General features: G+C 37.1%; 2 protein-coding genes, 2 non-coding genes and 1 pseudogene across 6 annotated transcripts; 3 read left to right on the plus strand and 2 right to left on the minus strand.

Moving 5' to 3' along the window:
• Positions 1 to 1,249: 1,249 nt before the first annotated feature.
• Positions 1,250 to 73,182, minus strand: LOC149844825 (membralin-like protein At1g60995). 3 transcript variants are annotated; one of them, XM_089995304.1, is made up of 14 exons: positions 72,637 to 73,182; positions 71,287 to 71,349; positions 51,732 to 52,160; positions 49,305 to 49,386; positions 35,069 to 35,130; positions 32,760 to 32,854; positions 31,331 to 31,410; positions 29,483 to 29,566; positions 4,372 to 4,488; positions 3,927 to 4,012; positions 3,767 to 3,851; positions 3,591 to 3,682; positions 3,196 to 3,272; positions 1,250 to 1,965 (listed from the first exon to the last, which is right to left on the minus strand). In XM_089995304.1, exons 1-13 carry the CDS (start codon positions 72,799 to 72,801, stop codon positions 3,222 to 3,224), a joined length of 1,491 nt encoding a protein of 496 aa, XP_089851430.1. In that variant the 5' UTR covers positions 72,802 to 73,182; the 3' UTR covers positions 1,250 to 1,965; positions 3,196 to 3,221. The 3 variants fall into 3 exon arrangements, with proteins under 3 accessions (XP_089851430.1, XP_089851427.1, XP_089851429.1); XM_089995301.1 differs by having other exon boundaries at positions 3,745 to 3,851; XM_089995303.1 differs by lacking the exon at positions 71,287 to 71,349 and having other exon boundaries at positions 3,745 to 3,851; positions 72,637 to 73,180.
• A 19,860-nt stretch (positions 73,183 to 93,042) lies between these two features.
• On the plus strand, positions 93,043 to 94,350 carry LOC149844826 (subtilisin-like protease SBT1.5 pseudogene; annotated as a pseudogene).
• Positions 94,351 to 122,244: 27,894 nt separating this feature from the next.
• TRNAW-CCA (transfer RNA tryptophan (anticodon CCA)) lies at positions 122,245 to 122,316 on the plus strand. The gene has a single exon. It is a non-coding gene; the product is annotated as a tRNA-Trp (tRNA).
• Positions 122,317 to 122,396: 80 nt separating this feature from the next.
• TRNAF-GAA (transfer RNA phenylalanine (anticodon GAA)) lies at positions 122,397 to 122,469 on the minus strand. Its single transcript has one exon. It is a non-coding gene; the product is annotated as a tRNA-Phe (tRNA).
• Positions 122,470 to 124,507: 2,038 nt separating this feature from the next.
• On the plus strand, positions 124,508 to 128,166 carry LOC149844829 (uncharacterized). The gene is made up of 3 exons (XM_089997354.1): positions 124,508 to 124,681; positions 126,932 to 127,120; positions 127,364 to 128,166. Exons 1-3 carry the CDS (start codon positions 124,508 to 124,510, stop codon positions 127,721 to 127,723), a joined length of 723 nt encoding a protein of 240 aa, XP_089853480.1. The 3' UTR covers positions 127,724 to 128,166.
• Positions 128,167 to 142,275: the final 14,109 nt, after the last annotated feature.

Genomic DNA, 142,275 nt, shown 5'->3' on the forward strand with positions numbered 1-142,275 from the left:
TCCTGAACGAATTTCATGAATTGACAGGTGGAAATGGGAGTTGCCAACTGACAAGTTTTCCCTCAGTTATCAGCATCATAGTGAAAGATACACACGGTTTCAAGTGCGCTGCTCTTGACCGTCTTGAAAAGGTAATCAATACCTCCAACACGTCATGAGAAGGAAAAATTTAGTCAAAAAGATAAGGTGCAACATGATTGCACAAATATTTGTGCATTAAGCACCTGATCACCCTCCATCTTAGGGACAGGGCCTGTCAGATGTGGAGCTCAAGACCTGATGGATGGCGATCGGGTGCTTAATGCACAATTTTGTGCAATCATATTGCACCCGATGCTCTCTCGAAAATTTATTCTAACCATCTTTCCGGACAGGTATGTGTGTGGGTGCACCATGATTATTGGAACTTGCTTATGTTTCAATGATGTGATTTTACGATATGCATTTCAGAAAGACAAACCAACGAAGGAACAAGACAGACTGAAACTGAAGAAAATCCCAGTAGAAATTAGAACTGTTTCAAGGCAAGGTAGACAAGCCTCGAGGGGCTTGGTGCAGTGGGATGGGGCCTAGGCCGCTAGACAGCAGTCCAGGTTACAATCCCAGAGGTATCAACCCCTTGGGTTATAGTCAAAGAAAGGCGGCTCCTTGGGGGTGAAGGGTGCACCACAGTTTTACGCCACCAAAAAAGCGACCATAGGTTGGCAGGCATTGACCAGTGCAACCAGGTCTCTTACTCCAAGGGTGGTTTCTCCATTCCTCGTGGGGAAAAAAAGGCAAGGTACTGACAAGATTTAGTATGGAAGCGAGCATAAAAACAATGAGGTGACAGAAGCAGCACCAGGTACGCCATATAGGTGAAAAACGAAGCCCAGGAGAGCTGCAGCAGAGAGGAGCAATCTAATAGGGAATAAAAAAGACGAGAACAGCCGTAATAAAAGCAACACAGGTATGGCCAGAAGCAGAAGCAGAAAAAAGAGACATAGAGAAGCAGACATCAAGAACATGACTAAGACCAGACAGGAATAAACCACCACTGTGAAAGGAGAGGAGGTTAATAATAGAAAAGCAACCTACCTAAACAAGGAAGACCTATAGAAGATGAATGGAATCAGTGATGGGAAACTAAACAGAGTAAGCAATGGGGATTGTAATGGCTGCCGCTGTCACAAGTGAGATGAAAACAGTAACTGCTTGATGACATGACTATGACCAGCATTCTTGATTGTAACAATAGACAAAAGGCAACTTCAAGAAGAAAATACACTAGCCATTCCTGAAACGTATTTTATACATCTCGAAAAAAATAGCTTTAATACATCAAATAGAATCGTGACACTTTGGCAAATAATACATTTATACAAACTATTTAGCCAGGAACTAATTCTGCCACTCGTTTACATGAACTCCAGAATGGTTAGAGGAACCCAAATTCTGCATGTAGCCAAACTGAAGAAACACCCAAATGTCGCTTATCTGACTTCAAAATCTTCTCCACCATGAATTCTGGGGTTGGTTATTTCCTTGGCCCCGTGGAGTTTGGGCGTAGGTCTGGCCTTGGTCTCTCATATCCCTGAACATGGAAAGGAAAGAGACTAGACCATCGGATGAGCCACCACCCAGAACCCATAATAGGAGTGAACCAACTGAGTTTAAGGAGTTTGTGTTCGGAACGTTCTCGATTTGTTGGTCGTTGGATCCAAGGGATTGCAAGAGAGGCCTTCCTACAACTTGGTTTTCTGTGGACGAAGGATCTGCTGGCGGTGTGACTTCTGCACCTGCAGCCGTGTCAGTCTGCATGTCTCCTGCTTGCTGTGTTGCAAGGCCACTAGCTGGGTTTGGGTTTCTCGTATTCAATCTAGCTATATGAAGGGTGGATGTGAGAATGGTGGATGACGTTATTTGGACACCTCCCTGCTGTTGCAATTGCATCCTGTGCCGCATAAACCTCTGCAAGGCTGGTACCTAAAAAATGATTCAGGCTAAATTAGTGAGCAATATACATCAGGTATTCAGATTCACCTTATGTACAGGCAAATAAATGATGATCCCCAGAAAAGCATAAATAACAAAACCCATGTGCCAGATAGCGTGAAAACCGTAGAAACCTCAAACCAAGGTTTCAAGACTAGGAAGCAAAAGCAGAAAAAATATGGGAAGCGGAAGCTAGGCATTTTAAAATTTCTAAGCGAGAAGGGAAGAATCAATTTGATAGTGAAGTGAGAATTGAAAAGGAAGTGAAAGTGAATTGAACTAAAAGCGAATAAAAACTAAAATAAAAATCTTTATTCTTAAATTTCATGAATTTTTGTATAAAAAAACAATTTCTATCAAAATTTAAAAATGATGGTTACCAATTTAGAGAACGTACATGGGAAGTGTGAGAGGAAGCACGTAGAAAATACGAAAAGAAGCGTAAGAGAAACATATAGAAAGCATAAAACAAGCATGTGGAAAGTATAAGAAAAGCATGGAAGAATCGAGATTTCTATCAAGTTTCCGAAGCAAGTTTCTAGGAAGCGTGTTTCCCACCTATTTAAGAAGCTTTTGGTAACTCTGCCTCAAACAGGAAAACTAAGAGCTACATTTTTTTCCAATACTGAAAATTATGGACACCCAATTTAATGGACCCAAAGATTATAAAAATGTAAATGGAAAGTATCATCATCCTAAGACCCCAATGAACATGGACACTTTAAGATTGTCTGGTTTTATTTTCAATATATCCCATCTCCAAAGAGAGTAAACACTGTACATTAAGAAAGCAGCTGCATGAACACAGATTGAATCTTTGCACGATCCTTCATTAAATATAAAAGATGACATGTTTAGGATACTGCTTTTATTGTGTTCCACACACCATGGTCCAGTTTCAGCTCTTTCACAATTGGATTTTCAATTATAATGTTGGTCAGAGGGAAAAAAATCAATTTGCAAACTATTGAAGGAGTAGACTTTGAGCTCCAATTCTTTAATCAGAAGCTGACAAAGATTGATAATCTGTTCTCCAATACACAGTATAACATTTTAACAGTTTCATCACTGATCACTCCATATGTTGGGAAGAATAGATAAATGATCTTATCTCATATTTAACAGTTTCATCACTGATCAATGATTCTATCCCATATTTTCACAACAAAGAAAAAAAACTGTAACATTTTAAATTGCTCTATCCACCAATCCACAACTTACCTCAAAGTGATTCCAAAAGTATAGAACTAAATGCTGCATAAATGCTGTTGTTGTTGCAAACGCCAAATAAGAAAAACCTGCTCGAAGATGTAAGGAGAAATGAGTTTGAAGATGGCAATATAAGTTACATTTTGGTGCAAGAATCAGAAACAAGTTCTGATCTTAAAGAACTGAAAGAGGACAGTAGTTTAGATCACAGTTATTCTGTCAATCCCTACAAAATTAACTCTTTCTACTCTCTTCATTAGTTTATTTATTTGTTTGTCTCTGTAGACATTTAAATAAAGTAAGATATGTGTTTTGTACAATGTACGTCACAAATTTATCTATATTACGTGGACAATGACACGTTAACAAAAAGAAAACTCACTAACTTGATAAAGAAACATTCATACCATAAGCGTAAGAGAAGAAATAGATGTGAAACACCAAGAAGTATAGGAGGAAGAAGCGGGGAAAGTACTGCATGGATATCGGTGTGCGAACACTGCAAAGCAAAAAGTACATTTAGTGTAAGCATGCAAAATACGAGAGAGAGAGAGAGGGCACCTGATCATGGTAAACAACTCACACAACCAAACAAGAGTTAGGACCATGAAAGCAAGCAGTTGATCATCATAAAATTCGAAGAGGAAAAACAGGATTCCTATCATGATCTGCATCACCAAGAAACAGTCAATGAATCACTTCAGGAAATTTTATTTCACCAAGTTGCAGAGAAATCTGCTCACCGGTACAAATACAAGAGACTCAATGACATGAACGAAGATCAGTTGGAATGTGGGAAGTCGGTGACGAGCATGATGTTGGAGCTGCACTGCAAAATTTAATCACCACACAGCTTCGTTGGTAACAGCAGCAGAAAAGTAGAAATGACTCAACTAGAAAATAGAATGACAAAAAAAAATGATCCTGTTGAAAAAGGAGTCAATAAAATGAGTTACAGCCCTAGCCTCCAGTATCTCATATTTGGAGTGACTGAAATGACAGTGGGAAGGAGAGAGTTAACAGTTTCTCTTGACAAAAGAAAAAGATACTTACAAATAGAATAAAAAATGTTTTAAGTACATGTTCAATTGTTGCTCATTTATATTTATAACTTTTTGGGCAGCTTCAACCTTTCTCCCCAAGAAGTGTACATAAACCTACTTAGATTTATTAATAAAAGAAGCATACCTGTAAACTTTAGCATACGTGACTGTGTTTCTCTGAGAGTGAACGATACTGACATTGTTGTTGTGAAGAAAACAAAAAGTGACATAATAAGCACCCCACATTTTGCAACAAGATAATCTGCAGGGAGAGAATTCAGGTAGTTCAGATAAGTTTTCAAGAAACAAAAAGAAGCCTCAAGATTATATCAAGAAAAAGAAGCCTTAACATTTGTCCAAAAATCAGTGGCAGTCCAAAGAGCTATGTCAAGCATGCCTTAAGGAGATCTCATGGAGAAATGATATGTTAGCATGCTAAAACTATTTATATATATATATATATATGGTTTTATTTCTTTTGTGGATTTAAACTTTTACATTTTGGTATGACTAAGTTGAGTCATTTTCTGCATATTTTGGCTTTTGAATTTTGGGAATTTCTGTATTTAACTATTTATATTGATCTTGTTTTCACCATGATTAGCAAAATAAAATCAGATGCTGGCTGGGATGCCTAATTGAACTTCGGGCCACAAGCTCATGTTGGAATGAACAATACTAGGTATGGTCTGTTAAAATATATATATATATATATAGTTTTGTAATCAGGGGTATTTCTGTCTTTTTATCTCTTATAATTAGAACAGTCAACGAGGAACTGTTTTGTAATTTTTTTCTATTTTCTTTATTTAAATGACCAAGGGCTCTATGGTCATTAAGCCATAGAGTTGTTGGGACCTCATCCCAACGGTCATAAATATGACCATTGAGGAGGTCCCAACGACTATGTGAGATCCTCCCCTTTGGTCCATTTGTTGTACAAATAGGGGCCAACAGTTTCTTTCAAAGGTATGCTATTTTAGAGCATTTTATTAATAACACATTATTTTTATGTTTCTTGTTCCTTTTTGTGAGGATTGTATATAGCCCTTAGTTGGCTCTTTGTATCTTTCCTACTAGTGCCTTTGTATTTGTTATTCCCCCTTTGTGGCATCTCTCTTGTGCACTTAATATTTTATTACATGGTGTCAGAGCTAAGTTGGGTTCTCTTGATCTTGGAGGCTTTGTTCGTGGTGATCAAAGATCGTGTTTGTGATATAAGTTCTCTCTCTCTCTCTCTCTCTCTCTCTCTCTCTCTCTCTCTCCAGTTTTCTTATTGCTCGTCATGGAGCATGAATCAAGAGTCGAGATCTCCTTCAATCTCAATGGATCCAACTACATGATGTGGGCTTCGGCAATCAAAAATCACTTCAAAAGCAAGAAACTTTGGGGATTTGTGATGGGTACTACTCCCAAACTGTAATAACCGAAATTTTTCCATTAAAATTTTTAATGTTGTATGCGGAATACAGGCTGATTTGGGCACGGATCCAAGTTCCGGATCCAGAACCCATACTTAAGTAAATACCACTTATATATATATATAAACCTATTAAATATCCATATATATATACGTAAATGAGAAAAATAGATAATATATATATAGATATATATATCATTAGTTGAGGTTTGGACCCAACTATGGGTCCACATCTTTAATGAGACCCGAATCCAACATGTTGGATCCCGGGTGCGGGTCGCAGTTCGGACTCGGACCCGGCCCACACTTTGTAAAACGAAAAAGGGGGGGGGCAACCCGATATGGGTTGCCCGATAAAGCTATGAGGGAGAAACCCTCTTCCCCGATAAATCTCACGTTAGGGTTCTTTTGAACCCTAACACGCTGAGAGCGGGAGCGAGGGGAAGGAGAACACACCGCAGCCGCCGGGAGGAGGAGCTCCTTCCTTTTCGGGTGGCCACTCTCCTACAAAAAAAAGGGACCCCCGAATCCCTTCCTTCTCTCTCTCTAGCTATCCCATTCTCTCCCTCTCTCTATCTCTCTAAATTTCGGATCGCCCTCTGAGTTTTAGGACTGCTGCTCGAAGCTTTGCCGGGTGACGCCGACCGACCTCCTTGCGTGGCTGCCACAACTCCTTCGCCGGAAAATGGTAGGGTCTGTAATTTTTTTTCAGGTCAATCATAGGTTGGTGGGGTGTGGGTTGTCCTAAAACCCAAATCAATCAACTTGTGGGGGGGGGGGAAATCCCCAATTTGGGGTCGCCTGTCAACCCCAAACCGAAAACCCCAAATCCACGATTTGGGGGTTTCGGAATTTTTGTATGAGGGGTGTTTTTGGTTTTTGTAGGATTTCTGAATTTTTTTTTTTTTTACTGTGCTCGGTCATGTTGGGGTGGGTTGCTGAGGAAACCCTAACTCGATCGACCTAGAGTCCTCTTGGGTTACCAGTTGCCAGAAACCCCAAATCTGTGGGTTGGTAGTTTCGGCAGTTACAAAATCCGAGCATGGGGAGGGGTCGGATGTCTATAAAAAAAAAAAAAAAGGTGTTTGAATTGTCTGATAGGGGTATATGCACTGGGCTCGTGCTTACATGGAATTCACTGCCTTGATTGTTTTTAAAAAACTCATTATTCTCAGACAAAATGGGGGATTAGACGATGTGCTCTGTTAGATATGTTTCTTTTGTTAAGTTGCATCTATTCTTCAGATTGCTAGACATGCACGTTCATAAGTTAGGCCATTTAGATGATTTCCTGAAGGTTCGGTTTTTAAATTCTTATTGAATTGAAATCATTATAAGGAATCTGTTTTTTTTTTAGCGTTGTAGCTCCAGTAATTTCTCTGATTTAGGGGCTCAGAAATCCATCTGTTTATCAGGGTGTTAATGGTTATAGTTGTGATTTTCTTTTGCTGAATTGTCTCTGCTATGCATACTATTACTGTCTATGTTGACCCTCCAAGCCTGAAATTAAAATCTGTCAAGGTTAAGCTTTAGATAACTGCTATCTTCACTAGTTGACACCAGGATTGCTTTATACATTGAACTGAGCATCATTGATGAAAATTGGAAATTTTAACAGTGTCCATAGTTCCTGAAAAGTTTTGATGTATATGTTAGTCATGGTTTCATACTTGGATTGCATGGCATAATCGGGTCTTACCTTTTTAAATTAACTTGGCTTTATGATTGTGTACAACGACAATCGTTTCTTTTCATATTCCTAACGGATGTTACATAATGGGTAATCCGCTGACAGGTCCAACCATTGTGGCTAGATTGTGTCCTTAATTATACTAAAACTTTCTGCACCTGTTGAGGAAAATGTTAAGACTTAATTCTTGCACATGTTGGGTTCAGAATTGATAGGCCCTAGTTAGGCTGTGTGAGTTGTATCAACAGTACTTCATTAGCTGTTGTGTATATGTACCATGCTCAATTATCTAGAAGGGACTATACCATTATATTGGAACATAACACAAAATGGATTGGATGAACTATAACTAGTGTCGTTTGGAACACCTTGCCCAATGGGCGATACTGGTTAAGTACCTAATGTAGGTACGTGATCTGGTTCAAGTATATTGGCAAATAAATTAAATAATAACTTTTGTGCGTGACTGGTTTAAAGGCACCAGAGCACTTTGGGTGGGTTATGCAATCCATATGATAAAGCATTGGGACTGTTCTATACACCTTGGTACAATGACTAAGGTTGGAAATTTTACTGCTATGATAGTAGAAGGAAGTTGGGGAAATGCCCCCTACTTCGGGAAAATAATTAAAAGAAAAGATTAACCCACTCAGATTCGGGCTTACCTTGGAGAGGGTAAGTGGTACAAAACTCTGGGGACATGTGTTTGGTTTCGAGCGTAAAGCGACTCGTTGGTCCCAGTCCTCAGAGTCGGGGGACCCGGACTACCAAATGGGTCCTAGGCGGTAGTTCTATGTTCTTTTGCAGAAATTAGGGATGCATCCTGGTTTGGTTTTGGCCTTTGGGAGTTTCTCTCGGTCACTGGCCGCTCCCTTGAGATTTCAGTCACAGTTAGAATGTTCGGGTTAATAAAACAACCCTGAATAATATACCCCCGGACATTCTCTTCTGTGATGGTTGCCTTGGCCCGTGTGTACCCGCAGGATAAGAAAAGATAAACATTAATTAGAACAGTTAGGTATCACTGTGTTGGAGTCATTAAAGAGACAACTGTTTACTTTTTCATCATGCTGTATATTCGGTGCTTATGATAAAACAACATCCTAAACTGTGCATATATTAGTTAATTGAATTCATATTATGGATGCTATATAGATGTTATTCATGTTAGTGTAAGTTCTGCTTTAATTTCTTAATATCTTGTTTAATTGTTGTAGTTGAGTAAAATGCTTTTTGTGCTTAAGTATAAACTGTTACATAATCTACCTTTCTATTCAGATATATGTCTATTATTGCTATTGCATCGAATTCCCTATGTGTTTATGTTTAGACTGAAATTCCAACACAACACCCACATCACACTTGACACATGATCTACTTGCAAGAATAATTACAGTTTTCCTACTTAGACGTGGTAGTCTAATTCCTATAATTTCTATTATTTTCAGGAGAAGAGTAGTTCTATGAGCGATGCGGGATGAGGCGCTGACCGAGACTTGATCCATTTGTTCCCTGGCGGTTCTGCTTACTTTCAGATTGAGATTTTGGTTTTGAGACTAAATGTGAAAACTCTGATGTTGGATTTTATTATTATTGAAGTGGAAATAAATGGTGTGGTTTGCTTTTACCTTCCTGTATCGTTCTGAAATGCTTAACCCGAGAATTATTAGTTGTTTCCGCTTGAAAAAAAAATTCCTTAAAATTTGGGTTAAATTTCGGGGCGTTACAATTATGGTATCAGAGCCTGGGAACAATAAATCAAGGATCACGGTCATGCCACATCCTGGGATCGCTCTGTGAGTATATTTTTATCATTCTTACTTTATTAGGCCTGATAATTGCATTGTTTTCTATATAAGTTTAGATATATACTTATGATGATTTTAGGGACACAACCCGAACCATCCACTTTGTCGGAGAGGATACTATTCCATGGGAAGAATTCAAGCAGACATTTCTAGAGACATATTTCCCCCAGTACGCTCGTGATCAGAAGCATCAGGAGTTCTTGGAGCTTACACAAGGAAATATGAATTTGGTGGAATACACTACCAAATTTCGGACCTTGGAGCGTTATTGCCCAAATTTGTTCGCGAATGATAAAGCCAGAGCAACTAGGTATGTCCGCGGACTCAAGGACGGATTGCGACCACGAGTGATGATAAATCTGCCATCCACCCTCGCACAAACCATTGAAGTGGCTACTATGCTGAATGAAAGAGATCAAGGAAGAGTCAAAAGGACACACCGGGGAAACGGGGAGCCGGTCCGCCGCAGCACCACAGTGGCAAGAAGTACCAGTCACCTTACAAGAAGCAAAAGTACAATGGTGGAAATCGTCCTCCGCAGCAACAAGGACAAAATCGGGTGTGCCAGAAGTGCAACCGGTCCCACTACGGACAACCTTGCCCTAGAGACACCGGAGCATGTCTCTACTGTGGAAAAATGGGTCATTATGCCCGTCAGTGCCACAAGAAGATGGCAGATATGCAGAAACGTAATGCCGGAGGAGGACAGCAACATCAACCATCTCAGCCACAGCAAAATGCACAGAAGAGGGTGCCGGGACGAGTATATGCCACCACTGCGGAAGAGTTGGAGAAAGGAAATCTGGTACAAGGTACTGTATTTGTCAATGGCTGTGCTGCACTTGTTCTATTTGACTGTGGTGCTACACATTCGTTCATATCCGTAGAATTTGCAAAATTACTTGGTGCACATACTGAATCTCTGAAACATGAATTATATGTATACAATCCAATAGGATATAATTCGATATGTGTAAACTACATCCCTGATGTCATAATTGTACTTGAAGGGCAGAACTTACCTGCTGACCTAATATTGCTCGATATGACTGAATATGATGTCATTTTGGGGATGGATTGGCTATATGAACATTATGCCAACGTTCTCTGTCGCCAAGGGAAAGTGGTTTTGTCCAGACCAGGATTGCCAAAGGTTGAGTTTCGGCTCTCGAGACCTACAGTAAAGGGCCGAATGGTATCAGTATCAAAGGCCCAGAAGTATATGCGACAGGGGTGCCGAGCATTCCTAGTAAATGTATTCTCCTGCGAGTCGAAAGTCACACCATTAGAAGAACTTGAAGTGGTTCGTGAATTCCCGGAAGTGTTTCCGGATGAGTTGCCTGGACTACCTCCACAGCGTGAGGTGGATTTTCATATCGAGTTGGTGCCTGGGACGGCACCAATCTCGAAAGCACCTTATCGTATGGCTCCAGTAGAGTTGGAGGAGCTGAAGAAACAACTCCAGGAGTTGATGGAGCAAGGTTTCATTAGACCGAGCGTGTCACCATGGGGAGCACTAGTTCTTTTTGTAAGGAAGAAAGATGGTTCTATGAGGTTGTGTATAGACTATCGGATGTTGAATCAAGCAACAGTCAAAAATAAGTATCCCCTACCTCGCATTGAAGACTTGTTCGACCAATTGCAAAAGGCTAAGGTGTTTTCAAAAATCGATCTTAGATCTGGGTATCACCAACTTCGGATCAAGGACGAGGATATTCCCAAGACCGCCTTTAGAACACGGTACGGTCACTACGAGTTCGTAGTTATGCCATTCGGACTGACAAATGCTCCCGCCGCATTCATGGATTTGATGAATCGGGTATTCAGAGCATACTTGGATACTTTTGTGATTGTTTTTATTGATGATATACTTATATACTCTGAAAGCGTAGAGCAACATCGTGAACATTTGAGGATCGTATTGGGGACTCTCAAGGAACACCAGTTGTTCGCCAAATTCTCCAAGTGCGAATTCTGGCTCGAGAAGGTCATGTTCTTTGGTCATGTCATATCACAAGATGGAGTCGCTGTGGACCCGGCTAAGGTTGAAGCTGTATTAAATTGGGGTCAACCGAGGAATATCAGTGATATCAGGAGTTTTCTGGGATTAGCAGGCTATTATAGAAGATTCATTCAGGACTTTTCACGAATTGCCATGCCCATGACCAAACTTCTAAGGAAAGGAATTAAGTTCGAATGGACGGATAAGTGCGAGGAGAGTTTTCAAATCTTAAAGAAGAAGCTTACCACTGCACCAGTGTTGGCTTTACCTTCAGGTCATGGTGGTTTTGTGGTCTACTCAGACGCATCAGGTACTGGGTTAGGATGTGTTTTAATGCAGAATGGTAAGGTGATAGCGTACGCCTCTCGCCAATTAAAGATTCATGAGCGAAACTATCCAACTCATGATCTCGAATTGACAGCCGTAGTGTTCGCTTTGAAAATATGGCGACATTACCTGTATGGGGAACAATTCGAGGTATTTACTGATCACAAAAGTCTCAAGTACCTGTTTTCCCAGAAAGAGTTGAACATGCGACAACGACGATGGTTGGAATTTATAAAGGATTACTATTTTACCATTTCCTATCACCCAGGAAAGGCAAATGTGGTAGCTGACTCTCTCAGCCGAAAAGCTGGTTGCAGTTTGTCTAGTCTTTTGACAAAAGGGTGGAATTTGGTGGAGGAATTCATTGATTGGAAACCGTTCGCAGAGGTCGTGGGAAGTATCAAATTATCTAATTTGTCTGCTCACCCGGAGATCCTTACAAAGATTATTGAAGGTCAGAAAGAGGATCCCCAGTATTAGAAACTGAAGTCACTAGCCCAACAAGAAAATTCACACTTCTCACTCAAAGAAGATGGCAGTATCTGGATGAAAAAGCGACTTTGGGTCCCTAGTGACCCCAAGTTGAAAGAAGAACTATTGGGAGAAGCACATAGGTCCAAGTACACCATACACCCGGGGGGCACAAAAATGTTTAAAGATTTACAACGAGGGTATTGGTGGAATGGAATGAAGCGTGAGGTCGCAAGTTATGTCTCGAAGTGTTTGACTTGTCAGCAAGTCAAGGTAGAACATCAAAAACCTGTGGAATGATGCAGCAAATGGAGATTCCACAGTGGAAATGGGAAGAAATCACCATGGACTTCGTGGTGGGTTTGCCCAAAACACGGAAACAACATGACGCTATATGGGTAATAGTGGATCGACTAACCAAATCGGCTCACTTTCTACCCATACGAATAAATCAATCCCTCGAGAGTTTAGCAGACTTATACATCAGAGAGGTTGTTCGACTGCATGGAGTACCAGTTTCTATTATCTCAGATCGAGATCCTCGATTTACTTCTCGGTTTTGGGGTCAGTTGCAACAGGCCTTAGGTACAAAACTGAAGCTGAGTACTGCTTTTCATCCCCAGACTGACGGACAATCAGAGAGGACTATCCAGACACTATAAGATATGCTGCGAGCATGTATGCTGGATTGGAAGGGGGAGTGGGACAAGCATGTTATTTTAGCCGAATATGCTTACAATAACAGTTACCATGCGAGTATCGGCATGGCTCCTTTCGAAGCTCTGTATGGAAGACCATGTATATCACCTGTGTATTGGGATGAAATTGGTGAACGGTCGGTAGAATCACCAATCGTGTTACAACATTATACCCAACAGATCAAAATGATAAGAGATAGAATGCTCACAACCCAGAGTCGACAAAAGAGTTATGCAGATCAAAGGCGCAGGGAGCTCACTTTTGATGTGGGGGATCGAGTCTTTGTAAAGGTATCACCCACCAAAAGTGTGTTTCGTTTTGGTAAGAAAGGAAAATTGAGTCCCAGATATGTCGGACCTTTTGAGATTTTGGAACGGATTGGAGAAACGGCCTATCGTATAGCCCTACCTCCTCAGTATGCTCAGATACATAACATATTCCATGTATCTATGTTAAGAAAATATCTTCAAGATCCGTCACATGTCATCCAATATGAGGACGTAGATATAAGAGAAGACCTAACAATGGAAGAAAAATCAGTGGAGATATTGGAACAAAGCGAGCGAGTCTTGAGATCAAAGACAATTCCTCTCGTCAAGGTGAGATGGCAACACCATGGCATTGATGAAAGCACGTGGGAACCGGAGGCTAATATGCGAGAAAAATACCCCAAGTTGTTCGAGTAAGCACCTACAGGTAAAATTTCGAGGACGAAATTCTTTTTAGGAGGAAAGGATGTAATAACCGAAATTTTTCCATTAAAATTTTTAATGTTGTATGCGGAATACAGGCTGATTTGGGCACGGATCCAAGTTCCGGATCCAGAACCCATACTTAAGTAAATACCACTTATATATATATATATATATATATATATAAACCTATTAAATATCCATATATATATACGTAAATGAGAAAAATAGATAATATATATATATATATATCATTAGTTGAGGTTTGGACCCAACTATGGGTCCACATCTTTAATGAGACCCGAATCCAACATGTTGGATCCCGGGTGCGGGTCGCAGTTCGGACTCGGACCCGGCCCACACTTTGTAAAACGAAAAAGGGGGGGGCAACCCGATATGGGTTGCCCGATAAAGCTATGAGGGAGAAACCCTCTTCCCCGATAAATCTCACGTTAGGGTTCTTTTGAACCCTAACACGCTGAGAGCGGGAGCGAGGGGAAGGAAAACACACCGCAGCCGCCGGGAGGAGGAGCTCCTTCCTTTTCGGGTGGCCACTCTCCTACAAAAAAAAGGGACCCCCGAATCCCTTCCTTCTCTCTCTCTAGCTATCCCATTCTCTCCCTCTCTCTATCTCTCTAATTTTCGGATCGCCCTCTGAGTTTTAGGACTGCTGCTCGAAGCTTTGCCGGGTGACGCCGACTGACCTCCTTGCGTGGCTGCCACAACTCCTTCGCCGGAAAATGGTAGGGTCTGTAATTTTTTTTCAGGTCAATCATGGGTTGGTGGGGTGTGGGTTGTCCTAAAACCCAAATCAATCAACTTGTGGGGGGGGGGGGGGGAATCCCCAATTTGGGGTCGCCTGTCAACCCCAAACCGAAAACCCCAAATCCACGATTTGGGGGTTTCGGAATATTTGTATGAGGGGTGTTTTTGGTTTTTGTAGGATTTCTGAATTTTTTTTTTTTTTACTGTGCTCGGTCATGTTGGGGTGGGTTGCTGAGGAAACCCTAACTCGATCGACCTAGAGTCCTCTTGGGTTACCAGTTGCCGGAAACCCCAAATCTGTGGGTTGGTAGTTTCGGCAGTTACAAAATCCGAGCATGGGGAGGGGTCGGATGTCTATAAAAAAAAAAAAAAAAGGTGTTTGAATTGTCTGATAGGGGTATATGCACTGGGCTCGTGCTTACATGGAATTCACTGCCTTGATTGTTTTTAAAAAACTCATTATTCTCAGACAAAATGGGGGATTAGACGATGTGCTCTGTTAGATATGTTTCTTTTGTTAAGTTGCATCTATTCTTCAGATTGCTAGACATGCACGTTCATAAGTTAGGCCATTTAGATGATTTCCTGAAGGTTCGGTTTTTAAATTCTTATTGAATTGAAATCATTATAAGGAATCTGTTTTTTTTTTAGCGTTGTAGCTCCAGTAATTTCTCTGATTTAGGGGCTCAGAAATCCATCTGTTTATCAGGGTGTTAATGGTTATAGTTGTGATTTTCTTTTGCTGAATTGTCTCTGCTATGCATACTATGACTGTCTATGTTGACCCTCCATGCCTGAAATTAAAATCTGTCAAGGTTAAGCTTTAGATAACTGCTATCTTCACTAGTTGACACCAGGATTGCTTTATACATTGAACTGAGCATCATTGATGAAAATTGGAAATTTTAACAGTGTCCATAGTTCCTGAAAAGTTTTGATGTATATGTTAGTCATGGTTTCATACTTGGATTGCATGGCATAATCGGGTCTTACCTTTTTAAATTAACTTGGCTTTATGATTGTGTACAACGACAATCGTTTCTTTTCATATTCCTAACGGATGTTACATAATGGGTAATCCGCTGACAGGTCCAACCATTGTGGCTAGATTGTGTCCTTAATTATACTAAAACTTTCTGCACCTGTTGAGGAAAATGTTAAGACTTAATTCTTGCACATGTTGGGTTCAGAATTGATAGGCCCTAGTTAGGCTGTGTGAGTTGTATCAACAGTACTTCATTAGCTGTTGTGTATATGTACCATGCTCAATTATCTAGAAGGGACTATACCATTATATTGGAACATAACACAAAATGGATTGGATGAACTATAACTAGTGTCGTTTGGAACACCTTGCCCAATGGGCGATACTGGTTAAGTACCTAATGTAGGTACGTGATCTGGTTCAAGTATATTGGCAAATAAATTAAATAATAACTTTTGTGCGTGACTGGTTTAAAGGCACCGGAGCACTTTGGGTGGGTTATGCAATCCATATGATAAAGCATTGGGACTGTTCTATACACCTTGGTACAATGACTAAGGTTGGAAATTTTACTGCTATGATAGTAGAAGGAAGTTGGGGAAATGCCCCCTACTTCGGGAAAATAATTAAAAGAAAAGATTAACCCACTCAGATTCGGGCTTACCTTGGAGAGGGTAAGTGGTACAAAACTCTGGGGACATGTGTTTGGTTTCGAGCGTAAAGCGACTCGTTGGTCCCAGTCCTCAGAGTCGGGGGACCCGGACTACCAAATGGGTCCTAGGCGGTAGTTCTATGTTCTTCTGCAGAAATTAGGGATGCATCCTGGTTTGGTTTTGGCCTTTGGGAGTTTCTCTCGGTCACTGGCCGCTCCCTTGAGATTTCAGTCACAGTTAGAATGTTCGGGTTAATAAAACAACCCTGAATAATATACCCCCGGACATTCTCTTCTGTGATGGTTGCCTTGGCCCGTGTGTACCCGCAGGATAAGAAAAGATAAACATTAATTAGAACAGTTAGGTATCACTGTGTTGGAGTCATTAAAGAGACAACTGTTTACTTTTTTATCATGCTGTATATTCGGTGCTTATGATAAAACAACATCCTAAACTGTGCATATATTAGTTAATTGAATTCATATTATGGATGCTATATAGATGTTATTCATGTTAGTGTAAGTTCTGCTTTAATTTCTTAATACCTTGTTTAATTGTTGTAGTTGAGTAAAATGCTTTTTGTGCTTAAGTATAAACTGTTACATAATCTACCTTTCTATTCAGATATATGTCTATTATTGTTATTGCATCGAATTCCCTATGTGTTTATGTTTAGACTGAAATTCCAACACAACACCCACATCACACTTGACACATGATCTACTTGCAAGAATAATTACAGTTTTCCTACTTAGACGTGGTAGTCTAATTTCTATAATTTCTATTATTTTCAGGAGAAGAGTAGTTCTATGAGCGATGCGGGATGAGACGCTGACCGAGACTTGATCCATTTGTTCCCTGGCGGTTCTGCTTACTTTCAGATTGAGATTTTGGTTTTGAGACTAAATGTAAAAACTCTGATGTTGGATTTTATTATTATTGAAGTGAAAATAAATGGTGTGGTTTGCTTTTACCTTCCTGTATCGTTCTGAAATGCTTAACCCGAGAATTATTAGTTGTTTCCGCTTGAAAAAAAAAATTCCTTAAAATTTGGGTTAAATTTCGGGGCGTTACACAAACCTTCTTTGAAGCTCACCAAAGTCAAAGAAGGTGTTGAAAAAACCCTTAAAGGAGAGAATCGCACTAAGGCTACCAATGAACATCAATTTAAGGTAGAAAATTGGGAAAGCAATCCATGGTTCATGAACAATGTTGACATAAAAATATATGCCACCATTGCTAAGTTCAGAAGAGTCAATGAAGCCTTTCTTAAAGGTATGTATACCCAAAAAGATCTTACTAGACAATATTTTGGTCAAGACAAGATTAGAACCATGAAACAAGAGGACATGAATGTCTCTGATTATTTTAGTGGCGTGTCTCCTCTTTAGGACAAATTAGCACTTCTTGAGCCAAAATGAATGGCTCATAAAGATATTGAATTAAGAAGAGAGCAAATTGAGAAAGAACTTTCCTTTCAATTCCTTCATGATCTAAGACCGAAATTTGAACAAGTGAGATCCTTTCTTCTTCATAGGACTAAGGCCATGCCTCTTGAAGATGCTCTTGACGAGCTATGCCAAGAAGAAACACGGCTTGGCATAACTACTAAAAGCGAAGATGTTTTGACAATTACTAGGCCCAATTTAAATATAAGGGCTTATAGGCCCCTCACTTTGTAAGACAAAATTACTATAATAGTGGATATAGGAAGGGTGCTATTTGTTGTTTTTATAATGAATTGGGACATATTAAACTAGTTTTCCCAAAGCATAAGGAACTTAAGGCAAAGTCGCTTTCGTTGAAGAAACCACACCCAATAAAGAAGAATCTAATTAAAATGGAAGAGATATCAAAGACACTCTAAGTCAAATATCGGCGGCACTACATCAACTACTCAAATCATTTTCTACTTTCGGGTGCCGCCATTGCATCATCGTCATCTCCTCCAGGTATGTAGATTCTTGACTCGGGTGCTTCCTTTCATATGACCCCTCATGAGAATGTTCATTCAGAAGTTTGCACTAATTATGCAATGAAATCTTAAGTGCACAAGAGAGATGTCACAAAGGGGGATAAAGAGTGCACAACTACACAAATACAAAGCCACTAGTGGGCAAGATACAAAGAGTCAACTATGGTCTATACACAATCCTCACAAAGAGGAATAAGAGACATAAAAATAATATTTGTGTTATTAATAAAATGCTCTCAAAAAGCATACCTTTCAAAGGGATTGTTAGCCCCTATTTATACAACAAATGGACCAAGGGGGAGGATCCCATAGAGTTGTTGGGATAAGATCCCAACGATACTATAGCTTAATGACCATAGATCCCTTGGTCATTTAAATAAAAAAAACAGAAATAAAAAAAGAAAAATTACAAAACAGTCCCTAGTGGACTGTGCTAATTACAAGAGATAAAAAATAGAAATACCCTTGATTATAAAACTATACATATATATAATATATATAGAATTATATATATATATATATATGAATATATTTTAACACCCATCATCAAACTTACACTTAGATCACTGAAAGTTTGTTAAGGGGAAAAATAAAGTGAGGTGTAGGAAGAGCTTTGATGAAAAAATCGGCAAGCTGGTACTCTGATGCGACGTACAGTAATTCAATAGTTCTTATCAAATACTCATCATATACGTAATTGCAATCCATCTCAATATGTTTTGTTCTTTCATGGAAGGTGGTGTTACTTGCAATTTAAATTACACTTTTGTTGTCACAACACATCTTCGAAGAATTTGCGATGGAAACTCTCATGTCCTGGAGAAGAGGTTGTAGCCATATAAGTTTCATTGTTGTCATAGTTATGACTCGATATTTTGTTTCAGTTGAAGACAACGAGACCTTCTGTTGTTTCTTGCACCTTCAAGAAATTAAGGAATACCCTAAGAAAACACAAAAACCAGTAGTTGATATTATATCATTTGGATTACCACCTTAGTCAGTATCAGTGTAAGCAGTTAAATCTAATGAAGAGGAGGAGGATAAGAAAATCCCCTTTGAGATCATAATTTTAATATAGCGAACAATCCTCATAATTGTGCCCATGTATACTATGGTCAGAGCATGCTGAAACTGACTTGTTGCATGAACAACATTAGTAATATCAGGTCGGGTGATAGAAAGGTAGGTGAGAGATCCAATCAATTGGCGATAAGAAGTAGAATCTTAAAGCAGTATGTCATCATAAAGTATTAATTTAGCATTTATGACTTTTGGGTCTCCACTTTTTCATCAGAAATTTCTGACTTGGAACATATATCAACAGTCAATTACATTTGGGAGAGGATATATCCTCTAGGCTATGTCACATAGGTGCGGGTGCGAGTGCGGCGATGCGGCACTTAAAAAAACTTGGGTGTGGGGGTGCGAGAGGGTATATATATATAATTTTTAACAGTTAACAGTAACACTAATGAAATAAAAAAATAGTTAATTTTTTGCCTTAATTCCCCGCATAGCCCATTTCATCATATTTTTTTTGGGTCCAGGGTTGGACATTTATGACCCTGGATGCGTTGACTGCACCTAGGGTCGACTTGACCATACAGGGTGCCGCACTCGAGTCGCGTCGCATCGATGCGAGTGTGGCACTTGGTTGGTTGAATCCCTGTGACAACCTCTAGGTTAGTAGGCAACCTCAATTCCTAAAAAATATCTCAAAAATCCCAAGTCAGACATATCAAAATTTTTCTTTAAAACAAATTTAATTTCACTAACTCCTTTGTCATTTCCTGTAATGATCATGTCATTAACATATAGTAGAAGTATCACAATATTAGTACTTGATTTCTTGACAAAAAGAGCAGTGTTAGTATAACAAGAAATAAATACCAAATTAATTAAAACATGACTAAATTTATCATATCAAGCCTTAGGTGCTAGTTTATGACCATACAAGACCTTTTTTAATTTTAGAGTTTTACCATTAATTTTCACTCTCGACAGAGGATCCATGTAAACTTTCTCACAAAGTTATTTATTTAATAAGGCATTTTTAACATCTAGTTGATAAATTGGCCATTTTTTTATAGAGGCAATTGCTATTAAGGTACGGACACTAGTCATCCTAGCGACGGGAGCAAAGGTTTCTTCATAATCTACTCCATATTCTTGAGCATACCCTTTGACAATCAACTTTGCTTTATACCTTTATAGGGATCCGTCGCTTTTGGTCTTCACTTTAAACACCCACCTCCATCCTATAGGTGTCTTGCCTAGAGAAAGATCAACTATTTCCCAAGTGTTGGCGTTTCCTATGGGCATCAAGCTCTATTTTTTCAATCCAATGAGGATATTTTTTGGCATCTTTATAATGAGATGGTTCATAATAAGAGTAAAGAGGCAATGACTATTAAGGTATGGACATGAGTTATCATAGCGACGGGAGAAAAGGTTTCTTCATAATCTACTCCATATTCTTGAGCATACCCTTTGGCAATCAACCTTGCTTTATACCTTTCTAGGGATCCGTCACTTTTGGTCTTTACTTTAAACACCCACCTACATCCTATAAGTGTCTTGCCTGAAGGAAAATCAACTATTTTCCAAGTATTGACATTTCTTATGGGCATCAAGCTCTAGTTTTTCAATCCAATGAGGATATTTTTTGGCATCTTTATAATGAGATGGTTCATAATAAGAGTGAAGAGTTACTAAACAAGCTCTAAAGTTGGGGGGGGGGGGGGGGGGGGGAATCACAAGATACAAATCTATTTAGAGCATTAGAGACTCGATTAGATCTCCCAAGTTGAGATTCTTCTAAGGGCATATTTTGAGTGAACTTGTCAAGAGCACATGGTTGATCACTTTGTCAACGCCGAGTATAAACATGCATATTTTCAATTGGTCTTTCATTTTGATGACATATTTCATCAACAACCGGATGTTCATTACTACAAGCATCATTCAAGCAAAGATCAAAGACATCATTAGAGTCAAGTTGGGTAGATTCATCAAGTATTGGTAATAGATCAAATAGAAATGTATAGTCAATTTCTTATTTAGTTTCTTTATTATCAAATCCGCTTTCATTTTCTAAGAAAGTAACATCTTTAGAAACATAAAGTTTGTTGTTCTTTGGGTCAAAACAGCAATACCTTTTTTAATTTTTCCCATATCCCAAGAAAACACACTCAATAGATTTGGGAGATAGTTTATCATTTTTATAAGTACAAAAACACTTACACCCAAAGATTCTCAATCTTTTAAAATCAAGAGACATTTTGAAAAGTTTGTCAAATGGGGAGACATTTTGCAAAGAAGATGAAGGTATTTTATTTATTAAATAGGTTGAAGTTAGCACGACTTCGGTCCAAAATTTTTTTGGAATGTTCCTAGAAATGAGAAGAGTCCTAGCAGTTTCTATTATATGTCTATGCTTACTTTCCGCTAATCTATTTTGTTGGGGAGTTCTAAGGCAAAACTTTTGATGACAAATGTTGTGCTGTTTCAAATAATTTTGAAAATCATTTGACATATATTCACCTTTCGAATCGGACCTAAGGATAGATATGTTACTAAGAAATTGATTTTTATTCATTATATAGAATTCCTTAAAGAAAGAGAACACATCGGATTTAACATTTAAAAAGTAAATTCATGTATATCTAATAAACTCGTCAACAAAAATAACATAATGATTAGAAATGCACTAATTCAAAAGGACGATTAGAAATGAAAGTCCGTTGGGGAAAAGAAATTGCTTTCATTTTTCCAAACATGCAATCGTCTACTCTCTTTGTGTGAGCTCATGTAGTTGCATCAGTTGTAGTACGGCAGAACAGAGTCACCAACCTGAACTTCGGTCGCAAACTCATACTTGCAAGATACAGCATTTACTCTCTATGTGAGTTTATATAGTTGCGCAGATCACGGTATTTCTATTTTCTTCTAGGATGCCTTGGTACAAAAGAAGATTATATAGATCCCCAACAAATTTATGAAATGAGTTTCTCCTGAGATTTTCTTCTTTCTTTTTTGTTTGTGTATGTGTAAATAATCATCAAAATGTTTCTTATTTAGTAATGCTTACAATGATATTGGGTTTAAGCACTGGTAACATGACTAAAGTGCCCCTGTTGTTATTCTGAACGAGCACAAGTTTGTTGGAAACTAGAACATGATTGCTATCTGTTTTCAGATTATTCTGACATTCTAGGTAATTCTTAGATGGCCAAATGAAAGACTTAATTTTCTGAATCTTATAAATGAAACTAAACTTCAGATACTATAAGACACTTTATCATTTGTTTAGTTAGAAAGTTCCTTTCTCAATGTGTAGACATTTTAAAAAAGAAATTTATATGGATAGGCTTTTCACAGAAATAAAAATAAGCGGATGAGAGGGGCAGACCGGGACGGAGTTGATTAAAGAAGGAAATGAAGTAGGGATCTTACTTTTTCTAGAAGTGACATTTCCATACGATCCTAATAATCAAGAGGCGCTATAAAAGGTAGGGAAATGTACCTCAGAAATGGGAAATACAAATTTTCAGAAACGTTTGGGAAATACCAAAAAAATCATGGGAAATGAGTTTCCCACACTATGGGAAACGTGTTTCTGCGTTTCCCAAACGTTTCCCTTTCGTGGGATATGCATGTTTTTCATTTTCTTATTTCACTAATTTATTATATTACTTTTTCTTAAACGTTTCTCATGCGTTTCCCAGATGTTTCCCGATTCGTTTTCCATTTCCTGTTTCACAAGCGCTTGAAAAATCCCATTTCCCATTTCCATTTCCCAAGACGTTTCCCGTTTCCCTTTCCCTTTATGGCAACCTTGCTTGCAACCAAATTCTTATGAGAAGAAACTTTACCACTTCATTAAGAAAATATTAACAATGGCTCATATTTCATGACTGCACAGATAGGAAAGTTGGCATGGAACTAATGCAGGTGTAGAATCTATAACTAAAATGTGAAAACAAAACAAGCATAAAGGCATCTCCAATCAAGACCAAGGTAACAATCCATATTCATATGCAAGTGTGCATGAGAGAGAGAGAGACCTTCAAATTTAGCAGCAACCTCAGCTGAATCAAGGAACTAATGCAAGGCTAGAATCTATTAATAAAAAATGATAACAAATCAAGCATAAAGACATCTCCAATCAAGACCAAGGTAACAATCCATATTCAATATGCAAGTGTTCGGTTCTCAATGTGCAGACATTTTAAAAAAGAAAGTTATATGGATAGGCTTTTCACAGAAATAAAAATAGGTGGATGAGAGGGACGGACTTGATTAAGGAAATGAAGTAGGGATCTGACCTTTTTTCTAGAAGTGGCATTTCCATAGGATCCTAATAATCAAGAGATGCTTCTCAAGAAAATGAAGTGAAATTTGAACTTGAAACCAGGGTTACTGGAAACACTATAAGAGGTAGGGAAACACATCTCCGAAATGGGAAACACAATGTTTCAGTAGCGTTTCTTTCCCTTTCATGGGATACACATGTTTTTCATTTTTTTTATTTTACTAATTTATTATATTACTTTTTCTTAAACGTTTCCCATGTGTTTCTCAGACGTTTCCCGATTTGTTTCCCATTTCCCGTTTCAAATGCACTTGAAAAACACCATTCCACATTTTTGTTTCCCAAGACATTTCCCGTTTCCGTTTCCCTTTCCCTTTATGGCAACCTTGCTTGCAACCGGACTCTTATGAGGAGAAACTTTACCGCTTCATTAAGAAAATATTAACAATGATTCATATTTCATGACTGCACAGACAGGAAAGTTGGCATGGAACTAATGCAGGGCTAGAATCTATAACTAAAATATGATAACAAATCAAGCATAAAGGCATCTCCAATCAAGACCAAGGTAACAACCCATATTCAATATGCTGAAAGAAAACAAGTTCCTCCGAAGATGTTTACCAAATCGTCAAAAGTAGACACTCAAGAGAGTTCCACCAAAGCACCAAAAGAACACACAAAAAGTCACAAATGGGCACACAAGATCCACCAAAGGTGCCTGAAACAACCTTAAAAAATATTATTTTATTGACTGAAATATGCAAGAAGCAATACATGAATGAGGGGGATCCACCCTTTTATATGCACATTGGGAAGGACCTCAATTAGTTGACTAGTTGGAATTGAACCAAAAGGTAAAAAATAAAAAAAACTAAACTAATCAAGTTAGTAATCTAGTTACATATGTATATATATGTATATATATATTTACATATACATATATATATATATATGTACAAAATATATATACATTATATATATTTTTAACAATCCCTTCAAACTTGCAGTTGAATAACCGAAAGTTCGTCTAAAAGAAAGTGAAATCTAGGAGCAACGAGAGGTTTGGTGAAAAAATCCGCCAACTGATATTCGGAAGTAACATATGGAAGATCAATCGTGCCATGTAGATACTCCTTTCGAACATAGTGACAGTCCATCTCAATATGCTTGGTACGTTCATGAAAGGTCCGGTAGCTGGCGATGTAGATGAAACTTTTGTTGTCACAACACATTTTTTATGCTCCTTGAATATGGACTTCCATGTCAGCCAGCAATCTTCTTAGCTAAACCACTTCCATAGTGATTGTATTCATGACTCGGTATTCTGCTTCAGTTGAAAAAAGAGAGACCTATTGTTTCTTACATCTCCATGAAATTAATGTGTCACCTAAAAACACACAAAAATCAGTTGTTGAGTGTCGGTTATTGAGATCACCTCCCCAAACAGCATCAGTATAAGCAATTAAATCTAATGATGAAGAAGCAAACAAGAAAAGTTCAGTGATGAGAGCATATTGAAACTAACTTGCGAGCATATTGAAACTAACTTGTTGTGTGAACTGCATGCGCAATGTCAGGTTTTGTAATTGAAAGATATGACAATGCCTTGACAAGTTGTTTATATGGTGGTGGATTTTCAAGTGGCTCCCCATCATCAATTTTCATTTTGATATTTACAACTTTGGGAGTATCAAACTTCTTATTATCCGAGATACCAGATCTGGCAACAATATTCAACATAAATTTAGATGGAGTCAGCAAATAACTTATAGAAGAATAAGCAACTTCTATACCAAGAAAATACTTTAAAAACTCTAAATCAATCATTTTAAAATGTGTTTTGAGAAGTCTTTTAATGTTTTCAACTCCCTGTTTGTTGTCTCCTATAATGATCATATCGTCCACATAAAGAAGAAGAAGAATAATACCATCAGAAATTTTAACAAAAAAGGTTGTATCAGTTAAATAAAATTGAAATCCAACATCAAGTATAACTTGACTAAACCTGTCATACCAAACCTTTAGAGCTTGTTTAAGGTCATATAGAGCCTTGTATAAATAAAGAGTCTTTCCCTTAGGGATAACTATACCAAGTGATGCCTCCATATAGACTTCTTCAACTAATTTACCATTAAGAAATGCAGTCTTAACATCCATTTAGTATACAAGTCATTTCTTTACAAAGAAAAGGGCTACTACAGTTCTAACTGTGGCCATCCTAGCAACATGTGCAAAAGTTTTGTCATAATCTATTTCATACTCTTGAGAGTATTCCTTGGCAACTAACCTAGCTTTGTACATTTCAAGGGTTTCATCACTCTTGGTTTTTATCTTATAAACCCATCGACAACCTATGGTTTTCTTTCTTAAGAGAATATCTTGGATAGATCAAGTATTCGCCTTTTCCAAAGTATTTAATTTTACCCTCATGGCTTCTACCCATTCAGAATGTTTTTTTGCTTCAGCATAATTTGAGGGTTTTATATAGGAATGTATCAATGCAACGTAAGCTTGATACTTAGGTGAAAAGGACTCAAATGACACAAATTTTCTAGAGGGTTTTGATACTCTCGATGATCTTCTAGTTTGTGTTTCTACATGTTTTTCATTAGTATATTTTTCAAGGGACATGGATGTTCAGAACTATTATGCCTGGAATATTGAATACAGTTCTGATTTTAAGATTATTCTTCACTTATCTCATTGTCACGAGATTCTTCTTCAGTCACCATATCATTTCTGATATCCTGATCTTCATCAAGATCAACATCACAATCATTAATCTTTGGAATTAGGTCCAAAAGAAAAGAATACTCAGTTATTTCCTTAGGATTTTAAAATCCAAAAAAAAATCTTTTTTTAAGAAAGACACATTTTTTGAAACATATAATTTCTTATTTTTAAAATCAAAGCATCTATAGCCTTTTTGATTATTTGCATATCCCAAAAAGGCGCAAGGAATAGCACGAGGGGAAAGTCTATAATAATCAGGAGTACGTTAAAAAAAAATCTATAGGTGATATATTTTTCAAGATAACAGATGGCATTCTGTTCATAAGATAAACTGCAGTCAAAGTGGCTTCGGCCCAAAATTCTTTACATACTTCATTTGAGATATGCAATGTTCTTGTGGTTTATGTAATGTGTCTATGTTTTCTTTCAGCCAAGTAATTCTTTTGTGGAGCGTAGGGACAAGATTTTTTATATATAATACCATTTGATTCGAGATAATCTTTAAAATCTTTCGATAAAAATTCTCCCCCAGAATCGGTGCGAAAGATAGAAATATCCTTTTGAAATTTATTTTTGACTATGTCACACGGACTTGGCTAAGGAGGTGCCGCACCCGAGTCGACACGCCCCGACACGGGTGCGGCTTCGGACTCGGCCCGGACTCGGTCAACGCCGAGCCGGACTCGGTCAACGAGTCCAGGCCGAGTCCGTCCACATTTTGGACTCGGTCAACTTTGACCGAGTCCAAAAATGTCCCTAAAAAACTAATTTTTTTATATTTTTTATTTAAAAAAATATATATAAAAAAGGCACTGTGACTGTGCAGTCTTTGCAGTGTGCACAGTCACAGACTGTGCACAGTCTGTGACTGTGCACAGTCTTTGCAGTGTGCACTGTGCACAGTCTGTGACTGTGCACAGTGCACACTGTTGTGCCTGTGCACAGTCACAGTCACAGTCTGTGACTGCACAGACACCTGTGGCATTTTAAAAATAAAATAAAATTTTATATATATATATATATATATATATATATATATATATTTTTTTTTTTGCCGAGTCCCCGTCTCCAAAAATTTTAAAATTGTGCCGCACCCGTGTCGCACCTGCACCCATGTAACATAGATTTTTGACCAATTTATGAAATATTTGAAAGTGTGAAAAAATTTCAGATTTATGTTTGAGAAAATAAATCCACGTGTGTCTAGTAAAATCATCAACAAAGATTACATAATACACAAACTCACCCTTAGATACAATAGGCGATGGGCCCCAAACATCTGAATGCACTAACACAAGCAGTCGTGTAGAGACAAAAGTTCTTTCTTGAAATGGCAATCTTTTTATCTTGCCAAGAATCCAATCTTTGCATGTAAAATTTTCAAAATTACAAATTTTTCCATATTTGAAAAGTGTTGGATTTTGAATATATTAGGATAGCCAAGCCTTTTATGCTATAAATCCAAATCTATTTCTGAATATTATAACAAAAGGTATTTTTGGGTATTTCCAAAAAATCCATATAGTATAAGTCTCCTTCCCTATGGCCTTCCCCAACCAGCTTCCCTGACTAGCGATCCTGCACTCGACATCCAATAGAAGAGAAAGAAACATTGTACCCATTATCAAATAATTGAAAAACAGACAAAAGATTTAGGTTTGACTTGAGAATATATCTAATTTTTGGAATAGAAAAATCTTTTGAAATATTTTCGAAATTTCCTATTCCCTTTATCTCAAGGGATGTCCCAACAACAGTAAAAATATTTGAACCGCTTGAGTTACGATATTCGGATAAGATATCACTATTTGGTATCATATGAAATGAGGCACCGGAGTTAAGAAGCCAAAGTCTTATCGGGGTCAGAGATGCCAACAGAATAGACCGTAGCTCTGGTTGATAAAGCTCCTTTGAGTAGAGGTTGGAGAGCTTCTACAAGTTGAGTCAAAGACATGCTCTCAATGTTTGATTCTTATGTAGCTTTGAACTCACTTGACTCTTGTGCAATCGATGCTACCCTTTTCTCATAGTCTTTTTAGTTTAGGACATGTCTTGACATGTCCCGGTTCACGACAATAATAACAAATAACTTTTTTTTCTCAAACTCATTGCTTTGTTTTCCATAGTTATCATTGTTTGGTCTCACATAACGTGGTAGTTTGTAAGCATGGACTTGGTTTGCCGACCTAAATACAACTATGAATGAATCATCTTCTCTAGATGTTTTCTTTTTTAGTCTATTTTTCTCCACACTTAGCTCTTTAATAGTATTTTCAATAAAGGGATTTTTTCCTCTATGAAGAAGAGCCGATTTGGTGGACTGAAACTCCAGTCTTAGACCATTGATGAATTGATAGAAATGCTCTGCATCAATTTGTCTTTGACGGAGTTCTATGTCTTCGGGACAATGTCATTGTGGTTAAAGAAGAGTCAACTCATTCCAAAGGTAACAACTAACTAAAGTATTCTCTAATATTTTTTCTTCATTGAGTCATAGTATGTACTTTGTCTTATAAGTTGCAAATATGAGCAATATCTTTAAGAGAATACACTCTCTTGAGATGTTCTCATGCTTTATTTGCATGTTCAAACTTGCTAGACTTGAACATTTCTTGATATCTACACTACTAATGAGACAAGACATAATCTTGGCATGACCCATTCTCTATTCTTTTCATTTTTTCTCATATATCGCCATAGCCTTGGTCTTTTCCTCCTCCGTAAGAGGTACCTCTTTTTCTCCTTCTATCTTAGTAAAGATTAGTTTAGGTTCCTAATCCGACTCATCTACTAATCCCCACAACCTTTTCTCCTATATGAAATGCTTCACAATTAAAGCCCATGTTACAAAGTTTGTGTCCTTAAGTTTGATGGGTTTTAGGGTGACATTATCATTGTTATCCATGTTTACAGGGGCAAAGAGAAAAATAGAAGATAGAGAGGAAGAAAGAGAGGAGATAATCAAAGGTATAACGATAATCAAAGGTATAACGAGCACTCCACCACCAAGAGAGCTCCTTCAATGAGAAACACGAACACGCAAGCACTCCACCACCAAGAGAGCTCCTTCAATGAGAAACACGAACACACGAACACTCCACCACCAAGAGAGTACCTTCAATGAACAGCATGAACACACGGGCATTCCACCACCAAGAGGGCACAACAATCTCACAAGCACTTGAATAAATTTTGCAAAAGAGATTATCTCTTGAAAATCGTGAGTGGCACGCTTCCCAATGCACTAAAAATCAATTTGATCTCTAAGCTCTGATACCATAAAGGAAAACAAGTTCCTCCGAAGATGTTCATCAAATCGTCAAAAGTGGATACTCAAAAGAGTTCCACCAAAGCACCAAAAGAACACAAAAAGCCACAAATGGACTCACACACAAGATCCATCAAAGGTGGCTGAAACAATCATAAAAAAATATTATTTTATTGACTGAAATATGCAAGAAGCAATACATGAATGAGAGGGATCCACCCCTTTATATACACATTCCAAAGGGCCTCAATAGAGACGTTGGGAGAGGCCCAACTGCTCTAAATAGAGCAATTGGACCCTCCCAACGACTCTTTTGACTAGTCAACATTAGTTGATAAATTGGAATTGAACCAAAAGGTAAAAAATAAAAAAAAAATGTAAACTAACCTAGTTACTAATCTAGTTATATATATATATATATAACATATGCAAGTGTGCATGAGAGAGAGACCTTCAAATCTAGCAGCAACCTCAGCTGAATCATGAGAATAACTGAGATCATAAAATTCCTTGGTTTGGAAGTTGTACAAATAACCTGCACCCAAAAAAAGTCATATCAAATAGAAGTATCACTGCAATCTAACAAGTGATTGTAGAAAAGTATTTTTTTTTAAAACCTGCTTGCAATTGAATTGGAACACACTAGCATACTAGCATAAATTGGAGAAAATAGATTTACAAAAATTCTAAAAGAGCACAGTAGCATAAATTGGAGCATTCTAGGGATGAAATATGCTTAATAAATTTCAAATTAAATAGCACAAATGGCAAAAAGAATATGAATTTCATTATACGGCACTAAATAAAAAAGGAATAGTTGTTATGGCCACATCAATTTACAGTAATACAAGGTTTATAATAAATGAAAATTTTAAAATAATCTGACCCATGTATATTATACTCATGAACAACATTCCCGACTAGAATTCTTAAGTGAATAATAGTAACTGACCCACATGCAGTTTGTCAAGAAGCTTTTTTTATAAACGTTTGTGAAGAACTTGTTAAAATCTATATGTATTCCACTTTAAAAAAAGAACGCATTCATTTTGATATAAACAAATAGAAACCAATTCTGTTTTCAAATATATAACTTGAACTACAAAGTTGTTGTTTCTTTAAGGGATAAACAAGACTTTGAAGGATTGACCATGATGGCAAAGTATGGATATGTGTTATTGGTTAAAGACAGGGTGTTCGGTGAAGAAAATGGCATGAAGAAGCATGTTAGAGCACATGAATTTGCCAATGTAGATATTCAAGGTTTAGCAACAAGAATCCAGTCAAGCTGAAAGTTTGAAAATAAGCAAAGATGGAACCACGAAAAATTCATGATTCATGAAAAGAGAGAGAGAGAGAAGGCTGACCAGGTTCCTTCATGCTAGTCCTACATGTGTAACATTAGAAATGGAACTGCATAGAAACCGTTCACAAATAGCACAAAAAAGCATAACACAATCATCAGAAAGCATAAATGAGAAACACATGCATCACAAAATAAAACAGCATATCATGACATGGAGTCCTGTTTTACATAACTAGCGCTTCGATAAGGTTTAGTTGATGTTTTATAATGTTTTTAATTACATCATCATAACAACCTAATGGTACAAGGTAAAACACAGAATCAATTCAAGCAAGAAAAGCATGAAACTTGAAAGCACTATAATGTCTTATTTAGAGTGGGAAAAAATGTTAGCAACTTCTGCCTTTAACCAAATTCGTGATTGTAAAAAACTCTTCATAACTAGCATAAATCAATGTTACGCCAACAAAAAATCACAATATATATGCCTGTTTTATGTGTACACAGGCAGAAACATTCTTCACCTTGCTTAGGGAACTGCCCCCTCTTCCAGATGTTGTATTAGTTGGCTTGGTAATATATAGAGTGGAATGGTGACTCTAACTCAAGCATTAGAAGCATTAGTTTGGTGCCGCAAAAAAAGTTTAAGGGCAAAAAGGTAGCTTCTTTTGGAGATTTTGGCTTCTTCTTGGTGGACTGAAATTCCAGGATCTTGAAGATGCACAGAGCAGTTTCACCACTATTTATTGGTGGATCCAATAGGAAATTATTTTGTGACTGTGGTTGACAGATGGACTGGACCAATTGGCTTGGAGTGGGTGCAGATTTTGGTAACCATGTCAACTTTTTGTTTCCTTGTCTTCTTTTTATTCTAGATATATTAACTTCTCCTTTTCCTAAAAATAAGAAATAAAATAAATGTTCCTAATAAGCATTGTTCCAGGCTTGGTACTACACTGTAGAGTGCACCTATCTTCCAGAATCTGTTCTCACCTTGACCAGGAGCACTTAATAAGCTATTCATCAAGATTGTGTCATAGCCAACAAAACTGTTAATGAGAAGTTGTTGCCACCTGTAAAGGAAGAACAGAGAAAATATGTATAACAGCTTCAAAAGCATCAATAGTGGATCAAACTTCAGAGTCATACTTAAGAACATCAGTTTTAGAAGTAAAATGTGACTAAAATGAGTATATTTAAAAGAATGTGCAAGAATAGATACACACACATACACATTCTAATGTTTCATTTTTTTCTGGATAACTGGGGAAAACCACCTCACTCATGAGCTCATTGGTGTAAAAACCATGGGTTTGCCTTGCCCAGTAGGGAGTATACCCAGCTCCGGCCTCACAGCAAGGGATGCACAACTGCAGATTTTGAACCCGTGATGTCCCTTCAACTTGATGACGCTCACAAGCCAGCCCTATTAGACGAGCAGAGCCCTTGTATGCACCAAATTTTCTAGTTTTTCTGTACAATATATTGGCAATTTCTCCCAAACTTTACTGTTATATTCAAGTAGTTCACTGCAAGCATATACCAGTTTTACTTACCCACTGTCACATCTGGTTGTTTCCACTCCTTTAATGTTTACATTCATCAGGTACAGAAATCATCATAATGAGATCAGCTTTTTTTCCTTTTTTTTTGTTCTCTCTCTTCCTAAGGTGGAAGATCCTGTAACTCCTATCATCTTTCAAAATGACCAAAGTCTCTTCATACTTATTTATTTTCGTGACAAGCACAAGAAAGTTAACATCCTTTTTCTTTGATCTTGACTTTCCTGCTGTCAACCAAAACAAACTAGACATTAGGGCATCTGTTTCTTTTACACCAAGTATTGATTTGAATGACTTAATTTGTTTATTCCAAGATCCTAAAACTCCTGGTTACAGTGTGAACTGTTCATATATATTCACGTCCTATATCAAGCTCTTTGGCAACTCTCATTTACATTAGATGAATTTTATGAGGGCTATTAACTACAAATATGTATGCAGGTTCCTCTATTTGTTGCCAGGAAATAATTGTCATTTTAGTGGATTTGCACAAACAAGCATCTATGCATGTGCAGGCACACATACACATGCACGTACAAGCACATGTGCACACATTCAGACAAATTATCAGCACATCCTTTATTTCAAATTTAATTAGTTCTGCATTTATCTCCCAGTATAAATATCATTAACAATATTTGGGAACCCAGAACCCAAATATATATCAAATCTGTTCATGGATAAGCGTCAAGCAATACAGGATATATCAGCGAGTAGAAATTGGAAGTGTGCATCTGTGAAAGAAATTGAGATGTGACAAAAATACATGAAAAATCTTGATACAAAATCTGATTAAGAAGTCATTCTGCCAAAATGATCACTGCTAATATTTCAACTTCCTCAAAAGGCCAGCAAAAGACCTGTTTCCAAAGCAAGAATTCTGTGCAGAAATGCTGACATTGACAGTGCGTACATTGTGCCTGGATTTCGCTGCTTCAGGAAGCATGAAATACCCCTGTGCAACAGACAATAGATTGAGAGGATTGCACACAGATTCATAACCAGAATGTTAATGAAAAAAATAAGAATAGAAATAAGAAAGTTGGCTAAATGCACAAGTGGCAACCAACAACTACGGATATGAAATTTTCAGGATTATGAACACATTAAGGATCATTTCAAATTAAGAAACAAGGGACATGCTCTATTGAAGGAAAGATGGGTTCCTGGCATTGATGTAATATCTAGAGATAGTGATCTAGTTGTATAGATCCCTATTATGTAAACAAAAAAATCCTATGTTTTGAATATCTGTAAATGAACCAATCCCATCTGATGAGGATAAACCAAGAGTACAAAAGAACAAGTGAAGCCCAAAAGATAAACTACTACAATTTATATGAGAATAGAAGAGTTGATGGCCTCATAAAGTGGAAATTTTTTATAGGCATATAACAAAAATTTTGAAGTTCAGGTAAATAATGACAAGACATAGCATAAGGAAACATTGTGATGGATATCAACCAGCACAGATGCTTTAAGGAATTTTACATGGATGATAAAAAATTTACTCTCTTGTAAAAGACATTCGAAGGACTTTCCAAATATGGGGTACAAGGGTATGATTCAAAAAGGATGTCTTGGCCTGTGCTTATAAAAAATGGCCGGAGGACACCAACCTGTCTTTGATAGGTCCAAATAGGATTTGATTTGTGTCCTGTTGATCTTTGATTTGAATTTTGGTGACTCTTCATCACTGCTATGTCACATGGGTACAGGCATAGTTGGCAAACTCGTAACTCGGATCCGGATCGCCTCACCCTTCATTCGCGAGTGAGTGGGTTGACTCAGTAACTCGGATGAGTTAGGACATGAATTCTTTAGTGTTAAGACATGAAAAAAATCAAACTCCAAACTGTATAATCACTAAATTTAGCACATGACATCAATGACTAAGCTATATAAGTATTCAACTATACATAATTGTTGATATTTATTATTTTAAAATACATGATACTTTATAAAAATTATCCTTTTATACGCATTATGCATTAAAACCACCAAAGGTATGACAAAAAACACATAAGTGGCATGCGGATCGGTGGTCCTGGATCGATGACCCAGTTGGGTCCGATCTGGGTCGACACGGGCGATTCCCTAGTCAACTCGCTGGGTTTGCCAACTATGGGTACGGGTATGGTGATCTCTCACTCGATCTTGATGTGAAGAAGAAGAACGAGAAGTTGTCGTTGTTGCATGTTTAAGGTATGGTGATCTCTCTCTCTCTCTCTCTCTCTCTCTCTCTCTCTCTCTCTCTCTCTCTCTCTCTCTCTCTCTCTCTCTCTGTCCTATGCTCTTTCTTTTTCTTCTAAGGGGTACGATAAAAAGGAAAGGGGAGGAAAAGGTAGGGGGTTATCTCTCTATCTCTGTTGATTGGATGAAGGTGGAGCAGAGGAAGAAGGGTAGAAGGTCCTCTCTCTCTTTTCCTTCTTCCTCTTTCTCCTCCCCTCTTTTTTTAGGGTTTTGCGAAAAAAAAGTTTTTGGGTTTCAAGTTGGGTCCAGGTTGGACCCGACCCAATCCGGGCCCAGCACATACCCATGTCGCGCCCGATACCCGTCCCTGTGTCGACACAGATACGTGGGCCATTTAGCTGTGTCTATGTGACATATTGTCACTGCTTTATGATCTCATGAACTTTTATTTTCGCTCCAAAAACAAATAATTGGGCATGAGGTATATGTCCAACAGATGCCCCACGATTTTTTGATTTTTTGTTTTTGTTTTTTTTTTGAGAGCCAGATGCCCGCCAAAACTAATGCCCACGGCAATAGTTGAAGCCAGTAAACCATCATCGAAACAGAAAGATTACATCATCTAAATCTAGATCATATGTAACATATAATACTAAAGGCAATACACCTGGTCACTTATGCAACCCGTCAGAGGCCAGACCACATCTTGTCACCTAGCATAAAGGCATGCAAGCCCCAGAATGTGGTGCTAATCTAGCCAAGCATAAGAGCCAACACTCAACTAGCCAAGATATCCCTCAGCTTGTGTAATGCCTTGCTCTTTAATTTATGTTATTTTGAAGTTTTCTCATCTTAAAATTTTCTGCTTTCCTGTTTTTGCAATGAAAACCTGATGAAACACATTCACTCATTGTTACTGATAGTACTAATCATAACATGAGTTTTAAGAGAAGCACCATAGAAGGTGAAAAGATACCTTCTCAACAGAATATAGATAAGTTGGTTCAAATGCCTTGCTTCGATTTTCAAGCCATTGCACTGCAAAAAAAGTATAGCAGCCAAATCAAGCAAAACTACAATAAACAATGCAAATGAGCACATATGGAAAAACTAGCATCCCGTTCTAGCCTTTTATGTACTAAAATAATTGACCCCTATGCAAAAAATCTCATTTAAGGGTAGAATCAAGTAATGGTGATTCATAAGGACATAAACCAACACGTTGTCGCGATATGTAAATGTCTTAATACATACATCTACACATACATGTATGTGAGTGCATTAGTATTTTGATGATTTCTTATAATGCAAAGTTGGGTGGATTGAGCAAGTCAAGCTAGGCCTACACATTAGCATATGATAAGACATGATCAAATTCCAGATATGAAATATATATGTATATATATAACATCCATATATTTTAACAACCAATTCTTTGCAAAGGCTACCGCAAGTAGGCAACGAACAGAGACTAACTAGCCTACAAGAGCATACATTTCATGATAATCCATCCCTACTTGCTGAGAGTATCCCATGGCGACTAAACATGCCTTATATCTCTCAATTGTTCCATCAGAACTGTACTTGATTTTATAAATTCATTTACAACCCATAGGTTGACACCTTCAGGTAGCATGGTGATGGTCCAAGTACGAATTTCTTCCAATGCTTTGATCTCGACTACCATAGCATCTCGCCAAAAAGATTCCTTAACTTGATTAAAGGTCTTAGGTTCAAAATTGGACGCTACGGCTACAAGAAAAGCTTTGTGGGCTGGAGAGAATCTATCAAATGACACAAAATTTGTGATCATATATCGAGTTCCATTGAATTTTCCTTTCACAAAAGACAATATTGAAGGAGGTGCATTGAGATCTGCAGAACAATAGAAATCTCTAACCAAGGTTGAGGGTCTGCGTTCACGTGAAGAGCAACATAGTTCAGGTTGATTATTGATTTGGGTTACGTGTGAATCAGGTTGGTCTAGCTGGATTGGTTCACTTGAATCCTAATTTGAGTCAAGTCACAAATCTGGTTCTTGAGTTGATATTTCATTATTTTCCAGAGGTGAAGGTTCAGTGATAGTATTACTTGGTTCAAGATGATGGTCCATTGTTGGCACTGGAAGCACGACAGATGAGGGACTATCAAATAATTCATGAAAGGGAAAGACTTTTTCATGGAGAATCATATAGCGACTAGTAAACAAGATTTGTGAATCTAAATCATATACACCATAGCCTTTCTGAGCAAAAGGATATCCCAAAAATATACATTTTTTGGCACGAGTACCAAATTTTGACGAAGGATTCAAATTTGTAACATAACACAGACACCCAAACACATGAAGATGAGAATACTGTGGCTTTTTATCGAAAAGTCTTTCATAAGGCATTTGGCCATTCAAATGAGGGGTAGGAGTGTGATTGATTAGGTAGGCAGCAGTTAAGACACACTCGCCCCAAAACATAAATGGTAGATTAGTTTGAAATGGTAGAGCACAGACAACTTCTAAGAGATGCCTGCACTTGTGTTCAACTATCCCATTTTGTTGAGTATACACACAACTATGTTCATGAACAATTCCATTATTGGTCAGAAAAGACTGAATGTCATGCAAAAAATTCAGTCCCATTATCAGATCGAATATTTTGTATTCGAGTCTGATATTGGTTTTGAACCATATTAATGAAATCTTGCAACAAGAACTTCGTTTTGTATTTATGATGCACTAAATAAACCCACGTGCAGTGAGTGTAGTCATCAACAATACTAAGAAAATGATGTGCCTCAAACAAAGAAGCCTGCGAGTACCCTCACCTTGTTAAGGAGACATGAAGAGGACAGTCCTATTATAACAAGGACTCTAGTCCTATCATAACTAGGACTCTAGGGTTATACCTGCCTTATTATAACTAGGACTTGTGCTGGACCAGTTTTACTTAAACATAAACTGTTGAATAATTGTATAACAGTTCTATTGTAACTATGTTTTATTCTATAAATAAACATATAGGGACATCCTCTTTTTGATGAATAGAGGAACGTCCCATAGAGCTTCTCCATCCTCTCTCTCTCTTTCTCTTTCACTTCTCTTCATATATAGGCCAAAACTAACACACCCAAATATCGAATGAGATCAAAAGGAGAAGTAGATGAGATATCACTAGCAGGAAAAGATAACCAAGCTTGTCTGGCCAAATGAAAAACATCACACAAACAAGTACTACACATGAATATTAGAATCATACTCAGAAAACAATTTATTATGAGATTGAGATGGATGTCCAAGCACCAATGCCAGAGGTCGATCTGGATATGATGAGAGGTCAGAGCCAAGGATATGGATTCCAAGGGTTGAAGGTAGTAAAGCCAACTCTCTGTTAACCCACTCCAATCGCTGTCTTCATTGAAAGGTCCTGAATAACACGAGTCAGGATAAAAGGTGATTGAATATTTATTTTGCTTAGTAAGCTGACTGACAGATAAAAGATTGAATTTAAATGATGGAATGAAAAGGACTTTTTGCAAAGTAATATGAGGAGAAATAACACATGAAAATTGATGAGATACAGAAGCATAGTTACCATTAGGAAGACAGGCAGGGGAAAGCATGGTAGAATCAGTGATTTGAGTTATCAAGTCTATAGAAGAAACCATGTGATCACTGGCCCCAGTGTCAATGATCCAAGACTCATTTGCAGAAGAATAGGAAACAAAACTCATACCTACAAGGTTGACAACAGGAGGAGAGGACTTATCTTTGACAAGTGACATGAGCTGGTGATACTAATCCAATGTTAGGGCAGGAGCCATAGCATTGGAATCCTCCTTGGCCTTGTCACTAGCAGCACTTGAGGTGAAAACATTGGAGACATTTTGCCCATGCAACCGATATCTCGGTGGATATCCATGCAATTTATAACACTTGTCTTTTGTATGTCCAACTCCTTGACGATGGGTGCATATTGGTCTTTGATGATGATTTGGTCTGGCCTTAGAGAATCGAGCATCTTGGGCAGTTGAAGATGACCCTCCTTGAGCTACGAGTGCAGTCTGATCAAATGAGGAAGTAGGTATGATACGAGCCTCCCTTTACTTATCTTCTTGTAAAACAAGAGAATAAGCGTTGGTGATCGAAGGTAGCGGGGTCCATGAGAAGAATTTGACCTCTAATAGTATTATATGTATCATTCAATCCCATCAAGAATTGAATAACTTTCTCTTGTTGTTGATGATCAGCAAATAGCTTTATGGCACCACATGTAGGTAATATCAAATATGAGGCTAACTCTAGTAGGATTTGAGTTTGGTAAAATATATAGCAACTGAAGAGGTTTCTTGAACATGTTGGCTGATAGCACTTCGAATTTGAAATATTTGAGGTGCATGACTTTGAGTAAATTGCTCCTTAAGGTCATCCTACACCTCATGAGCAGTTGTTGCATAAAAATCACACTATCTGCAAGATCATGAGAAAGCGAGTTGATAATCCAAGATAAGACCATATGATTGCAACACAACCACATGTGATACTCAGGGGCAGCAGGATCTGGTTGGGAGATGGTTTCATCCACAAATCCTAACTTATTCTTGGCACCAAGAGTCATCACCATAGATCGACTCCATGTAATGTAGTTCTCACCATTCAAATGCTAAGAAACTAACACTAATGGACGATGGAGTTGTATACCAAGCTGGATGATTTCTTATCTTCATTACTCATGGTCACAATAGGAGGAAACAATAGAAAAAATGTGCATAGAAAAGATAACACTGCCTGGAACAATATAACGATTCCAACTGACCCTCGTAAAAATAGTGAAAAATTTTATTTTTATAAAAACAATTGCCACAAATTTAATATACCAAACCACAAACCATATTGTGCATTGAATCAAACTAAAGCAACAATAAATCAAACTTTATTAATTTAATCAAAATGTCAAATAGTCTAGAATATCAAAATCGTCTATATCAATATGAAACATCCTGTCAGAACCCAAAACACCATCATAACCTCCGACTAGTCGGTCTGAGACATCACTGAGCATTTGTGCTTGTAAAACAGTTTTAAGAAAATAGGTAAGAACCGAAGTCCTCTAAAAATCCAATCAGTAAAGAAAATAGCATAAACAAATTCATGCATAAATTTCAGAGGAATATCAGAAGCAATCATTTACCACAAATATTTTATCATTCAAACATTCAATCAAATATCATGCAGAAACAAATATCATGTGAAACCAAACAAGCATGAATGCATGAACTAATGGTAAACAGTAAAATATACATGATTCAATGCATATCATGAATAACTTATTAAATTATTTATTAGAATTGTTTTTGCATTCATGTCCCTATTAAATGCATACAAATTTAATTTTCACTTTTCCTTAAACCCGCGGATATTCAAAATGGGCACAATTTCTGAAGTCCAAGTTAGGTTCTCAATCATAGTTTAACACACAATTTGTATTTTATTACTGAGTTTCACACTTGTTCCTCGACCGATATCAGGAATCCTCACCTTCCATCAAAACATTAGGAATCCCCACCTAATGTTGGGACATCAATGGAAATGTGGTAGTATTCCGCAGAAATTCTTCACAAACATAGTGGCAATCAATTTCAATATGTTTTGTCATCTCATGGAATGTATGATTGCTTGCAATATACACAGCGCTCTTGTTATCACAACATAATTTGAAAGGTTCTTTGGTGTGAATTCGTAAGTCTTCCAGTAATTATCGGAGCCATACTAACTCTGATGTGGTCGTTGTCATAACATGATACTCAACTTCAGTTGAGGAGAGAGACACCTTATGTTGCTTCTTGCATCGCCATTAGATTAGAGAGTCACCTACAAAAACACAACCCAGTAGTTGAGCGTCTATTATTCACATCCCCTCCTCAGTCAGAGTCTGAGTATGCAATGTCATCTAACGAGGAAGATGATGACAAAAACAATTCATGTGAAAGATAGGCCATTTTTGAATTGATGCTATAAAGATAAGGGTCCTGACAGTCGTCATTCGGACAACTGGGGCAAAGGTCTCATCATAATCAATCTCATATTCTTGACTATATCCCTTAGCAACTAATCGAGCTTTGTATCTTTCTAATGTCCCATCTCATTTAGTTTAAATTTTGTAAACCCATCTATATCATAGAGTTTTTCTTCCTTTGGGTAATGTTTGAATTTTTCAAGTTTTTGACTTTTCGAAAGCTTCTAATTCATTATTCATTGCTTTAATCCATTCTTGATGATTTTTTGCTTCATAACAGGATGATGGTATATGAATGTATAGCCATTAAACATGCTCGGTATATTAGTTCAAAGTAATCATATGATTCAAATCTATTAGGGGCCTTAAAAATTCTTATTGATTTTCTAATACTAGCAGAGTCTACATCTTGATTTTGTGAGTATCTGTATGAGGCACATGGTGGGTGATCTCCGGTCCGCCGAGTGTATGTTTGTATGTTAGTATGAAGTGGGTCGATATTATCAAGACCATTGTCTACATTTTCACTCTCATGCTCATTCTGAATGTTTTCATACCTATCATGTTCATTAATAAGATAAAAACGAAACGAATAATCATAGTTCTCTTGAATTTTTTCTTTGCTAAAAACATCTTTATTTTCAAGAAATGTAACATTTCGTGAAACATATAATTTGTTCTTTAAAAGTCATAGCATCTATATCCCTTTTGATTTTCAGCATAGCCTAGAAAAACACAATGAATTGCTTTTGGGGAAAGTTTGTCATTTTTATGGGTAAGAATAAAACATTTACATCCAAAGACTCTCAACCTTTTATAATTGGGAGAGATTTTAAACAATTTTTAAATAGGGGATATATTTTCAATAGTTTTTGAAGGCATTCTATTTATCAAATAAACTAATGTAAGAGCGGCTTCGGCCCAAAACATTTTTGGAACATTTCTTGATATAAGAAGTGTTCTAGTGGTTTCAACAATGTCTATGCTTTCTTTCAGCCATACCATTTTGTTGAGGAGTGTATGGGCAAGATTTTTGATGAATAATCTCATTTAGATCAAGAAATTTTTTTAATTCTTTTGATACAAATTCTCCCCCGGAATCAGATCTAAAAATTTGAATGTTAGTTTTGAATTGAATCTTTAAGTAAAAATAAAAAATTTTAAAGCAATCAAATACTTCTGATTTTTGCTTAAGAAAAAAGATCAAAGAGTGTCTACTATAGTCATCCACAAACACAACATAGTATGATACCCCACCTTTGGATATAACAGGAGACGGTCCCCACATATCTGAATGCACTAACTCAAAAAAAAAAATTGGATATAAAATGTTTTTGCTCAAAGGGAAAAGCTTTCATTTTGCCAAGGATGCAATCTTCACAAACCAAATTCTTTTCTTTATAACTAGTAAGAAATGGAAACAAATGTAATTTGGTCACACTAGGATGTCCAAGTCTTTTGTGTCAATTTTCTATATCTTTCTTTTCCACAAAATTATAAAAAGATTTTTTTGATAATTCAAGAGTCAAGGTTGTCCATTACATAGAGATTTTCTCTTCTATGGCCTTGCCCAATCAGCTTCCCAGACTGGAGATCCTGTATTAAACAATCATTAGAAAAAAATAAAGCTTTGCAATCATAATCCGTAATTTGTGAAACCGATAAAAGGTTTAAATTTAGTTTTGGTACAACTCTAATATTTGGTATGTGGAAGTTTGTTTGTTTTTGAAAAATCCCAAAAAATTTTATTTTTAAAGATGTTCAGTGGCGGTTGAAACAAAAGAATTATTTGGGTTAGACATTCGGATAATATTGACTCATTTGGAGTCATATAAAACGAGTCACCGGAGTCTAAGATCCAAGAAGTCTTACCAGGGTCACCACTTGTGGATACGTCCGCCCCCGAGAAGGAAGAAGTTTGACCTTTGAACATTGGTTGTAGTGCCTCCATTAATTGAGCTAAAGATAGTGAGCCAATGCATTTGGAGTCGTCTACTTCATTTCTTTTCACTGAAGCAACTCGTTTGTCATCTCAGTGATCTTCTTTTTTGGGGGATAAAAAGGTTTGATGTGTCCCGATTCATAGCGATGATAGCATATGATTTTGCCACCTTTTTTGTACTCATGATCTCCTCTTTTATCGCTTCTTTCATAGTTGTTGGGATTTCTCCCATTCTCATTCTTTACAAATTGAGGAGGCTTGTAGCTCCTAGTGTGATTACCGGGCTTGGACATAGCAAGTACGGTTTTTTCATCCTTTGAAGTGGATGGATTCTTCAATCTATTCTCTTTCATAGTCAATTCTTCTAGAGTTTTGACTATGGATGGCACACCTCCTCTATGAAGGAGAGCCGATTTAGTTCCCTCAAATTCGGGCTTAAGCCCATTCACAAATTGGTAGAAATGCTCTGTTTTAATTTGATTTTCACGGAGTTCTATATCTTGAGGACAATGCCATTTTGGCTCAAGAAGAGCCAATTCATCCCATAAGAGAGAGAGAACATTGTAATATTCTCTAATATCTCTCCTTGAGTCATGGTTCTAAATTTATTTTGGACATTACATATATGAGCAATATCTTTAAGACTATATATGTCCTTAAGATATTTCCAAGCATCACTAGCAAAATCAAAAGTTTTCTAAGCTAGAACATTTATGAATGTCTACACTATTGACGAGTCATCCAATTATTTTTTAATGACCCATCCTCCACTCTTTACATTTTTTTCTCATAATCAGAAACAGTTTTACCCATTTCCTCTCTTTGAAGAGTTACTTTTTTTCCATTCTCAATTTCGTAAGAATGAGCTTGGGTTCTTTTTCGGTACCATCCAACAAACCCCATAATCCCTTTTCTCATATCTTGTGTTTTACTATGGATGCCCACATCACATAGTTTGTATCATTTAGGCGTACGAGAATGGAGATTATAACTTCTCTCTCATTCTTCATTTCTTTACAATGTGAAGAGAAAGGGTAGAGAAAGAGAGAGTGGGAAGAAGAGAGAAAAGGTAGAGATACAAGACTTGTTTGAGAAATAGCACGCTTCCCGATGCAACAATCCTTGATTGTTGTATCCGCTAAACTCACAATCCTCCTCTTGATATCGTCACCATCTTTCTTATAGAAAATTGCCTTTGGATCACCAAAGCTCTGATACCATTGAATGAAGTGGATTGAATCTGATACACATGCAAAAACACACCTTTAATCAAGTAGAATACTTGATCGAATCAACGAAACCGCCCAAGGGTCTAACAAATTGTTATTGCATTAAGACACTCAAAAAAAGAGTTATGGAATACAAGGCCAAAGGGCCATTTTATAATACATGGAGAGGCCAAGGGGGGCAACCCCATGTGACTGTCGAGGCTGCAGCCAATGGTCACATTTGTGACCGTTGGGGCAGCTCCAACCAGAGTTACCGAAAATGCCTAGGTAAGTGGGGAACTATGTCACGCGGGTGCGGGTGCGGGTGCGGGTGCGGGTGCGGGTGCGGGGATGCAGCACTTCCAAAAAACCCGAGTGCGAGGGTGCGGCAGGGGCAAAAATGTAAAAAAAAAATTATATATATATATATATATATAATTTTGAAGTTTTAAGAGTTTAACATTTAACAGTAAACATTGTCATAAACTCATAATATGATTCATCATGCATGCAGTATATCAACCTAAATATCAAATTATCAATCAAATAAGTAAAGCAATTACATAAATCGACCTAAATATCAATCAAATAAGTATTGTATAAAAGAACTAAATTACATACATGCGAAAGGAGAGGACATGTAAACCTTTTTGGTCAATAACCTAACACATAAACTTTTGGATACAGAATTTCCAACAGATAAAGATTTTAGCAAAACAACTTGAAAGTAAAGGTTACATAGGAATCCAATCGCAACTAACTCCACAAGTAGATCTTGAGTTTGATTTACAAAGATCAATTTAACAGAAAGACTTCATGCCCAAAAACAAGCGCAAGTTGGTCTGACATAGGGTCGGGACCTTATACAGAATCACAATTTTTTTGTATAAGCCAAAATACAAAACTAACCACTGTATATATAAGTGCACCCTCACCGTTTGCTGATATGGTAAACAGGGAACCAAACGAAGGCTTCACGTGTGTGCAACCCAAACTCAGAATCGTGATTCTGCGTTTTTGCACAACTTAAACCCACTCATAGGGGCCATGCTCAACGACTTCACCTATTTAAACGGATACGCTACGAAATCCCAACAGATCCTACATCAGAATCGAAAATCCCAAAAGGAATTTCGAGCAACAACACAAGGCATACTTGAAATCGATACTTAAGCAAAAACACAAAAACCCTACTGTCAAAAGTTCACGATTTGGGGCTTCCCAAGCACTTCAAACCCCAAATCCTCCCCTCACTATGGATTTCCAGCACCCCCCATCCCATGCTCGACCCATAGAATACCCAAAAGAAAAAAAAAACAGTAAACCTACTTTATTCGCAGCTTTTCCCCCTTTGTGCTGAGTTTCCCGTCATCGTGTTCTCGATCAGCCGTGACTCCGAGGAATCCCTTTCTTGAACCGTGAACGAGGGAGAGACCCAAGGCTTGCCAGCGCCAGGGCCCCTCCCCTGCCGACCGAAGAAGAGAGTGAGAGAGGGTACATACCTGCGAAAGGAGAGGAGGAGCCGAGAGGAGGAGCCTGGGAGGCGGAGCTGGGGCGGGGATGGGAGAGAGCTCGAGCTCAGGGGGAGAGAGAGGAGAGATTAGGGCAAAAAAAAATTTTGCCCTAATCCTCCTTTTCATCGGGGGAAAAAAAATTACGCTCAAATAGTGGACAAAAATGACCCTAGGTGCGTTGACCGCACCCGGTGCCGCACGCGCACCCGCGTCGCGTCGCATCGACGCGGGTGCAGCATCTGTTTTGCCGAGTCCCTGTGACATAGGTGGGGAAGCGCGCTTCCCTAAAGTGTGTTTTGGAAGTGTGAAATGTCACACTTCCGAAACGCGCGGGGAAGCGCTATTTTTTTTTTGGAAGCGTAAAAGATAAGATTCGGAACGAGGAGATACGTAAGAAGGTAGGTGTTGCACCCATTGAAAATAAGATGAGAGAGAATCGTTTACGGTGGTTTGGACATATTCGGCGAAGGCCTAATGATGCTCCAGTTAGAAGGTTGGAGAAATGGGAAAATATATTAGTTAAAAGAAGTTGGGGTAGGCCTAGGAAGACTTGGATGGAGATGATAGGAAAGGATATGAATGCTTTGAACCTCACCGAGGACATGGAATTGGATAGAAATGATTGGAGGAAAAGGATTCTTGTGGAAGACCCAAAATGAATTTCTTTTTTGGTTCATATCGCTGACCCCAATTGTTTTGGGATGAAGGCGTAGTTGTTGTTGTTGTTGTTGTTGTTGTTGTTGCACTTTCCATCGTGCTTCCCCCATTTTTTTATTTTTATTTTTATTTTTATTTTTATTTTTTTTTATTTTATTTTTATTTTTATTTTTATTTTTATTTTTATTTTTATTTTTATTTTTATTTTTATTTTTATTTTTTCCTCTTTTTCACTTCCTCCTAGCTTCCTATGTCACTTCTGAGACGAATCCTGATTCGCTCCTAAGTCGTCACACGCTTTTCGCTTCCTAAAATTTTGAAAGTCCCGTATCGCTTCCTGCTTCCGCTTCTCATATCGCTTCCCGCTCTCGCTTCCTCATAGCTCCAACAGCCATATGGAGTTGTCCCAATCAAAGTGACAAAAAAGCAAAAACAAAAACAAAAAAGTAAAAAAGTACAAAGTAAAAGAAAAATACCAGCTCAACCCCTAATGGGTTGACGCCTATTTGATGAAAAGACTGAAATACCCTTGATGGGTATTTCATATTACATATATATGTATATATATTTATATATATACAAATATATATATGAATATATATATATATATATATATCTTAACAAGTATGTCATTCGGATAATATGAACTCATTTGGGGTCATATGAAAAGAAGCACCGGAATCAAGAATCCAAGAAGTCTTACCGAGGTCAATGCTTGTGGATACAACCGCACCCAAGAAAGAAGAAGCTTGATTTTTTAACATTGGTTGTAGTGCCTCCATGAGTTGTACCAACGATAAAGAGCTGATGCATTTGGAGTCGTCTACATCATGTCTTTCAAAAGATGGTCCCACCGAAGCCACATTCTTATCATTTCTTTGTTCAGCTTTCTTTCTTTTATGGCAAAAAGGCTTGATATGAGCCGGCTCATAGCAATTGTAACATATTAGTTTGTCACTCTTCTTGTATTCATGATCGCCGCTTTTATCATTTTGACTTCTTCCATAGTCATTGAAATTTCTTTCATTCTCATTATTTCTTCCAAAGTGGGAAGGCGTATAACTTTGTGTATGATTTTTGAGCTTTAATATAGCAAGCATGGATTCTTCATCTTTTGAAGAGGATGATTTTTTCAACCTATTTTCCTCCATAGTTAATTCTTCAAGAGTTTCAATTATGGTAAGTACACCTCTATGAAGAAGGGGCGATTTGGATACTTAAAATTCGGATTTAAGCTTAACAAATTGATAGAAATGCTTCATTCTAATTTATTTTTCATGGAGTTTTACATCTTGGGGGCAATGCCATTTTGGTTCTAGAAGAGCCAATTCATCTCAAAGAAGAGAGGACATTGTAATATTCCCTAATGTTCATCTCTTCATGTGTCATAGTTCTCACTTTATTTTGCACATTGCATGTGAGCGATATTCTTAAGACTATACATATCTTTAAAATATTTTCATGCATCACTAGCAAAAACAAATTTTGCTAAGCTAGAGCATTTTTTATGTTAACACTATTGATGAGTCGTCCAATTATCTTGGAATGACACATCCTTCATTCTTTTCATTTTTTCTCGTATTCGGTGACAGCCTTAAACATATTTTCTCCTTAAAGAGCCACTTTTTTTTCATTTTTCATCTTGGTAAGTATAAGTTTAGGCTCTTTTTCGGTGCCATCAACCAAACCCCATAGACCCTTTTCCTATATTTTATGTTTTACTATGAATGCCTACATCACATAGTTAGTATCATTGAGTCTCATGGGAATGAAAACGATCACTTCTCTTTCATCCTTCATTTTTACAATAACAAGAGAGAAAAAGAGAGAAAAAAATAAGGTAGCAAGAATTTTGATAAAAAAGAACTTTGATGGTGAGCTTCCTAATGCAACGATCCTATGAGCCGATGCTCCACCAATCTCGCGATCCTTCTCTTGGCCTTTCTAAATGAATCACAACCCAAAAGCACCAAAGCTATGATACCATGTAATGAAATAAGAACAAAAGCAAACAAATGCCTCTTATGGGTTTACAAAAAACACAACCAACTCACAAAGAACACCAATTGGTCAATCCACGCCACCCACACAAGGGTCAAGAGAATAAAAATAAATGCTTTTGAATTACACAAATTCTTAAGAAAGCATTGAAAATATACAAAGGCTTAAGGCCCTATTTATAACAAGTGAGAGAAATAGGGAGAAGCCCAACTAGCTGTTGGGCTGCTACCAACGGTCACATTTTGTGACCGTTGGGAGCAGCTCTAATAGCTAGTTAGAGTTGTCCCAATCGATTACACCAAAAAGACAAAATACAAAAAATAAAAAATAAAAATTATACAGCCAGTCCCTAATGGGTTGACTTCTATTATAAGGTAAATTGACTGAAATACCCTTGATGGGTATTTCGGATCAAGGGTATTTCGGTTTATATATATATATATATTAGAAGCACATCTCTATCTCTATCTCTATCTCTATCTCTATCTCTATCTCTATCTCTATCTCTATCTCTATCTCTATCTCTATCTCTATCTCTCGTCGTTATTTCCATTTCCCCACAATTAACAGTGTTTACTGATTTAATTTGTTCATGTGCAGGTTTAAGTCTTCCTTCTGAAACAAAGGTTGCAATCAATTGAGAACAGGGAACCTGAAATTCCGAAATTCATAAAGAGCGAATAAGATGGTTTAAAAACTTATTCGATCAGACTTCAATTTAAGATTGTAAATAATGTAATTATTTCATGTATATGTTGATGAAACTTTTGGTGACAAAGCTATACTATGTTTTGTATTGAACAACAATAAATGTCAAAAACATTTTGGTTCTTCATTGTGTTATAAGAATCTCTTATTTTAATTCAGGAAATTGAATATAAATTTGGATTGTAAATTTGCATCATATAAAGGCCAATGCTTGATGTATGCATGTGCACTATGGCCTGATATTCATATCGATGTTCAACTGAATATGGAGGAACATTAAGGAAAAGCCATTCTAACATGGGCTTTTGTTTCAGCCCTTCATATGAAAAAAGCTTCTTTTGTACGAAAGAGAGTACTCTTTTCTACCATCTTTGCAATGAACAGCATAGAATGGATGGGAAGTGGTGCAGAGCCCACCACATTTCACCTGCCCTAACACATACCATTATGGAGCTATAACTAACGGGTTGAATGTGGCTCAGATTATGTTTGACTGTATACATGGATTCACTAGTACCTCCTAAGATGACCCAATACTCGTTCATCCTTGACTCATACTCCGACCAACATGGGCCCACAATCATCCTTGACTCATATAACATTGTATTTTGGGCATTTTTTTGTTCTTTTATGTTGTACTCAAGGGGTCATAGGTTCATATGTATGAGCTTCAAGTGAATCACACATGGTTTTCACCCCATACTCTCTCTCTCTCTCTCTCTCTCTCTCTCTCTCTCTCTCTCTCTCTCTCTCATGATCCTCAAAAAAATAAACAGAATTCGATGGTAATTTTTTGTGTTTGATAGCACTAGCGTACTTCTATAAATTTGCAAATATGAAGTTTTTTCTATTAGCATACATAAGAAGTTACTTTTAAGGAAAGTACAAAATAAGTTCAATTAGACTTTCATATGAAATTACAAAGATACCCTCACAAGACAATGCACTTCCATGGAAATTAATTCTTGGGGATACTAAAAGATAATGAACTTGTTCTTGCCCACAATAAACACTGCATATTCACACACACGTGCATGCATACACATATGAGCATGCTCACAAACACAGACAGGAGAATGCTCAAGCAAATGCACACACACACACACACACACACACACACACACGTTCCAAAGGATAAGAGGTACTATAATGTAAAACTGAATACAAACATTACCTATTAATATATCAGGTCTGTTCAAGTGCAATGTACAAAACCATTGTGGAATATCCAGAAGTATCTCCCATTCTGCCATTTTCTGTACATCAAATGTTAATTCTCCAAAAAAAACAAGGAAACACCAAACAAGTGCATTTAGAGAAGAAATACTAAATTCATGATTGTCCAACACAAAAATTGAAGCCATTAGCCATGTAGCAATCATACTTACAATGGACCTTGATGCCCTTAACATATACACATAGTGTATGTGTAGATATAATATATACATATATACATGCGTTCACTGATAGCATGTTGCCTCCTATTCATCAGCCTGGAGCTATACCTTCCAATAGATCAGGTGGCCCTGCATGAAGAGCTATAATATAGATGGATGGATCAGCTTTGTGGAGTCGACGTTCTGAGGCTCCACTTGACATACTAGATAATATGACCGGGAAAGGTTGCTCAGTCTCTATCTTACTTAAAAAAAGATCTTGCTTGAGGGCTTAGTCTGACCAATCCAGTAAAGGGATAAGGGCTGTATCACATCGAGACATCGATTCGTTTTCCACCACCAATGGGATGGGAATTATTAACCTCTGTCCCTTCATCTTTCTGAAAAGAAGCCTGTAGAGTTGAAAGGCTCCACTTGACAGACTCGTGTCATTCCAATAACCGGCAGGGAGCACCTCAGTGTGTATATAATATATATATAAGGAGAAAGTCCTTTCTCAAATCAGCCACATTCAGATTTCTCTGTCATATAGGTACAAATGCAGGTACACAATATGACATAGGTATGAAGGGTACAGTGAGGAGACCTATAAAGTGATGGGCACAGGGGGTTATAGCTACAAATATTGTGTTTTACAAAATCCTCTATGCATGGTTATAGACTATTATCAATCATGAACTAAAAAACTAAAACATGTCAAAGATATATGGTTAACAATCAGCAATAACATAGTGATAGTTATAATTGAACACTTTTGATCTCCTGTGCTGACAAGAAGTTGACCACATCATAAAACGGACAAAAATGGGTTGGTTCAGGTCCAAAACTCAATTAATTCATACCTATAAGCACTAGTACCAGCACTCATGTCAACATGGTATGACAAGGGTATAGAGCCCTGGTAGAAGTACCCATGTTACATAGGGTTTGTACGATAACTAAAGAATAAGAACAACTCAATGAAATTGGGAAATTTTGAAAGTGTAATATGGGATTCAATTGGTTTCATTAACTATATTCGTATTCTTTTTAATATAGAGAACCCTCTTTATACTAATGGGGTGCTCTTTTACCTAATTAGAGTGGAATTTCTTTTCTTAATTAAGATAGGACAATCTACTAAGAGAGAATACACTTATCAAATATGACAAGTTTTGTACTACTAATCAATCAAGCCTATATACAGATGTAGCTTCTCAAATTCATCAACTTTCAATTTGGATCTAGAGTCTGGTTAAAACTCATTATATTTAGTAAGTCAAAGTTTATCAGGCCTGAATGACTCACTAAATGACCTTTAATTGGCTTGAATCTAGGAGTGCAACTGATTGGATATCCAATCCAAATTCACTATATTATTTTCGGACTTGGATCCTTAAAACAGGACCCCCAATGTGCATTTGGATCAGATTTGGATTTGATTACTAAGTCTATTTTTGGATTCAGTTTGGCCTTTTAGATTGGATCTTCAGATCAAAATCCACTCCAATTGCATTTTTTACCCATAAAAAAAGCTTCTCTTTAATCTTTTTTTTACTGAATCAGTTTTATGACATGCATTTCAGATCCGTATCACCCCTACCTGATTGGATATGTTTTGGATTTGAATCCAGATCTGACATGGTCCAACCTGTATCCAATCCATTTGCGCCCCAACTTGGAACCTATGGAAAACCAACTCCACCAGTTCACAGATCATGGTCCTCAAAATAAGCTCAAAATCATCTACTCGCGTGGTGGTAGGCTGGTAACTAAGGCAAGTTTCATGTGTTGATTTGCTTCTCAAACATACTCAAATTCCCACTTAAAGGGGTAGATTATTACTTGATCCACTTGTATAAAAATAACTCAATCAACAGGCAACAAGGAAAATTGATGATTGCAGGCAACAAATTATAACTACCAGGATTGAAGTAAAAGAAAACAACCAAACAAAGGAAGCAACTGAAAACAACCTAAATAACCTTTGACAATAAAATGAAAGAGAATGCCGTGCAAGACAGAGAAATATTAAAAGTCCTAAAACAGATTAGTCTTGGGTGCAAAGAGATCCAACAATGCACAACCATATAAAACTTTTGATTAATTAAATAAGTAACCAGCCCAGAACATCTTATAACATTGTATCCTAAATGATTAGCTAATGTAGTGAAAAAACTTTTACTGAAAGTGAGGAAAATTGTGCTTCCACTGATGAAACTCACCCATAATTGATCAACATTAAGAAATATGTATTTTGTCTTTTTCCATAACGAAGAGAAATGCCCATGCCACTTCCTCCAAAAGTGAATAACAGCAGCTCTAAATGAATCCTTTGGAGACATACCAACATGTGCAGCCTCTGGAACAACCTTTATTTCCGCTCCATCTGATAAAGGCCTAGAGCCACTACTATCTGTTGCACTTTCACCTTGATTCTCGAAAACATCGTTATCATGTCTCCACGACTTCAATATTCCCTTGCCCTTCCTAGCACCTGATCCAATCCAACTCAGCCAAAATTTAGCCGATGAAAACATAAACCCGACTGTGTCAACGTCTGGAATCTGAAAGTTCTCAGTCAAAGTGTGCTCAATATTGTCCCCTGAAGTATCAACATCTGTCTTCTTTGACCATAATCCTGCACTTGTTATCTGCAGAAACAGGTTGAACAGTTTAGCACTAATAAAGCAGCAAGATCAGCATATTGACTCATGCTTAAACGAATAATGTTATCACATCCGTTCTTAACACTTCAACATAAATTTAAAAAACACAAAAAACAGAAACCTAAGAGTGAACGAAGGGTAATTCTGCAGTACCACAAAGAGAGAGAGAGAGAGCATAATCCTAAAGTTTGCTGTATGAAGCTAAGAAAAATTTTTCGAAAAGAAACCTACGACAAACTCAAATTTGACTGATAATGGAAAACTCATAGAATTAAAACTACTAAACAAACAACAAATAGAAAGAAAAGGAAAGATCAGTCTTCATAAAATTTCTCAAAAAAATAAAAAGATTCAATATGTGATAAAGTGGTTGACGGTGATCATCACACTAGTTTACAATCTCAAGCAACATAGAGGTCTTTCACCTTGGTGCTTAATAAACAGAAAACATCGAAGAAACATCTGACTGCTTCCTCTTGAAGCTTAAGCCTCAACAGAGCTTACAAAGATCAGAATTTTCTTATGTTAGATGGTTTATGTAATGCCTATTTAGTGTTATGCATCGGGAGCAATCCAAACTCTTTGCAGATAGCCGCAACAATCCTAACCTAACCCCCTTCCCCACAAAGAAAACCAAGGAAAAATTAAAAAGAAAAATAACAGTTACTAATAAAATCAGCTTATTGCAATAATAGGTACCATAACAAAAGCAGCATAATCACAAGTAATAGCACTTATTATAATACTATTACATAATAAGAGAAGCAGCAAGATGCCTGCACAAAATATCACTCGATAAATTTTGAAAGATGGCTGCCTGAGTGTCTATCATTTTGTTGAGAGTTAAATTGGAATTTCCTATTTACAAAAGGATTTTATTCAATCTTCAGAAAAAGGAAGAGGTATTCATAGCCCACCAATTCCTAATTAAGCACCTAAACTCTCTCATAAGTTTTCTTTTCAAACATTTTTCGAGTGTGACTATCTGGGACAACTGATTTAGAGAGAAATTGAGAAGAAGATCCAACCAATATGATTGGATATCGTCCAAATGAAAAGCTTTTCCTCCTAAATACTTTCTTAGCTTCGAGATTGCATACTCAAAGAGAGGGCTTTTCTTGTCCCAACATAAGTATGCAAATGATTTGGTTGTGAAGGCAAGATTAGCAGATGATTCAAAAAGGGTTAATTCTCCTATGAAAGCTAATGTTAAGCCAAGAGCTTCAAATGGAGTGGAACTAGATGATCTAGTGGTATATAGGCAGTTAGTCGGGAGCTTGATATATTTGACTATATCTAGGCCAGATATCACTTATGTTGTTCATGTGGTCAGTTAGTTTATGAGCACTCCCCGGATAGTTCATCTTGCTGTAGTACTCTGAATTGTTAGATATGTGAGGGACATCATGCACTATAGGATGTTCTTTTCATCGTCCTCCTGCACAGATATGAGAACCTTTTGTGATGCTGCTTTTAGAGGCTTGACCTGAGATCTCTTTACTACTAGTTTTTGTATTTTCTTGGGAGCTCCCTAATCTCATGGAAAAGTAAGAAACAGCAAAGAGTTGCCTTATCTATAGCTGAAACAAAATACGGAGCAATGGCTTAGGTTACAACTTGGATTATTTGGATAAGATGTCTATTGGGAGAGTTGGGAGTTCCTATCGATGGTCGGACCTCCTTATATTGTGACAATATGAGTGTCATTCATATTGTAAAGAATATGAAATTTCATGAAAGAACTAAATATATTGAGATAGATTGTCACTTTACAAGGAGGGTCTATGAAGATAAAATCATCTCTCTTGAGCATGTGGGCTCTAAGAATCGGATTACGAATGTGTTCACCAAGAGTAGAGTCAACTTCTGTATTTTAGCCTTAGCTAGTGGTAGAGAGTAGAGTCAATTGTTTTTGTCTTGTAGTGCCATAGAGGGGATGTCCCCTATTTCTGGTTGTACCTTCTCATTCTCAAGACTAATGAAGTTTATTTTAAGCTTTTCCTCCTCTTTTTCTCTCTTCTTCGTCATGCTATTGTTTGATACATACTAACAACTGAAGCCAAAACATCTGTCATGATTGTAACGCCCCGAAACCTTAACCCAAATTTTCGAGAATTTTTTTTTATGCAGCGAAAACCAGTCATACCACAGGGCTAAGCATTCCAGAACATTACAAGTGGTGCAAGACCAAAACATTCTTTTCATTTCAATATCAATGAAAATTAAGATCAGAGTTTCTCACACTATCCCTGGAACAGTAAATCCAAAATCCCGATCGAAGTCTCGTCCCGCAGCCGCTCCTAACTCTAATTCTTCACCTGAAATTTATAGGAATTAGACTACAACTGTCTAAGTAGAAAATCTGTAACTTTTAATGCGGTACATCATGAATCCAGTATGTGATATGGGTGTCAAATATGATGTTCAGTATATACAAAAAATAAACAAAGGTCTATGCTACGACAGTCAACAATTTATCAGAAGTTAATTGGCAGGTAACATCAATAGCAGCATTTATATATCTCACAACCACAATATGAATCCACACAATTATTCAGAGAAATGCAATTATGACAATTCATAATTCGGGTACGCATTCATACCACAAGGTACATCCATTATACATAAAGAAACATTAAACCATATCATGATGCACAATTTTAGTACAATAAGACATTTAACATACATTGAAAGTTAAACATCACGCATCCACCAAATATATAACAATTAAGGAAACAGATAACATATGCATGTTCTAATGCATAGCAGGAAAATGCATGACTTATGTGTAATGCATGAATCATCTTATTATCTTTCCTTAAGTTTCTCTTCCATATGCATGCCCTATTAAATGCATACAATTTAAGTTCCTCTTTTTTAATTATCGTTGCTCGCGGATACACTAAACGGGTACAAACCCCGAGGTCAAGTAGGTTCCCAGGGTAGCTTAACACACAATTTGTATTTTATTACTGGGTTCCAACTTAGCCCTCGACCGAATCACCTTCGAAACATTAGACCTCCACATCTAATATCGGAGACACAAGGGACACCCCACGCCCACAAGTGTCACTTCCTTGGTACCAAACAAACTCACAGTTGTGACCAACACACCACTCCCGGGTAAAGTGGCGGACTCTCCCTAAAACTGTGGCCAAGAGAATGAACCTCAATATCGGGTTCAGGGGACCAAATTTATGCACACGGAGTTTTTGTATCCTCATAGTCTCCCCAAGACCGGAACTCTAAGATCCTCATTCTGCAGATGAGATATCCCAGAACGTATATTACACTGTTCTTATTCATTATCTTTTTATTAAGAGCCAATTATTGAGTTTTGCAGTTCCACATGCAAAAACAAGGCAAAAGCTCGCATCAACCCCTGCGAGAACCATCGTGAGACTCCAGCCCGTGGAAACACATCGAACTGTGCAATATAGAGCAATAAAATCACATTTGCAAACCAACATGCAAAGTTAATCATAGGCTTGCAAATCAACATGCAACATAAGCTCGCAAATCACCAATGCGTAGCTTCTTCATGACCTCCCACCCGTGGCAACAATAGAACAGCACAATTAAAACCATCATGTAAATATGATTATTGCAATGCATTTAAATAATTAAAAAAAGAGCAACCCAAGCCAAGGCTCTCCAGGCCTGTGATGATTCATTTAGACCATCAATGCATCATATACAAAAATCATAACTTGCAATTTATGCAATGAGGTCAACATGCCTCCAAATACATATCCATCCAAACCAATTTAACAATGTGCATGAGTTACCATAATCATATACATGTGTTCACCATCCATGTGTAAGTGCATTCATGTAACCACTTAACACACATGCATTCATCCATCATCCATAAGCACATAAGAACATTTATACCTGATTTTACATGCTAAACACACATCAATTTCGTGTATGCACATGTAGTAGAAACCAATTCACCGATGCACAATAATCAAATATGTCCCATCAATGTAGGCATAGGAAACCTTTTCATGTGTTAACATCCACACACATGAACATAACCCAGATTTAGCAATTGAAATTTCTGGGTTGCACACATTCATATCATGTATGCACCTATATCAAAACAACTTTGCCATGACATATTAATAAACATCAAATACCTCACATGTTACAAACTATAAAGCATGCTAACATGTGCCAAATGCATGTGCCCTCATGCAACCCTAACACAATCATAAGCATGTCATATCTCAATCATATGCATCTTTACTATATGTATTACCTACATCACATACGGGTATTAACCATTGCATATCCCTTTTGAGTGTGTAAGTGTGCATATAAAATTACACATACTCATCAAGCATACATGCTCAAGAAGCAACATCAACAACCTAGTCATGCTCACCTTCAAGATTATACAACTAGTATCATGAAATGCAAAAACAACATTTACATAATTTCCGGGCAGAAGTGTAAGTTGTAGCACATGCTCAGGACGATGGTCAGGCTTACCAATCCCGGACCCGCTATCCTCCTAGCTAAACATCCAACTAAGTTCCAAAGGTCTGGGATTCTTGACATATACATAGGCATATGTAGGTTTTTAACAGTCAACAGGTCATACGCACAATCTGTTCAATCTACATAACATGAAACTCAGTAAGGTCTGGTCAACTTTACATATTTCTTGAACTTAGCAAATCTGACCAGATTGCAAACCCTTTTAAAATATCAAATCTGGACCAGATTTGTCAATCCAATTCCCAATAGAATTAACATCACACCCTGTGTAAAATTGCACCGCACTCAATGTAATGAGCAATAGCATTAATGGTATGTAAGAGTTATGAGCTGCATAACAAATGCTAACATCTTGACTCTGTTCTTCCATTTTTATTCATAAAAGCATCTACCACTACACAGCCAATCACTTTCAGATACAAGTATCCACGTTAAATACAGACAACCACTTAGCTCCCATCAGTTTAACAAGAGAGCATGCATACACAAGAATGAAACATGCATCATTCATCGGTGAGTTCATCACCGTCCCCAAATCAACTATTCAAGAAAAACCCTGATTCAAGGATCTGCCGAACACCCTAAGGGTTCAAACTTTTACCCATTTGAATAATCTCCAGTAAATCTTGAAGTATGCATGCTTCACTGATATACCAATATGCAAGATGTTAAATGAACACATGGAATCTCATTTAAGAATATGATACCCAAATGGAAACAGCAACGCAAATCCAATCAGTACTCACGTGCTCAATTTCAAGAATACGATACTCATATTGGGAAACAGCAAGAATCGGAAATCAGAATGTATCTCAAAAAGGAACTATTCACAGAAATTAAAACAAGAAACCAACTCAAGATTTTAACTCACTTTAACGTGAAGCTCTGAAACATAAAGATTCTATAACAACTGAATTCCCAACCATACCATCTATGAACTGGCCTTTCCCAGTAGACCGCACCTCCCGAATAGTTACATGATCATTCTGGTTCACAAGGCTGATTGACCTATACAGCCCTTAACTCAGTTCAAGATGTGGCAGTCCCCACGAAGACTCCCTCATCTTAAGCCAAGAATAACAGCAGCTAAAAGAGGGATTCCGACTTGATTCGTAAAAACCATCATGGAACTCATAATATTCATGACATAAACACAAGCAATGGAGAGAGAAACCCAATAGAAATCCCACCAAAACCATTCGGTCGATACTTCATAATACCATCCAAATAGTGAATGTCATCAAGAAAAATAGGCTAAACTGAAACCAAGCAACCAAATAACCCTTTATAACAAGTACCCGCACGAAACTTCAAGAAAACCCATCTAAAATAACAAGAGATGTCCATGACATAAAACCCATAAAGAAATGAAGGGAACCCCCCAAATCGACATCACTACTACCGAGAAACCCTAGCTCACCGATCTGGTTTTTTTCCGGCGACCAAGATTCACATTGAAAACACTCTAAACCATGAAAAAGAATTGGGGTTCCCCCTTGACCGACCCAAACACAATTGATTCAGTCCACACCCAACAAGAAAAGGCCAGAATCCTACCTTTTCCGGTGTTTTTTTCCGACGATCGGAGACCGCTATCGCGAGACGATGGTCGGCCGACTCAGGTTGCTCCAGCCGCCGTGAAGGGCGTGATCGGGAGGCTGTTGTCGATGGTCGGCTTGTTGTTTCCACAGTCGCAATGCTGTTCCGGCGAGGAGATGTGGCGCCGGCGCAGTCGCACGCAGGGAGGCGACGACGACGGCTCCCCTGAGCGACGTCGACGATGCGAGTGGGGGAGAGAACAAGAGGGATGAGAGGAAGAGGGTGGAACAGAAGATTTGTAGGAGGGTGGCCCCCGAAACTGAAGGAGGTGGTTACCTCCTTCACTCTGCCCGGCGGTTGCGCTGCACCTCCTCCCCCATTACGATTTGCTTCTTGCGGGGTTAGGGTTCACTCTGAACCCTAACCCTCTCTTTTTATCGGGCAACCCGTATCGGGTTGCTTTTATCCTTAGTTTTTTTTAACGTGTTACTTACCCAGTACGCGGGGCGCGGCTCGGGTCCGAACCCGAGACCCGCTGCAGATTCGATGGGTATTAGGGTCCGCAATTTGGACCCGCTACTCATTGCGAAGTGGATCCATAGGTTGGGTCCAAATGGATCCAACCGTGGATCCCTAGCATATTTTTATTAATTTATTATATTTTATATATATATATATTTCAAATATGATATTATTTACATATGGATCCTGGATCCGAAAGGTGGATCCCAGGCCCATAACACATAAATTATGCAAATTTACGCATAAAATTTGTGGTTATTACAATGATACGCCCGGACAACAGATCAAATATATTTTCAGCCCAATTTCCAATTCGGCAAGCCCAATGGTTGAGGATGAGTCATATCAAAATCTGAGATGCATTATATCCAATGAATATTTATAAAAATCAAGATAAAGAGGATTCATTTATTTTGTCGAGAAACTTCTCGTTCTCAACATGTCACAGTTCACAATTTTGGTAATTAAGAAGCAAAAACATTTTTTTGTAAGTGAAAAAGATCACCCTTAACACACACTTGCAAAGCATCATCAATGGCATAATCTCATTTAACTTTTCCTTTGCAATACATCTCAATTTTATTTTCTTTTTCTGCAATCATTCTCTCAATTTGTATTTTGCTTGAATATTGGCTTCCGAGGGAGCTGATTTTTACAAATTTAGCACTGGCATGTCTTTATTCATCTTCAATTTAAGAAAGAGAGAGGTCACGTGGGATCTAAGCAAGTTTTAAGAGAGAAAAAGGATTCAGTTTCTTACCAGGATGAAGTAGAGAAAAAAGAAAAGGAAGTATTTCAAAACAATCAGCCACAGCAACCAGAAAGAGAATTTGAACCTCTTATTGACAGTGATTGAGGGGTTGGACAGTATGGGGGTGATAGCTGCTGATGGTGGTGGTCGCAACTGGTAAGTGGAATAGGTGGTGGTGGAGGAGGAGGTGGAGGTTGTTGGGGTGGTGTAACAGCAGTAGGATTTATGAAATTTCAGTGGGGAGTGACAAAAGACAGATTCTCATAAGTGAGGGATAGGTGAACACTTGAAACATCATTGTTATAGTAATTCTTTCTAGGGGAGTAGTAGTGAAAAGTAGACACTTGGCAACAAATAACAAAGTGTAATAGACAAATACAAAGAGAATAAACAAGCACTTCAAGTGCACACACAAATCCACAAAGAGACAATGCCAAAAGGCTAATAAAAATAAGTATTATTGAAAATGTGAGAGAAAGGAATAAATACAAGTAAAGGGGGAACACCCCTATTTATATACAAAAGAAAGAGTGAGGGACCCTTGGGAGCTCCTCACTCTTGGAGTCGTTGGGGAGCTCCCAACCAGAGTTACCGAAAGCGCCTAGGTAAAAGGGGAAGCGCGAAACATCGCGCTTCCGAAGCGTGAAGGGAAGCGTCCCTTTTTTTGGGAAGCGCTAGGAAGTGTGCTTCCCCCCACGCTTCCCCCGCGCTTCCCTATTTTTTCTATTTTTTCCGCTTCCCCTCGCTTCCGGTTCGCTTCCTAGGTCGCTTCCGAGACGGTTCGGAATTTTCTTCTAAGTAGTCCCACGCTTCCCCGCTTCCTAAATTTTTGAAAGTGCCTCGCTTCCCGCTCCCGCTTCCCGTATCGCTTCTCGCTCCCGCTTCCTCGACTAGTAACTCTGCTCCCAACGGTCATATTGGGGCCCCAAAGCTCAAAAAAAAAAGAAAAATAAAATAAAGGAAAAATAAGAAAGAAAAAGTTGTTTCTAATAAACAACTATTAATACATGTAAAAAAGACTAAAATGCCCCTATCGGGGCAATACATTGAATATATATATATATATATATATATATATATATATATATATATATATATATTTAACACTCCCCCTCAAATTTTACGGATAAAGAACTGAAAGTTTGCTAAGAAAGAGAAAACAAGAAGCCAGAAGAGCTTTGGTGAAGAAGCCGGTCAACTGATCCTCCAAGGTAACATATGGTAATGTAATAGTTCCTTTTAAATATTCATCATGAACATAATGGCAATCCATCTAAATATGTTTGGTACGCTCATGCAAGGTGTGATTGCTTGCAATATAAATTGCACTTTTATTGTCTCAGCACATCTTCGATGGTGTTGAGACGATGATACTCATATCATTGAGAAGACTTTTAAGCTATACAATCTCCATTGTCGTTGTAGTCATTGCACGATATTTGGCTGCAGTTGAAGATAGAGATACTTTTTGTTATTTCTTGCACCACCAAGAAATCAGTGAATCTCCTAAAAAAATACAAAAACCAGTAGTTGAGATTTTATCATTTGGATTTCCTCCCCAGTTAGCATTAGTATAAGCAGCTAAATCAAAAGATGAAGAAGAGGATAAGAAAGTCCTTTCGAAATTGTATTTTTAATATATCGCACAATCCACATTATTGTTGTCATGTGCATTGTGGTAGGGACATGCTGAAACTGGCTAGCCGCGTGAGCAATATCAGGTCGGGTGATGGAGAGGTAAGTAAGAGATCCAATTAATTGACGATATGGAGTAGGATCTTCAAGCAGTACACCATCTTCGAGTCTTAATTTAGCATTTATGACTTCTGGGGTCTCCACCTTCTTTTCATCTGAAACTCTCGACTTAGCACATATGTGAGCTGCTAATTTCATTTTAGAGAGAATATATCATCTAGGGGAGTAGGTCACTTTAATGCCTACAAAATATCTCAAGAAACCTAAGTCAGACATATCAAAAATTTTCTTTAAGATTGATTTAATTTCAATAACTCTTTTTTTGTTTCTTGTGATGATCTTATTATCAACATATAGAAGAAGAATCACAAATGTAGTACCTATTTTCTTGACAAAGAGAGCAATGTCAGCATAACAAAAAATAAATCTTAAATTAATCAAAACATTACTAAATTTGTCATACCAAGCCTTAGGAACTTGTTTAAAACCATATAAGACCTTTTTAAGTTTTAAAACTTTTTTATTTAAATTCACCCCTAGAGGAGGTTCCATGTAAACTTCATCACCAAGTTCTCCATTAAAAAAACATTTTTAACATCTAATTGGAAAATAGGTCATTTTTTAATAGACGTAATGGCACTTTTGGTTTTAACTTTAAATATCCATCTACATCATATAGGTTTCTTGCCTAAGAGAGGATCAACTATTTCCCATGTGTTGGCTTTCTTAAGAGCATTAAGTTCAAATTTCATTGTTTCGTTCTAATAAGGGTATTGTTTGACATCATTATAATGAGATGGTTCATAATAAGAGTGAAGAGTTATTAAACATGCTTTAAAGTTTAGAGAGAATTAGGGATGGCAGTGGACCGGCGTTTGGACCGGGGATAAAGGGTATGAAACGGGGATGGAGGCGGGAACGAAGGTTAAAATCCATCCCCGTTCGGGGATGGAGGCGGGGATGGACGTACACTCCCCCCCCCCCCGTCCTCGCCTCATGCCCGCCACTTTTCCTCACAATAGCCCCACCCCGCCTCATCCCCTTTTGAACCGAGGATGGAGGACATGAAACGGGGATGAAGGCGGGGGTGGAGATTAAAATCCATCCCCGTGTGGGGATGGAGGTTCTAATCTTGAGGTGGGGCGGGGGCCCCCGCCCCACTGCCATCCCTAGAGAGAATGAGTCATATGATACAAATCTACTTGGAGCACTAGAGATACGATTTGATTTTCTAGGTTGGTATTCTTCTAAAGATATGTTTTGAGAGAACTTGTCAAGGGCACATGGATGATTACCTTCACCCCGTCTAGTATACACATGTGTATCATTTGATACATGTTTATTCAAATTCTCATGTTGATCACTATCCTTATCGTCAACGCTCACTACTAGAGTCATTGTCAAAAGATTCAAATACCTCAATAGAGTTAGACTCATCATTTCTTGGTAATAAATCAAATAGAAATGAATAATCATTTTTTTCTCATGGTTCTTTGCTATCAAACTCATTTTCATTTTCAAGAAAGTAACATCCTTTGAAACATAAAGTTTGTTATTTATTGGATCAAAACATCAGTATCTTTTTTTATTTTCTCCATAGCCTAAGAAAATACACTCAATGGCTTTTGGAGGTAGTTTATCATTTTTATGAGTAAGAACATAACACCTACAACCAAATATTCAGATTCTTAGTCTTTTAAAGTCTGGAATCATTTTAAAAAGCTTTTCAAATGAAGAAACATTGTTTAATGAGAATGAAGGAGTTCTATTAATTAAGTTGAAGTTAGAACGGCTTCGACCCAAAACTTTTTTGGAATATCCTTGGAAATTAAAAGAGTCCTAATGGTTTCAATTATATGTCTATGATTTTTTTTCGCTAACCCATTTTGTTGCGGAGTTCTAAGACAAGACCTTTGATGACAATATTCATTTTTTTAAAGTAATTTTGAAAATCACATGTATTCTCTTCCCGAATTTGATTTAAGAATAGAAAGGTTGCTTAGGAATTGATTTTTAATCATTATATGAAATTCTTTAAAAAAAGAGAACACATCAAATTTATGATTTAAAAAATAAATCCATGTGTATCTAGCAGAATCATCAACAAAAATAACATAATATGAATAACCTCCTTTTGATATGATAGGTGAGGGACCCCATACATCTGAAAGTACTAATTCAAAAGGTCGTATAAAAACAAAGGTTCTTTGAGGAAAGGGAATTGCTTTTATTTTTCCAAAAATGCAATCTTTGCAAGATATGTCTTTTTCGTTACATGTATTTCCTATAAAAGAAAAGAGAGACATCTTCGAAAAGCTAGGGTGGCCAAGTCTCTTGTGCCAAATATCAATACTTTTAACATGTACAAAATTACAAAATGACTTTGGTGGAAGGGACAAAAAAATCATAAAATAAAGATCGCATCTCCTATGTCATTGCCCAATCAACTTCTCTGACTGAAGATCCTGCACAGTGCAATCTTTATGTGAGAAAGAAACTTTACAACCATGATCGAAAATTTGAGAGACGGAAAAAATGTTTAAATTTAATTTTGCAACCACCTTTATTTTTTGAACAAAAAAATTGTAAGAATGTTTTGAATAAGTGTTCCAATACTCTCTATTTTTAAAGAAGTTTCATTAGCGTTTAAACATAAGATGAAGTAGGATTAGTATAAACTTTAGAAAGAACATTCTTATGAGGTATCATATGAAAGGAAGCACCCAAATCAAGAATCCACATACCTGGAAGAGATGAGGAAGATGCAATGGCGGCACCCGAAGTAGAGGATGATTTGAGAAGTTGTTGAAGTGCTTCTGATATTTGATTAAGCGCGTCTTTAATATCTCCTCCATTTTTGCTTGCTTCTTTCCTATGAGTGATTTCTCCAACGACAGCAATCTTACCTTTAAGCTTAGGACATACCGGTCTATGTGTCCTGGTTCATTACAATGATGGCAAGTGACTCCCTTCATATAGTTATTTGGTTTTACAAAGTTGATGGCTTATAGGTTTTTACATTGGAACCTGACCTAGTAACGGCCAAAACATCGTCATTCTTATAGGTTTCTTTTTGACATACATCGGCAAGAGCATCTTTAATAGGCATAGCCTTGGTCCTATGAAAAAGAAGCTCTCACTTGTTCAAATTCTGGTCTTAGACCATGAAGGAATTGAAAAAAGTGTCCATTCTCAATTTGCTCTCTTCTCATTTCAATATCTTCAGGAACCACTTATTTAGGCTCAAGAAGAGCTAATTCATCCCAAAGAGGGGACAAAATGCTAAAGTAATCCCGAACACACATGTCCCTTTGCTTAGTGGGTCTAATTTTATCTTGACAAAAATAGTGCCCAGCAAAACCCTTTTGGGTATACATACAAACCAAGCTTCATTGGCTCTTCTAAATTTAGCAATGTAAGCACATATTTTTTTGTCAACATTGTTCATAAACCATGCCAAAATTTTGGCATGATTACTTTCTCAATCATCTACCTTTATTTGATGATCATTAATGGTTTTAAGATTATCATCCCTAATGAGAGCTTTTTCAACACCTCCTTCAACTTTAGTGAGCTTCAACGATGGTTCAAGAGAGGTTCTCATCACAAAACCCCAAAGTTTCTTTCCTCTAAAATGATTTTTCATAGCCGATGCCCACATCAAGTAGTTGGATTCATTAAGTTTGAAGGAGAGCTCCACTCTTGATTCATGCTCCATGATGACAAGAAAAATATTGAGATGAAGAAAGTGATAGCACATTTGTCACGATATTCAAACACCACAAGAAATGCTTCCAAGATCAAGAGAACCCTGTTAGAAATCATGGATTCCTCCCTGCCATACACAAGACTCAGCACAGGTTGAAGGGAAAACACGTAAGGGCTGCAGAATCCTCAATCAGAGGTTGTTGTATTAGGCTTCCCATTAAATACACACTGTTACAATTACTAGGGTACGAAAATACCCATCATACAACAAAGGTAAATTACAATATACCATTAATGCTATTAATGAACATGTGCTAAAATCTGTAATTAGATAAACACGAATTGGGTTTGGATAAGCAGTTCGTGAATGATGACTTCTTTTCATCCTCCCTCAAGTTGTACATGGTTTTGAACCATAAACAACTTGCCTTTCAACATCCAGAATTTGTCTTTGATAAGCCCTTTGGTAAACAAGTAAGCAACTTGATCAGTAGTTAGAACAAATTCTGGTTCAATTTTCTTCTCTTCGACTTTCTGTCTTACAAAATGTTGATCAATTTCAATATGCTTGGCACAACTGTGGTAGATAGGATTGAATGACATGTTGATGGCACTTTGATTGTCACATAAGAGAATACATTTAGATATTGATTCTCCTACTTGTGTCAATAGATGTTTGATCCATGTTACTTTAGTTGTAGCAGCTGCCATTGATCTATATTCAGCTTCTGTGCTTGACCTAGCAATAGCCCTTTGTTTCCTACTGCTCCACGAGACAAGATTTAGGCCAACGAAAACACAATATCCTGAGACTGACCTACGCTCATCTGGATCTCCTGCCCAGTCTGCATCTGTGTAAACAAGAAGTTCATGCTTGTGACGTTCATTCATACTCTTTCTGTATAAAAGACCATCCCCAATAGTTTCATTCAAATATCGGAGAATACGTTTAACAGCTTTCATATGTCCAATATGTGGTTCATGCATGAACTGTGATACCTGATTGACTGAATAGACAATATCAGGACGAGTAAAGGTGAGATATTGAAGCATCCCTACTATCCTGCGATATCATGTAGGATCCTCATACAAATCTCCATCTTGGGAACTGAGTTTCTGATGAAGTACATTGGACGTGCTTAGAGGCTTACAATCTTTCATACCTGCCTTTCTTAGAACATCAATAGTATATTTATGTTGGGTAAGTGTCATGCCTTCAATAGTTCTGTCAACTTCTACTCCAAGAAAATATCGCAGCTTACCAAGGTCCTTCATCTTGAACCTATGATTCAGGAGTTCTTTGACCTGTTTAATATGTTCATTAGAGTTACCTGTAATGATAATGTCGTCTACATATATCAGTAACAAGGTAATTGTGTCTTTACATTTGAATATGAAAAGAGAATGATCAAGAAGAGATCGACTAAAACCATATTTCTCTATTTCAAGAGAAAAAATGTCAAACCAAGATCAAGAGGCTTGCTTCAGACCATATATAGCTCTCTTTAATCTACACATATTCTTTGGAGTTTCCTTCTGCATACCCAGTGGGTTGCTCCATGTACACTTCCTCCTTTAGAGTTCTACGTAGGAATGCATTTTTTACATCCAGTTGAGTGATAATCCACTGATGCTCAATAGCCAATGATAGTATGATTCGAATAGTGCCCATTTTCACAACCGAACTGAAGGTTTCATCATAATCTTGTCCTTGCTCCTGAGTGAATCCCTTGGCGACTAGTCTAGCCTTATAGCGCTCAATAGTACTGTCCGGCTTATACTTTACTTTATACACCCATTTGGACCCAACCACATTTCGATCATGTGGTCTGGAAACAATCTCCCAAGTGCTACATTTATGAAGAGCCTCCATTTCTTCATTTATAGCTTCAATCCATCGCTTAGAATTTGTTGCTTGATAAAATGTAGTGGGTTGATCTTCCTTACCTAAATAAGTTAAGAAGAGTTCGAAATCCATAGTGAAATTCTCATAACTTACCCATCGATCAATAGGATGTCGGGGTCGAGTGGATCTTCTGAGGACAGATGATAGAGTAAAATCAGAAGAAGAATGCATCTCCTGATCAGAATTGGGGAGAGTTCCCTTCTCACGTCGAGAGTAAACAATGTCTTTATACCTTTCGAGAGGCAAGAGTGGATCCGAAATGACACTTTCCTGAGTCCTTTGTACCACATCGGACATGTGACCCTCAACTCCTTAATTACATTCTGAAGGGCAAACATCACCAACACTAGAAAAGAGATCAGAGTTCAACCAGGGGTGATAAACTTCAATTTCAGGGAGAGTGTTAACATTGTGGTCAAAATTCAATTCATCAAATACAACATTCATGGATATTTTGATACGCTTGCTCACGGGATCATAGCGTTTGTACCCTTTATGATCATCAGCATACCCAACAAATCTGCACTTCAAGGCCTTATCCTGAAACTTGTGTCGCATTGAACTGTCAACATGAACATAATATACACACCCGAATACTCGTAAATCATGATAATTTGGATGAACACCATGTAAAGAAAAGTAGGGTGAATTGTTTTCCAGAATATTCATGGGCAACCGATTGATGATATAAACAGCTGAATGAAAAGTCTCTGCCCAAAAGGTAACTGGAAGGTTACTGTCATGCATCATACTCATTGCACTCTCGACAATATGGCGATGCTTTCGTTCAGTAATCTCATTTTGTTGAGGTGTATGAGGGCAAGACACTTGTCTACGTATTCCATTTGTCTGGAGAAAATTAATAAAGTCATTTGAAGAGAATTCACCCCCTCCATCACATTGGAAACAAAGGATATTATCAGAGAATTGATTTTGAACAAAAGAATGAAATTTTTGGAATAGCTTGAATGTTTCAGATTTGTATTTCATAAAGAAAATCCATGTATACCGAGAATAACTATCAACAAAAATGAGATAATATTTAATGCCAGACATGGAAGAAACTGGGGCTGGACCCCAAACATCAGAACAAATAATTTCAAATGGTCTTGAAGTTCTTTTATTAATAGAATGAAATGGAAGAACATGACTCTTACATTGAAGACAACTAGAACACTTTTTATCATTGACATTGAAACTTAAACTTGACTTGAGAATAAGGCTGCTTGAAGCAAGCTTTTCAATGAAACCACTACTACAATGACCTAGACAACCATGCCAAAGATTCGGCTTATTACACTCAGAAAGACTAAAAACATTCTTAGGAGGAACTGAAGAAGAAGATGATGTGAGCTTCAAGGTGGAAGGATTCTCTTGGAACACGTATATATTTCCTTGTCGTTTTCCTTCAGCGAACGTTTCCCTCGTATGAAGGTCCTTAACACGAACAGAAAAAAGAGTAAACTCAACTGAAGCATTGATGTCATCTACAAGCTTAGGGACAGAAACAATATTTTTCTTGATATTTGGAGCATAAATGACATTTGAAAGAGCAAGAGAAGAGGTAGACATAGGAATGACAGAGTTTCCAATATGAGAAATACGATGGTGAGACCCATCTTCAGTGACTATACTATTTCTACCCGCATAAGGAATAAGAGTTAGGAGCTTACCAGCATCACCAGTGACATGAGTGGTTGCACCAGTATCAATATACCAAGTGCCCTGATCATTTTTTTTCAAATTCAATTCAACTAGAGCAGATAGTAATAACTCCTTGACTTCGCCACTATTTTTCAATTTGTCTGGCACTTTGTTGGTTCCTGGTTGTTTGCCTTTATTTTGAGGGTTAAATCAGCAATTAGCTTTGATATGCCCCTTTTTATTGTATAGAAAGCATGTTGGTATTAATCTTTGCCTCTGTCCATTGGGTGGAATATTGGGTGTAGGTAGGATGCCACGACTTCCTTGTCCATTTCTTTCTTGACCCCTTCTTTTTCGAAAATCAAACCTACCACGTCCTCGTCCATAGACAACTCCTGTGGCAAGGACATCGTGTGCTCCAACTTGGGCATGAGTATCTTCAGAAAATCCCTTCAAGGTCATCTCATACTGTAAAAGCTTGGCACGCAGATCTTCAAATGTAGGTAAATCTAACAGACACGATAAAGAAGTAACCATCATATGATAATCTGATCCCAGTCCACTCAAAGTTTGTTGAACCATATCTTTGTCGCTAACTGCGCATCCCACGATGGCCAACTGATCTGTAATGAGACCTCATTTTGTTGTTGAAGTACTTCATGATAGTTATGGAGTCCTTCCTCAACATTTGAAACTCTTTCTTTAAAAATAAAACTCTGGCCTGAGAAACTTGAGAATATGTCCGAACCAATCGGTGTCATAATTGCACAGTGGAGCAATCATCTGGAATTGCCACAAGCACTTCCTGTGACAATGTAGAAGTAATATAGGTGACCAACGCCTGATCTCGCTTCATCCAGGACATATACTCTGGATTTCTAACATAAGTAATAGAAAGGTCTCCCTCACCATTCTTTTCTTACAATATGAACTCTGGAGGAACAGGAATAGAACCATCCAAATGTCCAGAAAGATCCTGACTTCTTATAAATGGTATGATTTGTCGCTTCTAGGTTAGGAAATTGGAATTGGTCAGTTTCTCAGACACAAGTTGACTAAGAAAGTTTGAGGAAAGACCAGGCTGAGAGTGAGAAAAGGAATTCATATTCTATCAAAACCAAAATAAATAAGAAAGAATAGGGAATAAGAAGATGGCTTTATATTGAATTGTAATAAAATTTAGAACAGAAACTTGATATCAAAAAATTTTGCTCTCACCGTCTTTTTTTTTTTACCCGAGACAGGAAGCCAGAACTATGCAGTGAGAATCTGTTCTGAATTAAAACTCAATCAGAGGGGCACGTTACCTTGAAAATAACGTATTTTCTTTGAGAAAATGAGAAAATATAGATAGACAGTGCAAAAACAGATTGCACATGAAGAAAAGGAGACAGGTCTAGTGCAACAACAGATTGCACAAATAGAAAACAAGTCAGATATGGGATCACTTCCATATCTGAATCGGATGTGCCCTCAAGGTGCAAAAGAATATGACGTGATTTAATTGAAGCTTTGAAATCACGCAAAGACCAAATGATTCAAATCTGATCTTGTGTGATTTTCTGAAACTGCTGATATATAAGAACATGTGCAGTAGTGAGAGAGTATGGGGACGTGAGCAGGAAATCAGCAAAACAGCAAACAGAGAATCTGGGTCTTGTATAGGAGAAATATGTTGGGCTTGGTATGAAGGAGGAACCGTAAAGGGAAAATCAGTAAAAGAGAATGTAGAAGAAAGAAGGAGATCTGTAGAAGAAAGAAGAAGATCTAGGAGATGAGGAAGCATTACCATTGATAAGAAGATCACGATCCTTAAGGTTGGATCTTAGGCTCTGATACCATGTTACAAATCATGGATTCCTCCCTGCCATACACAAGACTCAGCACAGGTTGAAGGGAAAACATGTAAGGGCTGCAGAATCCTCAATCAGAGGTTGTGGTATTAGGCTTCCCATTAAATACACACGGTTACAATTACTAGGGTACGAAAATACCCATCATACAACAAAGGTAAATTACAATATGCCATTAATGCTATTAATGAACATGTGCTGAAATCTGTAATTAGATGGACAAATACAAAGAGAATAAACAAGCACTTCAAGTGCACACACAAATCCACAAAGGGACAATGCCAAAAGGCTAACAAAAATAAGTATTATTGAAAATGTGAGAGAAATGAATGAATACAAGTAAAGGAGGAACACCCCTATTTATATACAAAAGGGAGAGTGAGGGACCCTTGGGAGCTCCCCACTCTTAGAGTCGTTGGGGAGCTCCCAACGGTCATATTTATGACCGTTGGGGCCCTAAAGCTCAAAAAGAAAAGAAAAATAAAATAAAGGAAAAAAAGGAAAAATAAGAAAAAAAAAGTTGTTTCTAATAAACAACTATTAATACATGTAAAAAGGACTAAAATGCCCCTATTGGGCAATATATTGGAAATATATATATATATATATATATATATATATATATATATATATATATATATTTAGCACTATAGACAACAGAGGCATGTACCACGCATTTTTCTTGTGTTGATGAGATCAAACAAGTTTCATTCTAAAACTTATCCTTCTCCTTGGAATTGTCTCTTCATAATATATTAATGAGATATACTATTTGGAACCATTGACAACAAAGCCATGGATATTTCCACCTGGTGAGATTCTATAATTAAATGAAAAGTTGGTAACAAAACCAAGTCTGTCAGAAAAAGATATACGCAAGTGATAAGCCAGTCATGTGGAACGCAATCAAGTTCATCTAAAAATGCACATGAAGCAACATTATTGATAGAAATTTAGAAATGATACACCAGATATCAATTAACTCACCTTAATCTGAACAAGGTGTGCTTCAGTTATATCTCTTCCTGAGAATTCACTTGAGCATCCCGGCTTCACAAGACCGAAAAAAAAGTTCAATTTGTGAAAGGAAATTAAAAGTTGTAAAGGAGAAGAATGAACAATGTGATTGGAACAGAAACAGAATGTTTGGCATGCACCACCTATTTCCTCCATGAAGAGAGAATTTTGATAAAAAATTATGGATAAAGAGTGATGCAGCCATAGTAATTAGCATATCGCATGACTTGTAACTCATTATCAAGCAACTGATGATACGAGGATAAGCCACAGATAACTCAATCAGGCAGATCCTAATATATTTAACAAGATACAAGTTTCACCACCATGTGATATCCAGTCTGTATTAGATATGCTGGATGTTTTCTGTGGCCTTGCATGCATTTTAGTAGCAATAAAAAGACTCCCATTTCTATGAATGGCAACAACAGAGATATCATCAATGCAAAGTAGAGAGAAAGAGAGAGCAGCTCCTTTATTTCAGAATTTTCATTGTTATTCGTCATTAAAATTGTGCAGTAGTACACTCTTGACTTATCTGCATACAATGAAAATGTTAGACCAACTTCTTTATGCAGGAAAGGGGTGATAGTTAGAAATTGTATAGCAGCACATTATCATCAGTTCCATGCTAAATTCTCCTCCCGGCGCAATAGACCATTTGAAGTGAAAAAGTTGGGTTGTGCACTTCACATACTAAAATAGTTGTGAGATGCAGTAAGTAAGCATTTAAGTTCCCCAGATATGGACTAGGCAAGCCTATGCAAAAATATTTTTTCTTAAAGACATAATGTTTAAGTATTAAAGAAAAAGATCACATGCCACAACAAGTTAATTAATGTTCAAATGCATAGCAGCATAACATAGAACAAAATGAAACGCAAGAACCCCAAAACCACATTCACTACAGGTTCTATGAGTTCAAAAATCGTAACTACATAATAAAGGACCAAGTAACAGCTTAATCAACACATAACAAGAAGCGAGCCAACAATAAGAATCATCAAAACAAAGATTACTAAGCCACCCATTAACTCCAATTGCAACATAACCGTACTGCAAATGCATCAAAATTCCCATTTGATAACACCACCAACCCACAGCCCACATAGCAAAACAGAAATTTTCGAACAATTCGCTAAGCCCACAACTAAATAATGAACTGAAATCCCTACAAACCCAAAACTCGAAACGCGAAAAAAGAAACTGAACGACCTAATTGGCTCGGAAACGAAAAGAAACCAACACAGCTCCACCAATTCATTCAACGATTGAAAAAACGAAAAGGAAGAGGGCAATAAGAAGAGGAGAATCCCCGACCTGCGCGACGAAATTGGTGTGCATGACCACCAACAAGCAGAACAAGGCGATGGCGACGACGAGGTAGGCGTACTCCAACGCAGTCCGGATGCGCGGCGTGAGCAACTGGGACAGCATCCCGGACAGCCGAGCGTGGACGCGGAGGAACGTCTGCTCGGGATCCATCTCCGGGCCCCTTCGCCGTCCTCACCAACCGACCCTAGGGCTCTCTATTCCACCCCAAAACCAGACGAACAAAACCCCAACCCCAACCAGGGAAACAAAGAAGGGGAAGAAGCTGAAGAATTGGATCGATAGATGGGGAAAGATCGCGACTTTTTGGGATGTTGGGTTTGGGGAAAACGGTATCTTTCGAATTCGAGGATAAGGGCACTGAATCAGGAGGATGAAGCCTTTGAATTCCGGGAATTTCTCGCTTTTATCTGTATGGTTTCCCTCGCTTTCACATCGAGCGGGCGTTCGTCGACGATGCCATGAATGAATGCTTTCTCCGGGGTTTCATAGTGTACGGAAGGATCTCATCCTTCCGGGGGGTGCCTTCAACAATTGAGAAAGAAGGGGACACATGACATGAACAGGTGCAAATGGATCGGATTCGTTCGTACCATTGATCCGAAACTGAAACTTATTATCGGATATGAATGATGTCAACGGGTTGGATGTGATCGGATGTAATCAGACATCGGACCTGAATCTGATTAGTCGGATAAATTCAGCATCCAAATTTGGATCTGATTAATAAAATGATCAGGATCCGGTACTGAGTTGTGCATTCAAATATGAGTACCAAATCGATTGTGTGTAAATGTCGGATCTTAAGCTAATCAGACCCAGATTCAGTTTTATTTGATCCCATCCGACTCTGAAGTCCAACCCGTTTACATCACTACTCATTTGTGCAATTAGATCAGGTTCGGGTCACCCAATGAAACCTTTTGGATTCAGTTTCTGTCAGATATATATGTGTGTGTGTGTGTTCAGATCTTGATCGAATCTGATCCATTTGTACTTCTTGCAAGACAGAAGTGACAGTGATTGGGCTGTCTGCATGAACGGCTAAAGGGCAGAATGTTAGGATTGTCTATAGTTCACCCCTTTTTAAGACTATGGATATAAACGGGTCAGACTCAATTCGGATCTAGGCGTTACTGAATCTGACTTAATTGAATCTAATTTAATCAGTTTCAGGTTCGTGGTTGGATGGAAGAAGGGGAACTTAGCTGCAATTAACTAATCAGATATAATTTCTTAAGTAATCAGGTTGGATTATCCATCATACTCAAATTTGGATGAAGATCTGCATACAAAATCCAAATCCGATTATCAATTGAATTCTTTTTGCTTTACCAAATTCAAATTCCATATTGAAATTATATTGAAATAAGTGGTCTTTTTTTTTCTAAATTTTCCATTTCCATATTAAAACCTAAGATTCCTTTTCTCTTCCCTTTTTCACTTTTTAGAAGTGCACAGCTTGGATAAGATATTAAATTTATTGATCAAACCATATTTGACTTTGAAAACAGCCTTGCAATGATCATTTCATGTTCTAACCTGTTGAACTTTTAAGGACTTGTTTGTTTCATGCAACTCAAAGGGATAATGCTGAGTTGGCAACCTGACCACCATGAATGAAACAAACATCAAAACATCAAGGTGGGAAAGTGCCATGCTGGCACAACTGGACCCCAATTTTTCCCACCTACGATTACTTTTTATACTTAAATTCATTCATACTTCCCCCCTATGAAAGTTTTCTCATGAAAAACTTTCACAAGGGTTGAAATTACCCATAGTGACAAACGTTAAAAATGGCAAAATCTCCTTTTTCAAAAACTTGGGGGAGAATTTGAAAAAACTTCATAAATCTCGCATTTTTCGGCAAAAGTCTCGGCAATAAAAAATAAATTAAAAAATCTAAAAGCTATTTTTTTTAAGAAAATATTAATAAAAACATATTTAAAAATAAAAATACATGGTTTTTTCATGATAAATAACCGTTTAAAACGTAAATATTGTGTTTAATTAAATCGTGGTATTTATGTTTTTTCATAAATCTCACAATATTTTGAAAATCTCACCAGAAATTGCTGTTTTAAACTTTCAGGCAATTTCTCACGAGTGATTTTCATAAAATCTCGCAATATTTTTCACTATGAAATTACCTTTTCGAAATCAGTGACCATTCTCATGTAAAGCTTTCCCTTCACATGGAAATAAAACAAAGAAGTCATATTATGTAGTGTCGATCAGGTCAGAGCACCCATCAGAGGTTGCTCTTATGCCATTCATCCATGCGATGATCGGAATCCAAAACACCATGGTTGGACTCAACATCTCATTTTTTTTTCAGAACCGTTGATGCTCGGCATACAGAGTTTGAATGGCTGAAAACATTGTTCAACCATGATATTTTGGATGTCGTTCATCGCATGGATGAACAGCATCAGGGAGACATATAACAGGTTGTACCTTAATAGTTGATCTTGACAAGTACTTATATCTTATTTTATGCGTGATTTGTATTTTAAGTGTAATATATAAAGAGAAGGATGCAAAATATATATACAGAGAGAAGGATCCATGGCAAATATACGTGTAAAATATGAATTATTGTTTAATATATAAATTAAATAATTTAAGTATAATGTGTAGAAAATATATATATTCTATGCATAAATAACATGGAAACCTTTTACATGAGCCAGTTTTGCGCCCCATTGATTGTAATCTGTCTTTTGAAGGTAATTTTTATTGATTGATGGTTTAGGCTCACATTATATAAGAACACCATGCTCCTATATGCTTAAGAAAATTGTTTGTTGATAGAATTTAGGATATATTTGTGTATAACCTTTAAGGAGCTTAGCCTTACAGTGTTGTTTACCTATTTGCTGTATAGCATTGGTATCTTGGTCAATTGAAGAAATGTGATTCTAAAGACTTGATTATAGTTCTAATATTTTAATATGTGGGAGTGTTTTATTAAGTTGCTCTCCCACTACAAGAAAAATGTTAATTAGCGACGGAAATTTGCGACGGATTTTTTTCATCACAAATTTGCGACAAATTAGTTAGAGAAAACTATCTGTCGCTAACATTCAAATGATTTGTGAAATTAGCGATGGAAAAAATTCCGTCATGAATCCGTCGCGGATTAGCGACAGATTAACGATGAAAAAACTTTCTCGCTAATTCGTCTCTACTTAGTGATGGATTAGCAATGACAGTTTTTTGTCGCTAATTCTCAATAAAAGAAAAACATTTTAGCGATGGATTTAGCGAGGAAATTTTTTTGTCGCTAATTAACAACAAATTCACGACGAAAAAAATTCTCTCGCTAAATCCGTCGTTAATTTTCGATTTAAACTGACCCATCTAGAGCATGAAATTTTCCCTCTCTCCCCGTTCGAAATTTAAACCGACCTCACCGTCGCTCGATTTAAATTGACTTCTTCGTGGAATAGGCAACGAAGTTCGAACGACTTCTTCGTGGAGGACGCAAAGTAGTTCGCTGCGGTTGGGTTGACGCCATCGCCGACAAGGTCATTGACGCTACAGAGGTTCTTTTGGTGGTCATTTCCTCGACTGTCATCGGTGAAGCATATTAAGGCATCCCTGGAGTGGCAAGGGAAAGGGAAGCAGAAGTGAAAGAGCTGATATTGGAGGACGACGATGAGGCAGAGCGACCACTGGACAAAAGTTTCACGGAGGACGACAGGGCTGATATCAGAGGACGGCGACGTCGGAGAGCACGCCGAAGAGCACGTCGGTTCGCTCGAGTCTAAGACCATGTGCAACGCCTGTCGGGTGCGGTACAAGTTTGGCCTATTGATGCCGGAATACCGCCTGACAGGGAGCAATTTTTTTTATTTTATTTTTTAAATTTAGCGACGGATAATGTCTGTCGCAAAACCAAATTTGTGCTTATTTAGCAATGGACTAGCGACGGATCATTTCTGTCGCAAATTAACGACAGATAAGTTTTGTCGTTAATTAGCGACCAAAAATTTACGATTGACGATATCCATCACTAATCCGTCGCTAAACAGTTTAGCGTTGGATTAGCGACGAATTAACGATGGATATCGTTCGTTGCTAAACCACGATGTTCTTGTAGTGTCCCTATGTTGGCCTTCCAACTGTGAGAATCACAATCACAAGTTGCACTTTCTCATATGTGCAAAAACTTTTGAAAGTGCTATGATGGTGACTGCATTCACAGGATCTTGAGAAAATCTAATTTCTACGGGATGTTGCAAATGTGCCCTGAGGCCGTCTTTGTTAGACATGAAATTCCACTAGAGGGGGGGTGAATAGTGAAATATGATAATGATCGATAGAATAAAAAATTAAGCAATAAGGCACAACACATAAAACACAGAATTTATACTGGTTCGGTCAGTATCCAGACCTACATCCAGTCCCCAAGCAAACCACTTGAGCTTTTCACTATAACATCCGAGTCACCGGATAAATAGTACAACACCCTCTTCCCCAGAGGTCTTCTTCTCTCAATAGAGAAGGGGCACACCATCTTCCCAAGAGGTCTTCTTCTCTCAACAGAGAAGGGCAACACCCTCTTTCACAGAGGTCTACTTCTTTCAACAAAGAAGAAATACAGTGAATAACAGAGTTACAATACTTCCTATAGAACCTTCAGAATGATATGAATGCACGAATGAAGGATTCTCAGAACGTTCTGTTTGTCACTCAGAGGATACTTTTTGTCAAAGAGCTGGACTTGACTTTTTCTCTTTTCTTTCTTTCCTTTTTCTCTTTCTTTTTCAAGGCTCTCTTTTCAAATATCGAATAGAAATTTTTCTCGTTGTAAGCTCACACGTCTATTCCATTCCATGTTTTAATAGTTTATTTGAGTGTGTTTATATAGCTTTTAAAAAGTAGTCGTTACATTTTTGGAATTGTAACTTTTTGAAATGTGAAATGTTATGTCATTTCAAAAAATATCTTTTAGATAAATTCGAGAATACCTTTTTCCATAAAAGTAGAATAGAGGGTACACTAGTCGTTGTAATATTTTAGGTAATACATATTTTATGTAAAAAGTCTATTTCTTATAATAGTACATTGAACGTTGGGTTGTAGTTTTGTCTTTATTCTAATTAATGATTTGAGGTACATTAGTACTTCTTTGCTTTAAATGAGTGTAAGTACAATGAGTGCTTTGAGATATTTATTTATACATAGTCATGTCAAGTGTTTTCTTTATGTTGTGTATTTCAAAGTCTCCAGAGAGAAGGAGGACCAAAAGAAGGTCGACATTTTTTGAGAAGGATATTAACAAGGATTTGTTACAGGAGGCATTTAATGCTTTGTAAAGAGAATGATGACTTCAAGTAAGTTGACATTCTATGGTTATGAAAAAAGTAACTAGAGTCCTTTCAAAAACATATTTTATTTGTTTTTCTTTTGTAGTCGATTTTATGTTTTTGTCTTCTTCTTATATTAAAAATATTTTTAGAGTCTTTTCAAAAACATATTATATTTGTTTTCTCCATGTAGCCGATTTTATGTTTTTGTCTTTTTCCTACATTCCTTTTCATGTTGTCTTGTATATAGTGTAAGGTACAATTATTACATGACAAAATGTCTTTTTCATAAAAGGTTGTAAGAAGGTACAATTATTATATGACAAAATATCTTTTTCATAAAAGGTTGTAAGAAGGTACAATTATTGGTTTTCAAAAAGGAGCTTTTTGAAACTATCGTATACTTTTATGATATAGTGTTTATGAATGAGTATGTAATATGCAATATGCAAGTTCCTGAAGGTTCTGTTACATATGACTCTAAAGAAGAAAAAATCTTCATCTTGAGGTAGCCGATCTCTTCATTTGAACTTTAGGAATGCATGGCTCATCAAGCTTTTTCTTCAAGGAGTATGATTGCACCATAGTTGTACTTAAACAGGAAGTCTCCATCCTTATTGGGTGAGATATCCTTGCATCAAATACTCGTTAGATTTATGGCAAAACATATTCAGTCATAATATAACATTATTTCAAGAGGACATATTATCATATCATATAAAATCAAATGAGACAGTGTATCATATTATGTGACATCAAAACCGAGTTTCTCAACAAGACACAGCAAGGTTTGAATGAATTTCTCTCCAAACAAACTTAACTCGAGCTTTTCATGTAAAAAAAGTTCCCCATGGAAAGTGGTGTAATTGTAAAAGTAAATGGAGAGTAATATTGGTTTTACCTCAGAAAGTAAATACGGTAAACCGATCTATACCATGGATAAGGCAAATCTAAAGGGATATTGAATAGCAAGCAGATTTTAGAAAGTTGTTATATTATCTTATATTTAGGAAGTTGCATTATCTTAGCTTAATCTGTTATTCCATCCAACCTCTATATATGTCATGTACATCTTAATGCAAGTAAATACATTTGATCGATCATTCTTTTCCTCTCATATTTTACTTTACATGGTATTAGAGCAGTTGATTTTCTAATCAACCTGGGATTTTTTTTAGTGCATATGTTTGTGCAGATTAAGAACAAGCTCATTTTCTGCAAGGTCTTCTGTATCTGTTTGTTTATTCGGTTGGTTCATCTTCTGTGGATCTTCCACAGGATCTGTTCTTCAAAACTTGTCTGGTTGGTCCATCTTCTGCGGGATTTGTTCCGCAGATCACGACTTTTGTTGTCCTGTTTGCCGACACTCTCTGCTACTCACCAGCAGTTGCTTGGCAGCAGAATTGTTTTTTTTTTTTACAGTTTTGGAATAGTAGAACAACTGAGTAGGTCTGATCCAGCAGTGAGTTTACGTTTGTATCAACCTATTGTTAGGTTTGATGAATTTGTTTTGCAAACTTAATTTTTGTTTGCTATCACTATGAGCACTGGATCAGCGTCGTCATCTCAAATAAACCAGATCACTAGTAATGTCGTGTTTGCTGACAATATAAACAATCCCTACTATCTTCATCATTCGGACAATCCAGAACAGGTATTGGTTTCTAATCTTTTCATGGGCGATAACCATGCATCCTGGACTCGGGCCATGATTGTTTCTTTAACAACACAAAACCAGATGGTTTTTGTTCATGGTAGCCTCCCCGAACCAGATCCATCTTCTCCAAATGCTATGGCATAGATTAGATGTAATAATATGGTTCTCTCTTGGCTTTTCAACTCTCTCAATAAGGAGGTTGCATAAAGTGTTCTGTATGCCAAAACGGCAACATAAGTGTGGTGCAAACTTCATGAGCATTTTGCTTAAGTGAATGGACTTCATATGTTTCAATTACAAAGGTCTATTATGACTTTCCATCAGGAAAATGTGTCGATTTTTGCCTATTATATAAGGCTGAAAACATATTGGGACAAGCTCAGTACTCAACTCATCTTGCTGACTTGTTCATGTGAAGCGACAAAAGCATTGTCCGATTATTGGCAAAACAAGAAATGAATTCAATTTCTCATGGGGTTAAATGAGTCATATGCAGAGATTAGAAACAATATTCTTGTTATGGATCCTCTGTCGACTGCTAATAGAGCATATAATCTTTTTTTTCAAGAAGAATGTCAGAGGGATGTTCGTATTCCTTCACTCATTGAGGGAAATATAGCCGCAATTGCTGAAAAAATATTAGATTTCAAAAATAATAGCATGAGTGTCGATTCAAAAGAAAAGAAAGGCCTAAATGTGATAATCATGAGAAAGTATGCCACATGAAAGACAAATGTTACAATTTGCATGGGTTTTCACCACGCCTCAATACTCAATTTGTCGTAAACGCATCTCTTGCTGATTCAGTCTCAAAGAAATCCATACCCGTTGCTCCTCAGTTGACCATGGACCAGTATAACAAACTTTTATCTCTTCTTGCTGCAGGTAAAGATAGTCTGACGGTGAACATGACATGTAATGACATTTCTTATTTTTTCTCTCTTTATTCTTCTAGTTGGATTTTGGATACTGGAGCCACCAATCACATGTGTTGCACCTTGTCCCTAATGACTAATGTAAAAAGGTATATTGGTCTTAAGCTGATCAAACTTCCAAATGGAACAACTACTTCGGTGTCTCATATTGGCCAAGTCATTTTGTCTCCAAAGCTTATTCTTCATAATGTCTTATATAGTCTTTTCTTTAAGATAAATCTCATATCCACATCTAAACTTTGTTAATCCTACATTTATAATGTTATTTTTTTTCTTTCTCTTGCAAAATATAGGGCCTGGAGATGAAAAAGATGATTGGATCGAGTAGAGAATGATTGAGACTTTATATTATTGATGATGGTGGAAGTATAGTAGTTGCCACTTTAGTGAATGAAGATCATATGGATGTATGGCACATGCGTTTGGATCATATTTCTGATTTACGTTTAAAATATTTGTTTAAAGATTATGATTTGATACAAAATAAATAAGTCATGTATAAAATTTGCTCTCTTGCCAAATTCACACGACTTCCTTTTTCAATCAGTGAAAGTTGTTCTCGAGGTATTTTCAAACTTGTCCATTTTGATATTTGGGGAGCTTATAACATGCAATCCTTCATGGGATCACAATTTTTTTTAACTATTGTTGATGATTTCAGCAAAGCAATGTGGGTTTATTTAATGAGATACAAATCTCAAATGCAAGAAATTTTGAGAAATGTCATTCAAATGATAAAAGTTCAATTCAACAAACATGTGAAACTAATTTGATCCGACAATGGAGCAGAATTTGTTTCACAGGAAATACAAAATTTTTTTGCATGAAAATGGGATTTTGCACCAACATTCTTGTGTTGGAACTCCTTAACAAAACGACGTTGTCGAAAGAAAGCATCGTCACTTTTTAGAAATCGCTTGAGTGATTAAATTTCAAGCTCATATGCTGACAAAAGATTGGGGTGAATGTATTCTCACCGCTGCATATTTGATTAATCGAGTTTCCACCATTACTTCCTCAAATAATTATATACCCTATTAACTTTTTAATGGCACCAAGGCAAAGTATAATTATCTCAAAAATTTTAGTTGCCTATATTTTGCGCATTATAGTTCTAAAAATAAATTTGATACTCAAGCCAAGAAATGTGTTTTTTTCGGATATCCTTTAGGACAAAAAGTTTATAAGGTATTTGATTTAGAAACAAATACTATTTTTGTCAGTCAAGATGTCATATTTCAAGAAATTGATTTTCCTTTTAAGGAGGCAGATTTTTTGAAAAAAAATTCAAACATTTTGATGATATTGTTTTACCAAAACCTATTGAGTATATGTTCCATTCTAATTGTCCTCTTAAAAATAATGTTCAAGATTAGAATTCATGCTCAAACTCTAGTGGCCACTGTCATCCAGACCTTAACACTAATTTGAAACTTTCGCATTCTTCATAGAACCGATCTCGACTCACTTATCTATCGGATTATAAATGTAACCAAGCTCTTCTCTATGACCATTCATTGCCTACTTCCAAAGACTCTACTTATCATCCCATCTCTTCTTTCCTAATTTTTTCATAACTCTCCAGCTCTTATCATGTTTTCCTAGCTGCCATTTCTGCTCATGAAGAACCTAAGAACTATATCACTACCATGAGGGATAAATGGTGGAAGTTTGCCATGGACATTAAGCTACGAGCTCTTAGAGACAATGACATGTGGACTCTTATACCCTTGCCACCGGGAAGCATGCGATTGGATCAAAATGGGTATATAAAATTAAATACAAATTCGATGAAAGCATAGAACGATACAAGACTCGTATAGTGGCACAAGGATATACTCAACAAGAAGGTTTGGATTATCATGACACATTTGCCCCAGTTGCCAAGTTAGTTACTATGATATGCTTATTATCCATTGTTATCAAACATCATTGGTCTCTTCATCAATTGGACGTGAACAATGCATTTTTGCATGGGGATCTTGATGAAAAAATCTACATGCAATTGCCACCTGGGTATCGTCAATAGGGGAAATATCGAGTATGTCAACTAAATAAATCTTTATACGGACTGAAACAAGCATCCAGATAATGGTTTGCAAAGTTTTCAAACACTCTTATCGAGTTTGGTTTCATACAATCTCGGGTAAATTATTCATTGTTTTTCAAGAAACATGGTGGGCATGAAATATTTATTTTAATTTATGTAGATTATGTGATTATAATAGGAAGTGATGATGGGGACATTAAAAAGTTGAAAGAACTCCTTGACAAAACCTTCCATATAAAAAATATGGGAAAATTGAGATATTTCCTAGGCGTAGAGGTGGCATGATCAAAACAAGGGTTTTTTCTCAATGAGAGGACGTATGTTCTTGATTTGTTGAAGGAAGCAGGTTTTTTGAGAGAAAAGTCATCAGAAATACCCATGAAACCACAAAAGAGGTTTGATCACAGTGAAAATCTAGTCACAAATGCAACCATCTTTAGAAGGTTGATCGACCGACTCATTTATCTAACCATCACAATGCCTAATATCACATATACAGTGCATATACTCAGTCAATTCATGCATGAGCCATGAGGGCAACGTTGGAAAGTCACTACTAAGTTATTAAGATATCTAAAGAGAATACTTGGGCAAGGCATCATGCTAAAAGCAGAGAGTGATATCAAATTAAATTGTTATGTGGACTCTGACTGGGCAAGCTATCTGATATCAAGATGGTCAACATCAAAATATTGCACTTTCTTAGGTAATAATATCATATCTTGGAAAACAAAGAAACAGGTAGTTGTTTCTAGATCTTCAGTAGAAGAGGAATTTAAAAGTATGGCAGTAGGAACAAGTGAAGTTGTATAGTTGACATATCTCCTTGAAGATCTTGGTTGTAAACAAGAAGGCCCAGCAATCTTATATTGCGACAATCAAGTTGTGATGCATATAGTGGCCAATCTAGTATTTCACGAACGAACAAAATACATAGAGTTGGATTGTTATTTCGTTTGAGAAAAAATAGAGGCAAGAGTTATTAGTACCAAGTATGTCCCAAGCAAAAATCAAAGTATATATATACTGACCAAGGCACTAAGTAAATAAAGCTTAAGGTATCTTGTTAGCAAGTTGGGCCTCCTAAGCATAGAGGCACCAACTTGAGGGAGAATGTAAAAGTAAATGGAGAGTAATATCGGTTTTACCTCATAAAGTAAATGCGGTAAACCGATCTATACCATGGATAAGGCAAATCTAAAGAGATATTGGATAGCAAGCAGATTTTAGAAAGTTGTTATATTATCTTTTATTTAGGAAGCTATTGTATTATCTTCTCTTGAATCCGTTATTTCATCCAACTTGTATATATGTCATGTACATCTTAATGCAAGTGAATACATTTGATCGACCATTCTTTTCCTCTAGTATTTTACTTTACAGTAACAACATTTTCATGGGAAGCTGACCCCACTTGGCCCGTCATGCAGAACATCTAAGCTATGTTTTAGAGTGTTGAATCAGAGGTTGTGTTGTGGTTTCCGTCATGCTTTGGTACTCTCTTGCTGTTTGGGAGCAGTGGGGCTCAAATGGTTGGGGTCTTAAGCAGACCCATTTTTTTATCATGTTTAACAAATAGACCCAAACCTGGCCCAGTTTGATTTATGGCTGAAAATAATGAACTCATAAGAGTTAGCATATTCAGGTAAAAAAAGGGTTGAGTAAAAATGAGTCGGTCTTCATATTACTAAGATTATGTGTAAAACCCACGGTTTAAAAAAAAATGTATCGGACTCGGACCGAGTCGGGTCCGGACCTGACCCGGGCCCACTCGATAGGGTTTTTAAAAAACCCGACTCGAGAAGAGGATTTTAAGAAAATCCTCTTCCCGAGAGCCGCACCCCGCCTGCGATATCGGGTGGATTAAGGAAACCCACCGGGGTTTCCCCTTTTATCGCCCCCCCCCCCTTGAGCCCTTTAAGAGCAACGTAGGAGGGCGAGGAGAGGCACGCCTCCCTCTCGAAGCTCTTCGATTCCCTCGTGCTGCCCCCTCCTCCTTCCCTGCGCACGCCATTAGCACCGATCGCCGCCGTCGCTGCGACCCACGCTGACACTGATCGATGATGTCAGTCATCGCCGTCGGTCTCCTCTCAAATACGTACCTTCCCTCTTCATCTCTTCACCTCCCTCTTCACCCTCTTCTTGAGGGTTCACCGGGAGGCCGACAAGCGGCGCACGGCCCCTGCCGCGCCCTCCCACCTCCCATGTGCCCATCGGAGGCCCGACAGGAGCCTACGGGGCCTTTGTAATCTCCTTCTCTCTATGGGGGTTTGCTGGAGTGCCGGCAAGGGACCTATGGCCTCTGCGACAACCCCTCTCCCCTGTGGGTGATCAGGCGACCGACAGGAGGTCAGTTGCCCCCTGTCACCCCCGTCTCTCTCTCTCTCTCTCTCTCGGCAGGGGTTGGCCCCCTGCCGCCTCTCAGTTGTCGGCAGGGGCTAGCCCCCTGCCACCTTGTTGCTGTCGGCAGGGGCTCCACCCCTGCCGGCTGGCCCCTGTCGTCTTGTTGCTTGTTGTCGGCAGGGGTTGGCCCCTGCCGTCTTATTGCTCGTTGTTGGCAGGGGCTCGACCCCTGCCGCTTCGCTGCTGTCGGCAGGGGCTAGCCCCCTGCCGCCTCGTTGCTTTCGGCAGGGGCTCGCCCTCCTGCCGCCTCGGTGCTGTCGACAGGGGCTCACTCCCTGTCGCCTAATCCTACCATTGCCCCCGTCGCACCATTAATTATATTAGCATACTTGAATATTTCACACTCTTGCATATTTATGCAACGGGTCCAGTTCGCGCTCCGCGGCCCGAACCTCGTATCATCTACATCCGTAGACGCACGCAGCTGCACGACATCCCGAGGTAGGGGAAAGTCGCACGAAGAGTTTGTATGAATGAAATAAATTATAAGGATTCTGTGATAGAATAGTTTATTTGGCATACTGGACCTTAAGACAGGTACGTTATAAGTTTTACGAGAGGTAATGAGGTACCCTGAAGTGGGCAATCAACACTTTACCGTTATCAATGAGACAATGTCGGCCTCCACAGGCCAATTGCTCAAAGAGCAATATATGTCATGTATGAACCAAAAGAATCACAAGACATTAAATGTTGCCCTCTCATTGTAGTTGTACCTCTAGGTAGGTACGATCGTACTTTTGGACAAGTACGTCCCATATGTGTTACGATGTTTGGATGATGAGGTTGTAGCAACCTCGAAGCGTGTATTTAGCACAATGCTGAGATCACATAAATGGTAAGAACTTGCCTTCACATGCAAGATGCTCAAGTGGGTCTAACAGACCAGAGCATGTAGAATGAAACGATGGTTAAGAAACCCCCGTCGTACCCCTTCGACCTTTACAGTTCATCAAGGGAGAGGATGAATGGTACAAAAACTCCGATGGACAAGTTGTTAACAACCACTCCATGGGCAAAAGACTCAGATTCCCCAGTCATCAAAGTTAGGGGAATTGAGATTACCATAAATTATCCTAGGTGGTAACTCTCAGGTACTTCTGCAGAAGTTGGATGCATCCATGGGCCACGAATGCCTTTGGAGATTTACTCTCTTGGTCACTGATCGTTCCCTTAGGAGCGGACTCAGTCAGCCATCCGGGTTAATGAAAACACCTGACATAATAAACCCCCGGATCGATCTCGGTTGTTTCTACGTTTCGCGTCTGTGCGTACCCACAAGCCAATTAATATCAGAACTTAAAGAATGTCTTTTTTAGTTGTAGATGATGGAGTCTTACACTGCTTGAAATGCTTCAAACAACAGCTCTTTGCTTACGTTACACTTGTTAGAATAACTTTCAATTGTATTTGTTGCCTTAATATGATAAACAGGTTATCTCATGAATGTCCTGCTTTATTTTATTTTACTTATCTATTTGTGCACCTACTGGTTTGTTGTGAAACTGACCCATTTCATGGGCAGGTGATGAGTAAGACTTCACAAGCGGTCGATGACGTGGTGCAACATGGCTCAAGATTTTTCTTCTTTCTGATGGCGGCTTGGCTCTGAGTTTTTTTTTGAGTTTTTCTTTAGATTATTGAACTTTGAAAAAAAAATGCTCATTTTGTAATAAACTGCAGATTTTTAATCTATTGCCTTATTTTCTTAATTCCTTTAAGTTGTTGTTCATATGAATGATGGTTTTTCAGCTAACGTACCCAGGATTGTTGACTTGTGCTCCTTTCTAAATGTCTTCCGCTGTCGCTTTTAAAAGTGAAAACTTTAAATCTTTGAAAGGTTTTTCGATAATGTTTTCGAAATCACAAGTTGAAATTTTGGGGCGTTACATTATGGACCTGTATGGTTAATCAATCCAGGTTTAAATTATGTCAAGTATAAGTGGGCTTTTTGTTTTAACACATTTAAGTTTTATTAGGACTTTTAACTTTTTAGAGTTAGCTATTGGATTAGTGATAATTATATTTCTATTAATATTAATTATATTTAAATTTCTCATAATTGTCATATATTAGGTTTGGGTTAGGATTGGTTTGAGTGTCAAGTCCAAGACGGTTTTAGGCACGGGTCAATTCTGATATGAAAATAGGTCGGGTATAAAACAATTTTGGGTACATCCAGAATCACGTATAAGTTACATAGAACCATTCCGGTATAAAAACCGGGTTGGCTCTAATTGGTTTTAGTCTACATTTTCTATATCCAGAACTGATCTGTTATTTAAACGTTGTAGATTTTGAACCCGACCCAAACCCATGGATCCATCAAAATTGGGTCAGTTTGGGGCTAATTGGTTTGGTTCAGGTGTACTCGACCTAGTTACACCCCTAACTGTGGGATCCATGAAAGGGAAAACTACGTCTAGGGATGTCAATGGATCAGATATATTCCATATCTGACCTAATTCCTAATCTGATTAGTCAGATTTGGTTAAAACTGAATCCAATTAGTAATCAAATTTGGATTTAGTTTAGGATTTCATGACTGAATCCAACAGACATCCAAATCTTATTTTATGTATTTTTTGGATTCGGTATTAACTTATTTTCATCCAAACCCAAATCCAAATCTAAGTCTGATTAGTCAAATTTAGTTTTGGCTACATCCCACCCAAATCCTAAGCATTTACATCCCTAACTACGCCCCTAAAGGCAATCCATCTATGAGACTCTTATTTATGACGCGAGAAAACTCATGGCAATTCAAAGATCTGTCACGGTATATGTTGTTGAGCTATGGCCGTCACTCGCAATGGCATAAAACCCCGTGGCTGCTCCTTTTATCCAGATTGAAAACTTGGTTTTGGGTGTCAAACCAGATTTTGGGCCAACCTGGTTGCCAAACAGGTCACCCCTGTTTTTCAACCAGGTTTATCAGGAGGACCTGTTTCTCAAGCCCTTACCTAGGGATGGCAGTGGACCGGGGGAAAGTGGGCCCCCGCCTCGCCCCGTTTGGACCGGGGATGAAGGGTATGAAACGGGGATGGAGGCGGGGATGAAGGTTAAAATCCATCCCCGTCCAGGGGTGGAGGCGAGGATGGACGTGCACTTTTCCCCGCCCCGCCCCGCCCCGTCCCCGCCACGATCCCTGCCTCATCCCCGCCCCAACCACTTTTCCCTGCAATATCCCCGCCCCGCCCCACCTCATCCCTGTTTGAACCAGGGATGGAGGACATGAAACGGGGATGAAGGCGGAGGTGGAGGATAAAATCCATCCCCGCCAGGGAGGCGGGGTGGGGGTGGAGGATAAAATCTTGAGGCGGGGCGGGGGTGGATACCTTGTCCCCCGCCCCGCCCCACTGCCATCCCTACCCTTACCCCTCTTCCATTTCTTTCCCATGTGTCCGACCAATTATACAACGGTATCATTGGGATTTGAACTTGCAACATCCCAAGACTAGGTAACGTACCAGACAAGCTGAGCCCCCGTTGGTTCTCGAATTGCCTTCTAACCATGTGAGACTTGAATTAAATTGTTTGGCTTTTTAAAATACTAAAATATGATTTATGGCATTTGCATGTCACAAGATGTGCCCATAAACCAACCCGGGGCTCCACTTGTATGGTAGGAGTAGCTAGTGCATGTCACCTTGTGTTGGGACGTTGCAGGTTCAAACCCAGTGGTATAGTTGTATAACTGGTAGGGGTCTGACTAACCCGAGCTTGCCTTTCAAAAAAAAAGATGTGCCCATAGGATACAAGGCAAATATCGAAAACCACATCTAACCGCCAACCACACATCATCAAGCTTTAATATTAATTTTCATCTTTCATAAAATCATCTATCAAAATTAGACAACGCACAAAGGCTGCACTCATATATAGGGATGACTTGTGAATGTCACCTAGCTGAAGTGATGTCACGAGTTCGAAACCAACAGTTGCATGTCATTTGCTGTGACCAAGATATATGAGTTTTTCACCAATGAGCTCACGAGCGAGTGAGGTTGTTTTTCTCGATTATAAAAAAAACAGGAAGTAGACTTTTTGTTGCTCTTTTGGACATGAGGATGTTGCAACGGCCCGAGTTTAAAGATCAATATAGTCTAGGTTTTCTTTTTTGAAAAAAGTTTGACTTAACTAAGCAAATTCTGAAATTCCCAGTCTTTTAAATCAAACTGATGGTTTATCTTTCTAATATAAAGCATTACCAAAGCATTCATTGAGCTTTCCGAGTCCTTTCTTCCACAGCCCTCGGAAGTAAGTGCATGCCCTCAGGGCACGTTTGTGTGTCACAGAAAGCCGGGGCTTTCCGCAGAAAATGCATGGGGCCGCATGCATTTCTGCAGGCCACACAAACAGAGGAATCTATTTCCTCAAGGAAAGAGGCCCTCGTTTCAATGCAAGGATCCTCCTTTCCGCTGAAAGATTTTCCATTGGACTGGGGATCTGACTTTGTTTCCGCAGACGATGCTTCCCTGGCAAGTGCTGCTGCGAACCCTTGTCAGCTGCAGACAAACATGCCATCAGCTCTAAAACCATTATTAGACTTTTTTTTTTTTTGAAAGGCAAACTGGGGTTAGGCGGACCCCTACCAGAACAACAGCTGCCCCATGTGGCAGAGGGATTCGATCCCAAAATTACTAGCTTAAGCAAGAGATCTAAGTCACTTTCTTGCAGCTAGCTGTGTCAAGGTTTCTTTTCCATCATTAATCTCCTTGGCAGCAGGGACTAGATGAAACGAGCCCTGTCTATAGGAAGTGAGAGCAGGTTGTATGTCCCCCCCCGGAACACGCGGCCGTGTGTTCGGGTCCGAATGAGTCACGTTGGTGCTCATTCAGCTGTTCGGGTGTGTACGGAGGAATATCGCGGGTCCCAAGTTATTCCTCCGTACACGAAAGCATGGCGCTCATTTGGACCCGAACACACGGGTCGCGCTTTGGGGGGGGTGGGGGTGGGGGTGCATACAACCTGCCCCAATAGGAAGTGAACAGGTTCAGCAATGTGCATGGGAGTGTCCATGTATATGCAACAATATACACATGAACTTAAACTACATAATGAATGCTTGCAATCAGATTAGAAGGGCTCTTTTGTTTCAACAAGGACAGCAGGAATGGCCTTTTCTTGGGAAAGTACACGTGGCTCGGAAAAAGGCCACAAGCACCCTTTTCATACGAAAAAAGCCATCGTGCGAAAAATTGTGAAGTCCACTGCAGTGCCACACGGCCAACCATTTTTATCCATGATGTTTGTGTGAACACGTTGAAAAAGGTTGTTTTCCTGTGAAACAAATGGGCCTTGAGTATCCAGAAGACAATTGAAAAAGTGACACATGAAAGCAACTTGGTAAGTCGTGTTAACTTGACATTGGTTTTTCATTGTTAGGCCTTGCTTGGATGACAAGGGCAAAACCAGGTTTTTGGCAAACTCAGTTTTTCAAAAGCCTACTTGGGTTGACAACAGGTTGGATCAGAGCTGGGTTGGGATTGACTCTAACCTGCTATATTAGGACTAATTCGAATCTATTGTGGTTGTCTTGAATTTTGAATCTACTCTAATTCATAATTCGATCCGAAAATACTTTGCTGATCGCACAGTGAGACTTATCAACGAGGTTTACGGTGGTCACGAAGGTCTTGGACCCTCTGTAACAAATATCGTGAGATTTATGAAAATCTCGTGATAATATCGTGAGAAACTGACCAGATACATTTTTCAAAAACCCAAACCCGATTCTTTAGATAAGCATGGTTAGATTATTGTCAGGTTCATCACGTTAAGAATTCCATCGAAAATTACACATATTTTCTGTTTTTCCTTTGTTTTTTTCGTTTCCCTCACCAATAGTAAGACGTTGACATAGCTGGTATCTAACTTTGCTTTCAAGAAAGAGAGCAAGGATCAAATCAGTTCTCTCTCTCTCTCTCTCTCATTTTTTTATTATCAGCGTTTAGTTACTTTGTATGCACATCTGGGTCGGGTATCCAACCTGTGATATATTTAACCTAATTTACTACTCTTCTGGCCCGACCCTTACTTCGTAAGGTTCTAGCTCATCACTTCAGCAAAGTCATTCAGGGTATCCTGAACCAAGTGAGCCCATCTTTGGATCTTATCCAATGCCAATGTTGTCCCGGCCCATTGCTGTGCAAGGCATATGCAACCAAGATCAAACAATTGATTTCTACAGATAACCTGCATTGTAGCCCACAATGTCTAAACTTATCCACTTCATGTGAATAAGAATGTTGAAGGCAGCTCATGTGGGCTTTGCTGATCTGATAGGGGCGACTCATGAATGTCATCATGTTGACGAGATGTCGCGAGTTCAAAACTCATGAGTGCATGTTCTTTGCCCCCTTGGTCGAAGTTGGGTATACGCCTTGATGATATAAGTGGGACCTTGAGTTCCATGCAAATCAACTCAATGAGTGAGGCAGTTTTTCTCTGGTTAACCAAAAAGAAATTTTGAGGGTATGTCACTGATGGGGATGTCAGTGGATTGGATGTTATCCAATATCTAACTTTATTTAGTTGGACTTAAAAAAGAAATATTTGATTAATAATCAGATTTAGATTCGGGTTAGTATTTTTTTTTTAATTTATAACCCAAAGAAACTACACCCGGCAGGAAGACCTGATTGTGCTGGCTCAGCCTGCCATACCTATGGTCGGTGTGCCGGCAGCATAAAACTCCGAGGCTAGACAATTGAATCTGATAGATATCTGATTTCAAGGATATCCTAATCTGAGTACATGTAATTAGTCTGATTCTACCCTTTCTCCAACCAGTCGGAATCCAAGTAGGCAAAATCCAATTGGGTCATTCAGTAAAAGCAACATCCAAACCAAATCCAACCCGTTTACATCCCTTGATAAAGTTTGAGTTCCTTTTCCTTTTTTTTTATGTTAAGATTAATAAAAAAAGGTGGGGCCAACCAACAAGATGGAGCCAAACCAATGCCATTAATCATTTTTCATTTTGCGGTTGTTACCAATTTACCATGTAAAAATGATCCATTTATTCACTTCACCAGGGATTCATTTTTCTTAAAATTACTAGTTTTTTTTTATTTAACATAAAGTGGAACCATGGTTTTGCTCTATAGTTTGTTTATCTATTGGCAAAAAGGATTACTAAAATAGCATTTATGAGGCATGGTCATCCTACTTTGCATGATAACAAGTCCTGACATAAGACAGCGAGCAAGTCTCTAAAATATCAATATGTAATACTTAAAAAGAAAAACAGCCATTAAAACATACAACACTTAGGCACCATCAATGTTTAATACCCTCTCTCTTTCATAACATCAACCACAAAAGCAAGACTATGTACTTTCTCTCATGGTCTAGGACGACTAGGGATGTCACTGGGTCCGTTATCCAAAACATCAGGGTCCGTCTGAATCCTCCCAAATACCTGTTAGAGGAGTGTGAACCATATTTTCTACCTCCATAAATTTTTAGGGTAATTCTATAATTTTACTTTAGACTCCTTGTTGTGACCCGCAACACTTTTTACTTTAGACTCCTTGTGTTCAGCAACGCTAGTAGACTAGACTTAAAATTTATAGACTTCTCTTATTTAAGGAGGCATCCTCCTTTATATTGTGTATCCCAATTGATAAAAGAAGAAGGCTCAGTGTGGTCATGGATTTAGGTAGTTTTTATTGAACCATGTAACATCTTTGTTTTTGTGTGGTTGTTTTCGCTTTTTGTTTATCTGTGCTTATTTTTTTGATCCATCGTCGAAGGATCGTTCTCTAAAGGTGGTTTGTCTAGGATTGAACAAAATGAACAAAAACATTGGTTTTGTTCGTTCCATAATAACTGTACCGAGTCAAAGGATTGTTTGGACCGTACTTGGATAATGCATTTCAAATGTCCATTGTTTGATGATGATTTGCGAAAAACTTGGACAATCATGAATAATGTGTCTTCGAGGCGAGCATGCTCATCTAAGCCCTAGGTGTCGTTGCCGAGATGGTGCCCAAGGCGAGGATCACGGTGTACAAGGTCTGCTAGATGTCGGGGTACTTTGACTCAGACATCTTCGCAGCCTTTGATCAAGACATCACCGATGACATCGACATCATCTCACTCTCCATCATCGGCAGCATCGTGCCTTACTACCTCAATGCAATCGCAATCAGAGCCTTCAGCGTGGTGGAGTACATCTTCATCTTCGCATCCATCAGGAACAAGGGAGCCAACGAGATGATAGTGATGAATGTTTTCCCCTGGATCACCACTGTTGGAGCGGGAACCATGGACAGATCCTTCCCCGCCAACCTTTGCCTTGGTAACAGACGAATAATCCCTTACGTCAGCTTCTATGCTAGAGATGGCAGTGGACCGGGGGGATGGGGCCCCGCCCCACCTCACCCTATTTAGACCGAGGATGGAGGACATGAAACATGGAATGGACCGGGGATAGAGGTTTAAATCTAAAACCCGTGCGAGGATGGACATGCTCTTGCCCCACCCTGCCCCGTCCCCAATCCCCATTAAAAATTTTGCTATTGTACTCTTATAATATTATAAAATCTTATATATATATATATATATATATATATATATATATATATATATATATATATATATATATCCCTAACCCTAACATAAAACCCTTTCTCGAATATCTCCTCTCTCCTTCTTCTCCTTCCTCTCCTTTCTCTAACGAGCTGTGCAAGTTTGCATTCTTTCATCTCTTTCCTCTCCTTCCTCTAACGACAGAAGGCAGACGATGGCAATAGCAGAAGGACCAGGAAAACGGGACCTCACCTGCCTCATCCCGTTTGGACCAGGGATAAAGGACATGAAGCAGAGAATGAACCAGAGATGAAGATTAAAATCAAAACCCATGCAAGGATGGTGGCGAGGATGTAGGGCAAAATTTTTAGAGGGGGCGGGGGTGGAGACCTTGTCCCCTACCCTAGTCCACTGCCATCCCTACTCTATGCTGGCCCATGTCTCCCTGTTGGGCATCTCCTCCCCCTCATCTATGCCAAAAATGCTTTGATTTCTTATGACAAGAACAATGACTACTCGTCCTCGCTCTGCATGAAGGGATCCCTAAACCCTAGCTCATTGGAGGGGAAAATCGTGCTCTGTGACCGAAGAAGGAACCCCAAAGTCAAGAAGGGCACAATGGTGGGGCGTGCAGGCGGACTTAGAATGATCCTCGCCAATGGAGCATCGGACGACGAAGGTATTATCATGGACAACCACATGATACTCGCAACGATGATCGCCGCCCTCACTTTCACCGGCCCCTCGGCCTGGCGGCCGCCCCTCAAGCCAATGCATAAGAGAGAGAGGGCCGCTCATTGATGTTTTTTTTTTAATTTGTTCCCCATCCTTGTTCTTTTGGTAACAGGGGTAATGAGAGCATGTTGCATGTTCTCCCCCGAACACGCACTGTAGCTACAGTGCGTGTTTGGGGTCCCGACTGAAAAAATTCTTTCACTAATCTGTCGCAAATTATCGATGAATGTCACGATGAAAATTTTCTGACTCTAATCTGTCGCTAAGTAGCAACAGATTGTGCGATAAAAAAATTTCATCGTGAATTCGTCGCTAATTTGTGATATAAAAAGGCCCATTTAGGGCATGATCTCTCTCTCTCTCTTCCTTCCTCCCCCCTCCTTTCTCCTCTCCAAATCCTCCTCATCATTGCCTTCACCGTCGTCGTCGCGAAAGGTGGCTGATCGGATCGTGAAGATCTTTGCAATTAATCCAAAGAGGCGAAAGCTCAGGTTATCACAGAGCGGCAAAATCCGAGCCAAGTGACCTGTAGGGCTAAAATTTGAGGCACCCATTTGGGTTTGCGAGCTCAAGCCGTCAAACCCGTAGCCAGGGATCATCAAGCCCAGGTGATCGCTCGCATCGATAGCCGGATTGGGGTTAAGGTTTCCTTGTAAGGAGGCTAAGAACCAGCCGTCGCAGCCGAGATCGATGTCGGCGTCGAATGAGTTGGAGCAGACGGCGTTGAGGAGGGAAGAAAGACAGGGTTTCTACAGGAGGAAGGAGGGGTCGAGGTTGAAGACGGAGAAAGGGGAGCAGGAGGAGGAGTTGACAGTGTGGAGGAGGGTGGTGTGGTGGGCCCGGTTCGAGGAAGGGGCGAGGGCGGCGAGGTCCTTGGCTTCGTCATAGTGGGTGACATTGCTATTTATGTGCTTTGAGTTTAAAAACTGAGTCCTTGTACTCATAACTTAAGGTTTTGTATAATGTTCTGGATTCACGTTTGTTTCTTGTGCCATTTGTGAACCATTGTCACAGAAGGGATTTTGCTTTTTATTTGTTTCCTTGGTCTTATAGGGATGGTGAGTTGTCGTCTGCTGAGCTAGAGCAACTTATGGTAATTGTTGTGAACCCTCGGTAGTTCAAGATCTCAGATTGGTTTCTCAACAAGAAGAAGGATTACAAGGATGGGAGATATTCCCAGGTTGTTTCAAATTCGTTGGACATGAAATTGAGGGATGATTTAGAGCATTTAAAGAAGATTAGGTATGTTCCTTCTCTTTTTCACATCTGCTATTTGTTTGGTTCACTTGTTTGTATTTTGGTTTCCTAAAATTAAACCATCATAAGCTTTTTTCTACTGTGAGTTATGATCTCTCTGTTTGTCTCTCTATACACACATGTATATGTATTTTCATATAGTTCTTACAATGTTTCTATCACATTTTATTGTCTTTTGAAATGCTGAGGATGATTGAACTACATGTTTCTTGGGTGTAAATTCCTTCTTTGCATAATTTTTTACTTAGTTCGTGGGTATGTTGGTGGTAGATATATTATTGCTTTTGTCAACTTTGAAGTTTGCATGTCATGTTAATTTATTCATCTTCTCTCGCCATGTCTTGAATCTTTCACCACTTTAAGTTAAATTTCCTCATTCTAGGGAAGAACAACACCCTTTGGCTAATGTTGTGAGAATGCATTATGAATTCCTTTGACAACTATAGTGATACTATTTGTATGCTGCCATATTTTTGTGGATCTATCATTTGTTCCAATCTTTGTTCTTTGGAATGAATTAGAGTATACACTTTTCGATATGCCTTTTTCAGAATATCTTGCTACTACTGCTAACTTCTTCTAGACACATTCGCCTTCAGGTGATTCATGGATCACACAACCTCTTAGAGCTACACCTACAAACTAGCATTATCACGACAATCATCTTTGTGTCCGTATGTTCTGAAAACTATGGAGAACTATTTGGTGAGCAGGGTCTTTTAGAATGCTACACTGCTCTTACTGGTTACTCTGGTCCTTAACAGATATTATGTAATAATGATGGCATAAATGTGAAGGGGGAGGAAATGAGATATGAAAAAGTATCCTAGCACAAGTAGGTTTTGGACCTCTCCTTTCTTAAAAACTTTAAAAATATTTAATTTCTGAATAAAAAAAAAGGTTCTTTTTTCAGTCTATCTTGGCAAAACAAAATGGCTTTATAAGCTGATATTTTATGATTATAGTTCATCTTTTGCAGGTCAGAGCTTCAGTTGTTTTTGGACTGGGTACATTGTTCGATGTTGGATCCAATTCATTGAGGGATGGTCTAAGATGTGATGATGATGAAAAAAGCAAGGTTGAGTTGAATATAGTTCAAAGCCTTTTTGATGTTGTCATTGATGGAAGCCCTTGTGTTGCTAGTATTGGTCGGCGTATACTTTCTATGATTGGTATTGAGCAAGTGCCAACAAATTCTTTGTGGGCAAGTGTTGAAAATATTCATCATGGTGATACAACACTTCTAACAACTCCCCTTGCTGGATTGGTTCAGTCATCATCTTGGTTTGACATGAAGGCTGGTAAAATCTTGTCAGATGTCTCTTTAAGTTATTAATACAGCTCTTTTGAGCTTGTAGGTCTGCAATTTGATTTGAAAGCTTGTTAGGATATGGACTAGTACAGGCACCTCTAGAATATTCAGACATTGTAGATACAAGTTCAAGCTTGTTTATTTTTCATCAAGTCGTTTGCCAATGACATTCAGGGCTTCTTCTGTTAGCCCTCCTCGACAAAACTACCTGGCTGGAATGTGAAGAGTGTGTTCTTTAGAGTTCAGGCCAAACCAACTAAATTCTTCAGACTCTGGATTAGCTGATTCACTTTTAGGGTCTGCTGGGACTTTTGGAGTTTCAAAATGCTGCTTTCTTCCATAATCAGCTATTTATAACTAGAGTTCTGGTCACTTCTCAACGCCCCTGTTGACCTCAGTGGATGAGAATGAAGAAGCATTGGTGAAAAGAGAAGAGAGGGAGAAAATTGCATTGGATTGTATAGCAAAATGCCAACATTCTCGTGAGCCTTTCGATTTATTCTATTGTTTCATGTTTCAGAGTTTGTGTTTACATTGGCACCGTTCATCCTTGTCTCACTTATTAAAATTTCCTTTGGAATATTATTTTGTGTGATTGTTGACTTGCAGCTGTTAGCAAGCTTTGCAATCAAATAGCCAGTTTGGTTAAATTTGTTTTGCGTATTTTGTATACAATTTTTTTATGTGTTTTTGTCTATACACAACTTATATAATTTGTACAACGAGAAAATTTTTTCTCGATATTTATATTTTATTTTTTTTTATTTTAAATTTTGTGACGGATTAGCGACAAATATGTATCCAGCTAAAAATCAGCGAAAATCCAGGTACAAAACAACGATGCAATTTAGCGATGGATATTATCCATCGGTAAATTTTACCAATGGATTAGAGATGGATTTATATCTGTCGCAAACACAAAATCAGTCATTATTTAGCGATGAATTGTGGCATTCGCTAATCCCTCACAATTTAGCGACAAATCTTTTCTGTCGCTAATTAGCGACCAAAAAATTACGACAAACGCTATCCATCGCCAATCCATCGCTAACAATTTTAGTGGTGGATTAGCGATGATAACGTCCGTCGTTAATCCACAGAATTCTTGTAGTATACTGTTTGAGAAAGAAGTGTTTTGCCCTAAGCACCAAAACCATGTCTGGGTTGTTTTTACAAACAAATTATCGATGCTTCAATCCAAACACTCTAATGCTGTTCTGAACACATACGTACATGATCCTCTCTCTCGGTTGGGAAAATAAGTACTTTTTTTGTTTATTCTATCAGCAATACTGATGGACATATCCTAGCCAAGTACTTACAAGTTAAACCTATAAGTAAATCTTAAATAAAACTGCGCCCATTTTTTAAAAAGTGACCCAGGTTCAATCTGATTCAGTCCAGGCTCTAACATAGGACAATTGGACAAACCATATGGGTCCCACTGGATCCAAATCCTGTCCATTTTCTCATCTTCCTGCTTTGGTCCAGACCCAGATCCAAACTCCTGTTAGCTCTGGACATTAGAGTGAAGATGTGCATTAGATATAACAATTTCCAAGACTCGAAATATTTTTGCAAGAATTTCACAGGCTGTGAAAATCCTGTTAATATCACGAGATTTAAAAAAAAATATCTCACCTGTTTTCAGTATATATCATAATATTATTGTGATATTATCTCATTTTTTGCATGTTTTTTTTATTAGTTTCTTATACTTATAATGGTAAACATACTGAGATTTTCCCTATGTTTTGCCAATTTAAAGTTCAGTTTATCCCGAGATTTTCCCTTGCACAAAAATCCTAAGCACGAGATTTGTGACTGTGCTGTAAAAACAATGGTTTTAACCATTGGTCAGACCCGGTCATTATACGGCTTAGTCCAATTCTGGACATGGATCAACCTACATGGTGCAATTTTGATCCAACCCAAAATTTGTGAAAACCTTCCCCATGTTGTTCAGGTACACAGATCCAACGGTTTGAGGATTTATGTCAGTTAAAAACAGCAAAAGAAATATTAATTCCAGTTTAGTTTGGGTTTAAGAAATTAAACAAGGAAAAAGAATGAATATAAAAAATATAATATCTAAGACTCATATTTGATCATAACACCATGACATCATACAGCCTGTGAAAATCATAAATTCAGACTGAAGTGCGTCAGGAAGTCCAGGACAAACACGCCACAAGTGCTGCCAGCGTGGCGTTTGTGCTGGCATGCAAACGCAGCCTTAGTTAACTAATTGTGGTAATTAATGGAGCAATACAGTTTAGTTCTCTTGAATAATGTTTTACCCATTAGGCAAAAGGCGAGATAATTGGGAGCTTTTTGAGAGAGAAACGAGTCAAATCCTGTTGAGAGAATCATGTAGGCTGTTACGATGTGTCAAGTTTTTATTGGTCTGCAACCTTGGAAACATTATCAAGTTCAACATTAAATGAGCCAACCAAGTTGTGGAGAAGCTAAGTTTGAATGGAGGAGATGACAACACAAGTCAAGAGGATCTGCACCTTTCAATTTCTCAAAAATTAATACTAAGAGAAAGAACACACCAGCAGACATAGGGATGTAAATAGGTCAGATCTTATCTGATATCTGACTGAATTCGATTCTGTTTGGTTGTATTTGGTAAGCTAAAACCATATACGATTATAATAGGATGCAAATATGGTTTTGATTTTTTTTGCTACCAAATCTGACAAATATATGAATATCCAAATCCCTTTACATGTAAAAAATTGGATATGATTTAAGCTTTTCACCATCTGAATTTAAATCCATTTAGCCAAGATCCGATTAGTTGGATATGGTATTGGTCACATCTGATCCAAATTCAAACCATTTACATTTGATGATGTGATTAGGAGGAACCCTCCTAAACCCTCCAGATTGATACCAAAACTAAAGAAAAACTATGATCTATTGAATGAAATAGAAAACAATAAAATAGGGTTTCTCAATCTCTGAATTAATTCTCTTCTTTTAGAACAATATATATAGTCTCTCTCAAAAGATGGAACCAAATCTGGATTTGGTTGTAAGCCTAATGCATAGACCCATAAACCAAGCTAGGTCATAATCCAACTAGGGAGGTGAAGGGCAAAATCCTTGCTTCCTTTGCCTCTTTGTTAATCAATCAGATTTATGTAAATGTGGATCACCTTTACTAGGCTCCTGGGTTTGTAGAGGGGTCCATTTCAAGTTCCACATCATCATGCATAGGATTCAGATCTTGGACCAAAGTCATCATGGGTCTGCTTTACGTTATTCTCCCATGTTGCATGCACGTTCTTACCTTTTCCAATGTTATCGTTATTAGAGATAAGAGGATCCTTCAGCAAATCGCTACGTGATTTGCGGTGTCCAGCAAATCGCTACACGAATTGCGGCATCGCGATTTGTGGTGTCCTTTAGCAAATCACTACGTGGTTTTGAGATGTCCTTCTGCAAATATTGTTATGATATGGATTTAGTTTTCAAAAAATGTTGAGCCAGCATAGGCAACTGCATCATGCAAGATTATCATGTCGTGAGTTGTTTTTTGTTTTCTCTATATGGAGATATCGTCTATCTCGAGCAATTACTATTATTGTTGTTGCTAGTTTTCTATATATCGTGTAACCAATAGTGGGTAAAGAAAATCTGAGAAAGAGTGACTATTTTTTCCCATGGATGTAGGCTGGACAGCCGAACCACGTTAACCTATGCTCTTCATGTGTATGGTTGCATTCTCTAACATGGTATTAGAGCATGATGCGTTGAAGTTATCAGTGATTTGGTAGTATCCGTATTGAGAGGAGGATCAATGGTCGGCAATGCTCTCAATACCATAAGAGGTTTCGCTGCTGAGAATAGTGGGAGTTCCTTCACTCAAGTTATCGATAATAAGGTTGGTTACTCTGAGCCAAATCATCTTCTTAAAATCATTAATATGCAATTCTATGGGGTCGATTATTTAAGCTGGGCAAAAGCCGTTAGGTTATTTCTCAGTGGAAGACCAAACTTTGATATATCACTGGAAAAAATGAAAAACCATAACCCACCGAACCCACTTATGAAAAGTGAGAATCTGAAAAAGATATGGTCATGAGTTGGATCTTAAACTCTATGGAATCGGTTATTGCCATAAAATTTCTGTTTATGAACACAACAAAGGAAATCTGGGATGCGGTTAAAGAGATTTATGGTGAACAATTCAATCTTACAAGAGTTTATCAGCTTTAATTAGAAATAGCTAAATATACTCGGGATGATAAACCCTTTAGTACTTACATTGGTACACTTAGAGGGATGTGAGATGGATTGCTTCAATATCGTCTTCCTACTGGTGATATCCTTGAAAGTAAAAAAAAGGTTTGAGGAAGACAAAGTGTTTAAAGGTAAGACTCATGCCCTTCTTTCATGTATTACAAACAATGAGTGGATTATAGATTCATGAGCCTCAGACCACATGACAAACCATGATGAAGGCTTGAATAGCTCAAGAAAACCGGTATATACCGCTGACGATTCTCTCATGATGGTAACCGACATGAAGAAGGTTAAATTTATTAATTATGACTTTGATTCTAAAGTCATCATTGTTTCTAAGCTTGCTGTCAATCTTATGTTCATAAGCCAAATTACTAAGTCTCATGATTGTTTGGCTATTTTTTCTTCTAAGGAGGTTGTATTTCAGGACAGGAGATCAAAGAGAATGATTGGTAGAGGCATCAAACGGGACAATCTATACATCTTTAGTCAACCAAAGACAACATTTTTTAGTAGTACCCAATCAAGTAATACTTATAGCCTTTGGCACTCCCCCCCTTGGACATGCTTCTGCTAAGACTATAAAATCTTTGCTACCTGATTTGAATAATAATAGCCTATCGTGTGATGCTTGTGAATTTGCTAAGGCCACCAGGCTTCCGTTTCAAAACATCGCTAATAGAAGTAGCAGGTTTTTTTAATTGTTGCATTCTGATGTGTGGGGTCCAGCCCCCATAGACTCTGTGTTCGGTTTTAGATACTATGTCACATTTATTGAAGATAGATATCAGGTCGCTTGGGTGTATTATCTAAAACATAAACATGAAGTGACCAAAGTTTAAAAAAAAATTATAATCTTGTGTGTACTCAATATGATCATAAGATTAAAAGTCTGAGATATGATAATGGAGGAGAGTATATTAATAAAGTTCTTGGTGATTTTATAGTAATGCCCCAAACTACTTGTGCCGAAACTCTACAACAAAATGGGGTTGCTGAGAGGAAAAACCATCACTTACTCAATGTGGCAAGGTCTTTTATGTTCCATATGAACATTTCCCAACAATATTGGGCTGATGCCATAGCTACTGCTTGTTATATCATAAACCGAATTCCAAGTGTCAGTCTGGAGAATGAGATCCCCATTGAAAATTTGAGAAAAAAAAATTATACCATTTGAAAGTTTTTGGGTGTAAGTGCTTTGTGTATATACAAGACAAATTCTGCAACAAGCTTGAGAAAAAAGCCATGAAGTATGTGTTTGTTGGATATTCTTCAACAAAAAAGGGGTTTAAATGTTTTGATCCCATCTCAAGAAGGCTTTATGTGTAAAGGGATGTGAATTTTTTTGAGAAGGAACCTTATTTCTAGTATCCTACTGAGGGGAAGAACCAACCAGATATGTCCAGCTCTTTTTTACCAATACCTGATTTGTTTATTGAATCTGAACCTATCTCTCCTAGTCCTAATGATCCAATTGGTCCACCAGACCAAGATTCTGAGACCTCACCCATGTCGGACCAAAATACAATACCTACGAATCCCATGACCGACACTAACTGAAGTCAGAATGTATCTGAGACTCATATCGGTCAAGAGATCGGTAATTTGAGAAGGTCATCCTGTCCCACTAGGCCTTCTGTCAAACTGAGAGTTTATTACTCCTATTGTACTATTGAGATTCCTAAAACCCATTCAATAGAATATCAATTTGAACTCTCAAAATTGTTCGTGTCTTATCAAATTTACCTTGCCAAGACCTATGCCTATTATGAACCTTTAAGTCATAAAGAAGCTCTTGAAGATCCTAAGTGGAAATCGGCTATGGATGAAGAACTAAAAGCATTATTCAAAAACAATGCTTGGACGTTAGTTGAATTTCCTGAAGGTAAGAAAATTATGGGATGTCGATGGATATATAGAATTAAATTCAATAGTAATGGCTTCGTAGAAGGGTACAAGGCCAGATTGGTAGCAAAGGGATATACTCAAAAAGAGGGTATTGACTTCACAAAAACTTTTGTGCCCATTGCAAAAACGAGTTCAATCTTCATTCTTTTGTCTTTTGCTACTAATAAGCAGTGGGGCATCTTTCAATTGGATGTAAAAAATGCTTTTCTACATGGAGAGTTAGAAGAAGAAGTGTATATGGATCCTCCTCTCGTGTATAAATATGATCATGAAAAAGTGTGCAAACTTCAGAAATCTATTTACGGTCTGAAGCAATCACCTCGAGCCTGGTTTGCCAAGCTCAGTGAGGTTCTTAACAAAATTGGTTTTAAGCGAAGTACAACTGACTATACCATGTTTGTGCACAATTCTTCACAGGGCACTATTATCTTGCTTATATATGTTGATGATATAATTGTGGTCGAAGATAATAATACTATCATGCATAAAACCAAAGAAATTCTTCATGCCAAATTTAAAATTAAAGACCTTGGAAAATTAAGGTATTTTCTTAACATAGAAGTCACTCATTCCAACAAAGATCTTTTCATGTGTCAGAAAAAGTATACATTAGATCTTCTCAAAGATACTGGCTTGATTGGTGCTAAAGTTGCAGAAACACCCTTGAAAACTAACTGCAAACTAAAGAAAAATAAAGGAGATATTGTTTCCAACATCAAGAGTTTTCAAAGGCTTGTGGGAAAGCTAATATATTTGACTGTCACACGTCCTGATATTACGTATGTTGTGAGTATGATCAGTCAATTTATGTATCAACCTCGTTCCAGTCATGTTGAAGCTGCCCACAAGATTCTTTGTTATCTTAAAGGAACCCCCAGTAAAGGAGTTCTTATGAAGATAAATAACAGACTTGACATAATTGGTTTTACTGATGCAGATTGGGCAGGAGACTCTAATGATAGAAGGTCAACAATAAGCTTCTTTTCTTTTGTTGGTGGAAATCTTGTCACCTGGAGGAGCAAAAAACAATTTGTTGTTGCCAGATCCAGTGTCGAGGCTGAATATCGAGACATGGAAGCATGTACATGTGAGCTCATTTGCATCAAGGCTCTCATCCTTGATATGGGTATCAAAAACCTTCAATCGATGGAACTCAAGTGTGACAACATGGCTGCAATATACATTGAAGCAAATCCAGTTTTCCATGAGAGAGCCAAACATATAGAAGTTGACTGCCATTTTGTTAGAGAGAAGATTCAAGCTAAAGAAGCATTCACGTCATATGTCAATAGTAAAGAGCAGTTAGCAGACATTTTTACTAAATCCCTAAGCTGTGAAAATCATCTCAAACTAAGTTCCAAGTTGGCCTTGATGGATATCTACGCATCAACTTGAGGGAGAGATTGTTGCATGCACGTTCTTACCTTTTCCAATGTTATCGTTATTAGAGATAAGAGGATCCTTCAGCAAATCACTACGTGATTTGCGGTGTCCTTCAGCAAATCGCTACGTGATTTGCGGTGTCCTTCAACAAATCGCTACACAGTTTTGAGGTGTTCGTCAGTAAATGTTGTTATGGTATGGATTTAGTTTCCAAAAAATATGAAGTCAGCATAGGCAACTGCATCATGCAAGATTATCATGTCGTGGGTTGTTTCCTGTTTTCTCTAAATGGAGATATCGTCTATCTCAAGCAATTGCTATTATTGTTGTTGCTAGTTTTCTATATATTGTGTAACCAACAGTGGGTAAACAAAATCTGAGAAAGAGTAACTATTTTTTCTCGTAGATGTAGGCTGGACAGCCGAACCACGTTAACCTGTGCTCTTCATGTGTATGGTTGCATTCTCTAACATCCCCTAGCTGAAGAGAATACAGCTATAACGAATTAAATGTATCATGTTAAAAAAATATATCAAAAACATTAAAGATTGATGAATTTTGCCAATCATCAGGCAACTCAAGCAGGTATGTGTTGTTCTTTAACTTTTGGAAGACTTTAAATGAACAATACTTGCATGAGCTCAGTTTCCCATATGTCCCTACAAGAAATTGTTATGGGCATAAGTACACCATGACCAGATCAGTGACCTAAAAGCTAACATGTTTGAACCTGATACCATACCTGAAAATCTAGTCTAAGTTTAGTTCTACTTGGGTCCGAACCAAACTCGACCCGTTGACACTCCTAGTTGCACACACTACTAAACTAGAACTTAGTTTTCAATAGTTCCCATAATGACCTCCAAAAATGGCATAGAGAATGAGTCACAATTTGAGGTGATGCTTTGAGAAAGTCTATGGTAACAAGCTACTTCTTTAAAGTAATAAGAAGAAACTACAGACTCATCAGTAGTTTGCTTACATGGAATGAAGACAACCAGTTCGGTCAACAAGAAGAAGAATGAAATCAAAACCTCTAATTGTCTTAGGTAAGCCAAGAACAAAGTTCATGGGCAGATGATTCCACGGTCTGTCAGGAGTGGCAAAGGGAGTATACGTGTTCTGCTTGTGCTCTTTGGCTACTTGGCTCACCCAACAACACTGAACGAACTTGATGCCATCTTGCCTCATTTTAGGCCAATGATATCTCTCATCCAGGAGGGAAAGGTCTTGTCTTGACCAAGATGACCTGCTAACCCACCCCCATGCAACTATAAGATTAAGTACAATATAAGAGAAGAGTTAGGTATGAAAAGTTGATTCCTTCGAAATAAATATTAATCATGTTTCGAGAACTTTGAATTATGGGGATATTTATCTTTAACACAATTATTCCATATGTCATTAAAATCAGGATTGTACGGATATAGCTCTTTACAATTCTCAAATCCTACAACATGAACAAACATGTTAGTAAGGAGTCTATTTTTTTGACTAATTATGTTGGCTACCTTGTTGAGAGTTCCATATTGATGTTGAATCATGAAGGTGAACTCTTGCAAGTAGCTAACCTACTTAGCATGCTGAGCACTTAAGATAATGCCTCCAATAACGGAGGTCTTATACTACTCCATAAAACTCTAAATCATACATTGAGTATTAGCTCTTAGTTGATGTTAGCTTTTCACTAAAGAAAGGGACAAGACGATGATTTTAACTTAAAACTATATCAATTCCAACATAAGAGACATCACATTCAACCTCAAATATCTTTGACAAGTTTAGAAGAGCTAAATCAGGGAACTTGTATCACCTTTTTCTTAATAAGTTAAAAAGCCTTCTTAGCTGTAGGCGTTCAACAAAATATAGTACCCTTAAGACATTCTGTAATAGGAGCCATAATGGTACTAAAATTTTGAATGAACTAATGATAGAAGATTGTCAACCCGTGAAAGCAACAAATATTCCAAATAGATTTAGGGGTTGGCCAATTAACTATCTTCTGTACCTTTAAAAGGCTAGCCTTAACTCCGTCAGATGGGACAACAAATTCTAAAAAGAGGAGTCTAGACATCAAGAAGACACACCTTTTAGTATTCACGTACAAATTCTCATTATACAATGTTTCTAAAACTTGCCTCAAGTATGACACATGAGTCATCTCAGTAGAGATGTAAACAAAAATATTATTGAAGTACACAACCATGAATTTTCTTAAAAATGGTGGAAGCACCTACGTCATAATATTATGAAAGTGCTAGGTGAATTTGACAAACTGAATGACATAACCATCCACTCATAGAGTCCATCTCAAGTTTTGAAAATTGTCTTCCATTCATCTCCTTTGCGAATAAGAAATTGATGATAATCACCTTTTAAATCTATCTTTGAGACAACTCTAGATCCAACAAACATATCTACCATATCCTCAAGTTGAGGGATATGAAAATGATATTTCACAGTAATCTTGTTTATCGATCGATTGTCGACACACATATGCTTGGATATGTCCTTCTTAGGAGTAATCAAGGCTGAAACTGCACAAGGACTCACACTCTTCTGAATGAAACCCTTTTGCAGTAACTCCCCAACCTATCATTGTAACTCTGCATTATTCATAGGATTTATGCAATACGTAGACAAGTTTGAAAGACTAGCTCTGTGAACAATGTTTATAACATGTTGGACCAACCTCATAGGATGTAGCCTATTAGGAAAATCATTAGGCATGATGTCTTGGACTTTGAAATAAGAGGTGTTATACCATCTAGGACACTAGGAATAGTATTGCAAACCTCTTTTGCAACTAAGGAATAAGAATAAGCATTGTTATGATAATCATCTAAAAATTCCTTCTATGACAGACCAACTAGTCCTATGGACTTGATTGGTTTGCCTACGTTAAGGAACCCTGTCTCCATGAATGGTAAAAAAATGATCTTCTTGTCATGAAATTTAAAGGAGTATGTGTTCTTGTGGCCTATATGAATGGTCTTCTTGTTGTATTGCAATGACGCCCTAACAAGATATGGCATGCATCCATACATGCTACATCACACCATACTTCATCGACATAATATTGCCCCATAGTTTCACAAGACACATGCTAGTGATAGAAACCTCATTCCCTCACTTGAACTAAGCCATTTTATACTTACAGGGATGCTATTCGGTTTTCAAATTTAACATTTCAACTATTTCTGAAGACACCATGTTTTCACAAGACCTATTGTCAATAATGATGTCACACACATGACCCTCACACTTGCGACAAGTACAACAAATATTAACCATTTGCTATCTGTGGGAGCACAAGGGGATGCCAATGTGGGATGTATGGAGAGGAGGTAGTTCAAATCATCGCCAATAAATTCAACATCCTCATTTGCAACATCACTATCAAACTCATTCACGTTTTCAACATTATCATGCTCATACTCATCATTGTTTACATCTTGATTAGCTAAATGGGTGTCCTTGGTCAAGGTAGGACATTGATCTACTAGATGTCCCAACCTTAACAACGAATACAACTAGTTGTCTGATATGTGGAGTGAGTATGTGACCTAGTATTTTAGGCAAATCCTAAATCCTCGGCTCAAGCTTGGGATCTAGAGATCGCCTTCCCAACCTTGGATTTTCTAATCTTAGAGGAATTGAATTCTTTGGTAGAAGGACCCAACTTAGGCCACAAGGACAAGTCAATAGATATCAACTCATTTTTTCGCTTTAATGTTTCCTCCACATTCATTGCATACCAACTTGCTTTATCGACTATTTCTATGTTGTTATAGTTAAATTCTAAGTCTGCTAATATATCTAACAATCAACTACTCCAGGGTCTTTGAAATTTGGACTCACAAAGTCAAAAGGTGGAACTCTTCTGTGAACTCATGTATAGATCTGGTGTCCTATCGTAAGTGAAGATACTGCTTGTAGGCTCATTGACCATGGTTGAAGGAGACAAATTTGGTTTTCATTAATTGTTGCATCTCCTTTCAAGTCTTAATCAGTTCCAAGCTCTGACTCTTTAGGGCTTTATGCAATTCGACCCAACACGTCTAGCCATACCACATAGTCGTGTCACTGCCAAAAGAACTCTACCATGCATTAGCAAGTAGTAATAATCATAGAAGAATTTCACTATATATTATTGTGGATCCCCGTTTTCTTCAAGAAAAATAAGGGTAAATTTGAAAATGTGTTTGGATTCTAAAATAGATTTGAATTTAAGAAAATAGAAGAGAATATGGGTTCTGATCTTTAAGTAGTACACCTTTCCTCCTCCAATTAGCAGAGATTAGCCATTTTAGGAACTTTAGAATCATCATAGTTGGGCTTTAGCTTGCAAGTGACTCATACTTTATACGCGGTTCCTAAAAAATGTGAGGTTGATGGTGCAGGGTACTACCAATGCTTGTAAGATGACTCCAATGACTGACAAATTTGATATCACCTCTATAGAACATGGGCTTAGGGTGGTTCGAATCCGGCAGAATAGATCCTAAGACATGAGATTTAGACCTATATATAACGAGTAGGTTCAACAAGGTGAGGGTATTTGGGCTAGGTTAGGCTCTCACAGTAACAATACTCTCACACTTAGGATCTAGATGTTGTAGGAGGAAGTTTAAGCCTCTATTTCTAAAATATCCTGTTGGATATGAATCCTAATCATATTGGGTTTGGGGTCCAAAGATCTGGGTCCACCTTCGGATGACATGGCAAAATCCTATTGGTAAGAAGTTTTGAGGTCTCATTCTGATTGGTTCTTGTTACTAGGCTGAATTCTATTGGTTGGAGTTACTTAGCTTAGAGGCTAAGCAACATAAGACTGACCATTCAATGAATCTAAGATGAGAGTAATCCATAAGGTTCATTGAATATAGACTTAGATATTGGATTTTGGATTGAGATAAATGGTTTGGATGACACTTTCATCTAGATCGTGTCTAAAGATCCAAACAATGATTGGAGTTGAATCGAGTCCAAAGATCTATAAGATAATTGGATCAGGATTGGGTCCAAAGATTCGAACGATAGTTGGATATGGACCAAGTTCAAATATCCAAATGATAATTGAATCTAGATCTGGTTCAAAGATCCAAATAACAATTAGATTTGGATTAGATCCAACAACCATTTAGGTCAGATCTGGATCCAAATTAAACCCATTTTGACATCAAAAACTCTTTTGGCCATAACTTCTTATTTGTATATCATATTGAGGTGATTTTTGATGCATTGAAAAGATAACATCCTCTACATTAATTTATCTTTTAAGTGCAACTCCTAATGGGCTCCACCTGAAAAACAAGTTTTTTACTAAACAAGTCACCATGTTTTAGTCATAACTCTCTACTCTGATGTTGTATTGATTAGATTTCCATCTTGTTTGAAAACTAAAATCCTCTAGTTTATTTAATTTTTTGAGTAAAAACTTTAAGAATGTTGTTTTGAAGGCCAAAAATGAAGTTAAAGTTAGAATAGCCCCAAAATGGGCCTACAACACTAGAGTTTGCCATAAGACTCTCAAAATGAAATTATTTGATTAAAATTGGGGTGTGTACAGATGCCTTTTTTTGTTGTCGAGCATGCAAAACTTGATCGATAACAAAGAAAGTAGACACACCGATTTTGAGAAGATGACATGATTGACTTTGAGGCTTTTTTTAAAAATCTCATGAAAAGATAGTGACATAATGGAAAATTGTGCATTCTATAACTAAAGGCATATATTAGCTCAACATGAGGGTCTTTCTATGATGCCTTTCTAAACAAACAGAGAGGTCATGGTTGAACGACCCTATGTCGAAGACTAAGCTAGTACTTGGTTTTACGTGAAGGCTTTTCCTTAAAAATTGTTTGATGAGCGAGAAGTCTTTGTTGAGCGTGATCAAACGAATGACAAAGCAAATACTTTGTTGCATAAGATTGCACAAAAGATGGTTGGAAAGTTTTTAAAAAGATATAGACTTTTTGAAAAGTTAGACAAAGATAAACTTTTAGGCAAACAACTTTTGAAATTGTGAGAGAGGCACTTTGATACAGACACTAGTAGATTGAAGTGGTTAATGTACTTGTCAAATGGGTATCAGATTGCTCCATCAATCAGTGGGACAACCTATAGACCTAGTATCCAACTATCTACAATATAATCCTAACATGGGACTGGGTAGGCTTATCTAATGGAACAACCGGGTTCTTGCAAAAAACTATGTCAGCTGCAAGGAAAACATGTTAGTAGCATGCAAGATATGCAAGCAAATACTCATGAAATAATGCATAAAATGAATACAGAGAAATGCTTGAAGGTTGCATAAAGATTTTGATCATGCATACATGCATAATAGGTAGGAATAGGCATGTCAACGGGTCGGGTTTGGTTCGGACCCAGGTGGAACTGAACTTGGACCAGATTTTTGGGTATGGTATCATGTTCGGACTCGAATCTAATCAGGTCTATTATAAGAAAAACCATACCCGAACCTGATAAGAACTACATGAACCATACCCGATAAAATAATATTTTTTATCATTTTTACATTGAAAATTTGCAAGTCTTAATTAGAACTCTGGTCAGGCACGGGTCTTGTAAAAAAATTTACAAACTATACCCGGATCCATGTATTAATCATACCTTTGGGTCCAAACCCAGGTCATAATCAGGTCTTCTTATTTTTCACCATACTCGGACCTTACAGGATTTGGTCCAAGTAAACCCGACTCGTTAACACCCCTAGGCAATAAGTATATATGAAATATGTAGAGACCTCATATGCATGAAAGATGAATGCATATAATGACATGAACATTGGTCGAAAGCTTTTAGGATAATGATATAGACAATCATGCAATTTGCTTTTGACACTATATTTTTGCACAAACTTTATTGCAAATGGACTCAAAACTCTTTATGAAATACTGACGTTTCTTTTTAAAGTCATTGCAAAGGAGGAAGCACGAGGAGTATAAGGAGAAACTCTGGCAAACAAATTTTTTCTCAAAAAAACTAGGGCACAACAAAAGAAAGCACCACCCATTATGCAATTAGTGTTGAGGGATGAGAGCACTATGGTGTCAGCGATGCCGGAGATGCAAGCGAGGGATCAGGAGAGCCTCAACGACATGGATCCTCATATGCCAAGATGTTCTCTCTAGTTCTGGTGCATGGTGTTGATGTATGGAATTCATATGACATGACTATGATGCTGATGTATATTCATGATCTTGATATGGCATGCCATGCATTGCAAAAAATCCAATTTAGATTTTGTCAAAATAAACTTTGTTGTAAGATCAACTTGTAGACCTTTAAGGGTCCAATAAAACAACTTAAATGACTGAATGAATATGAATGTTATTGACAAGATTATCAAGAAACTTAATACTAAAGAACTTCATGACAAACAAATGATAAGACAAAGATGACATTTATAAATGACAGAGTGCATGATATGATGTCAAGTGTTGTGGTGAGACCTACAAAATGCAATGTCAATGATGACCTAAGTCTAAAAATGATGCTTCAAATGTCTTTTTTTCTTTTTTAAAAAGAAATTTTCCCTTGCTAAAATTTTTGAAAATAAATTTTAAAAATGAAAATTTTCATCACTTGTCTAGATATTTGTCTTTGAAATAGTTGCAATCATGAGAAAAGTGAGTGCAAAATAAGTGTATGCAATTTGCATTATTTAGCAGTCATTTGATTATTTACTAATGCCGCTTTAACTTTACTTTCTAGTTTTTGCCGCTAATTGAAGTTGTCATGAAATAAACAGGCTCGCTCTTCTTCACTAGAATAATTTTTTAGTTTAACCATCAAACCTTAAAGCAACTATTCATAGAATCACATGTATAAGCTCATGCTTCAATAGCTACCAATCTAATCTCACAAAGATTGTGACTCTAAAAATTTCTAAATGAGCAAGGCTCCTTGGCTTTATAGTTTCAAAAAAGAGAGATCCAAGCATATAAAAGCCTAGGACTTTTTATTCCGATGCACTCTAACCTCCTTAGTCTAAATTTTGTTTCAAACATATCCATATTGAATATTTTCAAGTGGGTAACCATCTTCCAAAGACGTTGAAGGAACAATGAGACATAAGTCATTGAACTTGGGAAACAAAAGTAAAAGAATGGTAATGATGATGATATTGAGTGAAATGACTTTTTGAACTTCGGGTATCACAAGGCTCAAAAGGGGTAACAATAAAGGTAGATACAATATTCTTGAATGTGAGGTTCAAAGTTATAGCATAGGGGTAAGGGATCCTAGGTATCTCTTGCTTTAGATCTTCAATACTAGAGGGAGCAATACAATTTTTCAGAGCTTCACTTTCTCACATTTTTTTACTTTTATTCTTCTTTTTTAATAATACTTTTTTTTTTTTGCATTTTCTCACTTTTTTGGATTTTTTTTACCCTTTTGTTGACAACCTTTTATGAGAAATTTGTTTTCTTTTGATGCTCTTCTTTATAAAATAAAAAAAATATTTCAAGATAAGGCTTAAATGGGTAGGTTTTGCATTATAAAATGAGATGGCCAACTTAGTCATTTTCAGGGATGTTGAAAACATGACTTATAAGTAGAAGGTACCAATGCATAAGATAGAAAAATCAGTATGACCGACCAAAATAGGAGATGAAAAATAGAGTCAAAGAAACAATAATCTTGATATCTTTTAGTTTGAAAAGTTTTTCTCTAAGTAGATCATCATGGTCTTAAATTATAGAACGAGACTCAACATGGCCATATATTATTCATCATTTGCTATTTTTAGGCTTCACAAAAAGATTTATCTTTTTATCTCACTGCTAGCATAGTCATTTTATGCTTCCTTCTCGCAAAGTGTTCTAACAATTGCTAATAATGCAAAGAGTGAGATAAAGTTCATATGAACTCATAAAATACAATGAATTCTTGGCAAAATCCATTCAAATGACAAGACCTTGTAAAATAAGCAATTTTTGTTGTAACTTTTTAATTTTTTATTTTTTATATTCAATTTTTTCACTTTTTAGATTTTAGATTTTTGATCTTTTTGGATTTTGAACTGACTATTTACAAGAGATGATCAAAACAAGATACTCACATTTCAAAAGATGTGAGAACGATGAATGCATGACTTAGGACTGCAAGGGGTTGAGAGTAAACCATATTTGGGTGGAAAAAATTTACCTCATGCAACTCTTTGACCTAATGAAGATGGATGGGACCTATGACATCAAATGCCCTCATAGAGAATGGTCATAGCAGAATGCAACACAAATGAGGTTGTATGAATGGCATTACCACAAAAGCTCGATGATGTCCTCTCCGATGGTTTATGCCCTAGATTTTCTTTAGACTCATGTTGAAAAGACTCTTAATAAGTAGAGGCATCAAGTTTTTTTAATTTTTTATTTTTTTTCTTAGATTTTGATTTTTTTATTTTTTGGATAAAAATTGACAAAAAGAGGGGAATTGACACAAACTCTCATATTTCTCTCTTCACATACATAAAACTTCTAGAATATGAAGGAAATTGTGGCATCCCTAGACAGAAAAACAAACATATTTTAGAGTTTTTTAATTTTTAATTTTTTAAATAATAATATACAAGTCTTAGGTCATAATCACTTACCAGGGGTTTTGGGTACCACTACCGAGTTCTACTTCTTGGTTGGACTCATAATCGACTTCTTTGATAGGTAATGACTCTCCAGCTTTAGAAGAAGGACCTGCATCAAACGACATACCAAAGAACAAAACATTCAAGCTTAAAATATCCAAGCTTAAGGTTTTAGATTCTAAATCCAAAGTAAAAAGACCCATTGTGTCCCCAAGTTCATCAAGTATAGGGAGAAGACACAAATGAACAAAATAAAGACTATCATAATCATTTTCAAACACTAGAATTTCCAAATTCGGATGGGAAGGGATCCTTATGAACTCCCTGGAAGACTCTTTGGAGAGCTGATTCAAACCAAAGTCTTTATCTTCTACATACCTTTTACTAGGATGACTTTGTGGTTCTTGTCTTCCGAAGTTATAAAGGTTGTTTCAAGGGTGATATTCCCAAGTTGAAGTCATGAAGTTGTGGGTGTACTAGTCCCATAATTTTGCTTCCCAATAATAATATTTTTCTTCTACCAAGTGCCAATAGTCTAGATGATCAATCTATTAGGTATAGTCATGCCCTTCAACATATACCTTGATAGCTTCTTTGGGATAAGTTTCCACCACTCCTGGAAAGATGGAAGATTCTATCTCCACAAGCATGACTTGTTGGAGACACCTTAGAAGATAATATTTAAAGTGCTTTTGCATAGGATCATCTTGATAGTCATCCCATACATGTATTATCCAAATCACGAATGCTTTCTAGACTTCCCTTTCAAAATTGTAGGGTTCAAACCAATTCTGATGTCTGAGCATGTTTCCAAATGTCTGAATGTCTAGAGGTGAGAGTGGCAGTGGATCAGGTTCATCATAGGAATTGATAGAATCAAGATCTGATTCACGATTATTGAACCCCTCATAGTCATCATAAACATTTTCTTCAAGTCAAGCTATAGCAGTGTCACCTTCAAGAATGATATCAGTAAAGAGGGAAGTCAATCCTTTGACTCAGAGCTTTTTGGTGAATCAGACAGGGTTTTGATATCTTCTTCTTTGAAATTGGGCTCGCTTTCTGAGTCAGAATCTGAATGATCAGCTTCCCCTATATGGATGGTTTCCTCTTGAAAAAAGTTGGGGGATAGCTTTGAACAACCAACTTTCTTTTTCCTTTGCCCTTGTATCCCAAGCCTTTGCCTAACTTGGTTTTGATGATTTCAATGGGATCTTATTTGTCCTAATCATGCTTGTCTAAACCCTTGAATGACTTATACCCCATACTTAGGATAATGGGCTACCCTTTGACAAACTTTGTAAAGAGGTTTTTTTTTCTAAAGTTTTGAAATATGAGTCATCAATCCGACCGACCATCTTGATGAATCGAGGCCTAGTGGAGCAATCCATAACTGTCACTTCAGATTGGTTTCTAGAGGTTGATATGGAAGTTGAAGATGAGGTTTCTTCCCTTTCCTAGACTGATGGTATGTAGGTTAGCTTGTCAGACCTAGGGATCATGAGTTGGACTAGTCTAATGGTTGGATAATCTAGAAAGATAATAATAATATGGTCTCCTTAGGGGATTTTGACACATTGGTTATACATTGATGGGATAACTTTCAGAACATGGATCCAAGGTATTTCTAACAATAGGTTGTAGGTAGTTGGGATATCAACAACATGGAACAAAGTTTTATAGGACATGCGACTAACTTCTAAATCCAAAACAGTGTTTCCCAAAGTCATCATCATGTTCCCATCATACCCACTTATTTCTATTTTATGGTCGCCTCTAGCTTTTTAAAGAAAATGTAAGGACAAATATTCAGACCTCCTCCACCATCTACTAAGCATTAGGGGATATAGAACCCTTCAATTTAGACAATTATGTAGAGGACTTTGGTATGGGTAATAAGAGGTCGTAGAGTGTTATCTTCTGAAAAGTTGATGGGCATTTGGGTCATGACTTGGGACACTAATGCAATTAGACCATTCAATTATGTAGATAGGGGACTCAGACTTTGTTGAGATTTTTCTTGACAACTTGCTTGTGCTCTGCTGACACTTTGATCAATGGGAGTCGTGAGCTTGGTTAAATGACTCTTGATATCAAATAGACCATTTTTCTCTTGATCTATCCCAGCTGAAACAACTAGCACTTTTGCTTGTAGATCTTGTTGAGTATATGGCCCCATTTGGTGTTGCAAGAGGGGAATGCCCTCTCTGAGGTATTATGGCTGATATATCTGCCATGACAACATGAGGTGATCGATGCCATGGAATAATGTATGATTAGAAGACAAAGACAAAGCTGGAAGTGCTCTTTGACGGGAGGACTCTTGACTTCCTACTGTGGGAGTGTTTGTGATATTGTTAGTTGATTGATTCAGACAAATGATATTGTCCTGTTGCAATTGATTGAACACACCTTCATCGACCCCAGGCTTGATTTTGAAAATGACACCTTGGCTTAGTTTGGAATGACCAAAGACTGTTGTCAATTTTTAGGGTCTACATAGATTGGTGGTATTACCATCACATTAGACTTTTTGATATGAGAAAATTTTTGCTGACACTAATTACTTCTTTCTTCTACTATCTCAACATTGTTAGATTGATAGAAAGGGAACAAGTTGGTGTAAATACCCATATCTTTATTCTCATATTGCTCTTTTTTTCTTATGAGATAGAGCACTCTTTTATCAAGGTAATCTTGAATTATATTATGGAGAATAATGCATTACTCGGTATCATGGCCCACAGTTCAATGAAATTTATAAAACTTGGTAAGGTCCTTACCCTTAACTAGAGGAGGGTTCGAGACCTCAGAGAGCTTAATCATCTTAGCTTGCAACACAGACTCGAGGACTTCTGTCAAAGATTGCCTGAACTTGGTGAATTTATTATCTAGAGACTAGTTCTAGTTCCAATTGAAATATGGTTCCCCCTGCTTTTAAGTGTCTGGACTTTGCTGATTATGAGGCTATTTGATAATTGTCATTTATTGTATCTGATCCTAAGACATGTTTAACTGCCTCTTACCTCAATTGGACCCTCCCGTGCTCATGGTGTTGACTTCATTCTTGGGGTCAGACTTCTTGGAGCTTGAGTCCTTGCTTCCCCCATATTAGAATATCATCCCTTCATACATTCATCTCTTCAAATTAGATTTCATACATACTAATAATCTCTACAAAGGTATCACACTTATAGGTGGCAAGGCCTTTTAATGGTTGGTTGAAATTGTTGAGGATAATGGCGAGCACATGAGACTCTTGCATTGGCTCTTTCATTCGATGGTACACAACCCTCCATTGATTGATGAATACTTGAGCATCCTCATCCTTTTTTTGTGTGAGATCATATTATTGGCAATGCATCGACATTGTATCTGAATCTTTCCATGAATATATCAATCATCGTATTGAATTTCTTAATACAGTGAATGTTTAAGTTAGAAAACCAAGCCAAAGTTTCTCCTTCCAAGCTCCTGGGGAACCACTTGATTAGTGCTCAATCATTATTTTGGTAATCTACACATTCATTGAGGAACAAAGTGAGGTGGGTCTCAGCATTCCCAACTCCATTATACTTGATAAATTTTTTATGAGCTTCTTTCAGAATTCTATCTCCATCTAGTATAAAGTCTCAAACTATGTATGACCTCCTTTCTCCTTTGACTTGACAAATTTGACAATGCATATCATGGAGCTCATTTTTCAAACTTCGCACGCATTCTTCATATTCATCATTACTGGCTTCTTGGAAACAAGTCTGAGGAAGTGACTCCATTCAAGGTTGATTTATCTCAATAGATCAGGTAGGAATTGCTTCCTTGGACTGCCTTTCTTATTGGTACTTGACAGCTTTGAGTTGGAGCTCAGTATCTGCCATTTTTTGTTAGATCTCTTTCACCATCAATTTTAGTGCAGCATTTTCATTCTCTAAGTTTGGATGCTGCTGCCTATCCTCATATTCATAGACTATCTGCTTTTCTTTTCTAGGTTTCTCTACCATGAATTGGCCCTAATCATAAGCGATTGGTCTACTTCTTTCAATCTACAATAGCATAAATTGACTAAAACATGTTTGTTTTTCTTTTCTAATTAACTGAACCTCTTCCTCCTCCTCCTTATCATCATCTTCTCATTTAGTGTCATAACCATCCTTTTGCCCTTTATGATCTATAGCTCTTGATAGCTCTAGTACCTCTTGGTCATTCGGGTCCTCCTTCATTTTTGGATTCTTATAGTCATTGTTAAACTTAAAGGATCTAGCGGTCCTCTTGACCTTCCCAATGATATCGGGTACCACTTTGGATCTCAGATCATATTCATCTAGATCTTGGTCTAGATTTGGGGAGATTGGGATCTCATACGTGTTCGTACTTGGATTCTTCTTTGAGTCTCCCTTACCTATAGGCTTAGGTTTCTATGCAAAGAAGATTCTACAAAAAATCACCTTGCACACAAATTCGAATTTTAAAATCAATTGGACTTCTTAAATATCCTTAAATGCTCCACAAATATGTTAGAACACTTCACTGGGTTCTAAATGTGTAAGACTTACTTCTTGTTGAACATTTCGCTATATACTTGAGCTATGACTCCTACTACATGTGAGCGTGTACTCGACCTCCTTGGGCCACCATCAATATACCAAAGTTGATGGCTTTTAGTATGGGTGGAGGATCCAAAAATCTAGAAATTAGAAAATGATAGGAGTTTTCAAAAACCAAGCAAGAAAATAGAGGCAAAGTCCTAAGAAAAAGGATAAATGAAAGGAGAAGCACATAGGATACAAAAATGTCTTAAATAGGCTAAGAGACTAACTTGTTGGAGATTTTGATATTTTTTCTTGTAATTCTACATGACAGGATTTGCACCAACACGAGTTTCTAATTCAATATCGTAGCTAAAAGCATGAAAATAAACAATTCTAGCTAAGGCTTCTACCTAAGAAAGTAGAAAAAACACTCAAAATAATTTTTTTCAAAAATAAAAAATTTAAAGAATAAAAAATCTATTTTACTAGAGAAATCAACTTTCTCACAAGATCTGATTCATAAGAATACAAATCATGGAATAAAAAAATGGATCTGGAAGAAAACCTCTCCAAAAAACCTATTTGGATCAGAGCACAACACAAGCGCACACCAAAATAATACCAGAAGAGTCCATAACCCAAGGATGCTAAAATCACTGGATTCTGATACCCACAAAGAAAGAAATCTGATCCAAAAGCTGGGAAGTTGCTGAAAAATGTTCTGCAGTCCAAGATCTATACCCGTCTTTAACACTAATTTTAGGCCTAGAAAACAACAAAATCAAGAGAAACTCTCAAAAGGATGCAAAAATAAGACTCCAAGATCTTTCCAATGACACCTAATTCGCTAGAAAACGATAGATGTGTGCTGAGATATATCCCCGACAACATGCCTATAGTATGAAAAAAGTCACTTGAATACGTATTTTGGTAGATCTAGACTATTTTTCAGGCACCAACACTAGAAATATGAAACAACAACAACAACAACAACAACAACAACAACAACAACAACAACAACAACAACAACAACAACAAACAACAACTACGCCTTCATCCCAAAACAATTGGGGTCGGCGATATGAACCAACAAAGAAAATCATTCTGGGTCTTCCACATGAATCCTTCTCCTCCATTCATTTCTATCCAATGCCATGTCCTCGGTGAGGTTCAAAGCATTCATATCCTTTCCTATCACCTCCATCCATGTCTTCCTAGGCCTACCCCGACCTCTTTTAACTAATATATTTTCCCATTTCTCCATCCTTCTAACTGGAGCATCATTAGGCCTTCGTCGAATATGTCCAAACCACCGTAAACGATTCTCTCTCATCTTATTTTCAATGGGTGCAACGCCTACCTTCTTACGTATCTCCTTGTTTCGAATCTTATCTTTTATTGTATTTCCACACATCCATCTCAGCATACGCATCTCAGCTACACTCATTTTTTGAATATGATGTCTCTTGGCAGCCCAACATTCCGTACCATATAGTAAAGCGGGCCTAATAGTCATCCTATAAAACTTTCCCTTCAACCGCAATGGCATTCTACGATCGCACAACACTTCAGTTGCACTCTTCCATTTCATCCACCCAACCTGTATCCTATGATTTACATCTCCATCAATTTCTCCATACTTTTGAATGATAGATCCCAAATATTTGAAAGAATCATCCACCAGTATTTCTTGCTCACCAAGCTTCACTACACTCCCATCTCTATTTCGTTGCTTACTAAATCGACATTCCATGTATTCTGTCTTACTCTTACTCAACTTAAAACCTCTTGCTTCCAATGTCTGTCTCCATAATTCTAACTTAGCATTAACCCCAGCTCTAGACTCATCAATCAAAACAATATCATCAGCAAACAACATACACCACGGCACATTTTCTTGAATTGATCTCGTAAGCTCATCCATCACTATAGCAAATAGGAAAGGGCTTAAAGCAGATCCTTGATGTAACCCAACCGTTATAGGAAAATTGGTTGTCACCCCTCCACAAGTGCGGACATTGGTTACTACTCCTTCATACATATCTTTAATTATACTAATGTACTTGAGAGAAACACCTTTCTTCATCATTGTCCACCAGAGAACGTCCCTAGGTACTCTATCGTAAGCCTTCTCCAAATCAATAAAAACCATATGCAAATCTTTGTTCCTCTCTCTATTTCTCTCAATAAGTTGTCTAAGAAGATGTATAGCTTCCATAGTAGATCTTCCAGGCATAAAACCAAATTGATTCTCCGATATCATGACAACCTTCCTCAACCTAGACTCAATCACCCTCTCCCAAAGTTTCATAGTATGACTCATGAGTTTTATACCACTAGAAATATGAAAATGCAGTAAAAATAATATAGAAAGGTTAAGGAACTAGCTTTCCAAAGACACCAAGATCACCCTGATTTGATGGACGGTTATAGAGATATAGTTTTTGGAAAACAGGCTATACGGTGACTACGAGTTTTGAAATCCAAAAAATGATGACCATTGATGGGTTTTCAGTTCTTACCCAAAACAGTTAATATTTAGGTCAAAATCTTAGCTTTCCAACCATTAAAAAAAAATAATTTTTGAAATATGGGTACCAAGACATGACCTGAGAATCAGAGACTGGTCGATAGGAAAAATTAATGACATGTTTCTTGATTCTCATGCATTCTCGGAGGCCATAGAGGTAGATTCTGATCTAGCACGAAAAATGAGAATCATAGCCATGGATGTCTACTTTCCAACGACCCCTAACACGTGACGATAAAACTGATAGATGTGGCCTTGTTAATAGAGAAAGGTCAAAATGAAGAATAAAGCAGAAAGTAGATCTTGGATATGGGGTAGATCCAAAAATACCAAAAAATGACAAAGACTAACCTTGCAAAGCTAATTCTCAAGAATTCTGATTCTGATGTTTAGACGAGCTATCTCACCTTGATTGTCATTCTGTGGAGCTATAAAATTTTCAAGAAAAATAAAGGTAAATTTCTAAACGGGTTTGGATAAGAAAACGAACCTAAATTTAAGACAAAGTTTCAAGACCTTGTTGACCAGGCTTACTTGATTGGAACCTATGTAACAAAATCCAGAGAAATGGGTCCGTGCTAAACCCATTTGGTGCTAAACCACGTGCTAAATTTTGAGGCTCCAATACCATTTTATGTGTTTATATTTGGAGTCTAAAAAATTTATAAAGATTTTAGACCGTTGATTTTTTGAACCTTATAAAAACTCACCCATATGTTGAAATCAAACACTTAAAGAGCTGATCCCTATAGCATCAAGAACATAGATCACATCTGTACGGTCATAATTTAAAAAATAAAATGAAAAAAACCCGAAAAACCTATTTAGCACGTGGTTTAGCATCAAATGGGTTTGGCACCGACCCATTACTCACAAAATCCATATAACCAGACAATAATTTCCAAAACCTGTCTATTTTGAAAATATTATAATATATAAAAACACCTCTTTTATGTATTTACCTTTTATTATTTTTTTCTCTTTATATTTGTGCATTTTTTTTATATATATGGGCATATTTTGCTGAGAATGATATTTGTGGTGTTGATTGGAACCAGACTCGAGTTAACTATTATATTAGCTTACACTCAAAATCATAACCAGTGTCTATATGAGAGAAAGTATGAAAAGGTTTTATACAAAATGTTGAGCTATATTATTCAACAAGGATCCGTGGCGCAATGGTAGCGCGTCTGACTCCAGATCAGAAGGTTGCGTGTTCGATTCACGTCGGGTTCAAAATCCCGGTCTTCGAGATCCTTCTTTTTTTGTGTTTTTCTTTCAGAAAAGTTTGTGAAAAACAGAATACAGAAAAAAATTGCGGTGAGCGTGGATCGAACACGCGACCTTCAGATCTTCAGTCTGACGCTCTCCCAACTGAGCTATCCCCGCGTTGTGAAGGTACTGAACACAAATTAAATATAACCTATATAATGCATTCTGTTTGCACTCTTAACTCATCCTGGGGCCTTGGATCATGGTCTGGATCCATCTCCATATATAAATGGACTCGTCAAGGTTGGTCTTGAATGAGAATCTCATCCAGAAGGCCCTAGTCCATGTTTGATGTAGGCCCAGATTCCATCTGAAATCTCATCTTGAAGATAAATAAGAAGTTAAGAACTTGTGGTCTAAAGCTTGCCATGTCGCTATCCTTGATGGATTTGGATCCTATGCACTATTTGGTCCGGGTACTAAAAATCTCAAGCATACTTGCAAAATGTTGTAATATTTTGAACCACTGCCATATTTTCAAAAGCCCATATAAGCCTGAAAGAATCATTATATTTTGATATTATCACCTTTTATCGTTATCTAATCGCGATATTAACAATTTTTTATTTTTTTTAGCTGCAGCAGTTTATGTATTTTACAAATTTTTCAAGTGTTTTCACATGCCAATATTTTTTTGTTTTTTCTTAATCTACTGTGAGATTTTCCCTTGCCAAGAAAATCACAGTCGAATCTGAATCGGGATTTGAATCCGTTTAACCAGCATCCAATCTGAATCCAAATGGTTTGCATCCCTAGGTGTAGTTCTAGATCTGATTTATGCTACAGCAGTCTGGTTCTCGGTTAGGATGGTAAGAACCAGAACACGTAAAATCTCTGTTTTTCAATATTTTGCATCTGAAATTCTCAGATCTCATTGGACTTTATTTTGTGATTTGACATCTAAATCCATATTCAACTTTAGATCCGACTACAACCTGCTACAGTAGCATGCAAATCAAGATCCGTTTAATCAAATTGTTAATCATATCCGAATCCAACACATAGTCACAAGTACTGCCGTGGTTTTGAATATCTTGTGAATTTATCGCAAGATTTTTAAAAGCCAATACAAACCCCCAAAATCACGATATTTTCGAAATATCACATATTTAAAAAATATCATGTTATTAACACGATGTTTACATATTTTCTATATTGTGAATGCTTTTTTCTTTCTGTTTTTTATGCATTTGACCGATATTTTCCCAAGATTTTCAGGGAAAACAAAAAAAATTCAATTTATCGTGATATTTTTCCTTTCCCAAAGAAATCCCGTTAATGAGATTTGTGACTACACGATCGCAACCAGTCCACACGATTTGAAGTAATGGCATTAATGAAATTATACGTAAAAAGCGGGGCCTTTTATGAACGTAAACTCTCTCTCTCTCTTGCAAAACCCTTGGGTGTTCGGTTTTGATGATCGCTTCTCTCGAGTTTAGGTATTTTTTTTCTTTCTTTCATCACGATATTGTTCCTTTAGTTCTTTCTTCCATCTCTTGTTGTTCGATCCTCTTTTTTTTGCCGTTGAAAGAATTTACATGCATTTTTTGGGGATTTATGCTGCTTTTCTTTCTTCAATTCATGATTTATTGTGAAATATGTATCTTTTTTGGTGTTCTGGATCGATAATTCTTCTTGATGTCCTCAGTTTCTACCGGTATTTTTTCTTTAGATTCAGATATCTTGTGTATTGGAGTATCTTTGATGAATTTCTTTTGAATATATACTTGTCAGGATTCCCTGTTTAGTCCAGAGTTCTTGAACTGCTTGTGTTGCTAATCGTCAATTTTTGAAGAATAACTAGATGTGCCTTTTGTCTAACTTGTGTGTAATTCTTTTTTTTTATGTTAATGATTTATTTCGTGTTTTGCCTATTGTTCTTTTTCGGGAATTTAAAATCTTAGTTAACTCTTTATTTTTCGGTAGATTTCGTGAGGATAGATAATTTTCGGTCATGTTTCTTTATTTAGATGTTGACATTTTGTCTTATTCGAGCTTCTTTCGGTGAATTTACTGACGAAGTACTGAAGTTGGGATTGTCTGTCATGATTCAGCCTTTGAGGAGTTCTTGAAGATGATAAGATTTTAAGTTTTTGAGGAGGCCTCTTTTTGTTTGAAATTCTTTGGCGTGGAGAAGCTGAGGTTAATTATGATGGCGTGCGGGGACAAGATCCAAAGGGGACATCAGATGTATAGAGACGGCAAACATTCTGAGGCATCGGGGTTTTATACAGAAGCTCTGGCTATGGCTAAGACAAAGGCACAGAAGATCGCTCTGCATAGCAATAGAGCAGCTTGCTATCTGAAATTGCACGACTTCAAAAAGGTGAAGAGTTCTCTCTCTCTCTCTCAGAGTTCATAATAATATTTCCTACAGATTGAACATGGAGGCATTTGTCCTACTCTCACTCTATATACTTTTGTGTTAATCTAATTTCTTCCATTTCTCTGAGCCGAGTGATTTAGGTTGCTCATTGTGTTACTTGTTGGCAGTTTTCCTTGGTGAAATTATTACTGGTCAATGAATCTGATAATAAAAATAAAAGAGCAGAATTATAAATTATAGCTCAGATCATAATATTAATAGCAATAGTCTTGCCAGCTTAACTCTTGGGTAAGTTTTTATCTACTTGGTCATATATGAAATGCCAAGTTGTCTAATTGCATCAAATTTGAGGCAATTAGATTTATACTGTTGGTGCCAATGATGAAATTGTTACTTTTCTGTTCCAGATTTTTCTGAGAGAAAAACCTTGTTTGCTGTTTTTAATGGTAATTGGAATTATGCTCCATGCGTAGCACCTTCCACACTCTCAAAAAAAAAAAAATCATACAGGAGTACTGTAAGCTTGCTAAGTTTGCTTGATTTCCCAGTTACTGGTTCTAGGTTTACTATGCTGAAAATGCAAACTTCTTTTGTGAAAAGCTGGAAATATCCCACCAGCCATATCATTTTCTCAATTTCACATATTTTGTTCCACTCTACAATGTAGTTATTATCACATTCACGCAAAGCACACATCTATACACACATTAGATGGACACATAATGTGAATGTACACATGGGAAAGGATTTTTGAAGTGCTCTATTCACATCATTCATCTTATGTCCTATCTTGAGATCCTCAAAATAAACCAAACTATTATAAATGCAAAAATTAAATAAATGGGTGTTCGCTATTTTTTATTTTGATTTGAACATAGAATTGAAAAGAACGAATATTTTTCAAACACTGAAGCCAGTAATTGTGACAGATTTTTATTTTGATGATCTAGAGATGGCCATAAGATATATTGTCTAAGCAACGCTCATTGAAATTCTCTTAGTGTGCACCTTCACATTTTGTTTGTTTGTGCATGTGTGTATAGGTTGGGTCTCTGTTACATATGTGCATACCTTATCGATGAAGGCAATTTCACCCACTTGTGCATCTTCAAGTACATCAGAATGTATGGATGTGTTTAGCATGGTCCATTTAGTATATATCATGCTTTCACCTAACAATTTGGATGAAAATGTTTTCCTTAATAGCTACATTTTGGTGCAACCAGAACTGTTAACTTTTATCCTTGTTAAGATATGGTTTAATAGTTTAAGTTTGTTGGTTCACAATATGGCTTAAAGTAAATGAACCAAGAGAAACCCATCTATGTGGGTCAGATTTTTTTAAAGCGCATAAAGAAATTGAAAAATAATGTAAAAGAGGTGATTTCTATTCAATAATTCTGAACCTTCATTAGTACCAATACATATATGCATGAAAAAGGTTATTTATCTATGGTTTCTGGCTTTCCACTAACCTTGTGGATAGGCCTGACCCTCATTTCTGATCAAAAGGGTTTTCAGGACTAACCGTTGCAAGATCTTCAAGTTAACATGTGCATTACTGAAAAGAGGGAAGACTATGACAGTTCAGTTCATTAGAACTTCATTGGCAAAACAACAATATGGGTGATGCAGATATCATGATGTACCAATATAATCTGCAAGCTATAATCTGTGTTTGTTATGCAAGTAGAAGTTGAACCTCATATGAGTCCATGTGAAAACCTGTACACTATATTTGTTTTGTTGAATGGGTTGCATAGCAGCATAGCTGCTAAGCTGTTGTACTCCCAATTGTATTTGTATTGATTAGGTGAGCTGTCATAATTCTTCATTGGCTTTCACAAGAGAAAATTTAAAAATAGTCTGAAGATAAAGAGAGCTTGTGCTATTGATTATGCATTTCGTTTGTCCTCTTTCTTTTTGTCTTTGGAATGGTTGGATATTTTCATAATTTATATCATTGTGAGCTTAGTTTTTGTTTCAAATAGTAGAAATTTGTTGTGCTTTTCTGGTTATTGACAGCGCTAGAGTTGGAATAACTTTCTTACATGATTCCTTTTTGTTGTACTATCTCTTGGTCATTTTAACATGGAAGGAGTTTTTCTAAAAGCCATGAAAGCTCAACTGCTGGGAAACTAAGCATGCTTATTGCATTTGTTAGCATATTGATTAGTTTCATGTAGATTATTACTTATCTTTTTGCTTGTATTATGTGTTTATGTTTTGGTGACATGGATGCTATGTTAGGCAGCTGACGAATGCACTTCGGTGCTGGAGCTTGATCACAATCATACAGGGGCATTGATGCTACGTGCTCAGACATTGGTCACCCTGAAAGAGTTCCATTCAGCTCTGTTTGATGTCAACAGGCTAATAGAGTTGAACCCATCATCTGATGCCTATCGTGATTTGGAAGCTCGATTGAAGACACAACTGGTATGCTTATGTTCCCAGATATGATGTACATTGGAAATTTGGAAGTATGTTTTATGGTCATTTACCTCATCGATGAACTGTATAGATAGCTCATAGTTTGGCTGATCATGTCAAGTTATTCTAGGCATAACATGCGGCTAAATTTGAATTGTAGCTGTAGAAAGTTTATATGTAATTTTTGTTATATATATATATTAACATCACTATCCATCTGATTGTGTTATCAACATTGTTTTGATGAAGTCCCTGGCTCCGATACCTGAATCAGAGGAAGAAGCTACTTTGGCTGAATCTGAGGAAGAGGAAGAACAAGAGGTGACAAGTTCTAAACCGGCAGTAGCACCAGATATCAAGTCAGAAGATCACGTAGCAGAATCCACAAACTCCAAGCCTGGCATGAATGACACTAAGATACCCAAGCCCAGTTCACATCTTGAAGGCTGGGAAGCGATCCCAAAACCAAAAGGGCACTCGCGTCTGGACTACTCTCGGTGGGACCGTGTAGATGATGATTCAAGCGATGAAGATGACGACGATGATGATGAATCTCAACCACAGTACAGGTTCCGTGTCAGAACCGTAGGAGTAAGACCTGTCAGATGAAGCTAAGAATATGCAATAGCACATGCTGGATTAAACTTGAAAACTGGTCCAAGTATTTGATGGGTGCACCAAGGAAGAGAAGTTGCCATTAGCATGGCCATCATTGTTGCAGATCAACACTCGGGGACACCGTCAATGCTGATATCTCTTCCATGTGATTCTTGCCATTTCATTCCTCCCCAAAATCCTTGAAGTTATTAAACAATATTGAATTTGTGAAAGAGCCCATGTTTGAATGGGGATAAACACATCTGGTTGTGGTGAATAACATAGTGGCCAGTTGCCTGGGAGACAAGGGAACATATTGATAGCAGTATCTGTAAATAGATTAGCGATCTGCTACTGCTATTGGTGGTAATAAGAATTTGGATATGTTTTGAGCTTTGGAAGGTCTTGTTTTGGAGCTCCAAAACTTGTTAGAAGCCATGTCCTTGTTGGGACTCTTATCCTGGTTGATGTGCAAGTGCTTGTCTACTTCAGAATCAGTTGAGAAAATTTGTCTCTCTTATTTTGCAAGGGAAAAAGGTCGTCATGAATGTGTATAATTTTTGGTTAATAGGATTTATCATCTTAGAACAGGTCATTAACATGATTTCAAAACAATAATGAGATTTTTGTTTTTTCATGAAGACATAGTAATCAATCGAAAACCCAAAAATATAAAATAAAGAATTGAAGCCTTCTTTTGTAACTTATTTTCCTAAGGTCTAGAATATTTGCATTAGGTAACAAAATATTCAAATTAAATCTTTAAACCATTAGAAGAAACATCACGAAAGCACCCCACGTCACATTTGAATAATATCCATAACGCGCAAACTCAAAACTTAGAAGAAAATCTCGGGCCGATGAATGATCCCAGTAGTCTAAACTTGATGAAATAGATCCCGGTAGTCTAAACTTTGATGAAATAGCACCCTGATTATGATCTTCGTTATGAACGAATAACAACACTTAAAATCTTCAAGCAATGCACATCTTAAGGATCAAGATCTCCATCTTTGTCATGGAGAAAAAGTGCAAGGAAGCCCAAGCACATTCTATGGTGCCCCAATCAAAATGTTGAAAATAAAAACAATAATATTAAAAAACATGACATGAATTAAATATTCACTCAAAGAACCATAACATTGATAATTTCTATTGTCAGAATAACCAACAAATACATATCAAGCTTTTCCTTTCAGCAACACTATTTGATTGTCTATTAGAGGATAAAATTGGATAAAATTAGCCATAAAGCTTAAATTCTCTCATCTGAATCAAAATGTGTTTTGCAAATATAAATTATCAATTGACTTTTATGGATGCACCAAGTCTATTTAGAATGGAAAAGAATTTATTTGTATTTCATGATCCCTGTGTGCCTATTATCTATAAAAATCATGTGATAGGAATCCCAAACTTATAACAAAATACAAGTGACCCCCATGCATCAGTGCATACCAAAGGCGGAAAAGTACTATATTCACCCAATGAGAGAGGTGTTGACACAATCACATATGGCAAGTTTATTGTCTGTCAGAGGATTCTAAAAGGATAAGATCGACAACTGAGATAGAGCTCATTTGGAAAGGAGAAGGAAGAAGAAGATAAGATTGTTAAGGGAATTAGGAGAGTCAGCAAATTTTTGTCTTCTTGTAAAACTGATTCCCATAAAATGTGGCCTGATTGAAATTCCATTTATAACAAATCTCTTGTAATAATATGAATATAAAAAGAACCGTCTCTCACTGTAGATAGTGTGAGGAGAATCATGGATGTAGGCACCCTGCTGAACTACAAAAACTGTGTCCATTGTTCCAGGTCTCTTATTGTGTGAGTGAGATTTTACCGTGAGTGTTTTTAACAATCTAGAGTCCAATCTATCCCTTACAAGAGGTTGAGCATTAGTATTACCGTTTTACAATTCTCATACATAAATTTTAATTGTCAGTGGATGTAGAGTCAATTTGATAAAGGTAGGATCACCTTATGATCTTGAGGAAGTGCAGTTAGATAGTGAAGGATGGAATAGCTATTGATACCATACCCAAACCAAGACTGCATGTTTGAACATGTTGAAGTGGATTTATGCTGAAGAAGAGGGGCAAAGATCGTGTTTAATGGTGATCCTACATCCAACATCTACTGAAAGAAATCAAACCATTGCAACCATCATCAGGGAACCATAAAACATAAAGGAAGTTCAAGACATTTGGAAATAATGGAATCTTTACAGGTGCTAAACACTTAAGAACTGAGTAGTTTTTCACTAGTGAACTAGATTTCTCTTGGATCCACTGGAGAACCGTTCACAGTTTACAATGAACATGAATTAAAACAACAAAATAGCTGCAAGCATACAATAACTGAAAACCATACAAATGGGTGCTCCTGAATGTAGAAGCCAATGGATCATGATAAGGTGGGATACATGAAATGCAGAAAGAGAAGTGCAACAGTTCTAATGGTGGTGCACCTTTAGAGATTCAATTAGTTATATGGGTTCCAGATTTGTAGAATTCATAGTTGATGGGCATGTTTGTCACAACATAAGGTGGACATGAGAGTAACAACATTGTTGGGAATTCATAACTTTTTTGCTCTGATTGGAGAGACTGAAGCTTGGAGGCATGCAGCAATGGTGTTTTCTTAAAAGTGACAGTACCGCTTCTATGATACAAACCAAAAATGCACCTCACGTGCAATGTTGGCCACTCCTTGCTCTAAGTAGACAGGCCATCACGACATGGCTACCCTTGACCAACTTCTCAAGAAAAGCAGAGAGAGATTCAGAGAGAAAAGAGAAGAAACTCACAGAGATAGTCTAACCTGTGGCAGCTGGGGTTTATATAGACCTTAGCTGGCATGGGTATAGAGGCCCATTAAGGTCCAAACAGGTAGCATGCACCTCATTAAGATCTAAATGGGTAGCATACCCATAAAGGCCCAAACGACCACTCTCAATGGGCTGCCAGTCTCAACATCTTGGACACATTGAGGCTAGTCGTTAAGGCTAGGTGTCACCCCACAATAAGGTCACAAATGACCTTTGACTACCGTGGTCAACCATCAAAATGTTCAAGAAAAAATAAAGCTTCTTAAGTGGTTTTATGAGGTACAAATTTATCCAAAATAATTAGTAAAAAGTTTTGTCAAAGTCAAACTAGGACCAAGATTGAGATGAGTCTGGAACGAACCGAACCGAGCAGGGCCGATCCAACTCCAACTCCAAATCCACATCTAAATATAAGTCCAAGATTCAAAGTCCAAAGTTTAAAGTTGAATTGACAAGCTCAAATGACAAGCCCCTTGATGTCCTTGCCCTCTAAGCCAACTCTCAACATTTTAAACTCAAAGAGTTTTTCAAAGATGTTCCACGTGAGAATAAACATTTTTCATAAAGTAGGCATTTTCCTCCAAAATACATTTTCACAAAACTAAGCAAAGAAGAGAATATTTTGCCAAAGACATTGTTTAAAAAAGGTTATAATTTTGAGCCAAATAATAACAATCCCCCACGTGGGTCAAAATTATAATATAAAAAATACGAAGCTATTTGCGAAAGTCATATGTATAAATGAAGATACCTTCTGGGTTTGAACCTTCACTTGGTGTGAACATGATTCAGATATTCTTAGAAACTAAGTAGCTAAGCTTTTGAACTTAGTTCTTATTGTGGACTTTTTAAGCCTATTCACACACATATTTCTTTCAAGTAACCATATGTGTCATCAATATATAAAGACTATATATATATATATATATATATATATATATGTGGTCCTATGCAATATCCTACTTAATGAGTGCTCTAAAGACAACCTTAATCTTATAGAAAGTAACCCACACCTTCACACTTATATATATGAGTCTATCAAAAGTGAGAACTTCTTTAAACCACTTTAACCAATTTGGCCTATAAATCTCATTAAGAGTCATGAGACTCATCCTCATATTACAGGTTTTCAAGCACTTACATCATAATAAGACTTAAAGATACTCTCTTTCTTCATATATTCTTTAGTGCCCACCCAATTACACCAATGACTTATTTTTTCATTGAACCAAGAATTCAATCGACCCGAGTCACTTGGTTGAGTTTTCATCACAAGTAATTTCTTTAGTATGTTTTAATCTCATTCTCTCAGATATATTTTTAATGATTTTTTTGTGAAAGACCTTTCAAAAGTGTATCTGCCAAATTTTGACAAGATTTCACATGTTCTATTAAAATTATTTCTTGCTTGAGTAAATTATTCAAAATATTGTGCTTTAGACTGACATGTCTAGATTTTTCATTATATATATTGCTCACTACTTTATATATATAGCAGCTTGATTATTACACTGAATTTCTATAGAAGGTAGGGGTTTGCTACCCAATGAAATCTCAATCAAAAGATTCCTTAGCTATCCTACTTTCATACCAACAGATGCTCGTGCTATAAGCTCAACCCCCATAGTGGATTGGGTTATGATGGTTTGCTTCTTGGATGCCCAATATATTTTTCCAAATTCAAGGATAAAGACTCATCCGCTTGTGGATATGAAATCATCCTTATCCGACATAATCCAATGCCTCTTTAAAGTACTTCATAACCTTTAAAATTGCATCCCAATGCTCAGGTCCCGAATGACTAGTATATCTACTTAGTTTTCTCATGTAACATTCTATGTATGGTCTAGTTACATTCATAGCATACATAAAACTTTCAATAATATTAATATACTCGAGTTGAGAAATACCTCTACTAGTGTATTTAAATAATTTAACACTGGGATCAAACGTAGTATCAACAACCTTGTAATCAAAATAATTAAATTTTCTAAATAATTTTTCAATATAATATGATTGAGTTAAACCATATCCATGTTCATGTCTAACAAGTTTGATTCCAAGAATCACATGAGCAAGCTCCATATCTTTTATATCAAAATTAAATGATAAAATTTTCTTAGTATCATTTATGCATTCTATACTATTGCTAAGTATCAACATGTCATCAACATATAAACAAATTATGACAATATTTTCTTGATCAACCTTAGTATAAATGCATTTTTCATATTCAAGGGTATTAAATTCATAACTAACAATCACTTATTCAAAATTTTCATGCCATCATTTTTTAGTTTGTTTTAATTTGTATAAGAACTTAATTAATTTGCAAACTTTGTTTTCTTGACCATGAACTACAAAACCTTCAGGTTGTTCCATTTAAATATCTTCTTCTAAATTGCCATTTAAAAGTACAATTTTAATATCTATTTGATGAATTTCAAGCTTAAAAATTGAACCAAAGGCTATAAGAACTCTAATTGAAGTGATTATAAAGACATTATCGTACTTGTCAAAATAATCAATTCCAGATTTTTGTTTAAAGCCTTTTGCTACTAAACTCGCTTTAAATTTGTCAATTGATCCATATGCTTTATTTTTTTTTAAAATCCATTTACAACCAAGTAGTTTAAAACCATATAGCAATTCAACTAAAACCCATCTTTTATTTTCAAGAATATAATCAATTTTACTTTAAATAACTTCTTTCCAAGATGCAGCATCAGGTAAGGACAACTTCAAAAAGGGTTAATAGATCTTTATCAATCATGTAGAGAAGAAAATCTTTTCCAAAATTCTTTGGTGTTCTAATTATTTTACTTTTTTAATTTCTATATTTTCATGTTCCAAAACACGCTTTTTAGATACAGGTTCACGAAAAACAATGGTAGAAGAAAGATTTTGCAAATTTTTTAAAATTAGATATTTTCTAAATTTAGCTTTTATAGATTCACACATTACTTTAATTTTTAAGTTCATAAACCTATATGCTTTATTGTTTTGAGAATAGCCAATAAAAATGCATGTGCTAGTTTTAGGTCTTAATTTAGTTTGTTTAAGTTCATTCAATCTAACATAAACAATACATCCCCAAACCTTAAGATAACTTAAAATTGATTTTCTATTTCTTTATAATTCATAAAAAGTAACTTTTAATTTTGAGTAAGCCCCATTATTTAAAATATAACATGCACTAAGTAAAGTTTCTTCCTATAAATTAAAATCAAGTGCAAAACTAATAAGCATTGCATTCACCATATCAATTAAAATTTTATTTTTACGTTTTTGTCTGTATATCATTATGCTTAGGAGTGTAAGGTGCAGTGTTTTGTCTGTATATATCATGTTCTTCACAAATTTTGATAAAATCAAAGATAAATATTCTTCACCTCTATCTGAACTAAATAAAGCAATTTTGCAATTGTGAAAATTCTCAACTTTAACCTTAAAAATTTTGAATTTTTTAAATGACTAATCTTTGTTTTTTATAAGATGAAAATAAGCAAATTTTAAAAAATCATCAATGAAATTGATAAAATATTGATTATGCCCATGAGTTGGAGTGCTTTTCAAATCACAAACATTAATGTGTATGAGTTTATGAATTCTAGAACTTCTTTCCACTCCATGAAAAAGTTTTTTAGAAAATTTTACTTTGAATTCACATATCACACTTAATATAATGATGATGCTTGTAAACATGAATTAACCTTAATTTTCTTATTTGCTTAATGGATCCAAAATGCACATAACCAAGTCTAGCATGCCATACTTCAAGTGAGTCAAGCAAGTAAATAGAAAACAAAGACATTATTATTGATTGCATTCAGTTTTAACATGCCATAAACAATAAAGCCTTTTCCAATAAACACACGGTTCTTCAACAATATTAAATTGTTGGATTCAAATACAAGCTTAAAACCATGTTTGATAGTAGGAAGGTTGATACGAGGTTCTTAGTCACGGTGGGTACATGATATACATTTGTGAGAGTAAGATATTTTCATGATGTGAATTTGAGTTTCACAATCTCTTTTCCTTCAACCTTCGCAGGATGAGAGACTCTCGTGTAGACTAGATTGTCTTTTCCCATGACATCATACATTTTATACATACTCTGGTCATTACAAGTGTGAATTGTAGACCTTGAATCTACATACAACCCTTTGCCCATTTGAACTATAAAAATTGTGCTTACTACAACAACTAGGTTCTCTTTGGGAGATTTGCCATAGTGCCTTGTCTTTTATACTAACAACACTCTCTCATATAGTGTCCTGGTTTGCCACATATATAGCAAAAAATAATTTTTTATTTTGCCCTCTCCCTCTCCTCGCCTTGCCCTCTTCCTCTCCTTCCCTACAATGAGTAGACGAGGAGAGAGAGAAGAGCATCACCACCAGATCACACTGTCTCTCTCCCTGCTGTCGTCACTGTTGAAGTTCTCTCTTTGTTGTCGAAGATTGATCTCCCTCTTCACTATCACCAGGTATGCCCTTTCCCCTCTCTCATCTCTCTCAATCGATCTCTCCCTCTCTCGAACATCAGAGCCTGAGGCACGAGTTGTCCATATTGAAGATATGGTTTCTTATGATGCTTGGTACTTTGTTTTCATGTTCTGAGCAATCGAAATGCATTGACAATATTCAGAACAGTTGAATACTAAATTTAAAAATCCCAAGATTTAAGCAATAATATAAATACCAAAACATTGTTCATTAAAAAAAAAAGAAAGAGGTAGAATGTGGAAAGTTTATAATGCATTGTTGGCAAAATCATGATGAGAGGCTAGTATAGACTTGGCCTTATATGACTAAAAGCATCGCCAATCAAGATCTTCATTTTTAAATCAACTGATTAACCTGGCCTTGCTTGACTCCTTTGGTTATGGGGTGAGGTGATCCAATGTCGAGAGAGACTCACACCCTCCAACCTGATATATCAGTATTTGTTCAACTTAAGTACATACATATCACTTTACGATTGTAGTGGTAGTCTAGTCTAGTCTCCTCTCTTTGTGATTGGGAAAAACAACATTTTGTGCTATAAAAATTCTACAGAGCCAAAAGTATAGCTTATACTCTCCTTGTAAGTCACAAGAGAATTTAGTGAATATTTTTTATTTTATTCAGTTAATTCTCTTATCAATCATGTCTCATCACATTTAACCATTCACAAGGTTAACAATCACCAATTCAAGTACAAGCAAAGCCACCTTTTGAGCTCAAGCATGCATAAGTTCAATTAAGCATTATTCAACAGTTAATTCAGTCCAACTAGATTCACATAAATGCAATCCACACACATTTTTATGCTTAGATAGGTCAAACAATAATTTCTTACACATGCAATAAATATATCATTAACACGTAAGTCACACCATATATGCATTATAACATTCATTCAACCATGCATTCAGTGCACATAAGCATATTATCATGCTTCACATATATCATGTCATGTTGAATGTAAGCATATAATCACACTGCATATCATAATATAATGCAAGTATATCATCATGTCATGCAAGCATATTAATATATCATGTAGTCTAATTAACATTGCAACTGAAATTACAATATAGCAAATAAAAATATGCTCACAAGTGATGACACACCCATATAGCCTTATTAGGCCCACATATTGTACATTAATAGGCTGTGTATCAATCCAATTCAGTTCTAGAATCCAGTCATATCCAACCGGTACACTTTTGGACCCATGACATACATGCAAACATAAGTTCCAAAGGAACTATATAGATAAAATTTATCAGTTAGTATAAATTTTGTCATAACTTGTATATAATGAATTTAAATCTAAATTTTTTACCGTAGATGCACATACGTGTTACTATCTACATGAAAAAACCTAATCTCAAACTCATTTTGGATAAGAGAATAATAATTCTCTAACTAAAACATATTTTTTGTTCACAGACCAACCATGTCCGATTCAGTCCTTTTGAAGACACATCAACCAACAAAATTACAGAATGAAATAAATTTTGAAAATTTCACTGTAGTTAGCTTAGTGTGTCTGATGCGAGCTTCAAAATAAATTAGATCTAAACTCTATTCTAGCAAAGAATTAAAAATCAGTCTATTTTTGTTCTTGGACAAACTATGTTTCAAAATTTTCAGGTTCTAGATCAATCTTTCATGATTTTTAATTTCCAAACCGTAATGAACCGATGAACAAAAGATTTATTATGTGTGCTTCAATATATAAACTAACATACATAAAAATATTGGTCATAAGTCTTAAATAGTTTAGGAGCAATAAAATCTACAAAAATATATAGTTTACATAGAATTTTTGTCTTGACTTGTAGAGATCATATCTCTTAACTTGGAAATCAAATAAGGCTAATCTTTTTTCTGGCATTGCCTCCGTATGTGTAGAACATCCCTATAAAATTTAAGAATTTTTGGGTTCACTATTTTTATAGAATCATAATTTTCTTTAAGACCGATCAAAATAAAATAACAGTACAACATACATATTTGAAAAACACATAAATAACTTTGTGATTTTCATAAAGAAAACACCAATAACACACATTTAATGATTTTGATTCAATATAAACACTTCATATGCATGTATGTACACATCTAAACATAATGTAAACACAAAAAGAATATGCATATCATGAATCAAACATAAGATCCAATATTTTTACATTAGAAAACACATTTTTCTCAAAAATGATTTTCAAAAAAGATTTTGGGTTTATGAAAACCTCCAATGAGATTTTTAATCCATAAAAATCATATTCAATCAAGGTATACATATTTTTTTCATGCTAAATATACTAAATAATGCCATATTTGAATTTGGGATAATCTGAGATCCCAAATCGAATATCTATACAGTGCCATTTTGCATAGTTTTGTAAAAGCTTATGCAAAACCCATACATAGATTCAATTCATGGTTCTATATCATAATCTTAAATCAAGATCTGGATTCACATGAATCAATCCTAAATTTGAACATATTTGCATAGATTTTTTATATTTTTTTGCAAAAATCCAAGTTCTATGACTTTTACATGTTTGAAAATGATTCTCGAAAAACACACACGATCAAACAAATGTTATAAATCTATAAAATAATTGATATAAGTTCATACTCAAATCTGGAACTAAGGTTAAAACTCAAAATACAGTAGAATATAGCTAGGGTACTCACCTATATCAGATAAAATATCAGATTTTGGCCTCTATGAACACACCACCACTGATCTCCTCTGCATATGCACCTCCACCACCAACCTTTAATTTATGTTTACACCCAAGAGGGTTGTGTGAGATGAAGAAGGAAGAAGAAATAAGAGAGAGGTTGAGGGGCAGAGGAGAGAGAATATGGAGAGAAAACTCCAATGCGGTGTGTGTGTGTGTGTGTGGGGGGGGGGGCTGGGGGGAGGTAGGAAGGAGGTAAGGAGTGTGTAAACAACTTTCCATAAGATAACCTTAGTCATTTAGGATTCCTCCTATTTTGTGAATCCTAATTGACATGAGTTTCCTAAACAACAGGGAAAACCATTAGATCTCTTATCTAACTAGGTCTCATAACACAATTAAAAAACTAACTACTAAATTAACTTTAGGCTTAAATAGGACTTTTAGATAATTATGAGGGCTCACATAGGAGGGATCATCCCACCCCATGGACTCCTACTTAATTTATTAAATTAAAATTTCTAATTTTATTCTAATTAAATTTCCTTAATTAATTTAGGTAATTTGGTCTTTTTTATTTAATTAGATTAACTAAAAAAAGGAAGGTGGGGTGTCCCACCTTGGATTGGGTGTGGGTCTCACCTAAGGGGCGTCCCACCCCATGTATTCAATTTAACTTAATTAAATCAATCAAATTTTAAACTAAATTCACCTTGTAATTTAAATTCAAATTAATATTCAAATTAAATTCTAATTCAACCCAAATTGAGACATAAAAATTTATCTTTATTTATTTAAATAATTAAGAAAAAAATTGCTGGTATTACATCCTTCTCTCCTTAAAAAAATTTGTTTGTGGAATTTGGTTACGACTACGTGCTGAATAACTGTGGGTATTTTGCTTTCATCTTTTCCTCCGACTCTCATGTATATTCCTCGATTCTGTGGTGTTGTCACTGCACCTTCACCAAAGAAATCGTCTTCTTTCACAACACTTGCTCTTGTCGATCAAGAATCTCTACTTATCACTCCTTGACCATACGATTTGTACCTCTAGATTCTAGTACTGAATCACATGTGTCAGGTTAGGCACATACTTTCTTTGCATAGAAACATGAAACACATTATGGACACACATACTGAGGAGAAAATATCACCTTATATGTTGATCCTCCAATCTTTTCAAGGAGTTTAAAATGTCTTAGTTATCGTGGGCTAAGTTTGTCATTCTTGCCAAAACAGAACACACTTCATTGGTAAAACCTTAACAAACACATGATCTTCTACCTCAAAAGCAAGTTATCGTCATATATGATTGACATAACTCTTCTGATGACTCTGAGCTATCAAAAGCCTCTTGCATATCAACTGTACTTGATTAGTGTAGTGTTGGAGTATAATTGGTGATTTAAGAGTCCTATCACCAGCATCGCTCCAAAACACTAGGGATCAACAGGGTCATTCGTACATTGCCTTGTATGGTGCCATACCAATGCTTGAATAATAACTGTTGTTATACGCGAATTTTACTAATTTTATATGCTTACTCCAGTTATTTGCCCAATCCAGAGCACATGCACTCAACATATCTTTCAATGTTTGAATCATCCTTTCTGACTGTTCGTCTGTCTGAAGGTGAAAAGTTGTGTTGAACTTGAGTTTTGTTCATAAAGACTTCTGAAGTTGCCCTCAAAACTTTGAAGTAAACCATGGGTCTCTATTAGAAATAATAAACAACAGAACACCATGCAATCTGGCAATCTCGTCCACGTACAAGTCTGCAAGATTCTCAAACGTCTGGTTCACCCTAATCAACAAGAAATGCACCGACTTCGTAAAGTGATCAACAATAACCCAGATAACATCATACTGATGTCTAGTCCTGAGCAGACCTACTACAAAATTTATAGTAATGTCTTCCTACTTTCACTAGAGTATCTCTATAGCTGTATCGTCCATCCAGGTCTCTGGTGCTCTATCTTGATCTGTTGACATACCAAACATCAAAACTTTATGAGAAAATTATACGTTATTGATTTTTTAAATCATAGAAAAACCTATCAATGTGTGAGAATCAAATGCTCCAAGAACTGATTCCTATAAAAACAAGCATATAAATCATATTTGTATGATCAAACTTTAAAAAAAAAAACCAAAAATCTAATAAAATTTTTCATTTGGTAGGTTTGGGACCGTTTGCATTTGAGAGGTTTTCATCTCTCTCTCTCTCTCTATCTATCTATATAAATATATTATATATATATATATATAATATATATAATAAAAGAGGGTCGTCCCACCAAAGGAAGGTCCAAAATCTACAACCAATGATGATCGAGCAACTCTCATTCTCCAATACTTGAGCATCCTATCGATCAGACCTCATATATTTGTTTTTATAATTTATTTAGTAAAAAATATGCCTTACATGAAACTTTATGATATATATGAATGTTTTTGAAAACGTAAAAATTCGATGGCTCATAATGCATTTAAAACTTTACAATAGTGTGGGCTGTTGATTTTTAGCACTTTCAAAAAACACATCTAAACATTGAAAATTCACAATTCAAAACATGTCACACTAAATGAATGGTAAAAATCTAATATGTAAAGTTCGACCGATGAAAAAACTCGATCGTTAGAGAATGAACGTCATCAATTTTCATCAGTTGTAGTTTTTGAACCTTCCTTTGGTTGGACGATCCCCTTTATATATATATATATATATATATATAAGTTGTTTAGACCAGTTTTGCCACTATCGGTGCGTGTCGGCTGATATGTATCGTATCGCCAGAAAATCGATATGATACAGAGCTGAATTGGCTATTTTTAATATTATTTTAATGTGTTATGTTCTGATTGACACAATAACCATTCACTTGAGACCCGTTATCGGCGATTCAGGGCCAAACCATACAGGTCCGATTCGGTTACTGACAACATTAGTTTAGACATATAGGTTTTTTGTTTACATTTCTTTTTAATACTAACTAATGGTTTCTGATAATGAAATTGTTTTAGTGCCTTAAATTACTGATTTTTATAATGGTACTAAGTTGCCAATAGTTTAACGATATATAGGCTATTATTAGCCTATATGCGATACGGGTGGCAAACGATAAGTTGCCGATATCTTGACTTGATTTGTGGACACGAGGACAGGAGGACACGTGTGTTCGACTCACAAGTTCAATAAGTTTTTTAGAAAAAAACCTGGTTCCCAAAATGGACTGTCCTTGTGCTATAGCATACAGCCATTAATCCTCACTACCACAGTACGGTGGTACGGGACCATGGTACATAGTGACAAATATCGCGAGATTTATGAAAAACTCGCAATAATATCGCGATAAATTGCCTGAAAGTTTAAAACGGCAATTTCTCGCAATATTTTCAAAATATCATGAGATTTATGAAAAAACATAAATACCGTGATTTAAATGCGATATTTATGTTTTAAACGGCTATTTATCGTGAAAAAATCTTATATTTGTATTTTTAAATAATTTTTATTAATATTTTCTTATAAAAATTAAATTTTATAATTTTTAATTAACTTTTTTATTGCCGAGATTTTGCCAATAAAAATGCGAGATTTATGGAATTTTTTCAATTTCTTGCAAGTTTTTGAAAAATGACAAATTACCGATAAAATCTTTTGTCACTATGCCATGGTATTGGTATACATAGGATGCATCTATTGCGGTTATGGATATGCAGTTGGTCCAAATTAAATCTAATATCCAACCAAATCCAAGTGACTTTAGTCGTACTAAGAAGACCAAATTAAATCCAATTAGTAATCGGACTCTGAATATTTTTGTATGCAGATGTGCGTCCGAACCTGAGTCTGGGTCTAGGTGGAATCCAGGTCTGATAGAGTATCCAACCCAATCACATAAAAAAATATAATACGATTAGCTAATCAGATTCGGATTCCCCATCACCTTTCTCTCATTTGATCTGAATCTGAATCTGATTAGACTAGATTCAAATGCCTAGATCCAGGTCAAAACCCACTGGGACTGGTGAATGTCCTACCTGTTGACAAACCTAAACGCCATATCCCATTTTGTGAGATTTGTCTATAAATTAGGCACCGAGTTATCGATTCCACGGGACTGGATTTGGATCCAACAAGTCAGATATATAGTATTTTAGATAATCTAATGGAACCCCTATCCATGTTCCATGTCTTCTATCTCCGGTCCAAACAGGGTGATGCGGGGCGGAGCTTCGGTTCTCCTAAAGGGTAAGTCCATCTCTGCCTCCACCCTCACACTAGTTTTGATTTTAACTTCATTCCCACTTTCATTCCTGTTTCATGTCCTCCATCTCTGAACCAAACTGGGCGAAGCGGGGCGGAGCTCCGTTTTCCCAAGTCCACTGCCATCTCTATCACTGACTGCACATTCTCTTGCCTTCGATTGGTTAAGCCTTTGAGATTCTCATTATACCCCTTGCAGGATGAACGAAGTTTTGTTAACCAAATCAGATATTAAATATTTAGTTAGGTGGGGGAGACATAGATGAACCAAC

Source organism: Nuphar pumila, chromosome 2 (genome assembly GCF_984573655.1).
Source record: "Nuphar pumila chromosome 2, dmNupPumi1.hap1.1, whole genome shotgun sequence".
Classification (NCBI taxonomy): domain Eukaryota; kingdom Viridiplantae; phylum Streptophyta; class Magnoliopsida; order Nymphaeales; family Nymphaeaceae; genus Nuphar; species Nuphar pumila.

Coding starts and splice junctions, on each gene's coding strand:
- LOC149844825 (XM_089995301.1), bottom strand. CDS start 72,801: ATGGATCCCGAGCAGACGTTCCTCCGCGTCCACGCTCGGCTGTCCGGG. Junction 29,567..31,330: donor ATTAAGTGCTCCTGGTCAAG/GTGAGAACAGAT, acceptor TTTTGGGTGCAG/GTTATTTGTACAACTTCCAA. Junction 3,852..3,926: donor AGTCTCTTGTATTTGTACCG/GTGAGCAGATTT, acceptor TTGGTGATGCAG/ATCATGATAGGAATCCTGTT.
- LOC149844829 (XM_089997354.1), top strand. CDS start 124,508: ATGGCGTGCGGGGACAAGATCCAAAGGGGACATCAGATGTATAGAGAC. Junction 124,682..126,931: donor AATTGCACGACTTCAAAAAG/GTGAAGAGTTCT, acceptor ATGCTATGTTAG/GCAGCTGACGAATGCACTTC. Junction 127,121..127,363: donor CTCGATTGAAGACACAACTG/GTATGCTTATGT, acceptor GTTTTGATGAAG/TCCCTGGCTCCGATACCTGA.